At 31.4% G+C, this 143,317-nt stretch overlaps 9 protein-coding genes across 12 annotated transcripts; 4 read left to right on the top strand and 5 right to left on the bottom strand.

Moving 5' to 3' along the window:
* Positions 1–10,238: 10,238 nt before the first annotated feature.
* Positions 10,239–31,140, bottom strand: LOC124538618 (enolase-phosphatase E1). Its single transcript, XM_047115733.1, has 7 exons — positions 30,881–31,140; positions 19,803–19,958; positions 18,355–18,497; positions 17,024–17,283; positions 16,532–16,683; positions 12,467–13,971; positions 10,239–12,049 (listed from the first exon to the last, which is right to left on the bottom strand). The coding sequence occupies exons 1-6, from the start codon at positions 30,977–30,979 to the stop codon at positions 12,472–12,474; spliced, it is 2,310 nt and encodes a 769-aa protein (XP_046971689.1). The 5' UTR covers positions 30,980–31,140; the 3' UTR covers positions 10,239–12,049; positions 12,467–12,471.
* Positions 31,141–31,894: 754 nt separating this feature from the next.
* Positions 31,895–41,622, bottom strand: LOC124538616 (claspin-like). The gene is made up of 15 exons (XM_047115732.1): positions 40,847–41,622; positions 40,247–40,387; positions 39,661–39,866; positions 37,950–38,593; positions 37,415–37,628; positions 36,693–37,291; positions 36,086–36,309; positions 35,168–35,759; positions 34,693–34,787; positions 34,418–34,617; positions 33,888–34,003; positions 33,519–33,640; positions 32,920–33,117; positions 32,286–32,453; positions 31,895–32,117 (listed from the first exon to the last, which is right to left on the bottom strand). The coding sequence occupies exons 1-15, from the start codon at positions 41,369–41,371 to the stop codon at positions 32,004–32,006; spliced, it is 4,158 nt and encodes a 1,385-aa protein (XP_046971688.1). The 5' UTR covers positions 41,372–41,622; the 3' UTR covers positions 31,895–32,003.
* Positions 41,623–41,935: 313 nt separating this feature from the next.
* On the bottom strand, positions 41,936–43,839 carry LOC124538444 (63 kDa chaperonin, mitochondrial-like). Its single transcript, XM_047115513.1, has one exon. It carries the CDS (start codon positions 43,694–43,696, stop codon positions 41,993–41,995), a length of 1,704 nt encoding a protein of 567 aa, XP_046971469.1. The 5' UTR covers positions 43,697–43,839; the 3' UTR covers positions 41,936–41,992.
* Positions 43,840–44,810: 971 nt separating this feature from the next.
* On the top strand, positions 44,811–46,287 carry LOC124538357. The gene is made up of 3 exons (XM_047115401.1): positions 44,811–45,209; positions 45,322–45,500; positions 45,576–46,287. The coding sequence occupies exons 1-3, from the start codon at positions 44,952–44,954 to the stop codon at positions 45,988–45,990; spliced, it is 852 nt and encodes a 283-aa protein (XP_046971357.1). The 5' UTR covers positions 44,811–44,951; the 3' UTR covers positions 45,991–46,287.
* On the bottom strand, positions 46,052–48,535 carry LOC124538356 (beta-1,3-galactosyltransferase 5-like). The gene is made up of 3 exons (XM_047115400.1): positions 48,148–48,535; positions 47,789–47,936; positions 46,052–47,648 (listed from the first exon to the last, which is right to left on the bottom strand). Exons 1-3 carry the CDS (start codon positions 48,314–48,316, stop codon positions 46,898–46,900), a joined length of 1,068 nt encoding a protein of 355 aa, XP_046971356.1. The 5' UTR covers positions 48,317–48,535; the 3' UTR covers positions 46,052–46,897.
* Positions 48,536–51,020: 2,485 nt separating this feature from the next.
* Positions 51,021–60,767, top strand: LOC124538642 (zinc transporter ZIP1-like). Its single transcript, XM_047115766.1, has 5 exons — positions 51,021–51,526; positions 54,969–55,341; positions 56,763–56,970; positions 58,658–58,793; positions 60,594–60,767. The coding sequence occupies exons 1-5, from the start codon at positions 51,238–51,240 to the stop codon at positions 60,599–60,601; spliced, it is 1,014 nt and encodes a 337-aa protein (XP_046971722.1). The 5' UTR covers positions 51,021–51,237; the 3' UTR covers positions 60,602–60,767.
* A 1,772-nt stretch (positions 60,768–62,539) lies between these two features.
* LOC124538644 (synaptosomal-associated protein 25-like) lies at positions 62,540–85,245 on the bottom strand. 4 transcript variants are annotated; one of them, XM_047115769.1, is made up of 8 exons: positions 84,969–85,245; positions 75,486–75,576; positions 75,075–75,116; positions 71,005–71,053; positions 70,048–70,165; positions 69,632–69,760; positions 67,221–67,365; positions 62,540–63,021 (listed from the first exon to the last, which is right to left on the bottom strand). In XM_047115769.1, the coding sequence occupies exons 2-8, from the start codon at positions 75,573–75,575 to the stop codon at positions 62,956–62,958; spliced, it is 639 nt and encodes a 212-aa protein (XP_046971725.1). In that variant the 5' UTR covers position 75,576; positions 84,969–85,245; the 3' UTR covers positions 62,540–62,955. The 4 variants fall into 4 exon arrangements, with proteins under 4 accessions (XP_046971725.1, XP_046971726.1, XP_046971727.1 ...); XM_047115770.1 differs by lacking the exon at positions 71,005–71,053 and adding an exon at positions 72,796–72,844; XM_047115771.1 differs by lacking the exon at positions 62,540–63,021 and adding an exon at positions 64,114–65,413.
* LOC124538643 lies at positions 77,643–79,192 on the top strand. Its single transcript, XM_047115768.1, has 2 exons — positions 77,643–77,953; positions 78,392–79,192. The coding sequence occupies exons 1-2, from the start codon at positions 77,689–77,691 to the stop codon at positions 78,829–78,831; spliced, it is 705 nt and encodes a 234-aa protein (XP_046971724.1). The 5' UTR covers positions 77,643–77,688; the 3' UTR covers positions 78,832–79,192.
* A 22,678-nt stretch (positions 85,246–107,923) lies between the features above and the next one.
* Positions 107,924–136,035, top strand: LOC124538641 (zinc transporter ZIP1-like). The gene is made up of 5 exons (XM_047115765.1): positions 107,924–108,366; positions 132,072–132,331; positions 133,417–133,595; positions 133,822–134,156; positions 134,484–136,035. Exons 1-5 carry the CDS (start codon positions 108,075–108,077, stop codon positions 134,558–134,560), a joined length of 1,143 nt encoding a protein of 380 aa, XP_046971721.1. The 5' UTR covers positions 107,924–108,074; the 3' UTR covers positions 134,561–136,035.
* Positions 136,036–143,317: the final 7,282 nt, after the last annotated feature.

Genomic DNA, 143,317 nt, shown 5'->3' on the forward strand with positions numbered 1-143,317 from the left:
TGCAATTTATCTATACAATGGATCAAGCATTTAGTACGGTATGATATGGGAGTACTATAATGCGTCCGTAGAACAAAGCCTTAATGAAAATATTACGTAAAAAACATCCGACATTTCTGCAGCTATCAAAACCGAATCATCTAATTATTCATTTGTCAACTCATATCTTGTAACTGTGGAGCATATCTAAAGAAAAATGTGACGCTATTCCCACTAATGCAAAGTAGGTATTAATTCGACATTCATCTACCGATACCGCGCTCGACCACGGATCGTCATTACGACGGCGAACCGGTTTAGTGATCGCATCAGAAAAACAGCTACGCTTCTACCACGACACTAACTAAATATCAACTGGATATTACATTAAAACTAAATCATTTATTTACATTTTATCATTCAATCATTTAGTAAAATAATTATGTATATTCATTTATAATATTTCGGAAACACTTACGATTAGCTCGGATTAAGAAGAGCGTATCTTCCACATTCTTTATTTAAGTATAGTCATAAAGGCACTTTTAAACAGTCATTTTACAGTATTTAATTAAATAGAGCGTGTGAAAGCATACCTTTAAAAAACTTAAACTTACACTGTTTTGCATGGACGCCCGAATTGAACCTGTAACCCTCGAGTATAAACCCTCTGGAATCTTTCTATACTGATAGATAAACATAGCGTGTATGCATACAACGTAGCGCCATCTGTAGAACAGTTTATACAAAATTCTCAACTATATGAGTTCTGGCTTAATTTATTATTAACCTTGATTGTGGAATGGTGTGGTTGCACCAAATAAATAATTATTTATTTAAAAATCAAATAATACTTAACAAACTATTGTATAATTACATTTTTATGTAACAGATAAAAACAATCGTTGATTCGATCAAGTGAAATGAATAGATTGAGATCTAAAGACGGTAAGTTTAATTGTGAAATCAGCTATAAAACGCAGCATCGCCTATAATATATAGACGATGCTGAATGAAATATCTTAATTCATATAGAGTCTATATGAATCTAGATGACGAATTAAGATACTTCATTTGTTCAAATCCGTTAAGGGGTTACGCTCAACGTACGATAATTCGATTTTATATTCGATTAGTGCGTATCGAATAAGTCAACATTCACTACATCACAATAAACGACTAAAACCCCAACAGTTTCATGGTACGAGGTGTCCGATATGCATGATCCGAGAGCGCCACAAATTCGGCGTCAAAAATTTATATAACGCCGCGAATTTTATCAAGCACCAATTTGCTCGTATTAACGCCACAAAAGCTGATAGACTATATGACGCAAAATTTCGATCATTACAGTTTTAAAGTCGACAGTAAACAGAACCGAAAAGGACATTAGACTTTTTTTTTGATAAGTATATTACAGATCGTTTCATTATTATTGCTTAAAAGTATATTTTTCAAGGTTTCACTTGATCTCATTATTGACGCAAAATGCGTATCTTATGCATCTGAATTCGTGATTGATTTTACGTGTATTATTTCGTGAAAAATATAGTTGCAGTGAAATGGTCACTTGAGTTGAAACTGTTGGAAGGTCAATAGACGAAAATTTAGAAAGCTGGGGAATAAATCAGTGTTGCCAGTCACTATATTTCGACTGCCACGTTTTATGATGAATTTGCTGTCGTTAGGAAAATAAATTATCGCTGTCGTGGTTATTTAAAAAAAAAAAGTGACGTTTTTATATTAAAAAAATATATGCATCCTGTAAAACTAAATTTCTGCCTATTAGCAAAGTATTAATAATGTATTGCAGAAGAAGTTCCGAGAAAAACTTTATTTATTAAGATATTGTAAGGATTGTTTTTGAAAAAAATAATATATTTTTTTTTTAAATAAAATATCAAAATGTATAACAGTCTCATGCTAGGTGTATTGTATAAAACATTATATGTCCGAGATTAGCGACTGACATATAACAATTACAATTGTGATTCAAGGTATATACAGATTACAAATCCTACTCCTTAAGAGGAACAGCCATTTCTAGCAATTGGACATTTACGAGTGCTACAGTACGGCAATTGCCGTAGCAATGGCAACACTGAATTAAATAGAACCCGTTGCTTAGTAGGAATTAGAAAGGTAAAGTTAGCGTCGACCGATAGGTATTGTGAAAATTTTCCTTATATTTTTTATAAACTATACAGGTATTGAAATTAAAATATAAAATAATTAGCACGTGATGTTAACGTAGTGGTAGACCGCTAAAGCCTCTACAATTATGATTTAATTTATATTTTATAACAACTGTACCAGTGGCTATCTGCCTAATTGCCTATATAGTTTATTGGTTTTTAAAATATGTGACTACCACATTCCAATGCGAATCACAAACAATTTATTTCAAATATTTAATTAAAAAATAGAATAAGTACATTAAAAAAGGAAAAGTGTAATTTAATAATAATCCTGATTATTTAAATTACTATACTTTAATATAATAAAAATATATATTGGTTTGTTTAATAATATTTATACCGCAGAATAAAAGCAGCGCCATCTAGCGGTAGTCTTATGTCATTTTTTAAATGTCGTAGTAACCATAAATAGGTACCTACTTCGTCATCATAATTTTCCTATTTACTTTAAATTTCCATTTAATAATCCTTTCGTAATTTAAATTATTTCAGATACTAAATCTATATCACATTTTTTATTAACACTTTGTAAATATACTTAACATTAATTAATAATAATTAAAATATATACTTTTATAAATGGCAACAAAATAAAAAAAATAATTGTTTAAAAGCAATATGTACCGATTATAAATAGAACATTTAAAATTGTGCAAATATAGGTTTCCTTTTATGTCCTTTATTGCGCTTTGTTCATTAATTACTTTCAGATTACTACTGTAAATATACCTACATAAATCTTATTTGTAGATGTTCATAGATATTTAAAAAAGCCGAAATGTCTCGTGGTTATTTTGATCATAGGTTGCGGGTTCAAACCCGGGTAAGCGACACTAAATGTTTGTATTCTTATACTCTTCCCGAGCTCGGATATATCGTGAGGAGACCTGGATTGGTCGTTCGAAATTCTCACTTGGGTTTTCATCACTCTGCATTGGAGTGGCGTAGTGGAATCCAAACCCAATCGTCAAGATTAGAGGAAGATTTTGACCAGCATCAAAATCAAAATCGAAATATACTTTACTCAATTAGGCTTTTGAATCGGCATTTAACAACTATGTTAAGTAAAGCCACTGGCTCGGAAAGTAGATTTTACCGAGAAGAACTGGCAAGAAACAGTAGTTACTCTTTTGTAGCGGAAGGGTATTTGGAAGCTGCTATTACACCCATATTGATAGGTAGTCCCTTAATATTAATTTATTTTTCCCTATTATTAATAAAAAAAAACGCCATAGTTATCATCAAAATAAACATCCTTAAATGAATACGGTATTGAATTGAATTATTGTAACACTGTTTTTATATTATGAGAAGAATAAAACATTTTTAATATTTTTAAATATACAATTTTGATACATTTCTAATATTCATTTAACATTACCGCAAGACCCTGTGTTCCTTATACATTTCACAGCAGAGTCTTAGTGAAAACGTCTAGATCCTCAATGTCGCGAACTAATTCAAAGCGAGTGAAGCTGCGTGTTTTAATATAGCAAATTTAAAGATTTAAACATTGATCTTTTGAAATAAGTTTTATATAGTATGTTGGTTATGATATAATCAATTAAATAGACATAAAAAATATTGTTATTTCTTACTTTTCTTTCTCTTATATTGAGATGAAAATAGAGAGAATCTGATCAAAATAAAATAATATACATAGTATTAATATATATTATTATATATTTTTGAACGTTAAGCCGTAAGGATTAGGTAATTTCAACGGCTTCCAGAGAAAACAAGGGTTACTCCTACTCGTTTACAGGCACAGTTGATGCCTCACTCTTATCATACGAAATAAAAAAAATCGTTCTCTAGTACGTATCAGAACAGATAAAAAAACCTAAGACGGTGATAATTATTAATTCAAATGATGTTTTTGCCTTTGTGTTACCTAATATTTTCGTTCTAAAATATATTTTTATTGAGTTAAAATGAACTGGAGATGAGTATGTTTACAAAATTTATAAAAGGTCTAATATAACCTTTATCAAATGCACAGTATAGAAAGTGTCTATGCAAGTAGACAGAGTAAGGGAGACGATCGCACAAGGGTGCGACGCGCAAGGGCGAAGGGTCGTAGGGGCGCTGCAGGCCAAGGGTACGTAGGACGCGGCCCGAGACCGCTTCGAGATAAAACTTCGCAAGCATTTTAATATATTGTTTTAGTAACGCTTAAAGATTATTTTTGAAACAAATATTTTTGACATATCCTGAGTGAATAAAAACTCTATAATAAAAAAAAATGTTCAATTTAAAAAAAAAAATCGTTCGTACTAGTTCGTTTGAATGCCTTGCATAAATCAATATTTATTTATTTTTTTTACAATATAAACTACATATAGGTATTTAAAATTATACCTACCATAAACGGTCGCCTTATAATACGGGTCAATAACTTTACAAGATCTTAAATTTTAGGTTTAAGTACATGTATGAGACCTAACTGTGTCTTTCGGCGTATTGGAATTAGATCTGAATGACAATCAAATCAGTATCCTTAAGCGTTGGCCAGAATAGCACACAATGTTCTATAGAATCATTAAATTTTTAACGTAATTAATCATCGATAATAATTTTATAATAGAGTTGTGCTTCTAAAATAATTAATGCAATCTGACTTTTAATTAATATCATGTCCGTAGTTGTGGTTAAATAGTAAAAGCGACAGCAATAAAGGTATTTATATAACCAATTTGCAAGTTTTTTATCAGAACTGCACGTACGTCCATGGTTTCGGCAAGCCTTGGGATGATCAGGGAAAACGAAAAACCGAAGCATATAATAATTTAATTACTCATATTATGTGCCAACACATAAATATTTTTCTATCTCAAATTTTAGAGATTATTATTGAGTTTTGAGATTTTGATATTAAAAATGATTGGTAAGTTTTTTTTTTAAATTAACATGATCATAGACATCTGTCTTATAAATAAAATCATTCAACTAGTAATTTATGAAATTTTTGTATGATGTTATTTATTAATTACGTCACTAATTAAATAACGATACGATTCATACTTGAGTAACTAATAAAAATATACAGAAGTCTCAATTATCTTTAACAGATAATGCATCGTTACTTATTTATTATCTGTTAAAAAAAACTGATGCTATGGCACGAATATTTCTTCTATATTTTCCTCTCAACATAAGTACTTAGTGTTCAGGAGGAAAATAAAACGCTAGGAATAATTATGCCAGCGATATTTGCACCTTCAGTGGACGTTCAACTTTCCTGTTGGTTACAAGCTATGTACATCGAGAAAAAATTTATCCAAACAAAGAAATCTATTAATGTGTCTTATATCGGAAGAATAGTCAGAGAAACTCAACGTTAATACTCCATCCCCGTGAGTTTTAGGGTGATGTTTTATAGTAAAGGATCCTTCAAAGCTTTCTAGCGATAAAAATATTTACAATTCAGACTGGTATATCCTGACATAACCTCGTCACTTTATAAGTTATGGAATAGATTGATAAAGATATGCAACAGACACCAGCAGCAAAGTAGTCAAACGATTAAGTTTTATACCAAATTTAAATGAAACACTATATCGTAATCTTTCTATGAACTTTGCGTATGGTTCAATTACTGTACGCGGGAACCGTGAGAAACTGCGTAGAAAAATTCAATTGTCACAAAATATTGCTAACGATCTTACGTCAGCATTCTATAATTTTTTGTTTATTTAAATTACTGTAAATCGGATCGACTTAAAAATTTATTATATTTTTATTTATTTCTCCTGATCAAAAATCATCTGGTTCATTTTGATAACAATATACATCTATAATGGGATATTGTCTCGTATGAATTATTAAACTAATTGATATAAATATTTTGTATTTGGTTTTACTTATACATCATTTACAGAAAAAAAGAATAAAATTTTGATACTATAATGTTTACATGGTATTTGAAAATACAGTATTTGTCAATAAACATAAGATACAATTATATGAATTATAATTAGAGTAATAGTTTTTGCTACAGTTATTGTATTATTACGAAATCATGTTCATACTTATGTGGAATAATTAATAACCTATAAAAATAAGAGATATCCATGTATAGACAATATTTTCAACGCTTGCAACGAATTCCTTCTAAAATAAAAATAAAAAATTATGGCTTGCATTTTAGTGAGTTAAAAACGGTAGGATAGGTAGGCATATGATAGATTTTGATATGGACATAACTTATACGGTGACATAACATATAGCTCTCTAGAAATGTCACATGCTAGCCGCGTTTTAATTTCTTCGTATCATTAATAATAACTGATCAAACAATTTTACTTAAATGTACCTATACCTAATTAATGTTTTAAAATTTAAATTTTTTATAATACAATCCTATTAAACATTATTATACATCAAAAATTCAATAAATTTAAATATATAATTTAGAATCTTTCACATAAGTAACGGTGCGTCAATAAAATGTTCCTGTTGATAGAGAAATAGTGCAAAGTATTTCTTCTTCGTTTAAGTCTTATAAGTCATTATTCGCATCGTAGATCGAGGCATGGCGCAACATGCCTGAGTAACAAGTTACATAAAAATACAAGTCAGCCAGCGAGCGGTTCAGAGCTACCGGTTGCTCCACACCACTCCGCCGTCCACTTTTTTATAGAACGACGTAAGCTCAAAAAAACGTACTTCAGACTTCACTTACGGAATCAGAAATTAGGAGATGTGCCTATGACTCGAAAACCTAAGTGACAACTCATGACTCGGAAGCGTTATTGACAACTCTGTACTCACTTCACAATTAAAAGTTACTTATTACGTTAACTTGTCGCACGTGACATTGGCGAAATAATCTGTGCTCTCTTGGCACAAATAAAAGCCATATATTTAAAAAAAAAAAGAAAAAACGTTAACTTGGCCATGTTACATGTATTGAAATTCAAATTAAATTGCTAATTTCTAGCTCTAAATTTGTATCTTTAATAATATGCACCACTGTTAGTATCAAAATCAATTTAACACATTTTAATCACTCATTAAAAACAATACTAAAGTCCTGTGACGGAGAAGTATTAAAACTCTTTAATGTAGGTGAATAATTCATAATATGAAAGTTGCTGTAACCGGGGCGTGCGAATACAGGAGGAAGGAATTCAAAAGGCCGAGACTTGAAAAACTGAAAGTATAATCAAGAAGTAAAACGTATAAAAAACTACAATGCGTTAGCAAAACTTTCCTTCTATTTTTTAAATTGAGTAAGGTAAAGTTAATACGTAAAAAAATAACCTCTAGCCGGTTGCTATGTAATGGAAGCGAGGCAGTGCTTATCAAAGTGCCCTCAATTCCCTCCGACAGTAAGATACCATGAATATGGCACACTGTTTTAAACAAACGTATTCACTGTACGAAAGTATTTAACTTGAACTAGTTTGCTTGCAACAACATATATACAGATTTTCAATTATTTGTAATGATATATTTATAAAATGAATTTAAATTGGAAATTAAGATAGTTGATACAAATAAAGAGTCTTAAATTGTTTGAAAAAAAAAATCATTTATAATTTCATTCAAATACAATTTTACAAAATTAGTTAAATCATTTCTTAATATAGAGTATCGGTCAATGTTATTGTAAAAGAAGTCTACGAAAGAATCACAACTCTCAGTTTATTTTTTAGGACCGTTCAATTAAGATCACTTGGACTTGTTAAGAGCAATGTTAATAAACATTCTTATTCAAATTTCTTTAATAGTTTATTTTCTTTACACAATTATTTAACGGTGCCGAAATTATACAAGTAGGTAGGTATTCACGTTCGATATTAATAAAAGGAAACAAAATATTTTATTTCAAAGCAATGCCTACTATCCTTAATGCATTTGATTATAAACTAAGTATAAGTCTACCTAGCTGCAATAAGCAATCGACATTCTTGGAACCGCTTATTATCTCCGTCGAGAGCAGATCGTAAACAGCAAATGAAGCGGGCGTCGGTCGTCGTCGGCGTCGGTGACACATCACATCGCCGCGTGATTCACAAGAGACCAAGCTGCGCGAACGCAAGAACCGCTGACGTCAGCTCGCGTCCGGGGCTTATCTCCTACTCCGTGCGAGAATATTTCGAATTCATTTGTCTCATTTCTTAAAACAATTTAAGTTGTATAAAAAATGCTTTTAATAAAACATATTCATATAAAATATTATTGTATTTATTATTTTGACAACTACTTGTACCTATACAAAAAACTAAATTCCTTCCAGTGATTATCGTATAGCATGCATCGAATATCAATAATCATTGAACTTAAATAAAACACATACAACTGTACATTACTTCACAAAGTAACGTTACATTATAAGTTAAGGAATATTTCGACGTTAACAGAATAGCTCCCAAGGCAGCGCGCGCCGGTTCACGCCCGTCGCGTTCCGTTCTCCGACCGCAATGTTCTGAGTTTCTATATCTTTTGTATTCATAACCTCCACATCACCTCGCTCGTTCGAAGTGTTGCGCCGAATTCGCTCCGCTGCTCACGACCTTCCGTAATTGTTTAAACTGAATAAAGTCGCAAAAATTACGATACGTGAACGCATATTTTATTTATTAAAAAGTTCTTTATCCTTTGTTACTGAATATAAAATTTCAGTCTGTGGATTTATCACATAGAGTTTCTGTATTTTCAAAAATTATATTAGTAGATTAGTCATACGAAATTTGTATTCTGGATCCGTTAATGTTAAGTTGTAACTTATAGAATAATATAGAATAATAAGAAAAAATATGCCTAATATCTAGTTACCTGTGTTACTTATATACTTAGGTAGGTATAGAATGATGTCCAGTCAGGCGCGGCCCGAGGGATCGTGATAAAAATCGTAGACGTACCTCTAATTGTCAAACCAACTAAAAACAATTTCATCTGAGGATATATTAATAACATGGTCTGTTCAAGAAGTGATCCTAGCAGTATCGCAGGACGTAGCGAACGACGAACTAAAAATGAGCACTCCAAAACCACGGGGCGACTTTCTGTCTCAAGCTGTTGAAGACATACCTTCAGAACCTGGAGGTCCTCCGCGAAGGACGATGAATGACTTTATTTTTTTTTTCGGCATTGGATAATCTGCGGCGATCCTTAGGTGTTCAGCCCAATCCTATGTCGGCTATGTCGTCGGCTTCGACTATCTATATAGGGATGGGGATAATATATGTTCAAGATAAGACTGAAAACGATACATGTATCGTTATTTTTAACTCAGATTTAACTTTTTACCCAATGCTTCTAAAAGTAGAAAAAAATATTTTGGCAGTTTTGTCATTTCGACGGGTCCCAAGAACAAAATCGTATCTGCGAAATTCCTACTTTAGTGTCATGGCTTAAAGTTTTGTAAAACTATGTTTTTCATATACGGTGTTGTTCTACTGGTTATCTCAAAAAGTAAACACTTAATTTAAAAGAAAAATACACTACCGTGTAGTTAATGTTATACAGGTTAATAATTAACAATAAAGTCGATTTTGTCTTATTTTTCCATAAGATTTTGTTCTTGGGACCCGTCGATTTGTGACCCATTGAATATGAATCCTGTTATAACCATTCCTGGTTTCCGTTGTATGTATACTAAGAATCTATTATTTTTTAGAATTGACATGATCAACTAGCAATTCGTTGTGAAACCAATACATAGGACCACGTCCCGAGCTTACTTTGTCAAATTACGACCAATTTTCAAAGATTCGATAGAAATAGAAACAATTTTATTTCGAATTAAAAACATTAATTTTAAAGATTTACCATTTTGATAAAGTTAATAAAAAACGAATGCAAATGACAAAAGATTTTTATGTACTGCACAATTAGTTTAATAGTTTTATGGTATTTAAAATTAATTTGATCATTATAAGAAAAATAATTTCTGTCACATACAAAATCTGATCAAATATTTTTTAATAAGACAGTAACAATTATTATAGACGAGGTTGTAGCTGCTCTCCTTAACTGTCAACTGTTTGTATAATTCAACAGCTTAAGTAATTTTAATTAACGACGAAAGGACCAAAAAATAAAAAAACCAAAAATTCTACATCCATTATATTTCAACGTCATTAGTGGTGATAATTCAAATTAATACATTTCAGACGCGTTCAAAATCTTGTTATTTATACAAGGTATCCTATGAAACTGAAGAACTTACATAATACTCAAGCTTCTCTCGTGTATCGATTATCTCAATTTGACACTGTTCAGCAAAAATAAAATCGATAAAAAAATCTGGTTTTGAGATATTGAATGGAAGTTGAGAGTAAATATTAGTAAAAAATCAGTCTACATAAAGGAGCTTGGTCTCCCAGTCAACGATAGTTTGCCAAATCGACCTCATTTCCGCGACCTTAAAACTAAAGGAACATAAATTTAGAACTTATAATTAAAAACAATATAGTATCCATTACGTTGAACACTACAGACAAAATAGTACCAATATGCATGTTACGTACACGTTACAAGTACTTCGAGATTCTGAGACACCATGACTAGTCATTTCATGTAGATAGCTTTCAATTTTTGATCTACAGTATAAAATTAAATTATTGATTGTAATTTATCATACCAATTATAAATATTAAAATAGAAATAAAAAAAATCACAGGCGGTTTATAATACATAAAAAGTTAAAATACAATTTTACATTATCTGTGCGAAATAATAAACAATTCTACAGATCCGTAGTGGTGTTTAGTGACGCAGCAACCAATATACCATCCCCATTCAGTCGTTTCCCCCCTGCACCTATATATACCATACTTACACAGCCCAAAAATGAATCACTTATTTAATTACAGTCTTGTCATGTCAATATCACAATGCGTAAGGCAAACCAACGTTGAACGAGAGACGGTCAAGTGTTTTGGCAGTGTAAGAAAAATACGAAAATTCTGTAATGTGTACGTTAATTAAGATCACAATACAGTTAATACTTAGGAATAAAACTTACCTTAGCCAAATACGACATGCGGTGACAAAATTGTACAATGCCTGCCTTGTACTCGCGCAAATATTAGTGATTTATTTATAAAAAAGAAAGTTATTAAAATGTAGTCATAACGTATTTTTGGTACTATTAGTGGCCAATTTTTCAATAAAAAAATCGTTAACCTTTAAATAGTTTACAATAATAATGTCAATTGGATCAGGACCATAAAATCTTCCAACGTACATTATTACAATATCATCCAAAAACACTTTGAATCCACACATCACAGGAACAGAGCACGAATACAAGGAATTAATCTAAAAAGCATCCTAACTAATTTTCCTTAAAACAATCAATTGTGAAGGAATGTTCCATACGCTTATTATAATGTGATGAAAATTGTGCGATAACCATTTCATCCATCTCTAACGAATATATAATTGTACTATCGCTCTTTACAAAAAAAAAAACACCAAATTGGTTAACAGATCAACAATCATCTTGTAAGATACTCCATAGATAAGTAAAATGAATATAAAATATCTAAGCTCAATAAATTATTGCATAATAACCGTACTTGGTCTATGGGATTAAATGACAATATTTAATTACAGTTTCAAACTTAAAAAGCATAGACATCATATATTTCAAAAAAAGGATACATTGATTGACAAATTCACATTCATCATGAGTAGAAAATATGCGTCACTTATACAATCATTTATCGCACTTACACGTTTTATGAGTATTGCTTTGCGTTGGCAATGTACAAAACAGTCACCGCGCGGTACATTTAATGTTCATTATCAATACACATATAAACTAGGTAGTGATGTCAGCCTGGGAGCAGCCTCAGTCTTGTCAATCGTCTGATGTGAGCCAACGCTTAGACGCCCAGAAAACACCTCGCCCGACACTGAAAACAGTTTTATTTACTAGGTTTAGCAAATTTATATATTCAATGAAATAACTCATCACAACATTCCGTTGTAGTCGATAGAACGCAAAAAGAAAATTGTCATCATTTAAATATTCCAAGGCCTCCCAAATGGCAAGTAAACTTGGCACCGTCCAAAATTCAAACTGGCCGTGGTCATATTACAGATACTAGGGTGCTTTGGCCCAAAACTACTACATATAAGGGTACATCTTCCGGTATACACACCAGAAGACTGAATTTTTAACATAAAGAAAATGAGTAGGTATGTAATTAAAAGTCAAAAACCTGCTGTCAAACGAAGACTTGCTTATATCATTGCGAACAGATAAAGCATGATGACTCAAATATATAAAGACCTCGGAAGGAAGCCGTGGGTTTCGTAAATGAACTTACCCGATTTATGCCTCAGTAGGTTGCTCTATAAGTTCAGTGCGCGGTTCCTCTGTTGTAACTGTCTTAACTTTAATATCAGATACTTCTGGTTCCACCTTCTTTGATTCCTGACCGTTCTCCGTTTTCATAGAATCCCCGTTAGAGCCATTTACCTCTTTAACGTTTTCAACTGAGAGTCGCGAACTTAATTCTTCGTCATTGCTAGCATCTCCATTTTGATTAACTTTATCTGCTTCACCATTTGTTTTGCCGTTTACCTGCGCCTCATCTGCTGTACTTTCTTTAGATTTTTCTTCTGCCTTAACCGCGTCTACTTGTGTATCAGTTACTTTGACATCACTTGATTTTTCTTCTAATGAAGACTCGACACTTTTCTCGATTACGGGTTTTTGTTTCTCATCAGCACCTTTAGTTGGTTCTTTTTCTGGTGGACTACTTTTTGCTTCCGTTTTTTCGGGAGTAATTTCAATCTTAACATTGTTTTCCACTACTTTTTCATCTGAATCACAACTCGTTTCCGAAGAATTAGCTTTATTTTCTTTTATTTCTGAGCTTTCTGTTTTCTCTTTATTGTCTGTCTCGGTTTTTTCATCTTTTTTATCATTTTTAATAGTTGAATCTTCTTTCGTCGATGCTTTAGTATCATCGTTTAATTTCTTATTATTCTCATCTTGCTGTTTCATTTCAAGCTCTATTTCCGACTCTAATATTCTTTCAACAATATCATTAGAGTCTAGATTTTCAGTTTCCATAGATTCTTCGACAATAGGATTTAATAAAGGTTTAAGTGGAATATTGTCCAAATTTGTAACGTCTTGTACTTTAGATAAAATTTCATCACATTCTTTTTCTAAAACCTCACCAACATTCTGCAAATCTTCAATATCTTCCGCCGCGTTAGGTTCCTCAACAACTGGTTCTATATCGTCAACAATTTCTGCCATGTCACCAATATTTTCTTTGTCACTAATTTCCTCTATTTCTGTAATAACAGTAGACGTAGCATCTTTTGCAATTGGTGTAGCTTTATCATCTTTATTCGCTTCAGAATTTTCTTTTGGCACATCAGTTTTTTCATTATCAGTCTTTTCTTCCGGTTCTTTTGTGGTTACCTTAGGTTCAGTCTTTTCTTTTTCTACTGTTTCTGTTTTTTGAGTCTTTTCGTTAGACTCTTCAACCTTTTCAATAGAATCGGTTTCCATTTTCTCAGATTCTTCTTTTTTCTCAACTTTATCTTCTTTGACTTCAGTTACAATTGGTTTGATTTCGGACAATGGGGCATCGACATCGTTCGTAACTTCTTCAATGATTACTGGCATGGGTTCATCTTTCATTTTATCTTCTTTTGTAACATCTTTTACTGGTTGGCTTTCTTCTTCAACATCCATTTTCTCTGGTTCTTCCTTTTCTTTATTCTTAAGAGCAGAATCATTAGCAGCTGTCTCTGCTTCTGTCTTAACATCATAGCTTGCATCTGTTTTAGGAACTTTAGCAGGTTGTTCATCCTGAAACAATAACATAGGACATTGTTTGAAATTGATATGTGATATTATCATTTTCAGTGATAATCAATAAGAAACATCAGTTATAAAGGGGGAAATGTGTTTGGACAGTGTTTTGACTGATGTGGACCTCTGTTTTTGTCTTCCAACAGTGAAATCCCATATCATACAAATACCATAATATTGACAAGTCAGATAATAGTACCTAATTGACTGTCTGAATTTGCAAATAATGATATAAAAGCATTTTCAGTCCAATTTGTTAACTTGAGTCATTATGTTTTAAAAAAAAAAACCAATGCTAATAAACCTACTTTTGAATGTAGCTAGTCATCACCCAGTGGACTTTTATAAATCCTATTAGATATGTGCATAAAGTTAAAACAAGCTTCTTTTGGACTAGACTAGACTGGACTAGTAGATATCATGTCATTTTTGAAACTGTTATTTATTATCCTAAATAAACGAATGTCAAGAAAACCAGTTTGTTGTTTCCATGATTTAAAAAAGTTACACCTATAGTTTCAAATCGCAATCTCATTATATTCTGACTTTATATTATAGCATTGATTGATTACAGCTCTAAAAGTCTGCTATCATTGAACTTCAGAAGTATATAGTAAGTGGTACCCTTAATTTTTTTTTTTATAACTTGAAAGCACTGTAATGAGGTATTTTTAAACTCACATTGACCGGACTTTGTTCCTATTATTGTGAAAAATGTGGAACTCATAATACTGAAATGTTCGGCGACTCCCTAAGCATTATGACTGATTAAAAATAGGCATATCATTACAGTAGTATTATAAATTAGTTAATATTTCAGTAGCTCATGGAGTCAATGGCATGTACATATCTGGGAAGATTCTTTTAATTCGAAATATCATTAGCAAACTTGATGATTTAGTTTCATTGTAATATCATTAATATTTTATCCATATAAGTCTAAAAGGTATATCATATAAAAATAATTATGAACATATTTTTTATTATAATATCCTCATAGTAGTTTAAAAATATCATGCGCATAGTATATTGTAGAAAGAAGCTAATGAATAGCAAATAATGTTAACTATACCTCTACACTTAAGTACGATAAAGAGTAAAATAACACATTTAGTATAATTATATGTGTAAAAAAAAATCTATATATGTATACCAAAACATTGTCAATGCTCAAGGCTATTCATGCATTAGTTTATATATTATATATTGTATAGCTTTATTGATATAAACAGCTTGCAATACTACTTCCTAAACCATAATATATAAAATAACTTCAACAAATTGTCTTCAAATTATAATTAATTACTATACAGAATTGCAAAAAAATAAATCTATGAACATTTCCGAAAAAAAAAATCTACTTTGTAGAATTTCTAATAGTTTTAATAACACCTCATGATATAATGAAGTTTTATTTCAATAATTTATGAACTATAATATAAACGAAAAGTCATAAATTTTGTATCTGAAGCATATACACAATTACAAAATAAATAAATGATGTCAATTTATTAACATAACCGTCACCAGTAAATCAATATTATTCAAGTGCAAAGGTTTAATTAATTGTACACAAAATAAAATGAATGCTTTTACATTCTTTGTACAGTATTGCCAAGATCTTTTAGTATAATTATTTTTCAGTGTCTTATTGTCAATTAATCAGGGAAATTTAAAAGGAAGTCTGAACTACTAAATAAATAAATATGATGCATGGTCATATTGTAATTTAAAATTAAACAGTAATCAAATTCGCTTATATCTATTTTAAATGAAACAAATATTTTTTTTTTTATAATTAAAATTATTTTTATTATTACTAAAACTGTTATCTGTGGTAATTCTCTCACTGGAAATAATGCAGTTAGCATTATACTTAATATTTATCATGTTTCAATCTTGTTACGGAAAGATGTTTTATAATTATATTTATTTAGTTAACACAATAATATTGCAATGTATTAAAATATATAGCAGCTTAAAAAACAAGCTTTTTTTATTTAACACTTACCATACACTGTTCACTTTAGAATAAATAAAATAACCATATATTCAATTTTATTTACGATATTGCTCTTTTTAAGAGAAGTATATGCAGATTGTTTTTAAAATATAGTATAAATAAACTAATTGAACCTTATAAATTACTCAAAAAAAAAAGCTATCACATAGAAACAATATGTTATTATAGTACATTATATATAATAGAAAAATATTAACTTCTTACAATGCTACATATGTAAATTTTATAAAATTTAATAAAGAGTTAACATAAGTATTTCAGCCATTGATGTTTTTAAATATTTTCCTTAAAGTGAACAGGGTATAAACTTTTTTTAACATATATTGTTTCTAGTATTGTCAGTACACTGTGAGTAATCGCAAAATAAAATTCTAACTACTACAACCAACCAATATCTCATATAACATAATGCAACCACAACCTTAAGATTCACAAGCTTTATACTAACCTCCATTCCCGATATAAACATATAAAATACATAGTGCATGCAAGCTGGCTACTGTGAATAACATCTTAACATCATCGGGGTAGCACCTGAGGATCTGTCTTGCGCTTGTTGGAGACGGACAGTTGTGTGAAGGAGTGGATCACTGCAAAGGCCTCTGTAGCCTCTGTGCTTAAAGGAGCATTGCCTTCTCGGCTGACGAGCGCCACGCATAATCCAGCGCTTTTCGCCGCTTCAGCTTCTGTAATTATTTATTTAAAAAAAATGTAAGCAAATATTATAAATCATATAGCACATAACATTTCTTATATGAAATTCTTAAGTTAAAATTCTGCCGGAGATTTTAAAAAGTTGAACATATTTTATTAATGTTGTCTTAAATTTTCGCGATTACACATTGAAATAAAACTAGCTATAACGGATTTGAATCGCGTATATTAAGTCTACCCGTGACCACGAACGCTGTAAAGTGCTCGAAACGTCGGGATGTTAAAAATAATTAATATACGCGATTCAAATCCGTTATGGCTAGTTTTATTTCAATATTCTATTAAATTAATTTAAAAACGTCTTTTGCTTACCTTTATCAATATCAGTGAGGAATAGAATATCGGTAGCATCACAGCCCACTTTCTCAACAATAGAAGTGTAGCTGGCCGATTCTTGTTTAGCTCCGACAGCAGTGTCAAAGTGACCATCAATGTATTTCAGCAAGTCACCGGCTAGTGATTGTCCAAACAAAAGTTTCTGAGCTTGGACTGAACCAGAAGAATATATGTAGATCTTTTGTCCATCCACAGAGTGCCACTGCTCAAGTGCTGAAGATACATCATCGTATACACTGTAAATAAGCAATATTTTCAAGAATTAAAGTTTCATTCAGTTTTAAAAGTTGATAAGATAGCTAAAATGAAATATATTTTACAAATATTTTAAGATAACACTGTATTACTTATAACTAAAATTATGGGACACTTAATAAACCTCAAGTTTTAAACAATGTTTTTTACAATGCAGTTGATGCATTAAATATTAACCCAGGGGCTATTTTTAATATGTGGATTGTTTTTATTTGTTTGTCTAAACTTTTAAGATTTCTTCCAAAAAAAAATTTCAAGTGTAATATTTCTATATTAAATAAACTATTTTAATTTAAATCAATGACATAAAAATATAAGGAAGATAAAATATTGTAAATAGGAAGTTTATGTAATAGGTTACTATTTTCGTTCATAGCCTTGCCATATGAACTCTTAACCTCTAAAATTTTATCTAAGAATGTTTACTTGTTTAATAGTAATCATTAATTGTAGTTATACATGAATAATCCACTCGGCAAATCCACAGGCAAATTCATTTAACTAACAATAATTGCAACAATTACACAATGAAGATACAAATTAAAATATAAATTGATATTTTGAATAGTCAAATTTCCTAATAATAATAATCAAGAACATTTCGAAGACCACACTTTATTATTTTAGTAGCTGTGCTCGCAACTTCTTACGCGTTTAAATTTAACAAAAAAGGTTCCATTCACAGATTTTACTATAACTTATTCTGTATTTGGCATTATTTGTTTGGGAGGTACCCAACATCAAGTGATGGCATGCGCGAGGGCTGGGCGCGTTACTGGACAGTATTTGTACTGGACTGGACTGGACTACTCCTTGTTAAATTAGATATAGACCAGTGAAATTCCGCCAAAAACGAATCATCGGTTCCAGAGATTAGATGAATAAACAATCAGACAGACAAATGTAGAAAATATTTTTTTTTGTATATGTAGCCTTTATACATACATATGCAATTAGTAAAAACTGGTTATTTTAATATTACAGACACTCCAATTCTATTTATGTATAGATAAGTATTGTCTTGGACATAATGTAGAATTTTAGTTACTTACTGGCCCTTTATATCTCCCTTGTCATAGCCCTGCTTCCAAATAAGGCCTTGCAATTGCTTGAGGGGGCCCACCTTTCGGTCAGATGACATCTGCCACTTTACATTCTTGACCAAACCCTCGATTTGATCTTCTTTCGATGCATCCTGAAATATATTTTATTTCCTAATATTAGTAATAAAATAAATACATGTGAAACAACTATTAACACATAAATTCATGGCAATGTCTTTATCAAATAATATATTATCTTTTCATTCAAAGTTTAATTAATTATTATTATGACTTACTAAAACAGATGATGACTTTCGAGAATTTTTTTTATTTAGAATCTTGTAAATTTTTAACTATTTGATATAAATCATCAGGATCTCAAATAAATGTCAAGTTAATATAATATTTTTAAAACTACTAAACTTTGATTGTTTCATTTTTTTGGCCTTTATTTATAGAGTTTGTCCTCATTATGTTATTTATGGTCAAAGCTTAATGCTTAATCTGGCTTTGTTAGATAAAGCTACAACATGCTGAGTCTTCAAATTTACCAAGTTAAAAAATACAAAAGAAGAAAAAAGCTAAATAAACAATATTTGACAGAATATTGAACTGATATCATCAGTCGAGAGCTTTATTAATCCATGATATTCACTGTGGTTATTTTAAGATTACAGAGACTCCAATTCTATTTATGTATAGATATGATATGATATTCACTATGGATTTGCGAAAAATTGGCGTTTTGAACATCGACGAAACCATTATTGGAATTTCAAAATCAAAATTAAAGTGTAAATAAGTGATTAAGTGGAAATACGTAGATCTAAAGAGTGTAGCTGGTTTTTGCTACTTCCATTCGAACTGGCTGTATGTGAATACACACATGATGACATTTCTGAGAAGAAAACAGCGATAAAATACTTTGAAATTTTTAAACAGAAATACATTAATTTTATGAAATAGAACTAAGTTAATACGAAAACAGAAATATATTTTACTCATAATTATGTACAAAATAATTTTCATCTATATTCCAAGCAAGGTTCAATTGTACAGGGAACAAAGGGTTCCGTTTACACGTGACCTTACCACGTGAACCTGAGAATAATGCAAAAAAAACACCTGTGTTATTGCTTCCACTGTCACACACAGTATACAGTAAACTGGTATATTTTTCTTACATATCGATAAAGGCGGTTCAGTAGGAACTGAAAATTCTCATTCTTACAATCATTCCCACACCGTTATCATTTGTACTGTAGCTACTTTCAATTGATTGATTTGTATTGGACAATGCACAATATTACCAATTACCATGCATCAAGTTGTGGGTATAACGGGCCAATTTTAGTTAATATAAAAGCAGTCTTAATATAAACCAACGGTCCTCACGTGGTAGTCTTTAGGCCACAGTCAAAATATTATAACATTGGGAGGTACAAAATAAATCTCACCTCTCCAGGAATAGGGACGAGTCCTTCGACGCTTTTCTCCTTGTCCTCAAGCGCCAGTTTTCGAAGCGCAGTCACTACCTCCTTCACATCTCCGTTCTCCCATTCGCTCTCCAAAAATTGCTTAACGTTTTCCTCTGCATACGGGAAAAGCTTGTCCTGCAAAAAGGAAATTATTTAAGCTACTTACTACTACTAATTTTTGCGTATATTTTTTGCGTCTATAAATATCAATTTAATATATGACTCAAAAGCGAGTCGTCTATCGTTCAAATATAAAAAAAAATAAAATATAGTTTTAATATAAACGCATAACCGCATATTGAGACATTCAATTAACTAAACACTGTTTTTATTTCTTTCTCGACGCAAGTAAAGTTCAAGGCTTAACTGGTTGTTCGGTATCAAGCGTAAAAGACAAAGACGACTTTTCAACCGACTTCCAAAAGGAGGAGGTTATCAATTCGCCTGTATTTTCAATACTAAATCCTCATTATTTCTTTATTACATATAAAAATAAGAAGGGTTGTTTTAGTATCAGGGTTTTGGGAAAAAAGTATTCGGTATACATGTTTCATATCAGATCATAATAATACCTGAGATTTATATTAAAATCCATTTATTATTTACAATGCTAATGTTTTAAATTTTTAAATGTAAACAAAACAGATACGATTAGCAACCAAAAGACATGAAGATCACATACAATTATTATTCTATACATATAATAAAATTAGAGTGTCTGTTATTAATATTAAAATAGGCCTTTTTTTACTCAATGCGTGTATGTAATATGTATACACGGTACATATACCAAAATGACAGTTTTTACAATTTTTGTCTGTAAGTCTGTCTGTTTGTTCCGACTCATCTCTAGAAAGGCTGGACCGATTTTGATGGAACTTTTACTGGCAGATAAATGATATAATAAGGAGTAACTTTGGCAACAATATTTTTTTTGTTAAATTCAAACGCGTACAAGTTCGCCGGCAAAGCTAGTATTACATATTTTCCTCGAAAACTACTATCAAAATGATATTATCTAATATTAAATAATGAAATAGTTTATTAGTAGAAAATTTAAACATTAATAGATGCAATAATTAATTAGTTGTATCTGTTGCTTTTGCTATCCCCGGAATTACTGCTACAAGTCACTTTTATTTATCATATCTTTTCGCTTTGATTATTATGAAAAGGAACGTGGACTATGTTGTACGGAATGTCTAGAGCATGGACGACAAAAGATACGATGGATGGATTGTGTGAAAGTTAGAATGATGAAAGATGATATGGTTAGAAAGAATGATAATTGTGAGATGACGTCCGACTCAGAAGTTTGAAAAGGAGCATGTCTTCTTCTTTCATACTTCATGCTGACTCTAAATAAAATTGGGATAAGGGCAGGAGGATGATGAGGAAGATGATGATTCCGCTCTGAACGAACATCGGGATGAGACAATTTTTTCTAGCTGGAGTCGATACGTACTTCATTGGATTCAGATTTGGATTCTGTATTTGAAAGCCAGTGCGTTCATTCAAACAGATCTCAAACCATAAAAACTTCAAAACAAAAGGTTGCTGTATACGACTGTTCACCTTTGACGTTCACATATATAGGCATCACGTAACAATATGTAATCCATTAGAGGCAGATAACACTTATATAAAAGAAAAGAGAATGCTATCGGGACAAAATACTGTTTACTTGTTTCATTGAAAATTAAAGTCTACTTCAATGATGAGCCCTGTTTTATGTTCATGCTAAGTTTGTTTTATCACCTCTTCTTAGATATTTTGAGGTGTTTCTTCCGAACCGGTGGTATAATTTTGACGTTAACAAGAAAATGTGGCACTTATATGTGAAATATTTATATTAAGTAGTTAATGTGGTATCAACTTGTGACAACTTTAAAGTCTCAATCACTTGTATATTTGATTTTATGGTTAACGTATTTTTGTTGGTGGTCAAATGATTGCGAGGTCAAATCTCTGGATACACATCTGGACAAGTAAATTACAAGCAGCCCCTTACATATTGCAGTGCTACCTACCAGAACCAATCAACTATCCACTCACTAAAAATACAAAAATATAAGCGAAATCGAAAGCTGTTGGACCGCTTAGGAGTTCAATTACATACACACGTACGAAAGCACAGCGGTCACCATCGCGACGAAACAAGTATGATGTGGATGAAAATTTACACATAGGTATGTATTGTCTGTCAGTCTGCGTTGGTGGTGGAATAAGCTCCAGAGCAGAAACTTTAGCTCAGCAGCGGAACATTTGGAGGAATTTCTTAGCTATGTGTTTACGGTTAAGCTCGGAATAATTCAAAAAAATAAATAAAGGTCGTGAAAAAATAATGGTATTTGCATGGTCTGGCTTTCATTACGGGATATACTGTTTAAAATAAAGTAACAGCCTGTAAATTTCCCACTGCTGGGCTAGTGGCCACCTCTCTCATTAAGGAGAGGGCTTGGAACATATTACACCACGCTGTTCCAATGCGGGTTGGTGGAATGCACATGTGGCAGAATTTCAATGAAATTAGACACATGCAGGTTTCCTCGCGATGTTTTCCTTCACAGCCGAGCACGAGATGAATTATAAACACAAATTAAGCACATATATATAGTGATGCTTGCCTAGGTTTGAACCCAAAATCATCGGTTAAGATGCACATGTTCTAATCACTGGGCCATCTCGGCCCAGTGATTAGAACATGTTAGACCTTATTAAGTTTTAGTTAATTGTTACATCTCCTGAATAGAAGATCCATCTCGACGCGTAATTAATATTTGCACTTATTTAAAAATCCATAATTAGTATATTTAATTATATATGGTGATAGGTATTCAGTTGGTGGTAGAGCTTTGTGCGTATTCTCCTGTGTAGATACTGCCCACTCATCGTATATTCTAACCGCCAAACAGCTTTCTCAGTACTATAGTTCAAGTTAACAAGCACGAGCGATATATGTAATATATCAGTTTACTAGGTTGGGGGCGCATCTGTGATATGAGGAACCATTAAAATTTCTTACAATACCAATTTCTATGGCTATTAGATGATTACTGGCTAGTGATGATCCTTTAACATCAGGTGACTCTTTTACCTGTCCATTATAGGACATTTTATACAACACACACACAATATTTTTAAAAGATACTGTACTTACAATACATACGTATTATCTTCATTTCTTACGTTTTATATAAAATATCAAATTAACATGGTTATTTTTATTGTTACATTTATTAAGAACGGGATGCCCATGTTCTTTTTTTAATTCGATGGAGCTCGATATTTCGTCATTATCTACGAATGTCTTGTTCACGAGACTCAAGACTTCTTACATTTTACATTCACTTCCTTTACACTACATAGAATACGAATACAACAACAGCCTGTAAATTCCCACTGCTGGGCTAAAGGCCTCCTCTCCCTTTGAGGAGAATGTTTTTGGAACATATTCCACCACGCTGTTCCAATGCGGGTTGGTGGAACGCACATGTGGCAGAATTTTTATGAAATTTGTCACATGCAGGTTTCCTCATGATGTTTTCCTTAACCGCTGAGCACAAGATGAATAATAAAGACAAATTAAGCACATGAATCAGCGGTGCTTGACTGGGTTTGAACCCGCATTCATCGGTTAAGATGCACGCGTTCTAACCGCTGGGCCATCTCGACTCAACGAATACAGCTATTTAATATCATCTTCCTTTTCTGAGTGTACTGTCACTTTTATAAATACTTCCATTATCATGGACGAATATCAAAACCAAACAGAAGTCGAACGATGGTAGCACAATGAAGCGGTCAACTCTCAGTAACATGATGTAACGCGATTAACTCACTGATGACCTTTTTCAATAGAATTCTTTGATAGCCTTCTAAAACCTATTATATGAAACGATAGTGAAATAAGTCAAAATAATCAAAATTAGTTATTGTAAACGTTTAATATGTTTAATATCTATAGTTTTTGAACAATGATAATAATTATATTGTTCTTTTTGAATTTGGAAGGTTTCAAGATAACCGTAAAATGTAGTCTGAGAGTCGAGATGGCCCAGTGGTTAGAACGCGTGCATTTTAACCGATGATTGCAGGTTCAAACCCAGGCAAGCATCGCTGATTCATGTGCTTAATTTGTCTTTATAATTCATCTCATGCTCAGCGGTGAAGGAAAACATCGTGAGAAAACCTGCATGTGACACATTTCATAGAAATTCTGCCACATGTGTATTCCACCAACCCGCATTGGAACAGCGTGGTAGAATATGTTCCAAACCTTGTCCTCAAAGGGAGCGGAGGCCTTTAGCCCAGCAGTGGGAATTTACAGGCTGCTGCTGTTGTTGTTGTAGTTGTTGTTGTTGTAATCTGAGAATTTGATTCAGTTTTTGTCGTGTATAATCAATCACATTTAACGAAATACCTTAGAGATAAAATAGGATTTTTGGTGTAACCTCTATGATCGTTAAAACCAAATTTGTCAGTAACTATACAGACAGACTCATAAACTACATCAAAGTTTTGGGATTTACTTACTAATTACTAGCAGTTAATTTTAAATTAATATTTTAATAAGTATTCCAACTTTTTAGATTAAACGAAATGAAAATGTCGAGACTGTCCATTACTCATAAAAAATAAAATACAATTTAGAAATAGAACGGCACAATTGGAAAATAAAACGTATGTATTGTCTCCAATTCGTCTGAAGTGCGAATTTTAATTTTTGTTTTTTTTTTTTGCCATTTCAATTATAATGCCAATACTGCCTATATACACAGACAAGTTAGTTTAAAATTTGCGCGTGAATATTGAGATTGGACTTTCCATATTTTACACCGATGAGTATAAAACTTGTTGAAATAGTACAGACAGTCGAATTGTAAGTGTAAGGTGTGGAGTGACATTTCACTAATCGGGCAAACGAAATTTGTCTTTGTCGACATGATTCGTCGAGATCATTGAAAGGATAGTGAAATAATAGATGTTTTGAAACAGAGTTTGTTTTTGAAAATGATACTGTAATGCAAGGTAATAGTCGACCCAATCGAATATAATAGTCGACGACAATAAAGGATGGGATACGTATAGTACAACACAACTTAGATGTAACATCGGCAAAATTCGTAAAGGCGATCACATCCGAATTAAGTACGCTATCCCAAATTATCAATATTTATTTGTTATTTGAATATGATCTTTACACAAACGTAATAACTTGTAATATCATATGAACTAATAAATTCGTCAATGACACGTCGATTTACAATATGCACTTGCTTTCTCGGGTTGATCTGACGCGACAATCTTTAGCAACGAATAGCATCGAATGGCGGGATAGGGAGCTATTTCTATTGGTTGCGTGAATCGGGAATAATCGGTTTTATTGAATTTGCCGATGCTACATCTAAATTGTGTCGAACTATACTATGAATTGAGAAGCACGTAGCCCGGATCTTAAACCCATTGAGGGGATAGTTTAGAAGCTGTGAATGCGAAAAATCATATGCCGACAACAGTGGCCAAATAGGACACCTGTTTCAAAAGAATGGAAAATGTTCCGCAAGATAATTTATAAACCCTAACAATATCGATACAATTCCAATTAGATTCTGTAATAAGGGGGGGCTCGTGGATTCAATACATCTTCTTAAAAGAAAAACTAAATCCTTGCGATAATTTGTTTTTGTTATTGTGGAAACCCATTTTTCAATAAACAAACCAACATCATTACGGTTTCAAACTCAAATATCTTTATTCAATATAGAAGTCATTTAATTTCTTATTGATGGTCAATTGAAACAGTACCAGTTAAATTTGATGAATAAAATTGAGATGCATTCGTTATACGGAATAACTTAGTTACGGAACTATATTCTATATTATAGTCCAAATGAAACCTCAATTCGTCACAATAGGAGATAGTTCACCACCAACGGCTTTACGTATGTGTAGACAACCAACTTCTATTTACAGACGGCTACCGTTTCTTGTACTGTCCTTGAATTTATTGACAGAAAACCCATTAATTTATTTCATTGTGACCCGGACATTCGCCATTCAATACAAAGCAGTATTGTGTGACACTACCCTTCAAACCAGAACATGGCAACACAGATTATTATTTATGGTGGAATAATAGCGAAGGGAGAATTAAGAATAAGTAAAGTCGCTTTAAACTTAACACACGATCTTCAAATAATTGTTTGATTACACGATTATAATGAAATATTTGTATCGAGTAACAAGAGAAATTTGTTCACGCTAGGCCGAGTCACACCTGATGGGTTTATTGATACAAATAGAGAAACCGATATACGAATAGAATATGCATTCACTTTTTTTAACCTTTCCAAGCAAATGTTTGCCCAAAACAATACATTTCAATAAAAAAACCAGTATCTTACATACATCATACATCATGATGGACAAAGAAAACGAAGTAAGTTTTAGCAGTCTTTTATAGGTATATAAATAAATAAATATGAGACAACATCACACACATTACTCTGATCCCAATGTAAGTAGCTAAAGCACTTGTGTTATGGAAAATCAGAAGTAACGACGGTACCACAGACACCCAGACCCAAGATAACATAGAATTCTAATTATAATCTACATCGACTCGGCCGGGAATCGAACCCGGAGCCTCGGAGTGGCGTACCCATGAAAACCGGTGTACTCACCACTCGACCACGGAGGTCGTCAAATATATTATGTATGTATGTACACAGAGTCGAGATGGCCCAGTGGTTCTAACCACTGGGCCATCTCGACTCGTCTAGATGCACGCGTTAGAACGCGTGCATCTTAACCGACGATTGCGGGTTCAAACCCAGGCAAGCACCGCTGATTCATGTGCTTAATTTGTCTTTATAAATCATCTCGTACTCGGCGGTGAAGGAAAAATCGTGAGGAAACCTGCATGTGACAACTTTCATAGAAATTCTGCCACATGTGTATTCCACCAACCCGCATTGGAACAGCGTGGTGGAATATGTTCCAAACCTTCTCCAAGGGAGAGGAGGCCTTTAGCCCAACAGTGGGAAATTACAGGCTTTTGTTGTTGTTGTATGTTCACATTGGTACAGTTTGGTATGCTTTATGTATATGTTACCCCAATTGCGTCTGCTTATTAAGGAAAATCCCTTTACTATACTATATTGTCAAATAACTTATCATTTATTCGAATATTAAGCTTTGCCAACTTTCTTCCAATTAAATTGTTTTCATTATCATCTGAATTGAGATCACATTTTTTATGCTACGATAAAAGTATACGAGATGTCTCATCAAACGTTAATATACATGCAGATATTTCTAACATTATTACAACTCGCGTTATATTAAAATTTCTGGTAAAGTATTGTACTCGCGGTATCACTCGTGTGCAATTTCCGACAAAAACCATTACACACACTTTCGAATTTGTATTATTATATATAAATAGTAGATCAGTATACTGATAACGACTGAATAAGGAACACAGCCCTCAGTATTGCTGTTTAGTGATTGAATGTGTGTCGAGTGCGTGGTACCTACCCAGACGAGCTTACACAAAATCCTACCATCCAATAAATAATAATAACACTAATATTATAAATTCATTTCTTAAAATTATACTCATAACATATAATGGTCCTAGTAGTTCTGTAAAAAGACAATTCGTCAGAGTGACTTTCAAAAATTTTTCCTAGTGGAATGTGTTTGAATATTTTTCGTGTCATATACAAGGGTATTAACAACTTTAAATCCTTGAATAATTAACAAATAAATGTGGTTTACCGGATTCGAACGTGATATGTATAGACATGAGCGCAATAAAAAAATATTAACCATTCCTTACACCGTCAAAAAATCGCCAAATATTAAACGAAGACGTTTCGAGTGATATGTGCTTATTGACTTAGTCGCCTATCAAATCGAAACATAGAAATAGATAATCGTGTTTATGCAAAAACTTTTTCGCTAAAAAGTTTTTGCATAAACTTCTATCACTAGTCAATTAAAATAATAATTAACATAATGTACAAGGAATCCGATCAAGACTTTCTTAACATACAATCTCCTCCCTCTATAGGAATAAGTTGATATTACAGGAAAAAATAAAGAAAGGAAAAGTGACACAGGGTTACGAGACTTTCATTGCGAAAATTTAAAGATCGAACGGCCACGCGGTGTCTGTCAGACCAGACATCGCTCATTTAAAAGGTTGAACATTCTCTTTGAACTAACAGAATATTAAAGATGATTAAAACGTCGAACCTTATTTTTTAACATCGATTTTATATTGATCTTGAAGCTCATGCTAAATTCTTGAAAGTTAATAATTATTGACCAGTAGACATTAACTTAAGACAAATTACAAAACCAAACCTATAATTTGTTTATTTTTTGGCGAAATTTGATGTTAGATATTCCATTTCATCATACAAGTTACGACCGTCATTACAGAATTTGGGGTAAAGCGTTTAGGTTCTTGGTTGGAACATATAGGATGTACATGTATTAATGGAACAAAGCATGAAGTTATTGTACATAGCATAGTGGTACTAGAGGGAAGACGGACCAAATATTTACTGTCTCAATAATTCATTTCTTGCTTATAAGGTTTTAAATTCAAGGTCTTGAGTTCAAATATCAGGTCGTGACAATAATACCCAATGAGGGTATTTCTGCCAATAAATTTTCGCTGTAAGCACGGAGTTTGAAAAGTGGTAAATGTTAATTATCATAATTCCTGGACTTAATGACGCCTTATCAGATTGGCGAATTAAAACAATGATTGACAATTGTGCACCTACTCAATTCTCTAGTCTCCTTGCGAACGGCCACATTGACCTTTGGAGAAATCATCAAATCTACAATTCAGTTAACAAAACCGATTTACCTGCATAACGCAAAAAAGTAGTCTTTATTTATATAAATTGGTGTAGGTATAGGGGTATGAAAAGCAACTCTGTCGTTTAGCATAACGTGATACGCTAGTGAAACTCAAGTCTACGATGCGGCATAATGGGTGAACGAACTACGAATCGCTGTCCAAACCGGATAGCCCGCCTAGCCGACAGCCGACAGCCGACCGGCCCCGGGCAGGGATAGCCACTTTGTTCTCGAGCGTTACGACTATATGCTCCAATTATAGTGTTTATAACAAAAGTCGAGACTTTTTAATTATTACCACAATCATGTCAAATAATAATGATCACGTATTTTCCATGAATTTACCTTTGCGACGTACGCAAAGGGACTGACAATCGAATTAATAGTTTATTCTTATATTTTTTAGCAATATAAAAAAAAAAAACGAATAGCTCTATGAAATATCAAGTCTATGTATGTATTAAGTTTAAGTGTATTTATAACTTATATATCAATTTATTTTTAAAATATTAATAAAACCAAGAGCCACATAGTTTTAAGTTAACTTTTATTCTTTTTGGTTTAGTCTCCCTTTTAAAATCGCATTATAATTGCATATATTAGTGGTATAATGTTTCTTTGTTGTAAAAAATTGCAAGGCGCATTAAGGATAAGTTTATAAGTATCGGATATTTTAATATTTTCTAAAATGCCAGTATATAAACGTAAAATGTTAAAAGAAAACAATTTTATTATTTTATAATGATACCAGTGTGTTCTATCTAAATAAGAGTTCCAAAGGAAATTAAAAAAACTCCCACCACGATATTTGCACACATCAGCTGTTTCATAATAAGTATGGGAAAAAAAAAACGAGACACAAAATTTACTTTCGAGTTTTTGCTGTTGACGTCATTTATTCAACTTGACGATAAAAAGTCGATCTAAGTTTGTAAACGTCAGATTGACAGGTTATTGAAAATTGAAAGACGGATCAGCTGTTCGACTTTCGTAGTCTCAAAAATGATGCGGAATATCGAAATTGTCTAACTTTATCAGTTTACTACGAGCTTGGAATTGAGTTACATGATAAACGTTTAAAGTTAAGTTGAAATTAAGCTATAACATGTTTTCAACTAACATACATTACAAAAGGCTACTAAGTTAACATAACTTTGTGTACCATAACAATAACTATTTAATTAAAAGTCCGAAATTTTTGCATGTCAAAAAGATCACCATACATACGCAAATAGTATTTCATTTATAAAGTAGGTATTGTATAAAAACTGGACCCTGCCTAACCACGCGCCGGAATTTCGCTTTCGGCGGAACAGTCCAATATAATCATATACTGTCTGTAATACATTTAAATATGTCCTTTATTAGTATGATAATAAGGGCTATATTACAACAAAGACGCTTGTTGCTGACGGGGTTAGGGTAATCCGTATGTAATAATAATAAAATTATTCTTTGGCTCTCCAGATATTATTAATAAAAAAAAATGTGTCTGAGACATAAAGAGTTGTATTATGTACACTATTTTCATTAAAGTCAGAAATCATAATGTAACAACAGTCCAAATAACAAAACGTCAATTACTTTTTTGTCTCAGTCTTGATTTACTACTAGTATGACGAGTGCAAGAGAGACAGCTCTCTTAACCTGACGTTCGCTTGAAGAGGACAGTTAACTGTTCCACATTTTTTTACCAGCCAGCTGCGCCGAACAGCTGTTTATGCCGGTAGGCGTTGACTGTAATTTTATCATACACGTTTATTAAAAAAACTGATATATTACTTAAATAAGTAAATGTTTCTTAATAAGGATTTTGTGTACCATTAAATATGATTAAATCTTTATAAATATTAATTAATAGTAGAAATTAAAATTATCAGTTATATAAAATGATGTCCACCACGTTTTTTTAACACAAGGACACCAATACTATGTATCAATTGAATTGATGAATAAAAGAGGTACCATTTTGAATTTGTCCTCCATGTTGCGAATCCGAAAACGCGACCATTTTGCATTTCTCAGTCAATGACAAAACCTAGGAATTTAGGTAGATAATATAGTTGGCACGTAATACACGTATCGCAATTAGTTATTGCCGTTTAATAACAGAAAAGATATAAAATTATCACGTGTTAACACAAAACACCGGCCGGTAAATTATTTAGACCTACCTTAACAAAGCTGATCGATGTTGTTGTTCCCTCGATGTCTAAAAGCAAGATTTTGCATTTCTTTACGATGTCACCTATTTCTTTATTCTCATTAGCCATTTCTACTCAGCACTACCTTTATCAGGCGTACTTTCGTTACTATTTTCTATTTTTACTTGACTAGAATTTCTTCCACGCCACACAACTACCCCACACCACAGAAAAAAAGCATTGATTGAACGAGACACGAGAGCACGGCGGCACGGCGTACTGAAGGGCGCGCGGGTGCTGGCCGGGAGCGGGAGAGAGCGGGATGCATGCGTTTATCAAAAGAGAGACTGAGATAAAAGAGCGGAAGGATGTAGCTAATATCAATGCATCCAACTTAGACATTGCTTATCTGATATTGCCAGTAATTACAGGTTGGTGCAAGACTGTACATCATTTTAAGTAGTCACTTTTAATATGGAAATCACTAAAAATATACCGCTTTCGAGTTTTTGAAATGGAACATTCAAAATGACTTAACACATATTATTATATTTACTAGTAGTAAGTCCAATTAAAGACATGAATTAGTTTCAATACATAAATAGTTTGTTTTTGTCTTATTAAAAGCATAGAATAAAGTCAAATCTTACAAGTGTCTTCTCTCATTTATATTTAAATATATTATTCAAAGATATAGTTGTTTAATTTAGGCTTTCTTTCAAGAGTTAATCTAAGAGTATAAGGCTCATGTGCATACATGTATATGACATGTTTTATGAGGGGTAAAGTCCAATATTAATTGATCATTGATCATCATAATTGAGATTAGTATTGGATTAATTATTTTTTTCTAGTTAAGTCTAGTGGAAATAAAAGGAATACATATAATAAATCTTCTTAATTTTCTTATATGTAGGATACCTAATATAAATGAATAAAAGTTCGTTCATTTAGCAGGATCAGTGATAATGTTTACATATAAATATTTTTAAAACAAAAGAAAAATAATACACCATTATTTTATTTATATCTTTTTTTATTTGTCATTAAATAATATTTCTCTTAAACTATTCATATAAAATAAGTCATTTTACTATAACCTTATACATAACACTTAATAACAGTTATTGTTTTATTGAACAAATTTGCCTATTTAAGTTTTCAAGTGGTCGAATAAACTATTTTTAATATATTTAGCTGTTTCTTCAGTCTTCATTTTCTTTATTAATCTTGGTGTATTAACTGTATCAGCCTTTCGTTTGGTCACCTGAAAAATAAAAACATTTGAAAATGCTGTTCTTTCTTAATACATACTACTGCTAACATAGTTTGTTTTGCCAGAGAGAGTGATTTTGTCTAAAATTTATTGTTTTCCTCCTATATAATCTCAGAAGTGATTGGTATAGCGGTATGGTGATATTGGAGCAGTACTTGCCTTAGTTTCATCATCATTGGAAACTGCTGTGAAGACAAAGTTGCGTCGATTGGAGGAAGCTATGACTTTAGGCGCGTCGTCGTTGTCAGTAGCGAGTGGTGTGGCCAGTGCAGCGAGACGAGCGAGCGCGCCACGGCCACGGGTTAACAGGGAACCGTGATAGTTTTGCTAAAAATAGTTAAAAACAATTAAATTTTACCTTGATGAATTTAGAAAACTGATGCTGTGGGTTTTGATAAGTTGTATAGAACGACATAAAAAGGACAGTCAACTTTTTTCGAAAGACGTTTATTCTAAAGGTTTAAAATAGTAACCAATATTATTATATGAGAAAGTGAGTTTGTTTATTTGATATTGTAGATTCGAATAATCGTGATTTTTTGAATATACACAGTCAGGAGCCCAAGAACAGTCAAAGAAATATCTAAAGCACTTACAAATGGAAGAAGCAGTCGGCAATAACAAGTATTATCCATGAACTTAATTGTTAAAAGTTAGTTAGACGAAATGTAGTCAAGTTCGTACTGATTATATTTAATAAATACTAGTTATAATTTATGACCTTAAAATTAACTTTTTAAAAACTATTATTGTAAATAGGTTTCTGTATGTATATTTTTGTCAATAAACATACCTGGAAAATGGTAAATGACTTTTTCGGACTAGGAATATCTTTATTAGATTTTTTCTGCGGTATAATAGCCTCCACCTTTTCAACCAAGTTGGACTTCGTTTCAGATAACAGAGTCGACATACTACGAGAATTCAGGTTCGCTTTGATGATTGTTGTTCTGTTTATGCTTGTATCGAGATTTTCTTGATCCTTTTCTTGCTGCAAACGATAAATTGAAATTAATTGTACAAAAGGTATTTTATTAAATGTAGAAATGAAGTAGAAGTCATCAGGATTTTGCTGAATCTAGAGTTATTCAGCAGTTTAGATCAGTTTGAGCAGTAGGTATCTTTATTATGGTAATATTTCAATGTTTTATAAAGAAATTATTTGAATAATGACGGTCGGTCGAAATTTCCAAGTAAAGCATTGTAAGCATAAAGTAAAAATTACAACTTCGATTATTGTGTGTAGATTTAATTCCAAGAAATCACCAAACTGACATTACTTTACATAATTACTTTGAATAAATCTTCTCTCGTTAAAAAGTTTTCTTTCGTATTTATACACAGATCAAGGTTGTTGTGAAGCAGTGAAATAATGTATCCTTCAATACTGACCATATTTCTTAAGAACATTTCCCGTTCGTGCCTCTGTTTCCTCCATTGCTCTTCAGACTCGAATTCGTCTTCTTGAGTGTCACCAAGCTCGTCAGCATTCGTACTAGGTTCCATTTCACCGTCTGAAATACATTAATAAAAATTTTAAAAATATATTATAAAAATGTGTGCGAAAATATTTATTTATTTACCAACATAGACAGTCAAGTATGCTCTATAATTTTGTAAACGGGAATCTAACGTTTACAGTGGGTACAAGGCCAATAACTTTTAGTCATTACTGTGAAATTTCCAGGCTACTTTTTTGCTAAAATAAATATATGTCCTATAATTTATAAAGAGAAATAACAACATAAGTTTCAAATTTACCTGCATTTTTCCATCGGAATTTGCGCTGTCGATGTCCATCGCCTAAATCGCCATCTTCAAACAGCAATTCTTGCAATAATCTCACTTCGCGTTTATCTTGATCAAGAACTTCACGCCTGTTTAAAAAAAATCCATAATGTTTACGTATCTATATTTGTAAATATTTGATGACAAGAACTTTCAAAATTTTACGAACAGTTCAGAATTAAAATTTAAAAGTAAATATTCGATATCAACAACAGTCATAAATATCGACGACCTCCGTGGTCGAGTGGTGTGTACACCGGTTTTCAAGGGTACGCCACTCCGAGGTCCCGGGTTCGATTCCCGGCCGAGTCGATATAGATTATCATTAGTTTTCTATGTTGTCTTGGGTCTGGGTGTTTGTGGTACCTTCGTTACTTCTGATTTTCTATAACACAAGTGCTTTAGCTACTTACATTGGGATCAGAGTAATGTATGTGATGTTGTCTCATATTTATTATTTTATTTTTTTAAATATTTACTGTATATTAGTATAGTATACTCACATATGAATTTGACCAAGCTGCCTCTGAAGCTGGCCCTGGTGGAACTTGTCGTCATCCCCTTCCTCCCGCTCCATGCGGTCCAGTCCTCTTTCGTCCTCATCGCCCGACCCTACCCATTCATCTTCGGAGGTCAATTCTGCTTCATTTTCAAAGAACTCGCCGACTCTTTTCTTCTTGAGAGGTTTTACTTGGACCTCTACCTATAATTAAAAAAATATTTTAAAATTAAATTAAATACACTTGTATATAAAAAGTTATTGTTTATTTAACTGCACCTCATTTTCTTCTGAATCATATTCCACAATTCTGTCTTCTTCCTCGTTTTCTGACTCAAAATCATCTTGGTCCTCTTCAAGCTCTTCTTCATCATCTGCAAGATTATATATATATATGAGACAACATCACATACATTACTCTGATCCCAATGTAAGTAGCTGAAGCACTTGAGTTATGGAAATCAGAAGTAACGAAGGTACCACAAACACCCAGACACAAGACAACATAGAAAACTAATGGTAATCTACATCGACTCGGCCGGGAATCGAACCCGGGACCTCAGAGTGGCGTACCCATGAAAACCGGTGTACACACCACTCGACCATGGAGGTGGTCAGATCAATTTAGTAAACATATTGTTGTTATTATCTTTAAGAAGTAGTTTATTTTACCCTTCATCATTTATTACTATTATTTAGTGTACATAATTGAATAATTCTTAGTTGCTCAGATATAAATATTTTGATACTTCACCTGAAATTTGAAGAGCCCTCGCCTCAGCTTTTCGTTTTTTCAACTTTTTAATTTTTTTGACAGGCATATCTATATTTTCATCATCGGAGTCTATAACGAATTTCTTTTTCAATTGACTGTTATCAATACTGATTTTATTCTTGGGTTGCTCGTTAGAGAAATATTTATTTTGTTTTGGGACGTCTAATTCTGGTTCATCTAGTTCATCAAGTATTGAATTTAAGATAGTTGTTTCATTTGTTCCTTTTTCTTCAGAGTTTTTAGTGATTTCATTACTGATAACTTTCTCATTGTCAGTATTCTGTGATACCATTGGATTATCGTAAAATTTTCCGGTACAAAGAGCTGCTACATCATCACTAATTTCTTGAGTTTGATAATTTTCATTTTGAACAGATTCTTTTTTTTGTTCATCAGTATTTTCCTTATCAATTTGGGATACAAATGGATTATCATAAAATTTTCCGGTACATAAATTTGCTATATCATCCCCGATTTCTTGAGATTGTGATAGAGGAGGTGGGTCTGATAAGCTCACGAGATTTTGGGAAAAGCTTCCAGAGCACATTCCAACAATGTGATCCAAATTTACCTGAAATTTAAATATTAGTTGAATGGTATCAGATGATTTTAAATAAGTTGAGGCTATTTAAACATACATTTCTTCTTAAGTAAGGTTGCATTTACTTATTTTACATTACATTATATTTATTTTAGGATATCATGAAGCTTATACAAATGTTAATACTTATTTACATCCCCAGTTGATCTGAATATATTTTTTGGTGTATAATTATTTCATTACACGGGCTACTCACTACAATTTTATACATTTATAATAATAATAATAATATATATAAATATATATCTAGCTTAGAATAACAAACTGTTTAAATAAACTGTAATAACTTTGCTTACATCTTCTTGTGATTCACAAGCAACAGAGATCTTTTCAGGTGAATTTAGATCCAATGCTTGATGTTTATTCCCAACAGAATTCATAATTGAAAATGATTGAGTGCCCAAATCAGAACTCGTATTATCTTCATTGTTTTTATTTAATAATGCTAGGTTATTGGATTCTTGAGTCGAAAATAAGTCATCTGATGATTTATTTGCTTGAGCCAATTGCAAATCGTCATCTGTGAATGAAATACTTATTTTAATTTCACATTTTACAAGAATACCTTGAATTGATTGATTATTATACATATAATGAATTGTAGACTAAATTGTATGCAATTTAGTTGTCAACTGTGAAGGTATTAATATTATAGCAATAATAATTCTGAGTAAGTGTATTTTTTTGCCAGTTTAATTAATAATCATAATAATGGATTTCGGCAGAAACTTTACGATAGACATAAAATAGCACTTAAGTACATTATTCTTTCACATTTCTGCAGTCAATAAAATTACATTTTTATAATAAATAATATTACATTTTTATAATCAATAATTAAATAGTGAAATCTTATATAATTATACACATAAAAAATAGTTGGAAATATAAATCTTATAATACCTTGAGTTTCCTTAATAACTTCGTTGTCGTCTATTGTTTGAGTCACTTTAAATGAAGCATTATTTTCCTCATTATTTATTGCAGATTCTTGATTATGTGAAGCAGATTCGTCGTCTGAATCTTCAAATGCTTTCAAGATTCGGCCTTTTCTAGGCTTAAGTTCAACTTCTTCATCTGAATCTGAACTATCACTTGATTCATCATCACAATCTTCTAAATCTGCCTCACAATCTGTTTCCTTATTTTCAAGCTCAGTATTTGCTGTTTCTTTATCACTAGGCACATCATCACAATCAGATTCTTCTGCTTCATCATCGACCATAGCATTTCGTTTCTTTGGTTTATCTTCTAAAATGACATCATCTTCAATTGGTTCTTCTTCACTCTCAGAACTTTCAATATCAGACTTATGATCAGCATCAATAGCTTCTAGTTTAGCCTCAATTTTGTCAATATCTTCATCTGACAAATTCCCATTTACTTCAGATTTCAGTTGTTTCTCTTCTTCAATACGCTTCTCCCATTCACTAGCCCTTTGTTCAGATATTTGTTGTTCTAACTCTTGTCTGAGTTTTAAATGCTGTGTTCCTGGTTTGTATCTAAATGTTGTACGAGGAAAATGTATTATATTATAATAACAAGAACATACTACTTACATACAATTATTAGGCAAATCTTATTTATAATGTAAAAGCATAGGAAGTACATGATTATTTACTCACTTCTTTTCTCTATCTTTTTCCTTTTCTTCGAGAGAGTTGAGTTTGGCAAAGTATGTGAATCTTTCCTTCAGAATCTCTACACCACTTAGTCTCTGAGGTTCTGAAGGATCACTTTCATCCAAATTTATAAGTGAACCTGGACATCCAGCCAATTTTGGAGTAGTATTTATAGTACTATTAATGTCTAATATGTCTTCTGATTTTTTATTTATGTCTGTAATAACAAATTTAAAGTGTATAATTAGATATATGTACTTTGAATAATATTTATATAATAAATGCTCAAATTATAAAGCATATATCAGGAATTTATTGTCTTCCCTATGCTTGCCATTTTTTTGACTACTTTAGAGAATATTTGTTTTGTTTTAAAATACATACAACCGGATTAGCCTAGACTTTTTAATTCAATCAAACCATTCAAATACAATTTCAGGCTAAGGCTAAAGTTTTCTAATATATTTTTAAGTTGCTGTGATTAAACTTGCGATTGATCAAGCTAATTGTTATAAAAATAAAAAAAATCGAAACTTACTATTTAACATTTCGGCCTTTTTAATAAATGTATCTAATTCATCATAAATCAATTCATCACTGAATGAATCATTATTCTTACTGTGACTATTATTGCCATCAGTCTCATTGTTAATGAGTTGATCTTCTTCATTAGATTCTTTTGGATCAAAGCTATTAACTTTCTCAGAGTCAAAATGTAAAGCTAAACATTGACTTTCATCTTCTGCTATTGCTGTGTTGTCTTTAACAATATCATTTTGATGCACATCCTCTTTTTCATTAGTCGTGCCTTCACACATATTTTCGTCTGCTTCAGTTGATTTATTTAATTTATCTATTGAACTATCTCCAACTTCTGTAATTTCATCCACTTGCATTTCATCATTACTTAGAGAATGACTATCACCAACATTTTCTTGAATGTTTGCATTAGCTGATGAATTAATTTGAACATTTTGATCTTTGCTGTTTTCTTCTTTACTATCCAAGTTATTTATATCTTTTTCATCAATATTATTTTGAGGGTTTTCGAGTTCCATTTTATTCTCACAATCAGACTCAACTACATTTTTAACTGTCTCAATCTCTTGCTCATTCTCTTCATCTTCTGTGTCACTTTTACACAATTCTATAACTTCTTTTTGTCTTTGTTCTAACATCATACTGAAATATAAAAAAGGTAATAAAGGTGAATTGATGTTTTTAATGAGCCATAGAAGTTCCATAAATCCACAATAGACACATAAGCTACAATTTAATTTTAAAGTTTATTAAAATTTACAGGTATCGTATGACACAAATTAGATGTAGCATCGGAAAATGCAATGGCATGAAAATAAAACCGATTACTGCCGATTTACACAACCAATAGAAATAGCTCCCTATCGCGCCATTCGACGCTATTCGTCGCTATAGATTTACGCGTCAGAGAAAACAAGTGCATGTAAACCGACGCGTCAAATTGACGAATATATTCGGTCATAGGTTATTACAAATTATTACGTTTGTGTAAAGAAATTAATATCTTTATTAACATAAGAATTAACAACATTAAATGCTTAAATATATAATAGGGAACGAGGTCGGGCCCTTGTGTGGGACGCTACATGTGTTGACACGTTGGCCCCATCTCATATCCGAGAAACAATGTTAAGAGCCGGTGCCGGAAAAAGCTGAAGCCAAAAAAATAACTAAATATTCGTGTATTATATCTAATTACTTTTTTGTTCCATTTGCTGTCGAAACGCTTGGCCCTTGGAGTAGTGGTGCAAAAAGCTTCATCAAAAGTATAACACCTCGCCTCATTGCCTCCACTGGTGACAGGAGGGCTGGTTCGTTTTTTGCCCAGAGGATCGGAATTGCGATTCAACGGGGAAATGCTGCTAGCATTCTTGCCACGATCAAATTCGTATGAGAAATAAATATTGATAATTTGGGATAGCGTATTCAATTCGGATGTGATCGGTTTTCCGAATTTTGCCGATGCGACATCTAAGTTGTGTCTTACTATACAGTTTTTAAATCTACTATTGACATGTTGATTTTCTTTTGTTATAAACATTATGGATGTCCATAATTATGATGTTCCTGATGAACAATTCTAAATGGCTTTATAGTAATAAAATAGAGCAATAGTGCAATAGTGTGATAGTAATAAATAGTGCAACAAGCTCCTATACTTTAAAATGAGAAGAGTTACTATTAGTTTTGTATTTTTGAAATATACTTACACATATTGTTTTAATTGTTCATCATTCATTTTAATAGGCAATGCCTTTCCATTGGATGTAACTGCAAGCTTTCTTCTGTTCATAATGTCTTTAAGAGATAAAGCTTTTGGTCTGTGATAGGGTAATGACACCTCCTTCTCTCTTAACATTCTATTTGATTCACTCTTTATTTTCTGCATATTTTCCTTAGCTTGTTTTGCTGTCATCTAGGAACACACATTTTATATTAAGTATTTACTATTTTTAGATTTAAATTATAATAATCATGTTTATATAACTAGCATCTTTAAAGATCAGCAAAAAGAGAAATGAAAGTGCCTTATTCATAATACCTTAAAATGACTATATGACTTTATGAAATAATACACTGAAACAATCTTAGTGAAATAATGATAAAACTCTACAAATTGACCTCAATTTAGCACAAAAACTAATGCTCTATATTTAAAGATATTTGACGCTGCCATATATATATCAGCTATATACCAGCTATACTGTAGTATGCTTTAAGCCAAGTATGGTAACATAAAGCACACTTTTGAGGAAAATAATTAGATACAAATTAATGTTTTAATTTTAACATTACCTTTAGTGGTTTTGGTGAAGTAGATTTTACTTTTTTGGACTTATGAGCCTTCTTAATGGTTTTCTCTTCTCTGTCACTATCTTCATCAGATGTGTCAGGATCACAGATTGATTTCATTGTGTTAACAGAAGATTTTAATATCTATAAATAAAATATAAGATTTTAAATTAACATGGCTATTTTTATTACAAAACATTCGTAGATAATGTCGAAATATTGAGCTCCACAATAATAAAAAACATGGTAAATATCCCGAAACTAATACCTTTAGTAATATAAATAAAATACTCTTTAGTCTTTGACTTATATATATAATATATATACAAAGACCCATTAACAAATATGGCTTTGTTGCATCAAAATAATAAACAAAAAATCAAAAAGTTTGGAATATGCTATTAAATGTAATGAAAATGAGTATGCATTCTCTTATTCAATGAAAATAGAAAAAATTTAATGTACATTTGATGCTTTAGCCCTAGCCTAGCTAGCTTAGCTTCCCTTTCTACTAGATACTATATATGACTTACTCTAAGTATATATTTAAAAACAATTACCAACTTGCATAGAAACACTATGGTTAGTTATAAAATCACTCACTTGTTTTATTTCAATGCTGTATTCATCATCATCTAAATCATCAGTATCATTTAAACTCAAATGAGGTGTTTTATCTGTATCTTTAGATTTTGAGGTAATTAAAGTTTTGAATTTATCTTTGAGGGTTCTTTTTTTATTTTCCGTTCTGATTGATTCATACTGTTTAGGTCTTTCATTAAGATCAAGCTCTTTGGACGAATTTTCACTATCACTATCAGAGTTCAGGATATTTTTAATTCTTGACCTTTTCGTATTACTCTTATGATCGCTCATATCTTCTTCTTTATTACAAGCTTGTTCCGTAGATTTTGTTGATGTGTTGACTATTTTATCATCTTCCACATTTTCCTTGTCTAAGTCGCTATCACTATCGTAAAATGTTTGAATACGTTTTTTTGTTACATGGAAGATTTCTTCGTCATTGTTAGGGGTCGAGGACATGCTTATTTGGCTCTCGGTATTCATGTCTGTTTCTAAATAGCTCTCACCAGAAGGTTCCTCATTTAAATTAAAAATTTCACTCATTGTAGCAAATGTCTACGTTTCACATACGAATAACCACTACTGAAATCTTACGATAAAAACATTTAAAACAAAGTAACAAGCAACTAATGCTTAATAATAAATAATATTTTGTCCATAGCCTACATATTTTTTATCTATAATACCGAGTCAATGTTAGAAATCATTATAAAAATATAAATTTGTTACTAAATAAAATTATATTAAAATGCTTAGTAGACGATTTCGCGCCTTATTTCGTTATCACTGTCAAGTCACAAGTGTCAGTGTCATATGTATGAAATGAATTAAATTGTAGCCATTACTCATGGCTATTTTTCTGGATATTCGTGGTAAACATCAGAAAAAGTACTGATTGACATATATATTTGTTGAATATTCATAATCAATATTCAAATTTAAAATTTCTTAATACAATTACTATATAATATATAGCTCGCCTTCTACTTGAGTTCCCGTAACTTTGTATCTAAAAATTGCGTATGGCCTATAACATACTATACTACATGTATTCGCTTGTTACGTTTAGTTTCTATCCAAATGATTTTGAAAAAATGCTGATTTTGTTAAAAGTCTTTATTAATAACAGTGTCATGCAACAAAATAAAGACAAAAGTAAACAAATTAATAAATTGTAACACCCGCACTCTCACGTCCAAGACTTGGACTGTCCTTTTCTGATGACAAATCACAAATTGCTGCTTCAGCAGTAGTCAATAGCGATGCGACCCCACTGGCATCAGTCAATGCACTTCTTACTACTTTTGTTGGGTCTATAATACCTCTTTCAATCATATCAACATACTCATTATTAAGTACATCGTATCCATAGTTCAAAGTCATACTTTCAACTTTTGATACTACGACAGAACCGTCACAACCAGCATTGCTTGCTATAGTTAAACATGGAGTACGTAAAGCTTTTTTAATGATATTTATTCCTATTGCTTGATCAGAATTCGGTGGTTTAAGTTTTGATAGTTCTGGTATACAACGAACTAGTGCCGCACCACCTCCAGGTACAATGCCTTCGGCTATTGCTGCTCGAGTAGCATTAAGAGCATCATTTACTCGATCTTTTTTTTCATTTACTTCTACCTCACTACATCCTCCAATACGTAAAATGCAAACTTTACTTTTGAGCCTTGAAATTCGATCCAATAATCTCTGTCTATCAAATTCTTTAGTAGTTTCGTCATATTCAGATCGCAATAGCTCAATTCGTTCTTCAATTTCCTTTTTATCTCCTTTTCCGTTTAATAGAAGTGTAGAATCCTTTGTTATTATCACCTCATCAACTCTTCCAAGACTTTCAAGTTGACAGTCTTCCAGTCGTATTAAATTTTCATTGTCTTCAAAAATCACACCACCAGTGGCGATAGCAAGATCAATTAAAGTGTTTTTTCTATATTCACCAAAACTTGGCGCTTTAATAGCAGCCACTTGTAAGCCTATTTTTAATTTGTTTACTACTAAGACAGATAAAGGTTCGCCCTCATAATCTTCTGCTATTATAATTAATGGTTTCTTATGAGTGTTCGCAATTTCTAAGGCTGGGACAATTTGGCTGGCTGTAAAAATCTTTTTGTCCGAGTAGAGAATTAAAGCGTCATTGTATTCTACTTTAGGGCCCTTTTTTGAGTTTATAAAATAAGGAGACACATAACCTTTCTCAATTTGTATACCTTCTACTACTTCCATTTCGTCGTATAATGTCTTTCCATCTTTTACAGTTATAATACCATCTTTACCAACTCTATTCATTGCATCTGCTATAAGTTTTCCTATGCTCTTATCACCATTAGCAGAAATCGTAGCTACTTGTTCAATTTCTTCTGCAAGTTTTATTGGTTTAGATATTTTCTTTAAATGCGCCGTTACCGTTTCGACTGCCAACATAACACCTTTTCTAATTTCGATAGGATTAGCACCTTTCGAGATACTGTCAAAACCTTCTCTCGCTATAGCCCTAGCTAAAATTGTTGCCGTTGTTGTTCCGTCCCCAGCTTCTTCATTAGTCTTATTTGCAACATTTTGAACAAGCTTTGCACCAATATTTTGAAATCTGTCTTTCAGTTCGATTCCCTTTGCAACGGTAACACCGTCTTTTGTTATTTTTGGCGGTCCAAATGCTTGTTCTAAAATTACATTTCTTCCCTTTGGACCTAATGTGACTGCTACTGCATCAGCTAGAATATCAACTCCCTGTAGCATGAGAGCCCTCACATCTGGACCGAAACGCACTTCCTTCGCGAAGAAACGTTGGCATGAAAATGAATAACTCAATTTTTGATTTAATATTTTTAAAGCATTTTGTATACGATACATTTTCTAATGAAAAATATGGATTTATTTATTTATTTGATATAAATATAGGATTTCAAGACAATATGTCATGCAACAATATTCAGCTCAAAAAATACACTGACACATCATTCTTTTCTTTTTTTGACGTGTATTACCTCATTCTAATATGGAACGTTATAATTTGTGCTATTTCACATAATGTTGTCTTAAATTTTCGCGATGATTACACATTTAAATAAAACTATTTATAACGGATGAATCGCGTATATTAATTATTTTTAAACATCCCGACGTTTCGAGCACTTTGCAGTGTTCGTGGTCACGGGCAGACTGCCCGTGACCACGAACACTTTTATTTAATTGTGCTATTTCTGCTTCAGCTTAATGAAGCCAGAGTTATTATTGGTATTATAGTCTGTTATGAGGGGATTATGATTTCAAAACTTTTGCATTTATTTGGAAATATTTCGTTCAATGCTTATGTGAGGTGAAAAACAGAATTTGAACTTGTTATATTAACTTTCCTTTAAATTTTATTTAAGACTCCTTTTCTTTATTTATACAAATTTCATTACGTTGTGAATGAAATAATATTTTATCCTCCAAGGTCTTGAAATATTTCTGCTAACATTTTGTTGTATTCTGATAAATTTATCATTACCCAAAAGATGCAATCATAATCGTAATCACAACCATGATATTGTATACTTAACAAGAAGCAGTTATTACTTATAACTATCGTAAACTAAAGACTTAAGAACGTTCTAATCGAGACGTTTTACTATTCTTTGTTAATACAAAGGGACGAGCGTGACCAGCAACATTACAAAACGAAAATTTCGCCGTGTCAAACAAAAACTGTAACTGAAAACGCTAAAATAAATATAAAAACATAAAATCTAATACCACATAAAATCAATTTTTAACATTTCATTGGTCAAGATTTTTTTATTTCAACATGCTGTCGAAAGTGCTGCCATTTTAGTACTTTTACTGCTTTTGGGCATTGGCGCTAAATACTACATTATCACGTGTCGAATAGTATAACCCATTCTAGCCTTAAATGTGATACCAAATTTAACTAGTATTTGTTATTATTTTCGAAGTATCATTTTTAAATAAAATACTCGCTACTCATACGCTTTTTTCATCACTATTGTCTATTAGCGAAAGTTTTTTTATTGTAGCAGCACCGTTTGTCGGTTACATTTTAAAACAAATTATAATAATATTTGAGGACAGGTACTTTGAACAATTTCGGGAAAAAATATTTAATATGAGTACAGTAAAAAATTTTATTAAAATTGATTTGAACATAGGGGATCAATTAACGTCTATATCCTGTGGACATATTGTTGTAGAAATTATAAAATTTTTAGCATATCAAAGGCTTCAAATTCCTTATACTTATCAGTGGTTAAAAGAAATTGTAAATAAACGAAAGGCTTGTGAAAATATAAAGGAAGGCTTTCAGTCTGAAAGGCATTTTCGTACTGCATCTGCAGCACTGGATAACCTTGATTTTATTATTAAGGTAAACGACGAATCTTCTCTTAAGTACTTTTTTCTACTAACAATGATGTACTTAGCGTATTTACATTTACCCGAGTATTTACATAAAGTCAAAGTGTAATTGTTTTTTTTAGAGTCTTTTAAAAGAAATTGGTGGTGCTAGTGTACCTGAAGAGATTTGCATAGCCTTAGGTTCAACACCTATTACTTGCAAAGAAGTATACCGCCTTATCCTGCCTACTAGTTGTCACATGCCACAATGCAATTCAAGCAATATTGCAAGTGATCAGAAAATACAAAGAACTGTTTTCAAGTAAGTAATTGTTTGTTACTTTAATATAATTACTGTGCTTTGCATTCTTTTATAAGTGACATGTTTTTGTTCCAGAAATTTAGTGACATCGGAGAAGTTAAGTGAAGTTTTCTTTAATTCAATATCTCCGACAAACATGTATGTCTTCTTAAAAAAAAACCCTTTATGCAATCAAGATATTGTTTGCAGTGACAGTTTTGTATTTGTTAACGGATACAAATTACCCAGAAGTTGTAAAGTTGTTGTTTTAGATTTCAAAGCTCAGAATCCTGAAAATATATCGTGTTGTAATAAGTTTCAAGTATTTGGTGATGTTATCAGTAAAAACTTAGACAACCTTAACATAAATAGTGATGATTCTGGGCATAATTTTAACAGTATAGAGTCGACTAATGAAATCAAATGGTTTCAATCTGCTTACATTATGAAAGGTTTTAAGGATTGCGTTGTTAATGGTAGCTCAGTCACCAATGCCTGGTGTGAGTCTTGATGGTAATGTATTTGCAATGTAGGACAATTATTATTTAGAATCAAAATAAAAGCACTTTTGTGTCGACTGGTTTAATGTTCAATTGTTTATTGACATACTGACTGTTATATATTAATCTGTTGACATATAGTTTAATATGTTGTATGTAACAATTTTTAGTAGTTATCTCTTATGTTATTTAATCTATTGAAATCAGAAAAATTCATACATGAGTCTGATTTTTTGACATGTAGTGCCATATTATACAATTACTCTAGTTCAAAATCTGAAATATATTAATAAAATTGAATTAAAATATATTATTTTTCTATTCTACAAGTAACCTTTTTTAATTAATTGTATCAACTATTAAACTAATACAACCTTTAAAGCTAAGAATTAAATTCTGGAATGCTTATGACAATAGAGTAAAAATAAACTTTGAAGACAGCCCATGGACCTGAGGTTACTATATCTATGTTTGGGTAATCCCAGAAATTATTAAATATTCAAAGCATCAAATTTCTACCTATTTTAAACTATTATAGTTGTCTAATTTTAAAAGTTGAAACTAATGTTATTATTTGAGATAATATAACGAGTACATACTAAACAATACTTTTTTTTCTATACTTACTGTAAAATTGATTATAATTTCTAAATAAGTCAAAAATGCAAAAATTTACATATAGTAGATATATTTAAATCCTGACAAGTTGTTCATTTGAATACTTGGAAAAATAGAGACATGATTAATAAATTGAATTTAGATAGTTAAATGTTTGTAATAAGCATATCTCTGGTTAATTATGATTCTACTAAGCCATTGATTAAGACCACTATATATGGCTCTGTAAGAGGAGTAGAATTTTCCAGTTGTTATTTATTATTCTATTTTCAAACTTTGATCATAAAATTTTCTGTGTATCTACAAGTTAATATGGTGTACTTCTGCTTGTCCATCACTAAAAATGGCCCTCTCTTTACCCACAATACAATCTGTTTTCAGATCCTGGTCTTTCGGCCTCTGTGTACAATTTCTCGCCTGACATTTATTGTAAGCTTCATTGAATTCCACAATCAGATTGTTTCTTCCGCCATTAGGGCCAACAACATAATCACACTTCATAGATTTTTTTACCATGTCTCGAAGGCAACATTCAACTAGTTCATAATATTCCAACCAGAAGTTTTTAGGAAGTTCCTTTAATTTTAAACCAAGAGATTCAGACAGTAGCCCAGTAACAAAGATGTCATCTATCCAAAAATATGTGTTGTACATAGCTTCTTCACACATCACAGATGCAATTTTTGGGCTTATAATGTAGTACCAGCCAGACAAATATGGTGGATAAATATTCCTGTTATATTCTTCAAATGTGACATACCATTTGTTTTGTTTGTTCCTCCTTGGTAAAGTGTTATTCAAGACATAACCCATTAGTAAATTTTTATCTCCTTTTGGTAGTTTTTTAAGGAAGTTATATGTTCGATTGAAGTTGAAAACTGTATCATCGTCCACTTTTAATATGAATGAAGCATTCTTACATATACTAGAAGCCCACTCTAACCCCATGAGATGTTTATGTGTGAGATTTCTGTAGTTTTCAAAGAAGGAACCTTGGAGTATATCACCATATGTATTGTTTTCATCATTGATTGCTTCTTGTGTTATATATCTAAAATAAATTTTAAATTATTACTAAATGTTTTTCTTTAAATTATCACATAAAATATTAACTAAATTAATACTACATAAAGATTTCTAAAATAATATTTCTGACCATATAAAAAGTTATTAACAGTCATACATATTTACCTCTCATTTGCTGGTATTTTTGCTAGCAAAAATATTCTAGTTACTCTTAGCGATGCTAAATAATCTGGAGGCATAGCTCTCCTGTGGGCACTTCGGAGTTCAACATGTCCTACATATGAAGTAACAATTATCACTAGAAATGGATTTCCTGAAAATGTGGACAAAATCTGTGGCTTAACACTTATTACACTTGATTACAATTGATATTAATATTTAAGGAATGTAAGACTCCGAATAATAACTGACCACTATCTAAATTTAGAAACTACAGAAGTATTATGAAATTGGGACAAACTTAAAAATCATAATTAATTACTAGTAGCTAAACAATAATATATCATCTTAAATAATTTACTTACGATTACAGGAGGTATTAGAAGGTTGTATAAGAGTACTTCGGAAATAATTGTTTTGTTTTAAGACGAGAACAGAACTGTTATAATCGAAATTCGAAGTATGGTATATCCATATTAGCAATGATATCAAAGCAATTATAATTAAGAAGACTAGTTTTTTTGGCATTTTCATTTAAAATAAAGCACTTATTTATATTTACATTATGTTATTTAAGAATATTTGTGCTGCAAATTGATTGCTTAGTTAATGTAAAAAAAGTGCGTCATTTATTTAATATATTTTTAATCGTAACTTCAAACTGTAACATTTAAACATTTTAAATAAGTAACTACTTTTTACAAACACATTAAATCAATTAAATTAATAAAGTTCATTTGTTTTTTTTTGTACTTTCCATTTGTGATTTTATGAAATTTGACACTGACGGGTCCTTATTGATATTTGCTATCTCTAACGATTTTCTTATGCTTTTATGACAGTTGTAAGCTTCGTTTCAAAACGAGAAAGCTTGGAAACATTATGAACGATTATAAGTTTACACATTGCATTTACTTTTTACGTGCGAATGTAATAAAAATAAATCGGTTTTGTTCTTACAAGGTTTGCAAAAAGTCATTTTCATTAAGTTGACAATTTAAAATATGCCCATATATTACAAGCTTTTTTCACCATTTTATATGATTGGACCCTAAATGTTCAGAAATTATGACAGTAATATAAAAATATGATGTAAAAAACGGCTTACATTATGCTATTAACTACATTAGACAATAAATCCTTCTATACCTACTTTTTTGTATAATAAGGTTAAAACTTTTTTGTATAATAAAGTTATAACGAACCTACCCCTTAGCTAACACTAGCTATTAAAGAGTCTCCCCCATACACTGTTTCATACCACGATCGTATTAGGAATGCCTCAGGTGTTTACGATCTTCCTTATTCCAAGTTGCTACTAAAAATTATTGTCAGGAAAATTCAGTTGTTTTGATAAAAGCTCAACATCATATAAATGAAACCAGAGACTTTAGGTTCTACAGCCGTAGTTTTATAAACGCGATAATTTTAACCTTTTATATTAAATCAGTCTATATGAACCAATATATTATAAAAAATAGTTTTTCCTTTATTTTATTCCTCTTATTTTAAGCTTATTTTTTTACTTCATATTAATACTTGTCGTGTTATTTTATATTTGTTGAAATAGATTAGCTTTTACTGGAGAAAGGCCTCTTAAAGGTTATGAAACTCGTAGGCGTTAGAATTATGATTTTTATTAAAAGAGGTACTTCTAATAATAAATTTACGCCTTGAATTGATTATCTCTTCTAGCGAGGAAGTTTTATAATACCGAGTTATATTAAGACCTCAGCTAAGCTAAAAGTAATAAAACTTTAATAATAATCCATTGATTTTTTTTTTATTTAATAAGTAAAGTAAAGTAACAGCCTGGTAAATTTCCCACTGCTGGGCTAAGGCCTTCTCTCTCATTAAGGAGAGGGTCTGGAACATATTCCACCTCGCTGTTCCAATGCGGGTTGGTGGAATGCACATGTGGCTGAATTTCGAATTGAATGACATTAGACACATGCAGGTTTCCTCACGATGTTTTTCTCACCGCCGAGCACGAGATGAATTATAAACACAAATTAAGCACATATATATATAGTGGTGCTTGCCTGGGTTTGAACCCGCAATCATCGGTTAAGATGCACACGTTCTAACCACTGGGCCATCTCAGCTCTTTTTTTATTTACATTGTCTTAATTATGGAATCATTTAAAATTAATTTATATCTTGTCTTATTATCAGTGGAATGTCGAAAATTTTCTTCAAGAAACAAAAGGTAAACAATTGAGTCCTGGAATAATTCATTGAGCTTAATTTGTGTATCTTTTCATTATTCGCTCTTACTATTTACTCTTATCAATAAATAAATGAAAAAAATTAACCGTAATAAAACCGAAAACTTCAATGCAGTATTTATATTTTTTTAATAAGTATGAATTAGGTTGTTCCTTTTCTGAGTGCATTATAGTGTAGTTTAAAGTCTAGAGAAAACAGAGAAAAAAATTTAAATCTTCACCAAAAGTTTTGTTATACCTAGCTAATATTTTACGAGTAGCTTTATTATGATGAGACACCCAAAAAATTCCTGTACGAAAACTCTCGATTGTGGTAGCTAACAGAGGTGGCAGGGATAAGATATGTCGTATTTATGTTTCCCAAAAAATTATTACAAACTGTTTTTTTTTGTTTTATCTCATAATAATTATCTAAATTAATTGAAAAAATATTCGCTACTCACGAAACAGTAGCTTGATATAAAGTGAAAAAATTAATCATGCACCTCGTACTTAATTTTTACCATGTTTTAGGTATTTTTTTTTCTTTGCGACAACTTTTGTATTGTTAGTTTAAAAAAGTGAGTTTATGTTCAACGTTTCTTTTAAAGGATAATGAACCTTTATCTAAATCTCGTCATACTAGACGAATAAGACAGATTGCGATAAGAAAATATAATTGTTATGTTTTTAATACTGTTTTATTAGTGTTATTGTTTTGCATAAAGAATACTATTCGAACTTCAGTATCAGTGAAATATTGCTTTGTGATGTCATACTACTTTGCATTATTTTATCTTTAATGAAGGATTTCAATTAATTTCATTCATTAATAACGTATGACTGAACATTACCTTTATATTTGATGTATTTGATATTTAAGATTCAGAATAGTTAAGGAGATATATTTCTTGTATATAAACCTGCAGAAACGAAATGTTTTATATAAGCCAGAGAAAACTATTTAAAAGTTGTTATCATTGCCTGAAACGATTGTATTTAGGTATATATACCTGTATGCAATTGTTTTAGCATCATATGTCTTAGTGTGCTAGACAGGAGCGGAACATAATCATCGCGACTGAGAGCAAGCAGGCACTGTCATTTTTATCATTTACAACGTTATCTCAGTACACCTACGGCTGGGGCGTAGGATATTCAGTAATCAGTCGAGCGAGGAGACGGCGAGGATACGAGCAGTGCGCGTATACCGCCAGGAACTTGTATTCAATTAAAACTGACGTTATAATGAGTGGAACGATGAATATAACGAATATCACCAACGATGACGAGGAGTACGCATTGAGGGCGAAAATAATAACAATGGTATCACTATTTAGCGTGTCCATGGTGTTTGGACTCTCGCCCATGTTAATTTCACTTAAATTCGGATGGTTCACGAAATCAGATGGAAATAATATGAGGGCATCGAATCAGTTTGTAATTGGTCTGCTGTCTTTTGGAGGTGGGGTTCTTTTCGCGACTACATTCATGCACTTGTTGCCGGAGGTCGATGAAAATATAGAGCTGTTGCAAGGTGAGAAAGTAATTTTTTTCTTGTTTTTAATGCAAAGACGTAAGATAAGGTCTAAATAAATATTTTTAATCTGCTTAACTAAACAAGCGTGGGGATTTGAAATTTATGTATTCTTTAAATATAAGGAAGGCTATTTTAATAGGAAAGCTAAAGTAAACAAAATACTAAATATATATTTTTTAATTGGCTGCAGGCGTTTATTATAAATTGGGTCATTATTTTTTTTTAAAGTAGATTTTATTTACATCCGCTATAAATATTAATTTCATCTAAATAGGAGAGGCAGTGGCAATAACCTTTACTATGACATTTAAAGGTAACGCGTAGAATGTAAACACATGGCAAACTAGTGAGCGCCCATGGCTTTCCTAAGAAGGAGTCAGTTTTTCAAACGCTATTGGGTTACATGACATACAAAGTAAATAATATATTCGTTTATCTTAAACTAATTGTAATTATTTACGGAGTAAGACGAGTTACAAAAACTGCAAAGTTTGGATTAATACTGTTTTTAATAAATAACGTTTACCAACTAACTTAATCAATAAGAATTATTTAAATCTATAACAATCAGTACATTGAACGTTCTGCTGTAAAGATGTTGTGGATCTTAATATCTTACTCCCAAAAATCAAAAATATTTTTTCAAATGGGAACGTTAGTTCCTGAGATCAGAACGTTCAAACAGACGAACTGTATTAAATTAGTATAAATATCAAAAACGTAACTACAATTTATATTGAAATGTAGTGCGATCTTTTAAAAAAACGTTTCCATAGTGTATTTTTAATAGTAAAAATGCCCAATGAAACTTAATTCGAATGTAAGGACAGGATCAAATCACGAATTTTATATATGTAAATATGTTTATATGTCGGTAAACACGTACTATTAGCAAATACATGTCATAGAAGTTGATAATGATATTGTTTATAATGTAAATCTTAGTTTTAAATGGCTCATTGAATGATACAAACTAACGTGTTACCGGCTAATTCGCGAGCGTGGGTTAAGTAGCAATAAGTAGTGTCCGAGGCATAAATCATTGTTTCAAACTACAAATATTATATCAACCACCTACATCAAACGGCTCGTTGCCTCGTGTACACAAATTTAGAAGGGATTCTTAGTATCATATAAAATATTAGTAGCTTATTAGTTCGTTCGCGTTTTAGGTTGTTGGTGGTCATGTGTAAGGCAAAAAAGTAGAATATGTCCGTTCTAGGAGTTCGAGTTTGCTTCATACCAAATTTCATCAAATTCGGTTCAGCGGCTTGGTCGTGAAAGAGCAACAGATAGACAGACACAGTTACTTTCACATTTATAATATTAATTAATATAGATTAGGTATTCCAATGAATATACAAAAGAAGAAAGTATGTCACCCTAAGATTGAAGATTGAAATCACTTATAACAACTTGATGACTTTGCATTTTTTGTTATTATTCATGTCCTGTGAAGTACATTTCTTATCGGGGACATTAAAAAGACACTAGACCACAGTATAGTAAAGTAACCACTTGTCAATCTCTCCAGATGAAATTTACTCTCCTTTTGAGGGGTGCATGTAGTTTTAATTCACTGGCGAGCAAATAAAAAATATGTCTTTCAAGAACTTTCGAATCGTCAATTTACAGATTTGTATTAAATGTAAAGCTAACAACGTTTCGGAATGTTACATTACATTTACAGTTACTGAGAATAACTAGCAGGATTTGAAGAAGGAAGAAAACAAAGTTATATATATCTTTGCTGAAATTTAACAAGTATTAGCTCTACGCATCCTATAATCTTGATTTGAATGATTGATTAATGATTTGAATTCACGAAAAGTTAAAAATATCTGCGGATTTTTAATATACATATGTGTGAAAGGTGGTGACTTGTTATCCTTACCATTAAGTAGCTCTATTACCATTCCATTAGGATGAGGAATATGAAAAAAAAAACAAAGAGCATCCTGAAACAATCTAGTCTGGATTTGCGGGACATAACGGTAATTTTGATTCTATTTCTTATATAAATATCATTACTGATCTAGATTAACTGATCTAAACTGTGTTTGGAGACCAATAATATCCATATAATACAACATTTGACATGTTTTGATAAGATTACATTTTTAACGATTTTTTTGTTTGTATTTTCGATAAACTAATAGAGACAGATTGCCTAACATAGCGATAAGGAAAGAAATACTTCAAATTTTGAACTATTTTTCAACAAAATATTCTTTAAATTATGAAGGATTTGAGTATACCTATGGAATTCTTCAAAATATGAAAAAAGAAAATATGATATAGAGTAAGAAATAGGCAAATGTTCGTTTTAATGCAATACAAGATAAAATCCAACATACAGATAATAATGATAGGCTCATCGATATAATTATTGCGATTTGAATTCAGGAGACTGTCACCTTATAAGTATGATAACAGACAAAATCCTCAAAGCTACGCAAAAATCACCAAATATGAAATTAAAAAATTAAGTTAATCTGAACTAAAAACTCTTTGGTCCTTAGTACATTTATTAATATAACGTATTCGATAAAGCAGGGGATCCCACAGGACTACGCCGTCGGTTATTGATACTTAGACTACTTAAAACAATTGCTCCCTGTTGTATTCTCTAATTTCTCTCCGGGAAGTCCAGGATGATATGTTATTTTAGTTATCGCAGGGAATCACTCAAGTATTATCTTCTATAAATTTTCATTTGGAATTGACAAATCAGTTGATTCCTAAATCCACTAGATTAGAAGAAGTATTGAAATGGCGTTAAAAATTACAAACAATATTGAAGTCGGAAGTTGAGACCTATTATAATTATATTTAAATATGTAATTATATACATATTTTAAATAACTACTAATAATAATAGGTTTGGTACGTACGTATTATGTTTCAAGTAAATTAAAAAGTACATTGGCATTGAAATAGTATTAATTGATGACAGCACATAAGCAATAACATAATAATAATTACTATTTTGCCTAAAATTGTAGAAAGTTTATATACTCCTCAGTGATGATGTCCTATAATAGCCAATTGTGCAAAAGATAATACTAAGAGCTCAAGTGTGTGGAACAATAATGGCGTACTTTCTATTACTTTAAAATTTAACTAATACATATAATAATTCTCATAATCCGATAAGACTTTCGGATCAGCTCATCAGGTCAAAAAAAGTTCAAGTACAGGACCAATATCTTTGCACTCTTTAAGGCACGGGAATGTTACCATTACCAATTCTCAAAATATGGAAAGCTGCTGAGAGACATAGAGACCTAGGTTTGAACTCAGAAAGTCACTTAATAAGTTGTATAACTACCGGCCTAAGATTTAACCACATATCAAAACACGGCCCATTTATCAGTGTGACTAGAAAACTACTACCGTGAAAAAAATACAAATATTAATTTTTGTTATCTTTCCATAGAATCCGGACTAATACCAGAAATGCCGATTTACCTTGCCGCGCTGATCATGTGCTGCGGGTTCTTCATGATGTATTTAGTCGAGGAGCTGGTCCACGTTTACATAAATAGTCGCGAGAACAAGACTGCAAACACTAGTTTTACGCGTGTTTTGAGTATACGAAGGACAAGTGAAGAGGCCGGCGTTTCTTCAGACAAGCCTATTAAGCAGTTGGAGGCTGCAGCGCATAATCACGGACACAGTCATCTCGCGGTCGCCTCCGATGACACAGTTGTAGCGGCCTTAAGAGGACTCTTAATTGTTTTGGCTTTGTCTATACACGAACTGTTCGAAGGACTGGCTGTTGGATTAGAATCATCTGGTAGAAATGTCTGGTATGTTTGATGAAGTCACTATTTAATTATTTTTTTACTTTAAATGGAATTTGTTTAAGGATTAATGAATGAATGAGGTGTCGTAATGTCTACTTATTTGCTTAGTTACCACAATTCCAACTCTAAGCTTGTGGTTGTGTTCTATCAATATAGTATTTAAACATATGTATCTATGCTTATTGCGTTCGTATATGCATGCTATTTAATTGTGAGTCCACAATAACGTTTGTTTTTAAAATATAAGTCTTTTAGGTCACGCTAAAGTAAGTTAGGTCCCGCTATCAAATAATTGTAACGAAACACCTCGAAGAACTCCGGTGCAAAATTAGCAAATATTTATGACAATTCCACTAAAAAGTTCAGCACAAAAAGGTTATGTTTCTAGCGACAACGGTTTGGACGACGCACCGTAAGACAATCAGTTAGTCAAGTGTTTGAGTTTCATTGGATAGATATTATAAAATTTAAGTTTCGCAATATATTTTCCAAATGTATCAAACTTCAATATTACGTGCAGTATTTTTAATCTATCAATTTAAATACAAAAAACTTTGTTATCAACGCGTTTCGGTTGTTCGCACTATTCATTGTTTTTAATCGCAAATAACACTTATATCAACACACGACGGCAAGTATAAGAAATTCAAATAAATGTAATTCTACACAACATAATACTTTTGAGATAAATGGTTTATTTATGTTGACGTATACAATTAAAATTTCATATTTGTCTTAGCAAACAGCGAATAGAAATTTACAAATAAGTACGTTCCATGTTAAGAAAAACTATTGCAATGAATTTATATTGTCCTATTTATGCACATAATACATATATAAATAACATAAATAATATGTAATGCCGATTTAGATCATCTAATAATGCTCTACTTTTCTGATCTGACGCCAGGGTTAAGATCACGTAATAAAATACGTAAGAATCTTCATTTAATTCTGTTTGCAAAATGAGCTATTAGTTAACACACTTAATAATTGTCTGTGGGATTATCGTAGTACTCATGATGAGTACGCTTATGCGGAAGCTCTTGTCCTATATTGGTACATTAATGTAGCGAAATTAATATATAATAATATACCTAGACAAGATGAAATTTAATGAAACCAAACTATCTAATTAAATAATAAATAAAATCACATGATATGTCACATATTACTTTACTCAATGTAGGTGGCACTCTCACCATCATACGTTCTACCGCCACACAGCAACCCTTAGTAGTGTTGTGTTCGGGTTTGATGAGTGACCCATTATAACTATAAGCATAAGGATATAATATCTTACCTCACAACGTGGTACGTTGTTGGTATGAGGAATGATAAATATTTCTTAAAATACAATTTTAATTAAACATAATTAAAAAAAATATTCATTGTGATATAAATTTCGAAAACCTTTTTTCTAGGTACATGTTTGGTGCAGTTTCTGCACATAAGTACATCATTGCGTTTTGTATCGGCGTTGAGCTATTGGCTGCTGGAACAAAGCGATGGTTGTCCATTGTCTACATCTTCACCTTCTCCTTCGTGTCAGCGCTGGGAATCGGCGTGGGAATTATGTTAGTCGGTGGCGCTGGCGCTACAGAAGCTGGAATCTATTCAGTCGTATTGCAGGTAAAAAATTATTACTCTGTTTCATGTAAATTCCAAGATAAAATTCTTCTGAAGAATTATCAGACCAATATTATACTAGTAGAGAAAAGACTAAATTTTTAAAATTCGTAAAAATATATAAAAAGTTCTCGCTTTAAATCCATAATTTCCCACGTTTTTCCAATAGGATTATAATAAAAAAAATTGTAAATACAACAATGATAGTTTTGAATTATGAAGTCCATCGCATATTGTTGTTACATAATGTTGTTTTCAAGAGATCCACTTTAATAACATTGGAAAAATACCCTTATTCAAAAGCGTGAATCCTAATCTAAATAATAATGAATTATCTAGGCGAAATCTAATTTATGGTCCTAACGACAATATTTTATCGTTGACCGCCATTTATAAGTAGTATTAGATACGTACTTGAGAGTAATTTAAGCACTTCTTGTTGAAACGGAGAGCCGACAAGAAAAGTCACGTATTCGTTATCTACAAGTACCCATTAACGATGTAAATATGAAAGTTTGATGCTTCGTGATCAGAATCAATCGAATTATCTTAGATAATGTCGATCTCCATGAAAACACCACGGATATTTGTGATATAAGATTATAAGGCTCGTTAATCCAAGGAAAACTTTTTGTGATTCTTATTCCTATATATATTTCTGTCAAATATATATCAGGAAGTTGATAACTAAATAGTAAGTTAAGATTCGCTTTTAAAGCAATGCTGAAGAAAATCAATACATATTTCCGCTTAAAATTTACTATTCACATATGTCTGTGTGTCTTGTCAGTTATTCTCTTTTGAATTTACATTTAGCAACAGTGGTAGCTGAGATTTTATTTCTCTCGTCATTTTAACGAAAAAACTCTGAAAAGGTGCTTTTTTGAAAATTATGAATAGGAAATTTCTTAAACTGGAAATAAACGTTTACACTTGGTGGTAGGGCTTTGTGCAAGCTTAGTTTAGCTAAGATAGTTAATATTTCTTACAGCGTCATTGTCTATGGGCGATGGTGACCACCTACCATCAGGTGGCCCATATGCTCGTCCGCCAACCTACACCATAAAAAAAATACTTTACAATTTTTTATAATTTTTTGCTATCGTTTGACCCAAAGAAGACGGGCTTATTCTACTAAGTTTATAATATTTGCCGATTCTATTCCGATTTAATTTTGATTTGACTAGTGTTCAATAAATTGTTTGTCAGTTGAATTACAACAGAAAATCGATTCAACTTATTATTATTTTTTTACGTGTGAAGTATTGCTGTTGGGCCTACTGGCCTTTACAGCGTCACCGGACTTTCGGGCGAGAACTAATGTCCCTTGCCCTGAGGTTGAGTGCGGGGCTCGAATTTAAAGTTCGTCCTGAGGGTGTCTCCTATGAGATCGCACCACGGCTCAGAACGAAGTCGGTGGGGTGTGATTCTAAGCACTGATCAACTTATTTATAACGGTCATACATTTATGTATAGTATACGATTCGATACCGCTTCGATCGTTATGTTACTACAATATGAAAATGTCTTAAGAGCTTTCTACGATTACAATTTAATTCGATTGCGTAAAATGATAATTAGCTAGAAAACAGAGCCTATGTATTCTCCTTGTTATGTTAACACTATCGCAATATTCCGAGTAATTTTTAATTTGGTTTAATAATTTCATATACTATTAATTTATTTCCAGGGTCTGGCATGTGGGACGTTGGTGTACGTCGTATTCTTTGAAGTCTGGAGGCAAGACCGAACGGGACTCATGCAGTTTGTCTGTTCCGTGCTCGGCTTTGCATTAATGGTTGGTCTCGAAGCAGCTGTGGAATTAGGTTTGTAAAACATCAAATTTAATAACAAATCCTTCATACCATAATTCATATAACAAGTTGAAGTAATGGATTTTAAGATGTTACTCAAATCCAAAGAGTATTCTAATAAATTTTTTATCACATGTCCATAATATGCATGGGAACCCAAGATGGAATACATAGGGTAAAACCTTTAAACCATTTATGAAATAAAGTAACTTTTTGTGACATGGTAATAATAGTATTGTACGTTATTTCCATTTTTTATAAAACCCTGATACCATACAACAATGTCTAGTTGAAGGAAATAATTTTAAGGTTATACTCAAATCCAAAGAATATTCGCTTATTCTGAATTTAAATCAAAAGTCCACAATATGCACTTATATCATATATGATATATGATGATAAACCTTTTATGAAACAAAATAACTTTTTGTAACGTGGCAACAATAGTCTTGTAACTTTATTCCCAATTTTTCCCAAAAAAAACATAAGATTCCCAATTATAATTATGTATTTATTATAACAGTTGTTAAGTGATTGTTTAGTCACAAACTCAAGTAATCGAGATATCATAGAGTGAGTGTTACAGATAATACTTTCTATCTGCCGTTACAGATGTAATCTACTATATGGATCTCCTCACGTATATTCAGTGAGATTATGAATCTCAAATCTTGAGAAATACTTGATATATTTAGAACAGCAAATGTCGTTAAGCAAACAATATTTATATTTACCAAGTTAGGTTTATTGTATCGTTTTTTTTTTTTTAATTTGATAAAGTTATATAGGTACCTAGTATACAGTTCCCTTATTAATTATTATTTTATATTACTAAATTGTTTTATATTACTAACAGTAGGTAGATACTATCAAACCACGTTTTAAGTGTGTTATCGGATAAATAATGACTGGCCTTTTTGAAAGAATTTGGAATTCCAAATCTTTTGGACAATTGAATTCTGTTTATTTAAGTTCAATGTTTATTTCTTCTTTCTACAAGTTATATACTTTTTAATAAAATTGAAACTCATTTTATTCGGCGCTATGGTATTATTACAAAAAAATATCATTATGACAAAAAGGAAGAACTGTAAAAGAGTAATAGGCCATTTGACTGGTTTTTAAAATCCATTTTATATTATTAAGTTAAGGAACCCAGTAAAAGTATTTTTTTAAATAAAGTGATTTTTTTAATTCTAGTACATATTTGCCGAAAAATATCATATTAAAAATTCCATATTTAAATAACGCGCGAAAACGCTACTTGGACAATATGGCACTGCAATGGGGTCGGTGATGTCACTTTGCTATATTTTAATCTGTGGTACATATAGTAGAAAAGCAAGGTTTACAAGAAAGTGACTTCATCATAAGCCCGGCCAATCAAGAGCGTTTTGTGTCACGTGACAAACGTTTGAAAAAATGCATTTTTATTTATTGATTTTTCAATAAATTAAGTATTATTTTCAAGTTTCTTTAATAAATAACCATTTTTAAACTCATAATCCACACTGATTACAATAATTCACATTTTATTTTTCGCATTGTCAAATAGCCTATTGCATATTGTACTCATGGAGTGTAAGAAATGATAGCTCGTTCAGAAACATATTTCAATTAGATAATACGCAAGTATTTTGCAATATCCAACTGTTCAGTCAATTCCAAGCATTGCAACATTCAACAAACACGAACAGATTAATAATAAAATAATAGAATGAATGGTGTATGATTTGCAATTATATCATTAGTTACGTATATAAAAAAAGTATTTTATTTGTAGATTTATTTCATATATGATTTTTGTTACAGTCGCCTGATGCAACTTAAGAAACTTGAAAGAACACAGAAATGTTCTTCGCGGAAGGTGGATTCGATCACGAGGTGGTCAGGATTTGTGAAGTCATGTTGTCACATAGTTATACTTAAATTTGTTATATAAGAACTCTTTGCTTAAATTTTTGTGTTATTAAAATATTTTCTTGATGCGTGTTTTTTTAATATGAAGGAAGGGGAATTTTATAAATGATACAGCGTTTTATAGGTAATTTTAACAAATCAATAATTTAATTAGAAATTAACATTTTATACTAACTATTCTAGTCTTAAAGAAAATAGATATAATTTATCTATATACTGTAATAGATAATATTAGGCTGAATATAAATGAATATATTTGCGCAGGCGGTATACACATCTATTGATTAAATTGATCTTAATAACTCAATACTATATTTTAATAAAGATAAAGTTAAAATATTTTATTATTGGAATATGTACTTAGACAAAACGTGCGGTTATCGGCCCACGCTACTTAACTAATACGATCGAGAGAGAATAGAGAAAAATTTTGAAAATTCTTAAAACTAACGCCCGTACAGAGGGCCACCATTAAAGTGTCAAAATTTCTACAAAATATTGAAAACTTTAATTTGGAATAAAGTTTGAGATAGTTTGGAAACCATGGCTTTGGTCAGTGGCCCCCTGTACATGAGTATAATAAGTCAAGCCATTCCTTTTAACATTCCTATCATTATTCCTAAGGCCGGTACATCTTTATAAGGCGGTAGACACACAGTTTCGTTCACTGCCACTTTTAAACAATTATGAAAACATGCCCAAAATTTAAACTTTTATTTAAAAACAAAATCCTTAATTTAATCAATAATTATTATCACGTCCTAAAGCTAAAAAAGGGTGCCATAGATCAGATTATAACAAAAGCATTTTTAAAAGCTTTTGTTATTGTATCTATCTCACTTATTAAGAGTCAGGTTAATATATTTGCTTAGGGAATCTCTAATATATAATGTCAAAATAAAGACTACCATACACATTGTCATGTGTTTTAATACTTTTAATTATACATTTAATTTCGTTATGGCAACACTTGTTAAACAGCGACAGTGAATAAAACCAAGCGACCACCTTAAACATACTTACAACAATATACTTTAAGTAATAAATTTTTAAATATTCAACTATTAAATAGACTATTGCATATTAATGTAATCACATTACAACGCTGCTTAATAACTGGTTACAACGTAAGTTAAGAGAATTACGAGATATTTATATTTTATAGTAATTTTGTAGATGTTAGTTAACACCAATTAAAATGAAAACTGCGCCAAATCCGTTCCTCAAATAAAACTACAACTGTGAAGAAATATGACAAGAGAACAGATAAAATATAAATGATTCTATAGCACAGATTAAAATTAAACTTACAAAAAGTATTATAGGCACCATAATCTTAATCTATAAATTAATAAAAAGCATCTCTCTGAAAATTATAATTTCATAATTATTTTTTTTAATTTTAAATTATAAATACAGATTAAAGGTTAATTACAAAATAATAGTTGTATGTCATACATATAACGCCAACTTTACATTCCAAACTTAAAAATAGTAAACGTTATCTCACTATATTTTTAGATATTCAAATGTCTATAATCTAAGATATTATTTTAAATGCCGTTCGAGAAAATATCAGCGAGTTTTGCCGAGGATATCTATTTTTTTTTCTATCGAAAATATCTGTTCTATATTTGAGCTAAATTGGTACTTCCTTACAATGTTATTGTTTCTAGCAAATAATTTAGTATTATAAGCTATTCACTCTTATAACATACTCAAGGTACATTGGAATTGGTGTCAATTTAAACACGTCTACAGACGATAGTGAATAGAAAGGAACTTTGGCACATCACCTAAAGTAAAAAATACGTGCAAATTAAATATTCATTTTTTCATATGGCAAGACAGAGTTAAATCGGCTCGTATCTCTGACCATAAACTTACATAAAAGTATATTTCAATACACTTTACTAACCGACAAGGTATAATATATGTCAAATTACTAGTGTTACCAGTGCATTAAAATGATTTATTACATTTCATTTTGTCTTCGTGAATATATAACAATCATCTATTTATATATCTGTTTATAACTTACAAAATAAAAATTGCGCAAAAAGATGTTGCCATAACATATTATTAAAAAAAAAAGAATTTAAATAACGTGTTCTACATGACTATTATAATTACAAATAATTTGATTATTGTTTGCGAACAGCCGGAATTCGTTGTTGAATGGAAGGGGAAATATTATAATACGGCAACACCATTTCGTCAAATATTTTAACGTGCAACATTGGAGACGTGCTGTTTAAGATTTGAGTAGCTTATTCGCTCGCTGATTTGCAACCGCTATACGGGTCTCGTTACTCTCACCCTATAATATTACAAAAACATATTATTACATGTATAACAATAATTCGTAAAAATATCGTGTTATTATGCAGCAGCTTAAGAAAGAAAAATTTGTGACTGTTTAAATAACTATCTGAATATTTTTTAAATAAAATAATTCGAAATTCGAATTAGATTTTCTCTGTTGCCAGTGCATATAATTATTAAATTTATGATCAATAACATTACATATTTTTATAATATTTTGTTTAGATTTTTGTTCGCTTCTGATTTTCCTTTTCAAGCTGCTTTTGTGAATTGAATAGTTGTCATACAAATGGTACCATAATAAATTATGTGAGAATATCAAGTGTGTATTTCAATTAAATAAAAATGTGAAGAACTATTTGTCAGCTATAAAATGTACAGATAGTTTGACCCAAAGCTCCAATACTGATGACATTTATTTAAGCATTATTGTCCAAAAAAGCCACAAATCGGAGCTGAGATGTCTTTCATATAGATTAAATACTGGCAACTTTCCAGGTGCTTAAGCGCCCTTTTGTTATACTTATAATATGGATGTAGTAATTGAATATTTATGTTAAATTTTACTTTATCAATAAAAGAGAATAACTGTACATATTCGCTGTAAAGTCATCAAATAAAATGTATATTGAAAAATCTAAACACGAATTATATTATATAATTTTCTTCTCTTTAAAACGATCTTTCATTTAAATTCGGCTTTATCGCTAGTGTGATAAGTGAGCATGTTTTTTTTAATATAAACAATTGGCTTGCATGTGTATTTTTTTTTTAAATATGTATAATTTTTTTTTGTTTTATAGTATTTACACTGTTATTTTAAGCGAACGCTTAACTTACCCATCTTGTTTCCGTAATAGCGCCTAAATATACACATATAAAAGCGTTTTAGCTTGAATTATCAAGCTGTGGATTGCATGGCTTAAAAGTGCGATAAAAAATATAATATACTCACGGTATTTGACGCAGATCTGTCTGTGTTTGTGTTTTTGTGTCTGTCTCGTGGTTGAGGTAATGGGACAACTTGTTATATGCTATGCATTATGTTAATTGCCAAGCGTGTTAATGGGAAATCGTTTTTTTTAATTATTATTAATTTAAGCTTAGTGCAAATATTATATAAGACCTTTTTGATTATTTATCAATTGTTACAAATCTCTCTTTTCGTTTGGTTTATTACTTAAAGTATTAATGTATTCATTGATAAATTAATTAATTTAAATTAAATAATAATCTCGCATAAAATAGTCATTCAAAACAAAAGTTACGTCACAGGTTTGAATTCGTTTTGAATTTATATGATTTTCATATATTCTACGATTATTTATTTGTAATTACTAATTACATATATATAATTGTTTTGATGTAATACATTCATAGAAGCAGATATGTTGTCAGGATATGCATGAATTGGATATAAATCCTAGATGGAATGTCTATAGACAGATAAAAAAAAACTACAGTAAGAATATTTTAACTATTTAATATTAAAAACGGCGTATTGCTGAATACTTCTTAAAGCTCGGAACTAAATTACATTCTTACATAAATGCTCCTATGAAATGTCTTCAAGATCTGTTAGTCAGATTCAAATATTTCCAGAGACATGTCTGTCCAACACTAATATCTTAATTTCGAACTATTATCACATATCAACTCATCCGATTTGATCTAACCATCTTATATTATCCTTATCGTTACAGCTACAGTGATTACAATTATAATTGAATTTCTATATAAATTTTAATTATATTTTATAACACGAATAAGGTAATTAATTTTGGTTATCATGTTTTTAACTATAGACACATGCGTTTTGCTTTTATTTTCTAATATAGTAACATTAACAGTAGGTAAATGCATTATAATAAAATAATAAAGTTTAATATTCAACTTTCTACGTCAAGGTTATTACAAGGTATATTTCATGATTAACTTTTTTTTTAAACACGCCTTGGTCTCCATATTTTGGACACCAAATTGGTATATTTTATGTTGAGCGTTGATTACACAAAGGAGAGCACAAAAATAGGTTATTTAATAAATACATTAACAATAATCAAGGTCTTTTTAATTATTAAATAGTTATATGAAAGAGTAACTAGGGTATTACTCGAACTAATTTAACTGGCCGGTTGCACTGGTAATGATAAAAAAATATTATTTTTATCTAAGACGCCACAGATTAAACATTCAAAGAGACAGTTTAAAAAAAGAATGAGTGGAATAAAAAAATTGAAAGGTAATTTTGGTATTTTGTTTTGTTTGGGATATGCAACCAGCCGTACCACGAGACATGTGTGTTTAGTGTGTGCTGCCGTCGTTTACTTGAGGAGCTCGTGCGCGCGCTGATTGGCCAGCGTTATCCTCGTTTCATTCGATTCGCCCTACGATACAGAACGATTGTCTTGTTTTATGTAAAATACAATCCATTTACATTTTGAAACCTTTACGCGATAGAGACAGATATAGAAAAGAAAGAGATACCGATAGGACAGAATTGAAGATGTTCAAATGTGTCACACGGGCGCAAAAGTTTCTCATGTACAAGGATCGTTATATTGAATATATCTTGTGAGTTGTTACAGTTCATTTGATAATGCGCTGGTAATGAGTGGAATGAGTGTTACTGATGGGTCTAGTACTGAGGTTATGTTCGTTACTGAATGATCTATAATGATTGTTAATGTGTCCTTGGGTTTAGTGACCATGTTTGTAAGAAAGGAATTTCACAACATCCAATCAACTCTAACCACATTCACTACTTATGTATGATAAAGAACATGCTTAGTGAGAACAGGTCTAAGTGAATTTCAGATTCTAAAGTCCATTCCACGAAACGAACTCCCAAAGGAAATTTCCCTTGAGCTCTCATTGGTTGATATCTAAGTCAAATAATTTATGGTTTCGACATCGACCAATAAGGAGAGAGTATTTTATTTTCACTCATGGAATAGACTGTAGGAAAGCGTTTTGAAACGTTGGAAGGCCAATAAGCGATAGAGATATGTCACAAACACGGTTAGTTTAGAGAAAATCGAAGTCAAGGCTAATGTGAAACAAACACTAAAATCGTGATAATGTTATGATGTTCAAGGCGATTTTATATTTATCAATAAATTCGAAAAAACAAATATTAATAATATCGAAAGCATCAATATAAAAGTATATCGAGAATAAAATTTTATTTTTATTTAATTTTTTACAATAGACACGCGAATTCGTCTTACAAATACTTCAATAGTATATTTGACTTAGCTTGTAAGTAAAACACAAGGCATATTGAATAATTAATTAAGTAAATTGAATTAAATTTAAGTACTACAATTAAAGTATTAGCTTATAGACTTTATTATTATTGCTAATTAATGGCAACATAATTCAAGGCCAAAATTAAATTGCAATGAAAAATATTAAAGTTCCGTAGTTTTCGGCATAGTAATGATAATAAATGTAAAATATATAACGTATTATTTAATTTCGTTAAAAAATGCTATAATTTAGCATCAAAGTTGATTATTCTGTTTAGACGAACTCGCGTGTTCACCGAAAAATTGATTATAAATAATTGAACACATAAAATGCACTTCCCTTAACAACAAGACAAGGAATAAATCAATAAAGTGGCAAAAAATCTATTGAATGTAGTAAAGTAATTCGATAATATTAAAATTCTTGCTTTTCATTTTTTGGTTTACCACACAAAGCAAGGGTTAGTAAACTTCAGTAAAGACAAATTAATTTACTCTAAGTATATTGTTCAATAGAATCTTTACCAATGACGTTATTTTTCTGAAAATTCCTTGTCGACTATTTTCAAGTTTAATTTTCCGAACGTCTCTGTCGTGTATTAGCACGGACCATAGAGAAAAAAATATATAGAGCGCGCATATCGCTGATAGTCTGTTGTGCCCATCGCTGTGATTTACCACATCCTTTCTTACAAATTACTTTACTTTATAAACATATATAATATTAATTCTCAGGTGTATCAATATAATTTATAATGAGTTATTAGTTGGGCTCATTTTTGAGTATTTTTTTTTTATTTACACTTGACGTGGGCGCTCTATATCTTGTTCATTTATAGTCTATGGTAGAGACCTCTATATAGCTAACCTTGAAAAAACTTGGTACAGTGCCTTTTATGTTTATTATCACAGTAGCAGAGTTTTTGGTAATTGTTTTCCATACCTTGCGATTGATGCGGTCGATCTGGCGGTTCTGGTTCTCGAGTTCGGAGCCCATGTCGATGGCCATGTTGCGCAAGTTGCCGATCATCGTGTTGACCTGCCCCATGTTATCTTCCATCTCGTCTTCACGGGCATCGTTTGTTATCCTGAAAATGTTGATGTGTAAATATGTATATTTATGTCACAGCGACAGATAATTAAATATTTTGGTTGTAATCACTTATACCCTGTACAAGACCGTCCGACCGATGTAATAGTGTACAAGTGTCTATTATTTTTGTGTGTCTATTTAAATTTTACTTTGAATAAAAAGGCCTAAAATCTTTCGGTTAATACTTGAATCTTTAGCGACTTCTGTGTTATATGTATTTTTTTTAAATAATATTTAACATAAAAAAAAAACATCTGTCAAAAAGATCAAGCTAACTTGCACAAGGTGTGGTTTTCAGATTTTATTTTAAATGACCAGATACCGCTCTTTATTTATCAGCTCTCATATTAAAAAAAAAAACAATGTCAGCTGTCAAAAAGCACATGACAGATGGTGTCGCGGCCTATGAAATATTTTAAAAATCAATACACGATAATCGAGCCATTGATTTGTTGTATTATTTCGTGAATATGTATGACGAAGAAGGTGACCCAAAACCAAACAATCCTGCCAGTTCCCCTTCATATATTATAGTTGTAGATTAGAATGATTTTGGCGAAAGGTTTTTTGTTTCCTCTTTATAGTTGACAAAATTCTATAATCTTGGTATCATTGCCCGGGCATGGTCTCCGCGTTTAATTTTACCTTTTGATGTTCATTATTACTATATTCTCTACAATTATATATATAGTTATGACAACATAATAGTCCAGGAATTTTAGCACCAAAAATCGGTCCGCTCTGCATAAAATCCTTCTACGTGATTTTTCGATTGGATTATGTCGGAGGGTGCCACCCAAGTATAAAACCGAGTTTCTGTCGCCCGAAACCGCGAGCGTTAGTCGCCATCTTGGAAAACGTTTTTTTGCTTATATCTCGGAAATGGTAAGTTTTACGTTAAAAACCGAAGAAATCTTTTTTGTAGAGAACAAAATTTCCCACCTTTTTTATACCAAATTTTTCCCCCTATTGTTGTTGTTGTTAAGTTGGAGAGCATGAAATTTTCTACAAATTTTATATAAAACTTTTTTTACTAATTTTATACAAAAATTATTGAGTTACTTTACAAAAACAAATAATTTGGTTTTTATTTACTTAAATATATCGGAAAATATCAACAATAGGAGGAAAAATTTGGTATAAAAAAGGTGGGAAATTTTATTCTCTACAAAAAAGATTTCTTCGGTTTTTGACGTAAAACTCACCGTTTCTGAGATATATGCAAAAAAAACTTTTTCCTAGATGGCGGCTAACGCTCGCGGTTTCGGGCGACAGAAACTCGGTTTTATACTTGGGGGGCACCCTCCGACATAATCCAATCGAAAAATCACGTAGAAGGATTTTATGCAGAGCGGATATCTAAAAATCTTGGACTATAAAGCAATAACTTAATGTACTGAAACTTCAAGTATAATTTAATTTGTCGAATGCAAAACTTTTTAAATTAGATTAGATTTTCATAAATTTTCGCGATTATTGCAGAGTGGCACGCATTTCAATAGTATTTCTTTTAACATTTATATATCTACATATTTTGCTAAAGTTGCTGATCTTCAAAGGTCAGGGTAACAGGTAACTTTTATAACAGCACATAAAGGTCAAACTATTTGAATATTTAATTAACATTTACTCGTGTCAAAGGGCAGAGGTAAGTGTATTTTAAAGTTGATATTTTGAATTGGTGGTTTTGACATTTAAGTAAATCATATTATATTATAGAGCAAAATGGCGTCCACCCTTTATGCGATAACGTACAATAAGTACGTTTTCCAATGTGACACGCTTGACCTTCTCTCCCACGTTAGTTCCTTTATATTTTAAAATATAAACTAGTGCGTCGCAGGGATTTAAAGGCAAAGGTCAAATGTTCTTGGTTTTCCTGCTGTCATGAGCTCGTGGAGTGAAATATTTAATTTATCATAGCCTAGAGTGGCTGGGCCAATACTTGTTTTTGAAATTCTCGGCTTGCGTATGTTTAAGTAGTTATTAAAGTATTATTAAGTAAAACAGTAATAATAGAAACTTTCAGTGATTTTTTTCGGTAAGCATGCATGGTAAAGATAATCGTTAAATGTAAAACGTAAGATATAAATCTTTCTTTACTCTTTCATTTACACTCACTCATTCTTTTGAAGAAAAAAAAAGTATACAAGATATGTAGGGAATATTTCTTATACCGTTAATATCTATGAATAATGGTAACCAGCTGTCATGGTTCCTTTACCCACCGACATAACTTTATAATATAAAAAAAATCTTACCTTCCAATATATCCAGCTTGCGGACCGATGCCATTACGCTCATCCATCACTCGCTGAGGTTGGTTGTTCACAACCTTTCCATCGTCGTTCCCCTTCCATGTGCCATCATCCTCCTTGAATGATGCTCCTCTGAAATGATAAGAAAATTCCTGTCATTAATACATTGACTCAAATTACGTGCCAAACCAACATAGAATTTTAGAGTGTGTCCTGTAGTCCGTACAAAGGGACGAAAAAGACTTTTTATACTATAAAGTATTCAATAAATAATAATCACTAATTTTTTGGTTGTAAAAAATGTCTGAAAGCATTCAGACATTTTTTTTGGTAGATCCTAAAGTTTAAACACCCAAAACAAGAAAATGAAGATATCTCTCTATATATATATTAGGATAGATTAATAAACATATACGTACTTGTTGCAGGGGAGTACGCAGATGCCGCAACATTTCTCCATACCCGACAGATTCTTCTCCGCCTCGCGCATGTCAGCGTTAATCTGGTCCATTCCCTCCTCGATCCTGTCCAATTGTTCTGTCCACACACACCATCATAAGCTTTAAAACCGCACTCGAGTTCTAATATAATTTGTGTAAAGCTCCTATCAAACTTTATAAACATTTCAATATTTTATCGCGATCATTTAATATTTCTTTTGGTACTTTGTTTTTTTTTTATTCTTGTAAATTCTCAACGCTCTCGACAAAAAAACGGAGCAAAGTGTAAGACAAATATTGGTACTTGCAATGTTTGTGTACTAATTCATATAATCTATGGACCATGCATATTATACGTATTTTATTAAAGCAATTATGTTTTTAAAGAAAGCGTCTATATTTTTTTTTTTTATGTTTTTGTAAAGCAGTCCTATCACTGTCCTCTCGTATCGTCTGTCTTACACTTGATCCGATCAAAATTGAAAACTAATTTTAATTTTACCTTTGATTTAGATGATGTATGTGCTGAGGCTAAGTGATAATAATATAAAAATACTTTATGACTAACATTTAGAACATTAATAAATACTAAATTCATGCATTCAACAGCAAGATTGAAGTATACGTGCATGGCTAGATGCGTGAAAAAACTAAATAAAACGATACAAATGATAAACTGTTTAATCTCCAGGTCTCCATTCGCGTCGGCTCGTGCGAATGGAGATGCGATTATCATACTATTTAATTATATGGTGGTGACATTTTACCTTTATTAATTATCCATTATTATTTAACTGTTAGCACGTTTCAATCGACATGTAAAATGTTAAAACTTATTGCCATTCAATGATTTTCTCATAAACATTTTGAACTGGCATTTCAGACAGAAGCCTTACTAAGTTATGAGTGATGTAAAAAGTACTACTGGATGCTTACCGCCCTGTTCATCCAGCATGACCAGGGTTTTCATGCCCACCTCGTGACTCTACAACACAATAATGATGTCACTATAGCTCGCCAAACGAATGCGGCGAGGCGGCCGGCGGCGCGCGCGCTGGCTCGCCGGCGCGCGCCTCGCCTGACGCCTCGACAACTCAACTCAATACAACTCAAACTGACAACTAAAGAGAAAATAAAATAATACATGAAAATGGTCACGGCGAGCCGCGCTGAGGCGGGCGGCCACTCCTCCGCAATAAGTGAATAATGAAAATAAATTAGCAAATGAGCGTTTCGATAAAGCCATTCCTAAATGATAAGTGAAAATAGCAAAGTATTATATCAAACGAAGAGGAAATGAACAAACTATGCGTGGAGGAGCGAGTGCGCGGAGGCGGTGCCGCCGGCCTCGCACTGACACAGATCGCTTCGAGCTAACAGTTACAGACCTACGGCGCTAACATTAACAGTACGCTGCTAGCCATGGAGATGAAGGCGTATACCATTTGCTCTATACGTCAACAGACACACTCGGTAGACGCGCATTCATTTCAGTACCGCAGGTTATAGAGAAGAGGAGTAGAGTCGGAAAGATAAATAAATATACCTATAAAAAGCGTTCCGATAGATAATATCAACGGAAGAAATAAACAGATTGCGCAGCTCATACAAATTAAATCTTCAGCAAAAGATAGAAACAGTCTTTTGCGACAATTAGCAACGAACGGCCATCGGGCTTCTATTTACACTATGTTGTCAAAATCATCCCCATCGAAACATAGAAACATACGCAACATCGATCTGAGATAAGTCGTTATTCAAGAGAAACGTCAAAGAAAAACAAAGAGATTAATTTATTAACTGCACATTCAACACAGACGTTCTCACGGCTCGACTACCCATGTGTTCAGTTTAACTCTTACCGCCCTGGTGACTCAACATATGAAGCGCTTGCCCCCCGGCGTCCTCGCTCTATACATAAAATACAAATCAAAATAATATATCGCAGGAGAGAGTATCGGGGTGTGTGGGTTGCGGGGCGGGTGCACGCGGTGCGGGACCGCACGGACGCGCGCGGTGCGGGGCGTGCGGCGCGTGCGGCGCGTGGCGATGGCGGTGGCGTGCGCGCGGCGCGTGCGCGTGCGCTGTGCGGCCGAGCGGCTAACACACACTACTCGAACAACGACATGCATGCAGTGAAGCTTGCAAGTAAAACCAGATTCAGTTTTATCTGTGCTCAGTTTCTTATGAATCATGATTATTTTGTGTAATGTTAAAGAGTCGTGCGTTGAGGAGAAGCGTTTCGAATTTACTTCGCTCGGTTATTTTAATCGTTTCATGTGATTTAGGTAAGTTGTCGATTAAGAGTCGAGTACGACCATCTGAAATGCAGAATGTATAAAGTTTCGTACAATCGAAGATTATCGGTTGGTAATGTCATTCTGTCTGGACTAGCCGGCGTCATCGATAATAGCGTTCGCTGATAAGTAGTGCAAATTGGTGTATATTAGCTACAAACGCATAATGATACAAAGATGTGGGTATTCCGTGATTAATTCAGTGTGTGGGTTACTATATGTATGAGCTAATTAGGGATGCCCGCACCTTTGCATTGGAACATTAGATGTAATTTAAAAATACTTCATATGCAATACCCCCTTCGTTTCTTCACTATCGACGAGCCCGTTTTCGGGCGGGCTGAAAACCCTACGATGCTCCAATAAGGCTAGCAAAAGTAAATTAGATAAAATTGAAAATTATTTAGTGTTGCAATTGCAGTTCACTCACCTCCCTGGTCATCTAGAGCGACCAGAGTACGAATGCCAGCCTCCTTGCTCTACACCAGCCGCAGAAACAAAAAGTCAGAGAGCATGTTAGTTGTGAGGGGTAAAGTGGAGTGAGTGGAGAATGAGTAGGAATCGCTCGAGGCGACTCCTCCAGAGTGTCGTCCGCGAGGGGATGGCGACACGCGAGCACGACTGCGTGTTACGTAACGGTATACAAGTGTCAAGAGGATACCTTCAACTTTTAGTAAATTGGTTCATTACTTTAGACTTTCTTCTGGCATACTAAAACTTTTGCGCATTTAAAGATATCCTCCTTAAAACTGAAGTGTCACTTTTGTAGTTATTGATATTCTGTACTGTGTTAATTTTGAATGGAGATTTGGTACAGACCTATACATTATAACAGAAATAAATTAAATTGTTGCGATGTAGATGCGTAAACGTATAATAGACTACAAAGAAATACATGTTGTAAACTGTAAGTTAAACAAAACCAAAACAGGATCAAACAAAACAATAATTTATATATTGATAGTTGGTCTGTATTTGTTGTGAGAGTTTGAAAGGTGTAGCTCGATATATCTGTTGGAGTTCAGTAGTAGGTATGGCGTGTGATAACGCCCATATTTGCAGTATTGTGAATGTTGGAGAAGGCACGAAAATCATACAACATAATAGTAACACAGTCAACAACAGAGAACAGCCACTACACAGAGACCTACGTAAAGATATAACTAAAAAGTATAGAGAGAGAGAGAGAGAGATAGAACACAAACTAAGAAAATAAACCGTCTTCAAAATTTAGTAGGTGTTAGTTAGGATGTTCAATTATGAAGTAAACGAAGATTTCATCTGTTTACTGGTATTATATTCACAGTAAAATGGCTTAGTGTTTTAAAACAAATAATTATAAAGAGGAAGTAAGAAAGTAGAACGTGCTTTGGAAGTAGTGATTACAGCCACGAGGGCGAACTGTCAATTCAGAAAAGGAATAGTATTCTGAAAGCAAGCCCAAGCACAACCGAACATACTATGTTGACAGGAAAGCATGTCTGGATAAATAAACTCTAGGGCCGAAGAGAAGTATTGTCGTCTATTACGGGGATATTGGAGTCAATCTAGTAGATGGGCTTTCATGCTATGATTTAACATTAAAACTGTCTACTTGGGGCAGACTTGTTGGACTGCTGACAGTTAATTTTATAAATATAACTCCAATCGAACTCTTGAACGATCTTCAAGGCGTTTCACCTCATTGGTAGAATTAACTGTCAACGCCAAATTATGGTATTGGGTTTTTTCAGTCACATAAAACTTTAAAACGCTACGAACAACACAAAGGGCTATAGAGGTCACTAACAATGTCGGATACATATAGGCACGGATCATGCAACACCCATAATACGGTTATCATAAATAAATAATATGTTCTTTGGCATAAGGATGTAAAATAATAATAACCAAATATAAGGAAAACAAAACTGGATAGCTACAATAGATATACATACACACCGAATAACATATAACAATAGCGACATCGAAACACAACAGCCAGGGATAGCAAAGGCTGCGCCCTAAAGGGTTCTGGGGGGCTTCGGAGATCAAACCGAGCTCGGGGCTCTCCGGGACACTTCGCTATACCCCTCACTCCCTCGCATCGAGAACACCTCTCTCACAGATGTTTACAAATAATCACAACGGAATAACTGAACATAAATCTTCAATACTATGGTTAGGGGGGGTGGGAGGTTAACATATGGTTCTTAAAATCAAACACGTCTAAGTTACGACTCCGCATGTCACATCTAGTTTTATCTAATTGCCAATAGAAACTCTCTCCGGTGATTTGTTCGCTTGTAAATTCAATAACATAAATTTTAAGAACACACAATTAAATAATTATTCGTCATCTGAAATGTACAAGTAAATAATATTTTTTTACGATTATGTATATTATTAGGATACCGTAGTTAGTCTGTTAATTTTCTTCTATGTTAACGATGCCAATTTTATAATAATCATTAAATCCGAATATCTGATTAGTTTATGGATTATCTATAATGGATACATGTTTTGGGTCATGTATGCATTTTAGAAGGTATTCTCGACATTTTAAGTATATATTTCCAGGTATCTTCTAAAATAGCCATAACATAATTTTATCAATTTTATTTCGGCGTTGTTAACGAAATATTTAATTTTTGATTAGAAAAATTATGTTAAGGCGTCAATTTATTATATTACTTCTTATACTATACGTAATGATCGATCGAAACTCACCTCCTCGCAAAGCATCATCATACGCCGGGTAGATTCCAGGGACTGAAATTAAAAGTAAATATATTTGTATAATTTGCTTTTTGTGGGAAAATGTGATCTTACAACGGGATCCCTAAAACAAACTACTTTTGTTATTTTTATATTAAAAAAAAAGAAAATTTATAGGAGATCGCACGCCTTGGGAATGAAACGATTGCCTTTAATTTTCCCACTTGTAGATTGTAAAATTTCAAATATTTAATATGGTATTCCATATGAAGACCAATGGTAGTTTTTACTAACTGTAATAAGTGTACTTCTTCTACATCAAATAAAAGAAGTTGAATTTTCGAATTTGGAAGTTCGACTGTTAGTATTGTTGAAAGGGCTTAACTCAAAATTCTCATTATGATATTCGTTTATGATACTGACCTCATCGGTCACCTGGCCCGCGCGTAATTGCAGCTGCTCGAGTTCGCTGCGCGGCGCGCCATTTTCTGCTGGTGGCGTTGCTGACGGCATCCTGGAAAATACAAATTTAACGTTAACCATCACATTTTAGCATGATACAGGGAGTCATTTATTCCTAACTACGAGTGTATATGCACTAGAAGTAAAGATAAGCTTATAACGCCAAGTTTCCGACCCTGCAAAGTTAATAAATCTTTTTTGGGACAAGGTATCCATTTCTATAATAAAATTCCGCAGACATTTTTAACTTTGCCGTCTCGTAAATTCAAATCGTTTATAAAAAATACATTGGTAAAAAAGGCGTATTATTCGATACAAGATTTTGTAGATGATAAAAAAGCGCGGAATTAATACCTGTTGATTTCCAGGCAGGATATATTAATTTAAATAATTGTATTAACTAACATGACTGTATTTTTTTTAAATGTTGAAAAAGAGTAACTACTGAGTTTCTTGCCGGTTCTTCTCAGTAGAATCTACTTTCCGAACCGGTGGTAGCTTCACTTAATTGTTAAATGACGATTCAAAAGTGCTTGTAAAAGCCCACTTGAATAAAGTATAAGTATTTTGATTTTTTTGATTTGGTTAGCTATTTAGTTTTATTGATGATCTAAAAATGTATTTATTAGGCTCATTTTTATTGTACACGAAAAAATTGCGTTTTGAACATCGATGGAGCTGTTCTCAGAACATTGGAGGTAAAATTAATTTTAATATTAGCTCATTATGATAGTGATGTACATTTTAAATAAATCTTAATCAAAATATATTTGATTTATTAGAAAATCACTAAAAATATTCTAAGATTTTTTTTTTTATTCTCACTTCGGGATGGGCATTACCATCTAGCATATATATATAGAAGAATAATTTTCTGAACTAAAAGCTTGAGCTCTAGGAAATTTTGGCACTTAAGACGTTTTGGTCATGAAAAAACTATTCTCTATAAGCGAATCTAGCGCTGCATGTTTTAATAGTTTGATCAGGTATGAAGATTTATCGCTGCAGTGAACTTTAGTTCTGACTCTTGCCAGAATATGCAGTGAGTATTTGAATAAATTATTATTTACGAATGTTCTTGTCTATCGTAAAATTTATGGCAATAGTACATACGTGGACCATACAGTACAAATAATTTAATAGATATAAATAAACAAAACAAATAATTATTAACAAATATAACTTTAATATTTCTATTTGTGACAAAATATATTTCTATATCCTAATACGTCATAATCACTTCTCAGTTCACTCACATAAAAGTAAACTTTGTCTGTTATTTATCTATTTAAAAGTAACATCATTAGCAGTTTTGTCAAAGTGAAAAAGATCCTGTAGCATGTTTACAGCGTTTCTGTCGTTTTGAATTTCATTGCGTGCAAATGAAACGTCTAACGATGTTCTCTCATGGAAAGAGCGACCTAGAAAGAAATTTATTTTTTTGCAAAAGATGCGCACTGCGCGGGAAATAAGTACGTAAGTAAAACTTCCGGCACAATTGAATTACTTGCACGTACATCATACATTATTTATAACGAAATTATATATATTTCATATTCACTCAGATTAAATTTGCCCAGTATTCATACATATTGTGACAAAATCGTTTTTAAAATAATTACATTACATTGCCATGTAAAACTTTAAAAAAATATATTTCTTATTAATAATACGCAGTTAAAATTTAGTAGTTTTAATCTCTTATTTTTTTCTATCTATTTATATTCATTGCTTTACCTACTAATCTGACAGTTATAGAATTTACGAAAATTATCCGGCGATTAGATATTTTATTCGTATGTATTCGAGGCACATATAATAATAAATTAAGGACTATATATTAATAATCACATAAAAATAAGATTACATCTTTACTTAGTAGGTAAATCTCAACGCAACATCTTATTTTGAATTTGAAAATTATATTATAACGGCAGGTTGACTAAACGCTTAACAGTGAAATGTACTGTTTACTGGTGTACCTGTATTCACTTTATAATATATCGGTTGTAAAATTAAAATGATGTTGTATCTCGTATGACTCGCTCTGCCTACGTGACTGGTAGTTCTACCGCGCAATTTATTCGTGAACGATACAATCAGCTGTCTCGTTCTAACATACGCTAGTCGGTTGCGCTACCGATCGGTCTCTTTTCCATTGCGCATGACGCAAATCGGTATTACAGTAAGACTATCGTTATCTGTTGACTTTGTCGTTGTCAAATCCAAACAAAAATATAATTTATTTAACAGTATGATGAATAATTTTGATACTGAACTATTTATAAGTGAAATACAAAAGCGGCGATCGATTTGGGATACGTCGTCCCCGGAACACACGAACAAAGAGTTAAAAAGAAGAGATTGGGATGAAGTTATTGATATATTTGCTGTAGATGATATGTCCGCGAGTGATAAACATGTTTTGGGTAAGCAATAACAACGTAAATATTCTTAAAAAAAGTATAAAAAAGTGTATCGCAATTATACGCTTAGACAAGCCTGAGATTTATTTCCAAAATTACTTGGACATGCGAACGATATAAAATTAATGATTTAAATATTTATTTTTTAAAATATGAAAAATACATTAAGTTATTTTATCGTCAACAACGCATTAGTTTGCGATTAATATTAGGTTAAGTCGGTAGCTTTATGTGTAGGCCTAACAGATATAAATAATTTGATGGTTAAAAAAATTAGTTGCAGTAACTTTTAAGGTCATAGTACAATATATCATGTCTTGTAATAAAAAGATTCCCATCCTGTTAATAATAAATCTTTATATAATCTGTTTATAATTGTTATTAGTCCAGATAAACCAAAGGTTGATAGTTGTTATAAATTGTTCCATATTTACCTTTCAGGTTTCACACTAAGAAAAAGATGGAAGAATATCAGAACATGCTTTGCCAGAGAGCTTAAAAGGCAGAAAAATTATGGATCAGGAGTGGGTCGCAAAAGTGAATACATCTATTACAAACAGTTACTCTTCCTAACAAATGTTATGAACATTGTAGAGAAAGATATTGACGAAGAGCCGGAATATATGTATTATGACGACAATGACATTGAATTACAGCAAACAACAGTCTCGGAAAATGTTAGAAAGTGTAAACGTAAAACTTTTGATGATGAAGATTCATTAAGTACTAAGGAAGATGATGAGGACCATTTATTTTTACTATCTTTACATAAAACTCTACAAAGAATCCCAAAAGCAAAAAAAATCGCAGTAAAAATAAAGATGCTATCAATATTAAATGAAGTTGTGTTGAGCGATGAGAATAGTAGATTATATAAATAGGGATCACAAATGTCGAATGTATTTATAATTATAATTAATAATTAAACTAGTCAAATATTATAGTTTAGTATTTAAATATCAGAAATTGTCAAGATACCAATGTGGTTAGAATGCATTTTATAACATACAATAATTGTTGCTATTTTTAGAAATAAATAATATAAAACGGAATACAGATAATTGACTCAGATTAATAAGTAATTTCTTAATTTAACAGTCAATGGTGTATAGTTAATAGGCTATTTCTTCGAAACCCAGTTTTAAGAGATAATTTTACTTTACATTACATTATTTCTAATACAATTACATACTCATTGAAATTGTTATTACAAACATCTTGTAGGGGTGAGTTCCTGTTTAAATCTAAACAAAAACTACTAATATTAGAATACTATAATAACAACTTATGTATTGAAAATTCTCAATATTATATGATTGAACATGTTTTAAATTAAGCAATGTAATTGCAAGTAATTAGGTAATTGTAGATTAATTAATAAATATTAATATTTAAACTAATTTAATGTTTGTTATTCAATTTCACTTGCAGCATTGTGCACATACAAGAAAACTTAAAAAATATACATATATTAAATGAATAAGTTTTAAAGCATAGTAAGTATATTACAATTTTATAGTAATCTAATGTATTATAATTATACAATCAAAAATATTTATTATTTGAATAACATTATCTATGATTTTTAATGTCTCAGTAATATCAACTAGCGCTGTTTCATACTACAGGTGTGTAAGGCACCTGTAAGCTTAGCACCTTTATGTAATGGTCGAAATTTTTCCACACATTGACAATCCTATTGGGATAGAGTGTTGTGCACAATAGATTAAAGGATAAATTTGAAAGTAGATACAGAAAAGGATAAGTGATTCGGTTGCAATTACCATTATTTCAAATGGGTTATTCAAGTAAAAAAATCACTTTACTTATTAGGTAGGAGACATATTTTAATACCTCAAACAATTAAAAGTATATTTATGTGAGACATTTTCAAAACATTTTAAATTTATTCTGCTATAAGGCTTCATACGGTTGTATTAGGATAGGTAACCTTTCTTTTCTAAAGGCAGCCCTATTTAAATAGAAGAAAGAATAAAGATAAATAAACAATTGAATTGAAATTGAATTGACATCGCATAATTAGTTAAGAATTTAATAATGTAAGGTTCGTGTGAAAAAATGGCGATTTAAAAATCGGCGACGTTATTTATAGATCTTTTGGAGACAAATGAAAGTGGATACAACTAGCTCAGTGGAAAAGCAAATAGCATATAAAATATTAATATAAGATTTGAATAGCCTATTTAAGCAACATACTAATAGTATACTTTGTATAATGTATTGCTTTGTTGAAGTTATATAAGTACAAGAGATATAGCATGTTGTGGATCCAATAATTTTATAATGTTTTAAGTATAAACATTGGCTTGGCAACTTTTTGTTTCAAAAAATTTTCAGCTTTTATGCCATTTGTAGTCTGTCTAGGCTACCTGATGTAAGTGGTCACCACTATTCATTAACATAAGCGCCGTATGAAATTTTAACTATATCTTACATAACCAATTCACCACCTAACTATAAAACTGAGATGTAACATTTCTTATATGGAATAATATATGATGAGTGGTTGGTAACTATTAAAATTACCCAGACAGGGTTGCACAAAGCCCTACCTACAAAGTAAAATAAATCAATTGAGTATTTAGAAATTTGTTTGTTAACAACATATGAATATATATTTAAATTTTTAAAATCTAAAGGTTTTTAAAATGCATTTTATATTATTTAGTAGAAGTTAAAGTTGTGTTTTTTATTAGAAATATATCATATTAAAAATTCCATATTTAAATAGCGCGCAAAAATGCTACTTGGACAATATGGCGCTGCAATGGGGTCGGTGAGGTCACTTTCCTGTATTTTAAGCTGTGGTACATATCGTAGAAAAACAAAGTTTACAAGAAAGTGACTTCATCATAAGCCCGGCCAGTCAGGAGCGTTTTGTGTCACGTGACAAACGTTTGAAAATTTGCATTTTCATTTATGGATTTTTGAATAAATTAAGTATTATTTTCAAGTTTCGTTAGTAAATAACCATTTTTAAACTCATAATTAAACTGATTACAATATGTCATATAGCCTATTATTACAAATAAAATGTCGACATGGAAGAAGGCTCAGTTCGAGTTTTTAATTTCAGCAACGAAATATTTTCACGGATTTATCGTCAGTGAGCATTGAACTTGGTTGGCATAAAGGGGAGGTGGGTGAATCGACCTTGAACGTTAAAACAAAGAAGGGGCCACCTCACTACGATTTGCGTCACAAGCATCCATATTATGTATTGATGATCTTGATCATACCATTATAAATCGTTACGCAATGTATTTACCCCGTGTAAGCCAATAATAAAACAAGCTATAATTTAATCGGCTCGTCTTTATTAGCTTTATGTAATAAGAACGTACAAGTAATTCAAAATTTGACCGACTTGGCAGGCCGTAAGTTGGCCGATTTGGCAAGCTCAAGCTTTATTGGATGTAAAGTATCCAATCAGGCGAAATAATGGTTTTTTTAAGTATTACACAAAATTTCACTGTATTTGTATTCTCATCTTTTGTCATTGTCATATAAACAGATTAAAAAACATTTCGTAGAGTTATGGTTTAGAATCTTAGTATTCCTAATAAGTTAAAAAAAAAAGAAACTATTTATTTCGAATGTCGACTCTACCCATAGTTACAGATACTTTAACAGGTAATCATAAATGTAATAAACTGCTTTTGCTAAATTTTAAATCCAATCCGCAAAAAAGATTTGAAAGATAAATGAAAGCAAAAGTGGATTTAAAAACTGTAAAAGAAACCGTTGAAGACGAGTCGTTATTTTTTAACCTTTGGCGTGCAAGCAATAGCGTGAGCTGTTCCGACCTTTGAATTTTAATGTTAACCTCAGATTATGTATTACTACAGACCTGTTATGGGATAAGCCACTATTAATGTTGGAAATTAAATGAAATTGAAAGTGTAGTACTAACTACTTGAACTACATTTTCGAGGGTTATTTCATATTTTCAAACACATTCATGTTAACATAAGAGAGTTTATATGACTAAGTTCTTATATTTTATGAATTTATGTAAAAAAATATCAATTACAATAGATAATTTCCTGGTCAAATTGTAAAGTCTAAAAAACTAACTAAAAATTATTTATTTCTCTTAAAGTATTTATTACAATTTAAATATATTTGCATTGCTCTAAAAACAGATTGTGGCCATAATCTTGGCATTTGCGGAGACAGAGCGCTCGGGGTAAAATCAATAGACGCGCGCACATTTCCGCGGTTCACCCCATACCCAGACCACCACATACGACTTTAACTTATTTAGTGTTTAAGACAGCTCCTTTATACGGTACCTAATCTTGACATAGCTCGTTTCCATCAGCAATGTATGGCAGTCTAGACGTTTCATGCTTGGAAACGCAATTTATAGAGCATATGAACGGTTAATAGCATGTTGTTGGCTTCCAGTCAACTGGGAAAATGTTATTCATCTTTTATCAAACATTTTTGTCTAAGGTCATTAAACAACATGCACAAATTTTCATATGAATTAACTCCCTATGTACCAAACATAGGTTAATATTATATTTTCAATTTTTTTTTTAAGTTGTAATTTTTTGCATTGGCAATTTTTTTTTGGTTTGATAATTTTCGACCTGTCTCAAAAATACTTAAATATTTGATGATCAAAATAATGTGTAAACTTCTTGGCTTATTTATCTCTTTGGAAGATGAGTATTGCTCCTCCTGACGGTCACCACTACCTATAGATATTGGTCGACAGCATTTGTTTAGACATAGTATAAGTAACCGTGGCATTATGCATGAGAATGCCAGCAATTATGCTCGATCAATCATCCGTTATATTGGAACATGAAATTATTAATATTTACCGCTAGCATAACTAATGTGTTTCCGTCAATGAAATAAAATAATTGCTCTATGAAGTTACAACTATGTATCAACGTGGTTAACACGTCGTAATGTCCGATGTATTAGAGAAGTTTACCGTTATAGTTGTGCCTTGTTTTAATTAACTTTGTTCAGTCAGACGGAGCTGCATGACGTCATCACTTCTAAGTACTTAAATAAGGCGGGACTGTAACGAAACGAAATCGCGAAACACACATTCACTAATATAATTAAGACGAGTTACGAGTATAAAAATTGGTGCGTAAAAAAACATACATTTTTATAGAATGGAGTTTTCGATAACATATTTAATTATTGTTATGATTTTTCACAATTATAACACGTACTCTATACTTCTTGGGTAATGTTGCAGTAACTCATTTCTCAGAGGTATTACGCTACGCATCCGTTTTAGACTTTTTCCCGCCCTTATGGTTCGAGGTATTGAATATTGACTTGATTTTTATTTTCCATTACATTGGAAGAAGGTACCAGCTAGCGGAATATGTTCCAAGCCCTCTCTTTAATGGGAGAGGAGGCCATTAGTCCAGCAGTGGGAAATTTACAGGCTGTTATTACGAGCTAGCCAGTTTTAATTTTATTTTACATTATACATAACCGTTAAGTTCTTTAGAGCTCTCTAAAATTGCCGGAGGACCACAGCCGAAAAAAACAAAGGCTTCGAGAAAATTGATTTTGATTGTATTTGATCAATCATTTATTTTGAAATAGATATATTTTTTTTAGATAGGATCTGAATTACGACAACGCCCCAAAAGGTGTAGCTGACAGCATCTGTTTTTATTTGACCTTTAAATACACACCTTATTGGATTTTAACTCAAAATAGTTTAAGGAAAAAGCCTTGAAAAGAGTCAATTTGCATTGCAATGCAATTTTGGTTCAGGACACATTATGTAAGAACAGAGTGTTGCTACATATCAAGGCTCAGCAGTTGGAAATAAATTAAACAAACCTTGAAATTATAACTCATTAAAAACATTTGTGATTTCAACTGTTTTAATTAAGTACTTATTTAATTTTATCAAATAATTTGAATATAAAATTAGGTTGAAGCACAATATTAACAATTAATAAATTTATTATGTGATAACTGGAGCTCAAATTATTTATAGTTATACTTGAAATTGTTTTGAAAATAAGCATATCACATATTAAATATTTAATGCTTCAATATGATTATGTAAAGATAATAATAGGCTATACCTATTAACAGATGTATGAACAATGATACTTATATATTTTAGATATGTATACATTGCGTTATATTGGATAGTGTGATTACTAAACAAATTTTTTGGTAAAATGAGTTTAAGTCTCAGTAGGAACCATCACTCATTTTCTATTCTTCTGTCATTAATATGTTTGAAACGGAATAATTTTAGGCAGTAGAGTCATCAAATTTCTGAACCTATATGCGATTGATAATGTAGGAAATGATTCATACACTTTTCATGACAAAGCCTGCCCGTAGAGGGCAAATACCAATTACAAGCCTTTGAAGTTGTTTTTCATATATACTTAATGAATATTTTATCAGTAATATATTTTGTTTTGACATATAGTTGATTGAATGCAAGTTGATTGAATTATTGATCGCAACAAAACTTTTATAGCATGATACCAGACTGAATGTCTATAATATAAACTTAAAAACTATTAATTTTATTTATGTTATTTTATGTATTTATACCAAACTCATAAAAAAGTGAATTTCAATACAGATATAGATTATGATTTTAATTAAATTTTATTTTTAAAAGTGACTTCAATACCGAATAAAGAGAAGGATAATAATTCTATAAATATATTAATTGTGTATAGTTTTTAAGATTAAAAAAAAAATAGTATAACATATTATTATTATATATGATGAGTATCCATGAATGAGTTTTATATACAAAAAAAAATTAACAGTTGACGTCAGTCTCTTTAATCAGCTTATGACATCACTTCAGATAAAACATTCGATATTCAATTACTGAAACTCATTTTTGGGATACTTTCGTTAAAATTAAAATATAGACTCAAAAAGTGTATAAGTACATATTTTAGTCTACTTAAATATAAGATTATTGATTATTTATGCAATGCCGCAACTAAGTACTTCAAATAAAACTTACTTGTAGTTTTGTTTCTGACAGTTCAATCAAATTAAATCCCGTTGATGTCACTCAGCACGCACTAAGCACCAAAATACAGCACAATTATGAAGTGAAAGACTTTCTCTTCTCTGCTACGGAACCTCGGTCGATCGACTCGAAGAGGTTAGCCAACGAAATGCGCAATGTTTTGACTATGCGCATTGAAATTTGTTGTCATTGTCATGCGCGTATAGCCGTTCTAATTGTAACAAGAACAGATTATTTAGAACGTTTTAATCATGCGTCATATAATGTTTGTCTGCATATTAAGATATTTTTAAATTATTTTTTTTAAATAATATTATTATTTATTTATTTTCAAAACAGCGACATCGTGCGAGCAATTGAAATAGCTACATTAATTTTGTAAAACCCGCTAAATAGTATTGCTACTTAACAAAAGGTGGCGTTAACAGTTTACTTGCTTAATCTCATAAAAATAGGACGCTATATTCTCATCATTTTCTCACTACAATACAAATGCATCATTAACTGTATTAACATAATTACATTTACAACAAGGCCTTTATCAGGGAAGAAAAAAAAAGTAGGTTAACCATAATATTTAAAACTGCTTATAAATTAAATAGCGAATCACGCGAACATTTAAATGAATAATTAATAATCGAGACCAGTACATATAATTTTATAAAGCAGTTTATAAATTCAGGACATATGTGGCCCAGTGGTTAGAACGCGTGCATCTTAACCGATGATTTCGGGTTCAAACCTTGGCAAGCACCACTGTGTGTATATATGTGCTTAATTTGTTTTTATAATTCATCTCGTGCTCGGCGATGAAGGAAAACAACGTGGAGAAACCTGCATGTGCCTAATTTCATGTGCAAACACATGTGCATTTCACCAACCCGCATTGGAACAGCGTGGTGGAATATGTTCCAAACCCTCTCCTTAATGGGAGAGGAGGCCTAAGCCCAGCAGTGGGAAATTTTTGTATATGATAACATACTTACATCTATTGACGATGTAAGGAATAGGTAATTTTTCTTACAGCGTCATTGCCGGTGGGTGATGGTGACCACTTACCATCAGGTGGCCCATATGCTCGTCGGCCAACCATAAAAAAAAATCACTATAAAGTCTAGTCGGTTTTAAGAGAGGTTTCTTGCATCAATAATTTTTCGCAATTCTCATCATTTTTCGGCACTGTAACCGGCCAGGCCGTTTTGAATTAAGGTAATTTTTCCTTCATTTTTCTATCAGAATTCCTTGTCATTGAAAGTCCTTTGAAATCGCGAAAATTGTGAGGCCGGGCGCAGAAGCGAAGGGGGATGAAGATAGTAACTATATGCCATAATTAAAAAAATACACTAGAAGTGAAATGATGAGGAGTCCAAGCACAAGACACGTTATATAATAATATTTGAGATGTATTGATTAAGAGGTAGAAGTGGGTGCAGTGCTACCCACTCTGTCGTTGGAATGTAATGGACGTATTGCGTAACGGGACAGGTTGTATCATAGAAGTAGTCCATCCGGATTGAACCTGACACTTAATAGTACGGAGGAGAGCGGGGCTTCTCGTGCGTCAACTGATGGCAAAGTTATGGGGTCTGGTCCTCTATTTTTTTGGAGGGCTGCTGGCGAAAGATCCGACTTAGGGGTTTTTAAGGTCAGTCTTGATGGTGTTAGAGATGGCGGACATACAAAGAGATTTCCAGAGTTAATACAAGATTTGTACGGCCAAATTAAGGTCGAAACTATTTCAATTATTTTAAATTACGAATTTTAATGTCGGTACAAAATTGATAGTCCTTAATACGCTGCAATCATGATACAATGGAATTCCTAACCAGCTTACCACAACCCAGCAGCAAAAGAAGTGAATGACGAAAATGAAGTTATGAACGTTCCACTTTTAGTGTTTGTAAACACTGAATACTAACTGCTAACTACTAGTAATTAGTGATTACTGGCAGGAAATTCATTTCGTAGTAGGTATAGAAAATGTCAAAGTACTAAGAATTTTGTGTATTATGCATCTGACGCAAATGTAATTGAATACGTTCTATAAGAATTGCGGTTTTCGTACAACCAATGTACATAAGCCAACATTATGCCAAGTAAAGTGTTACATGATGCACGTTTTTTTTTTTTAAATATATCACTAATTTATTTGAGACAAAGAAAATCAAATTAAAAGCCATATCGTCCGATTATATAAAAATGCAATATCAATAGATTTATCTGTCTTTATGTTCATAAGTATATCAAATGCAAATTGATAAAATTAATGCCTATTTTTATATAAGTGGTAAACACTTATAAAATTGAGATATAATTTAGGCATTTAATTGATAAGCACGAAATATATCCGTCTACTGCTAATTTTCACTTAGAAATAGGCTTTAAATAACAATTGCTATCACGCTCCTTGTCCGTGCGTCAGTACTATGAAGGTTGTATGAGACTTAGGCTATCAATTACGGATATCAATCGATTAGATATGGTATCAATCTAGCTTTTTATTCTAGAAGTTATAACTATTTTACTTCCACGGGTGGAAAAGCACGTATCGTCTGGGATTAAGTAGTAATGTATCGGTTAACAAATAATCATTTTGAGTCTAATTTGATTTCATGAACTCAAAACTCCAGAGTGCAGTCTGAGTTTGTCTACGACGTGTCCATTTTTGTCCTTCTGTCAGACAAGCTATTGAAGTAAATTTTATTAGTTACTTTAATATTTCATTTCAATTAGCTAACATAAAAAGAACTCTTGTTGACTAGTTGCCTCCTTTTAGAGTGTTGGTTCTCATGTGTTAGGTAAAAAAGTAGTCTATGTCTTTTCTTGAACTTTTAGATTGCTTCATACCAAGTTTCATCAAATTCGCTTCATTGGTTTGTACGTGAAAGAACGATATTATATTTTATATTAGTATAGATTATTATTGATATACTGTTTACTTTTTTATTAGATATTAATTATGACGTAGAGTCGAGATGGCCCAGTGGTTAGAACGCGTGCATCTTAACCGATGATTGTGGGTTCAAACCCAGGTAAGCACCGCTGATTCATGTGCTTAATTTGTCTTTATAATTCACCTCGTGCTCAGCGGTGAAGGAAAACATCGTGAGAAAACCTGCATGTGACAAATTTCATAGAAATTCTGCCACATGTGCATTCCACCGACTCGCATTGGAACAGCGTGGTGGAATATGTTCCAAAACTTCTCCTCAAAGGGAGAAGAGTCCTTTAACCCAGCAGTGGGAATTTACAGGCTGTTGGTGTTGTTGTTGTTGTGTATTCCACCAACTCGCATTGGAACAGCGTGGTGGAATATGTTCCAAACCTTCTCCTCAGAGGGAGAGGAGGCCTTTAGCCAAGCAGTGGGAATTTACAGGCTGTTGTTGTCGTTTGTTGTTGTTGTATGACGTAGTTGTAAAGGTAAAATGTGACATCATCTGTGATGACACGCCCTACAGCTTAGGAAAGGGATTTAAAGATGAAGCAACGCTGTGGTTGTAGTCGAAGCAGTGTGAATGATTAGCATGACATGTGACTTGCGCAATGCAAACCACAAAGCGTGATGCCCACTATTGTTTGTGGAGGAGACTCATTTTAATCAATTCGTTTCAATCAATTTCACTTGTGCTTGATCACTAGTTGATAGACGTATAAATGAATTTATATTTTATTATTATATTGTATGTTCTACAACGTCGATTATTTTGATAAAAACAATAGAAAGTATACTAGAATTCGAATTAATTAGCGAAGAAAGAAAAAGAGACATAATATTCGATATTGATCGAATACATGCATATATCGATATACATGCCATTCGATAAAATCGATAAGTACAAGGTTCGAAACAGAATTAAAAAAATGAATCATTCAAAGCAGATAAAAAAATATATTATATTTTTTTACAATTATTAACTTTTTTTTTCATCCTAATTTTGTTGTCCTTGGAAATTTTCTAGGCACTAGTTACTAGCTCTTAGTGCCTCGTGTAAATCTATCGCTGGAAATTTAAAACGATTTCTGAACGACAAAAAAAAATGTCTGATAATTGTAAACATATTTATATATGTATATGTCTAAACAAGATGTCGCCTATACGCCAATACGTAACGTTTGTGAAATTATTCGCTATTGTTTGTATTTCAACTTAATCTGCAATTTTATCGCAAAGACATTTCGGTTTTATGATTTAATTTAATCTAATATAAATATCGAAGAGAATCTTTAATTATGATGTCTATCGTCGAAATATTTGATATCATGAAACGTCATATACCTAATAATTATTATAATTTATTGCAATTTTACGTAGGTACAATAAACAACACATGAGTATTTATAATAAAAGTTTGGTAGCGCAAAAGGATTTTTTAATAATAACAAATATTATGAATATTATACATATAAATGTATGGCAGAGTTAATAATTATTATTGTCCCAGTTGTACCTATTTTAATAGGTAGGTATATCTGGCACGAGTTGCAATATCCTCTTTGAATATTTTTGTAAACAATTGGCCGATACGACCTATTGAGCTGTGATCAGTTTCTGGTATGGTGCCATCAATGAAATTGTCCATTCATATAATACCAGAAACAGTTACACACGTATCAATTACAAGTACTGTATCAGGTATTAACTGGGACAATAATAATTATTTAATCTGAAATAGGTACACCTATATTTATATCTACATCTATATATAATATAAAACAAGGCGTTTTTTAAATACTAAAGTTAAGTTATAAAAATATTTTACCAATGATGTTCTAGTCAACAGATATGTTATTAACGCGCAAAAAGTAAAGACTAGAGAACGTCCTAATTGGGACGTTTTCCTTTAGTCGTTTTAGGTAGTAATACGTTAAAATACGTCATAATTACGTAGTAATACGTTTTGCGTAATTAAAACATCTAGTTATCCCTTTTACTTATTGTTTTTAACAAGCTATCCTTTTTACTTATAACGAAATGTAAAATAAACGGTCCCCGGCGCGGCACACATTTTTCTGTTGTTTAGTATGGATATAACATATCTGTTTATTAGAAGATCATTGTATGTTACATGATTTTTTATAATTACAAAATCCGATTGCGCTACGAGACTTTTTATTATAAATACTTATGTACTTTTTATTGTAAGTAAAATTTCAATAAAACACCTAATTAAATAAATATTCTATAAACGCAACGAATAAGAGCTCAATAATAACTTGAGCTGGGTTTTATGAGTATTGCGGATTATTTTTAAAAAATAAGTTTAGTCATAGGAATCCGTTATTCATAAAAATAATCTGACTCAGGCGTTCAGTAAAAACTAGTTTATTCGCGCCTTAAACCAGACTTGAGTTTACTAAGCTGCGAAAAATTTAAGTAAATTGGGATATTATTTTATTATTTATATAATTACATAGATAGTGTTTTAAAAGAAAAAAATGCATAAAAGACTAAATAATTAAAGAAAAGTTGATGACAAAAGTTCCTTTGTCTTAATTATTTCATTTAATAAATTAAAAAATATCATCACTAAAAATAATAACAAAACCTTTTCATTATCATAACGACTTAATCACAACGAAATTCGTTACCGATAAAATTATCAACGAAGATTATAACATGCCTTCGTAATCCTTTATACTTTTTAATACAGCCTTGGATATTTAAAAACTAAAGTACATAATTTATATTCTTTGGATTATCCATATTTCGAAATATGTAAATTTAAAGTTGCCAATTAATTACCATAGATAAGTAAAATATTGCTAATGAATAAAAGTACGTTACTTGTATGAATATCGTCTTTAATTATTGTATATAATTCTATATTTTTCTATAAGACTTTATTACGTTTAAGTTATTATCCAAACACATTTTAATTTGTCTCAGTCTTATGAACGTAAAGTGAAAAACCATTACAATTTTATAACGATATCATAAAAGTATAATTTCGTTCCATCCAAATATAGTTGCTAGACATTTTATATTTTAATAACATTGCTTCAGGCTTATTTGAACGATTCATACATTTATCGATTGATACATCATGTATGTCCAATTTATCTTGTCGAGATCAAAGTACTAGTCCCTTTGGTTGATCAAAAGTAATATCTGATAAAACTATTTTAAGACAAAAAAAACCGACGTAGTCTTATTTAAATCCTTTATTATTTCCGCTTACTTTTTAAAACGCGGCCTATTAGAAAAGTATAAATGTATAAGAATTGTTACTAATTTGCCTATTTGCCTCAGTATGGCGTGTCGTTGATTAGATGCCATTACCTCTTCATATTAAGTGCAAAAATTTAAATGAACGTGAATGTTTTCAAATAAAACAGGAACTAGGGTTTCAGATTCTCGGGTAGAAATGATACTTTCCTTTTTGGGTTCCAAAAAGGAAAGTATCATGCTGGCACTCTTATAAGAAACTTTATATAATCCAATCCAATCCATCAGTCCAATTCCGTCCACTGCTGGACATAGGCCTCTCCAATTGCACGCCACTGAGATCGTTCTTGGGCTACTCGCATCCAGCATAAATGTAATGGTCAGCATAGTTGCCTTCCTTTATATAATGTAAGTATAAAAATATTGTTAATGTACCTGTCATAGGTACATTTTCCCACAAGGAATTGCAATTCAACTATTTCTGCCCGAATTCTTTCCATCATTCCACTTTGTCATTTCAACCTAAGCTATTTTATATTTTGATTGGTGTATACTCGAACTGCGTCCTTACATAAGTACATACCGTATCTTAGCATATTATTTTCTACGTATAAAATTACGAATACATAATAAAGATATTTGTCATAAATAATTCTTACAAAAGATTACATCAGAGAAATATAAATAATCTAAATATCGTTATTTATTAGGCTGCAATAAATAACCTTCGGGTTCAAGGTTAAAGATTTCAATCGAAACGAATTCATCGATCGATTCCTATTTGCGAATAAATGCGCACTCGTTTTATCACCCGTCGGTAACAAAGACCGTATCGAATATGTCGAGATAACGCTTATCGTTATGTAAGTAACGGCCGCTATACGACTTTACCTTAACGACGTTATTCGTTAAAAACAAGATACGTCAAGTCGTATCGCGATATGTATAACATAATAATATGATGTGACAATATCTCAATAAGAGATTATTCGAAAATATAAACGTGTAAGGAATTAGATTCACATATTTAATTTTTAATATAATGTAAAACAAGTAAAAATGTGTTTCATAAGTAATTATATATTTTTTTATCTTTAGACTGTATTTTGGTGGTCCTTGTTATTATAATAAATTTTAAAAAATAAAGAATATTTTTAATCTGTAAATTGAACTCGTTTATGTATGATAATTTTGACACGTTAAAAATAATCCTCTTGTTCAGGGGCTGAATAGAAAAAAATGTATTCTATATTTTGTATCTGAAGTGATGGAATTATTCACAAAATATTTTTTTATCTGTGATTCGCCGATTACAGAAGTAGATGCCAAGCGGAACTTAAGGGTTAACGTAATTCACCGTTATTGATTGTTTTAGGGATTTGGGACTTTTATCTTGGTTTTTAATCATTAGATTTACAATAAGAAGGCACTTAATTTAGAATCCACTATGCTGCTACAATCCATTTTAGTTCTGAAATCTTTAGGATATCTTGTGGCAGCCATTATAAGCATTTTTTTCTACAGATGTTTGTAGTTCATTGTAAATAATAAGTAAAAAAATATAAAAAAAAAACAACAACAAAATATTCGTTATTTTCGTTACCTCGTTATTTATATTTATACAATCAACGAAGGTAATCTGAATATTTAACACTATTGACACATTGCATTAAAAACTTAAGTTATAACCGTCTACATGCTGTTACACGCATAATCGTGGGAACGGATAGAGATGAATTCTCGTTTAACGAAAACGCAAAGCGATAACGGCCGTCACATGTTTCGTGAACACACTATATCTTACAAATCCGATATAATTTCATAGATTCATCCAGCCTTTCATCGGAATACGTGACGTCACAAAAACAAATGACTAATTTTTAATAATAGTAGGACTAGCTCATACTTTTGTTTCGTGTCTCATACTCGTACATCATGATGCAGGTGAGTTTGACATCCACACTCCAAAGTAATATTAACATCTCAAGTGGGTGGATACGCCGTCAGCACTCAGCGTACTCGTTTATTAAAAGTCACTGCTTACATTGCATTCTCACGAAATAACCATAAAAAATTGATTTTATACAATTTTCCTTACCTTTCACCGATTATTGTCTTCGCCTGAACATGTCATAGCATGAATGCAAGTACTAATAATTTACCTATACCACTACGTATTTGCTCGTCGTATGGTATGATATCCTATAAATTTTTGATTTATATTTTAGCAATCATACCAATCAAAAATATTTGCCAAATAGCCAAAACATACAATGTATATATAAAAGAAGTATTAAGTCAAATAAATAAAATGAACTGCGCTTTTAAGGATTCTTTAGAAACAACCGATAAAAATATGTATAAGAAAAATTTTAACAAAAAGAAAAACCGACTTCAAACAAAACACTATTTTAAAACAAATAAAAATGCACTAAAAAGTAATAAAAATAATTGCATATTTAACATATTTTTGAGAGTCTAGGTAAAATGAAATGAAAAATATTAGACTACTTAAAAGTCGATTTACGATTATATAACGTAGTTATAGTTATTGTTATATTTGGAGCCGATGGATTTCTATGATTGGAAGCACTACCTTTCAAACAAAAAAAAAATTATGAAAATCGGTCCACCCAGTAAAAAGTTATGAGGTAACAAACATTAAAAAAAAAAAAAGTTTTTGTAAGACAATATAGCTATAGATTAAAAGATGCTACGTAAAATTGTTACAGTTTATTTTTTTTATTTTATAATTTTTCTCAATATACAACTGTTATTACTTGTAATAATTGTGATTTTCAAACCACGACACTGAAATTTGTAACATAAATAATAATTAAGCGAGGAGAGCCGTCATTTGTTTAATATTAGTGTCACGAACAAAATTACAAAGAGTGAATTGCGAATAATTAGAGTGAGTTACGAAACCCGATCACGTCCCAGGAAATAACTGAATAGCGCTCAGAGGGGATTCCTTTAGCACAGTTTTGGCAGAGGCCTTGGCTTAACTAGCAGTTACGGTATCAGTTGGGCTATCGTTTATTTTTAAGAAGAATGTTAGCAATGTCTTTTTTTCTGATTCAGTCTTTTGTTCTCGTTGATCTAACGCTTAGCCTACGATTCTATTCTGGCCATAAGCTCAATGGTAGTAGGTAGTTGGTATCAATATTATAAATGCGAAAGGGTTGCTTTATTTCGTTTGGTACCCCTTCAAGGTTAAACGGCTGAACCGATTTAAGTTACTCTTTTTTTAATTCACTCCTCGAGGACGTATAATGGGGGTCTCGATTTGTATCGTACAAGTAAAGATTTATAAATTTCAAGTTCAAATAGTGGATAATACCTTTGTTATGTTATAGGGGGCCAACTAATTACTAATTTAAGTGTATAAGAGCCAAAATTCGATCAAGTAAGAATATTTATAGTTTAATACTTTGTATGATGCTTTTGCCTAAAGTTGATTTAAAGTTAGAATTTATTTCCTTCAATTAATAAAATACTATATTTCTTAATTTGGTCAATACAATTTGTGTAGCTAATACACTTCATATGTATTTTAAATACAATTTTAATCTACATACGTCGTGAGGGAAGTTACTTTAGTCATGTCACTAATTCATTAGTCATGTTCTGACCAGTTTTTTTTATTGTAATATATAGGCGACTAGGCAAATGAATCAGGTGAAGTGGTCATTGCCCAGACAATGATGATGTAGCTTGTAACAAAAATTAAAGGTACATGTCTTCACCATCGCACCTCCTACCCTGAAACTTAGAAGTTAAAATGGGTAATTACAAAGGCACAGCTTTCGAATCGAAACAAAATTGTTTCAATATTATTTGGAGGCTGAATGTTTCATGAGTTGAAGGTAATCTATTAAACTATTGAAACGGGTTTACTCAAAAACCTACGAAGTAAATAGATTTATTCAAATCTGTCCTGTAAATAAATTTAATCTTCATCGCTATAGATTAAGGTTTTGATATAAATTGGTGACCTGAAGCGGAGTATACCGCCTAAAGATTGAGTCCCGCCGTTCTGAAAGGGAATATCGCGAGTATTGATTTTATTATACAATACCGCAGAGACGGTAATGGACGCCGTGTTCTTTTAAATAATTTATGCATTGAGTTATAATTTATATTGAATATTGATTTTAGTTAATGTATTTTGTCCTGATTTGTTTTTGAATTGTTCTATGATTGACATTTATTTTGTGAATCCGAAGTTTCTATTTAAAAAAAATGTAAACTGGATTACTTAAGACTTACTTATAAAGGATATATAACTCTTAAAGATCTCTGAAACAAAAGTCTGATTATTGGCGTTTTCTTTTTATTTATTCGTTGCCACAGTTTACATAGCATATTTAAGTTTGGGTCTCTCTAGTGCGCATGATTCAGACTCGTGTTAGAGGGACCCATATTTGCGTATTAAGCATAGATCCTAATTATCTTATCACGACGTAGACGCTTACCAGAAGTTTTTGAAAATTCTACTGCTCAGGGTATAAAATAGAGATGAAAAGCTGCCCGTCCCGATGTTTAAAATAGTTTTCCAAAAAAGTTTCTATATTTAATGTATTAATTATTTTTTTTCTTGTATTGTGTCTCAATTAGTCTATATTCTCAAATGTATCTCTAAATAAGTACTTACTTTATATTTTACGACTGAAACGATCCTGTAGACACTTTTAGTAATTTAAATTATATAAGAAGATATTTTACATTAATAGACTTGATATTACTTAAGTATTATTTTTCTAATTTATTTTTTGTATAAAAATAAAATGTATTATAATAAAAACTAAATTACATATATATTACTAATTACATTCTTCTTATAAACTTTTATAACGAAGTTTACATAATCTTAAATATATATATACTTATAATATGTATATTGTTATGCATAAAATACCGTCTCGTTGCAAATCGATATCACGCAAATAAGCGCAAAATGCTTTTATTTAAAAAAAAAACATTCTATATTCCTTTTAGGTATGATAATTAGCCATTTGTTCATTTGTAAGAAATCTTTTGCATATTGATATTAACATACAATACATTAACATTAAAAAATATATTGCTTAAGACAGAGAATTAATATATTTTTAAACGATGACATCAATTGCATTTTTTACTAAATTGGAAATATATATCGTACAAATTTTACGACTATGTAACGACGATATGTAACGACTATCTTGGAAAATATATATTCATTTCTTTCATTTCTACGAGTAACTTGGTAGTGAATGATTCCATAAACAGCAGTATGAATAAACATAATAATGCTATATTAATACGAATCTTCTTAAAAATTAACTAAAATAATATATACCTACTTAATACAACCTTTGAATCTCTAAAATGTTTTGAACCCAAATTACATAATACCACATAATAAATACTAACGCTGTTGTAATTTCAATTTAAATATTTATATATTACGAAAAATTTGTTATTTATTTCTTAAGAAACATAACAATACATAAAACAAATACCTCCAATAAAAATGAATTCATTTTGCAGAGTTAGAATTCCGTGACAGCGGTTAGTCGCAATGAAGTATAGCCATCTCGACTTAACTGGATATATTATTAAATATAACTCTCAAGTTTGTGTTGAGTTGTGTGTGCGACCGCAGATGTACTCTATAATGCCTAAATCTTATTATTAAATATGATCTTTGCGTACAGAGTTATGGCTTGATTTACAAAAAATAGCCTATATAATAGACGACCAGTACCGACACATATTTTTACGAAAAATTCCATAATTTAAGGTACGAGGAAAATAATAAATACAATTGTAATTAACGTTTTTTCCCAGTTACGTCTTAATCTATCATGTTGGTTCCTAAATCGTTTGTAATTACATAGCTGCCATTTAAAATATCACGTATAAACTTTTTTAAACTTATTTACTGACGAATGTTACCATCGTAAAATAAACGCAATGCTGCATTAGTGTACTCGTGTGTAGTGCATTTTATTACATTGCAAAACCTGAGAGGTTCACTTTATTTGTTGACGCAAGAAAATGCACGCTGTCGTTACCATAAGCGTACCATCACATTAGACGGAATCTGCGCGGCTGCTGAGACAAAAGGCGTGGAGTTTTTATTCGACGTTAGTTTAATTATGCATTTTGTCGTCTTTGTGATCATTGTAATGGCCATTTATGGTGGTATGAAGTGCCATAAAATCAGTCTTTTGTTTTGTCTTTTGTTTGTAGTTTATACTCTTTTTATTATAATTAAATAGTTCACCACGCTTGCTTGTCACGTTTTTGGTATGTTTCTATATAATATCGATTGATTATACATTTTTTGTATTTTTATATTTTATTGTATAATCGACATATCCCTCTTGCACAAGATGGGTGCTCCTTGTCTTCTTGGACGTTTCGTTATTGTTCTTTGTGGTAATCTGGATTCATAGGCTAGTCCGGATGACGACGACGAAGAAAAGTGTAAAACTTCAAAATTAAGCCAGCATGCATGCGTTGACCGAATGATAATATCTCTATTATAAATCATCATTACAAGCTGTCGCCGTTTATGCTCTCGTCGTCAGTTTCACCACTGCATCTGTCGCTGTTGTATTATGTTGGTGTACTGGCAAGTTAGTGGTACTGGGTGACCATTGCCCAAAGATATTGGTACTGTAGGAAAAAATAATCATTCCTCATATCACCAATGCATTCCAAACTAGAAATAAGATTGTGCTAAGAGTTGCCTTACTTAACCGTACAACTGGAACATAACAATACTAAGATTTGGGTGGTAGATCATTAATGGGCGTTACTTACCTTGACAGACTTGCAAAAAGTCCTATCACAAAGTCCTTTTACCCTTGAAATATATTTTTTGTATTGCGGTGTTTGTGTGTGGTCTGAAAAACCTTAATTTCCACAGTGCTTGATTCGTACGTTCAAACATTGACATAGGTATTCTGGAAAACTTTGTATAAATATGTTACATTTAATATATATGTATAGAGAAGAAAATTGTACTTGTACCATCTCGAATACTTATTATTTATATAAGTACTCATTTTCAAAAGTTATGAATTTGCATAATCAGTCTTCACCCTCTTATGACAACTTAATTATGTCATAAGATTTTTTCGTTCCCCGATTGTGTCGATTTCTAACGCATTTGAAGTATGAGTCATAAGAAAACATGAATAAGAAAAAGCTAATACAGGTACGTATTGTGGCGACGATGGGTTTTTCCGATCAAAAGACGGTTCTTTTCATCGTCTTACGCCAGTAACATAAGTAGAAAATTGATAAATAATAACGAATTTATAATTATGGCAACATTTCATTTCATACAGAAGCACAATATTTTGCGTTTTTGTACAACAATAATACGATATATGATTATATTTAACGTCGACAATACCATTGGGACTTGAGAAAGCTTGTAAAAGAGAAAATATGTGAAACAAAATGGAACCGGATTTTCTCTGATCCTTAAGTCTGGGAATCCCAAATGCGATAAACAAAATGACTTCACGCTGCACGCTCGAAACCAGTTTTTAAACTAATAACATTAAGTGAATATAGGGTTGCCATATAAAAAAGTTAAACTAGGACAAACAGAAAATAAAGGATCTTTGATTAATAATTACGTTGAAAGGTGTATTCTTTAAGTAATCTGTCTATACTTTAATTTTCTAATTTATAAATTAGAAAATTAAAGTACGTATTTACATATTTACGTATTACGTATTTAAAAAAGAATTGAACTATAGTTCAATTCTTTTTTAAATACGTAATATTTAAGTATTAGTGTAATTTATACAAATAGTTCTTAATGCTAATCCGTATAAAACCTTAAGAATGGTAACACCAATTGCAATATGTATTTCCATTTACTTTGACGTGGTGCAAGTCGTTTTATTGAGGCAGGTTACTTACAAAATGACTGTAATTATAAGTACCGTTTTAAAATAAGGTCCACTTAAAGAAAATTATTTTTGTAGCAAAATCCGACAGGCATGGTTCTGCCTATATATTTGTACGTTAATTTATAACTAATATACATAAATATACGTTTATTACATTTATATATATATTTTTAATTATACAAAAGAGGATGTAATATAGTATGTTTGGTGATATTACATTTCTTATTACGGATACAGTACAAATTAAATCATAGAAAACGCCGTATTTACAAAAATAAATATGTTTATTTGACTAGTTAATCTATGAATATTTTTTTTAAATTCTTAAACTTCATGGTAATTTTTATTTATAGAACTGTTTTGTACAATGGTAATTAGTCACTAAAGACTTGTAGATATTGTAATTATAGAATATATTTGCGTAAATATGTATCATAAGTACTACGAGTATGTCGAAGCATTGAACGAGGGAAAGTTCATCGGGAATTAAATAACAAATTCCTAAAAAGAAAATTGAAATATAATAAGATTTTCGACTTGCTGCTATAGTATTAACGAAATAATGGAGTATACATTTCGATTTCTTGGTATTAAAATTGTATCCTATCTTGCATAAGCAGGATTATTGTGTGTTCAATAATTTGCTACTTATCTATGCAATTGTAACTTTCTAGTCACGTGTTGTATACTTTATAGCTTTGAACATTATAAGCGACAGTCATCAAGAAGAAATCGCAAAGATTGCCTGCAAAATATCAAAACACAACGTTACAGACAACACGTATCTTTCTGTATGTTATTATGTGTATATTGTTTTAAAAATGATTATAACTATTACGTTTTCTTGACAGTGGCTATTTTCTTTGAAGATTAGGCCCTTCCGCACTAGTATAATGCGAAGACATATGTTTCTTTTCTGTTCCACACCCCTAACCTTTCTAGATCGGCAACCGGACCGAGTAGAGGTCAAAAACAGAAGTAAAGGTTTGACGATTTTTTATTGACAGCGGATTGTTATTATACTATCTTCTAAATAAATAAATATGAGACAACATCACATACATTACTCTGTAAGTAAGTAATCCCAATGTAAGTATCTAAAGAATTTGTGTTATGGAAAATTAGAAGTAACGACGGTACCACAAACACCTAGACCCAATACAACATGGAAAACTAATGATAATCTACATTGACTCGAACCCCGGACCTCGGAGTGGCGTTATCCATGAAACCGGTGTACACACCACACGCCCACGTAGGTCAACGAAAATAAATATGGCGATGCTAATAAAGATTTAGTGTTTGAAGATTTTGACCGTTTAAATTCGGATTTCGAGAGCTTTTAATACAGGAGCTTTATACCATAGCCAATTGACACGGTAAAAATCTCTGCTTTTAAATTTTTCTTAACCTAAGGTGACCTTCTGATAATTTAATTGTTATCTTATTTCAATGGAACTAACTACCAAGTTCATTTTACTGTTTTGATTTAATATTCATACAAAATACTAAAAAATAATAATAATAGTCTCATTACCTAGACGTGAAATAAAAATAATATTATATACAGCTATGTTATAATTTAACTTGATTATTTTTATTTGTAAATGTACTAAATATGCACCACATGTTAATTTATTTTTCTTTTCATCAGCTCGAAGTTTAATTGCCTTGTTCAAGGTTGAGTCGAACTGGTTTTGAACATAAAGATCAAAACAAAATACGTTTTTTATTGTGTAGTCTTAAAAAGCGTATAAGAACCTTATATATAGAGACTTTTGAATCATTGACCATGTGTGAATGATATCGTGTGTTACGACTCGATCACGTATTTCCATTATTTACATTGTCTATGTCTACGAGAGATGATGATAGCTTACCATCAGGACATTTGTTTGTGTTATAAGGGGTAACATTACCGTTCTCGTTCATGGACATCTAAAAAACCTGGGGCCAGCAGATACATTGCCAGTCTTTAAGAAACGAGTAAGCTTTTTTTTTGAAAGTTCCCAAGTTTGATCAGTTCGGAAAAACGACCGGCGAATTCTGGTTCCACAGAGTGGTTGCGAGGCAGAAAATATCTTAAAAATCGCACTGTTGTGGATTTTTGGACATCAAGGTGAATGTCTGTTTATAATATTTTATATATATTAACATACAAGTGGACAAACTGTAACGTTATATCAATATGTATTTTTCATCCAATATGAGGAATATAGTTTACATGTGGCTTTAACAACTTGTCGGTATATGGCTACACATAATACGGTCAAATGAGGCAGATATTCGCGCTGACTGGCCGAGTTTAAATCATTTATTAACCATCCCTTCAATCATTTATTAACCACCCCTTCAATTTCAATAAGGTATCAACTTGGCGGATTAAGACTTTATGACCAAGCATTTGCTTATTTGAGTTACGAGTAAACTCTGTGCATGATTTAATGTGACGTCATATCTGCAATTACATCTATACTAATATTTATAAGCTAATATTTGCAGTAGCGAAGCATGTCACCGCACCGCCACCTCCATATATTATTATAAATATCTATTAAACTAAAACTAAAAAGTTCGTTAGGTTTTTTTAAATATTACAAACAGACACTTCAATTTTATTATGTGTATAGAAGGTAAAAAACCTCCGACAGCTAAAATATTAGTAGTTACTATCCAGCTGATAAGGAGTCGGAAATCCCTAAATAACTGATATCTGAAATGTTGAAATGACGTACAATAGAAATGGTTGCTTAATTTATTTTATTAAAAAAAATAGCATCCAGTAAATGTCCCACATCTGGGTTAATGCCTCCTCCTATTTTAAGTAAGGAGCATAATATGGAAATAAGCTCTAAAGCTTGGCGTGTGCTTTCTTATAAATATTGTGTAGACGAATTGTCTGTCATAGATATTATGTAACTAAAACATGTTCTTAATTTGATGAAAGATATTTTTTGTTACAAATAAATACGTGTATAGATTCTGAGAATGTGTCTTCGCTGTAGACAAAGAGTGAAATTATCAGTTTACCGATAGTAGTGGCAATGTCTTCCGCATACACCACTCATTTTAAAAAGTCGAATGAGTGCTACGTAATGGATAAATGTACAAGTGAGTTCGTAAACACAGGGGCACCCCCTATTACCTCATCCTCGTTGCTTGAAAGCACGACCAATCGGACTCGACTGAAGAGTGTTCCAGCACAGAACCAATGACTTTACGTGTTTTTCGACTGGAGAAGTGTAATAACTTACACTGCTAGACTTCATGTTGTTGCTGACAATTTTTCCTTGGAAAATTTTAATTTATATTGGGTTCCCTATGGGTTCAAACTCTAAAATCTAGCCAGCGAGATAATGAAATTAATTTGATGAAGTTACCTTAGAATTATTATTAATTGTCTTTTGTTGTTTGTTTGTCTTAATTGTGAGAATTATTGTTAAATTCATAAATTATCAAAACTCTAAATGATTTCGAATGAATTGTTAATTACATTGGGTATAAATTAATGTATTATAAATACGGACACAATGAGCTCTCTGATTTGTCATCTAGGGCGTAACAGATAAGAACTGACGAGAAAATGGACGTATTATCGAAAGCGGAAGACTTGCGTCATCTATAAAGATTTTCCTTAATGTTTGTACATTATATATAATTTTAGAATTTAAATTTATTTTTAATGTCGATAATTTTATATATTCAAATAGAAAGTCAAGATATTGGGAAGTGATTTAATATGGGCAGCTTGAACTGTTTCGGTTAAAAAAATATGGTAATGTTGGCACTGGATAATGAAAACTTTTTAATGGATTTAATAAAAGGTTATTTAATCTGACCGTTTCCATTGTTTTTCTAACCAATACTTTATCCGACAGGTCGTCTCTGCTATAAGTACAATAAGTATAAGACCTTCTTTGTGTATTTTTTGCATTATTTTATTTTCTGATTCAATTATTTAATGTACTTATTCTTAATTTTAAGATGTCTAATAAAGCATAAATAAATACAGATATTTTAATCGAATAGCTTCCGACACAGCTTTCACAGTTTTAGTAAAGTTTACTAAAACTGTGAAATTAAAAAAAATGTATGTCTGTAACGAAACTGAATCATGTGCTTTAAGCAATGGTGTTTTTTGAATTGTTTCTATAGTGAAACTTCGGGCGCGGTGAGGGTCAAATTTGAAGGTTGAATTCCAAAACAGTTTCTATGTATTGAGTTAAGTTTATTGAGTTCTGTGTTTGACCCGCCTTGATTTTAGATTTCATAGTGATATTTTTAAGAATGTCTGTGCATATCCTGTTTATAAGATAGGTATATATATACTATTAAAGGTGTATAGATTGTAAGGAGTGCATCTAGTTAAACCACTATTTTATCGCTATAGGTGTGTTACACATAAAAGTAAGTCAAGTAGGCGAGTTGCTTATTACTTTGCTTTCGACACAATAACTAACAACTTAAATCTTTTGCAAGTACAAATCTGTGCGTTTATTCGTAATCTATATCATGATAATGGTAACAAAAAATTTATAGAATCAATAAAAGTTCGAGTTCAATGACCTTGTTTGATATTTATGTTGAATGAAGTTCACTCGTAAAATTATTGAGTAAAGTAGAGAGCGGTTGTACTACAGCAAATGTTGACTTTCACTGAAATGGTTGTAGGATTAAATGATGAATGAAACAAGAGGACATGCCCATTATGATACCACTCGCAGGTACCACCTAATTTACTTGTTGTACGGTTTTATACATCCAGCAATCTACCATTAATTAGCCCCGTTACTTAGTTGCCGTGTTACCTAAGTACATATTTTAAAAAATTAATAAAAATATGTATGTTAATTTTTAAGATATGTTATTCTCGAATTAATTATTGCATTTTCCGTGTGTGCACCGTGTGGTCTTGAAAAAGTCACAGGCGAATGCTATGTCATAGTCAATAAATTCCTATGATCTGGTCATTAAATGCTCAGTGTATCTTGTTCATTCTATTGATAAACGATAACTATCGATTAAAATTATATACGGAAATTAGATTATAACATTTGCAATCCTTTTCCGATCAATGTAAACGGTATTGTTCTGGGTACACACGCGAAGGTGCGTGACACAAAAACTAAATCTTGCTGTGTATGCTTGGGCTTAATTATAAACATTATATGACCCCTATACTACTTCGCTCCTTTTAAGTGATTGAATATTTTAAAGTATATATTTTTGTTAGCCTCGTTCTCTTGCGGAGACATTCAGAAGAACAGTACGAGCACAGGATCCCTTTGTTCCTTTCTAACACTTATTGTGTGGTAAATAGAAAACAATAGAATAGTCTTTACACCAACATAACGCAGGGATGTTTATCTATTCTGGTCACATATAGTGCAAAAAGTATCCTCTGTGGGATTAATACAAAAATGAGAGCACGTATATTTTAAATATTCCTACCTCATTGGAGACTAACAAACCGTGTGGGAAAAATATCTTGAACAAGTGAACATAAGATTCTGAGAGTGTTGATGATGAAATAAAGAAAAAAAGATACTTATTACAACTACATATTCGCTATTACCAGTCGTCACATTAATTAGAAATAAAAAAGAGTTTCTTTAGAAAAAGGTTTTTATACTAATATATGTAACATTTATGGTATGGATTCTGATACGAAAATATTTGTGCTAAGTTATGTTATGAGTTGTAGAAACTCGCTAATCGTATTAATTACTAATGTGTACAGTGGTTGAAATTTGTCCAATTTATTTTATTTCATTAACATTCCATATATAAGGCACCTTTCGAATACTTGTGAATTTCATTACCCTACTTATTGATCCAGTTTTAATCACTAAATACTAAATGTAGGAAAATATTCGATATTCACACTTCGAATATTCTAGAAGCGATCAATTATCACGTCTGAGGAGATCGCTCCCAATCTCCAAGAGGAACACAGCACACAAAAAGTTGCAGTTGCGTTATATTAATTGCGTTATATTTATTGTACCGGTCTGTGGTGATAGTGGTCATTACAGGTGCACCCAATAAGTAGAACCTTTTTTTTATGGTATAGGCTGGCGGACGAGCATATGGGCCACCTGATGGTAAGTGGTCACCATCGCCCATAGACAACGACGCTGTAAGAAATATTAACTATTCCTTACATCGTTAATGTGCCACCAACCTTGGGAACTAAGATGTTATGTCCCTTGTACCTGTAGTTACCCTCACATAACATCGAATACGTGTTTGACTAATTCACTTGTGTGACGAAAAACTCACCTTTATCTAGCGACATTCACATTGGCTGATAATCTATTAACCATTCCTATTGTAATGAGCAATTACCCATAAATTCTTAGAAGCGACTCGCAAATAGAGCTATTAATTAGATACTGAGCATGGTTGACGGTACAAATAAAATCGTAATAGTACTAACTAATCTTTACTTCGTCAAAAATGAGAGCCATAACTGCTTTTTTTCTTTAATGTAATATTATATGGGCATAAAGTTCCTACACGTAACGTGAATCATCATCATCCTCCTGATCTTATCCCAATTGGGGATCGGCGCAGTATGTCGTCTCCTTCCATACTTCTCTGTCGGACGTCATCTCACAAGTGACATTATTTTTAACCTTATCGCTTATCACACAATCCATCCATCGTTTCTTTGGTCATCCTCTACCTCTATATCCATACACATCATTGCTCAAGACCTTCCTTACAACATAGCCCCCATTCATATAACGTAAATATATATCATAATATTCGCAGTTATGTCAGTAGTCCAAAATAATATGTATAAATAATGAGATGTAGCATTTTTACAATTGTATTCAATATCATGTTTGCCTGCAATATCAACTGTACACATTAATCCTCACACACATTTTATCAGATAACATCTAATCAGTCTAATTATAAGTGTCAGGTAAGTGTTTGTTATAGAAATTGAAAATCGTTATAATTATCAGTCCGTTCGTTATTTTTCGTTAATCACGTATATTCTGTTTTCATTTATAATTTAAGACTAATAACGATATTTATTCTTTTGCGTGGAATCCATATTATCACTTTTAGGAATACAAACTCTTTTTCTTTGCCTGTATTTTTTTAAACGGTTATGTTTATTGCACTTTAATCAAACGATACTGTCTTTACGAATAAAACGAATTCGTCCATTTGAACTGTTGTTTGCGTACTTCCTCTTTTTGACTAGGTTTAAAATATCTACAGAAATTGATAACAATACTATAATAAAATACTATATTACGAATACTGTGCTCCATAATGGAGTTTACTACTAGTATTTATTAAAATTATTGCTGTTTATTTCATTAAAATACTTTATATTATTATCTGTTTTGTATACTCTATCAATTCTACAGATTTGCTTTAATTGCATTCTAAATTTAAAAAAATGATTTCGTTTCAAATTTGTGTAAATAAAGTTAACACGCGCGAGTATTTTATATAAAGAAGTAATTGTGCCCGCGACTTCGCGCACGTTTGAATTTAATAAAAAATGTATTGTTCAGTTCGCAGTTTTTAATATTAATTCTGTATTACGCAGCTTTTGTAATATTAAGTCGTTGATGGGAGGCATGCGACGTAACGGCGAAGTGCCACGCACCAGGGCTGCGCGTGGTACTGGACCGTATTAGGACATTTCTGCTTTTATATATAATTCTAAAATAAAAGTAGCCTATGTTATTAATTATTACATTAGCTATCGGCCGGTGAAAGTCTCATCGAAATCGGTCAAGCCGTTCCAGAGACTAGCTGATACAAACAGACAGACCGAATTCTGATTTTTTTAATGTGTACCGTGTATTTATAAGCGGTTATTTTAATATTACAAACTGACACTCCAATTTTATTATATGTATGGATGACCCATTGCAGAGATCTTATATAATCAATTTACGAGTTGTACTCACGACTCATTCGGACTTCAAACATGGCCTTTAAACGTTGCATTATTTCACTTTCTTTTGGGAACTTTTAATAACCTTATGATTGATATATATAATGATTCGAAAAGACAATTACTCGCTATTATTATAAGTGAAAGTGCCTTTGTAAACTTTAATGTCTCGCCTAATCAATAAATCATGATCATCACGGAATTTCGCATATTTTTTGTCAAGGATATGTGATAATTAACACCTACACCAACACCGAAGCCGTGGGAAGAACTGGTTTCTTTTGAAACAAGACGTTTTTCCCTTTTTTTTGCCCTTAAAAGCTTATGTCCAAGGAGAATATATATGATAGATAATCCAAAAAAGTTGATAAAACGCAATAAATCTGTTTTTTATTTTGTCTTATATATATATACATTTAAAATAAAATTACAGTTCTGCAAAATACTCGACAACAATTTTTATAGATTTTATTTACTGGAAGTATACATTTTGCATTATTTACATTCTCAATGAGCGATATAAATGCCTGCCTGATGATTAAGAGTTATTTTACTTCCTAAAAATACTTCGAATATTATTTCACATTACAGGACGAATTCACAACATTCTCTCAACTAACATAAGCGATAATGATTAATTAAATGATTAATAGAAAAGAAAGTTAACAATACGCTATGTTAAAAAAAATAAACTTTTTATTTTCTATTTCAATAATATTTAACTTTAAATTAAGTCACTAGAAGAGTTCTTCATGAGTAAATTAAATAAAAATATGTTAGAAGTGACGTGATCGCTATCAGAGTCGTTTTTACAAATACTTTAACGCATATTGCATGTGTATATACTAATACCTCAATTAAGGCATTTAGCACACCGCGTTCGAAGGCTTTGTTCACAGGCTCCGCGGGAGTGGAACGAACTGAAGCAGAAAAGCCGGTGGCTTATAGTACAAGCGCGTCGCTCAAAGCCGGCGCACGCGCATATCGCTGATACCGCGAATCGGTATAAAAGAGCACGTGCCCTTGATGCAGACCAATTCTACATCGAACCTGAAAGAAGTACGACCTAATATTTAAAAATGGATTCCCTGACAAGCTTTCGTCACTCTCACGGTGAAAATGACACAGAAGGAGTGGTCATCGCTAAGGGGGTGTCTATGGTGGTTTTATTCTGTGCCTCCATGACATGTGGTATTATACCATTGTTTTTGGCGAAGCGGTTCAGATGGATTTCACCTGATGATGCGGGGAACCTGAAGTCCAAAAATAGAGTGGTGATGACTTTACTCTCCTTTGGTGGAGGTGTGCTGTTATCCACCACCTTCCTGCATTTACTTCCCGAGGTCGACCACAATATCGAAGACTTGCAATGTAAGTATTTTTTAACTTTTATATGTTCCTCGCATGTTTAGATTTCTTGTAGTTACATACATTTAAAGTTATTAATTTAAAAATATTGCTTTTTTTAATCTGTGTTAAATATAGAGCTATGTAAACAGGCTATGAGATAAATAAACATTGCAATATACATGGCACTTAGACAGGTTCTTTTGAAGATCGGCTAATAAACAATCACATAATTTATAATATATACATACTTTGCTATGATATTTATAATATATTTATAAATTGTTTATTCATTCAATCAGTCATTAAAAAATAATGTAGGAAAATATTGTTGAGCTTATACTAACATTTTATATTAAATATAAATATGTCCATAAAGTGTTAAAATAGTTGAACAAAAGTTTTGCGCATTTAATGTTAAAACTTATATATAAAAACAATCAAAATTTATAATAGGGAGGGTCTGCCTAATATACGGAAGATACATATCAGTTGCTATTTTTATATTCATTTGTTTGTTTCTATATAACAGGAAAGACTGAACTATAACGACGAAACGTTTTAACGATTTACGAGGAAATTAAGTTTAAAATAAATATTCATTATGTGTATTTCTAATAACGGAGAGTTATGAAATTATATTTTCTTATGTATTCTAAAATTACGGGGCGAAAATTTAAACCTTTTACGGACGTTTAAAAATAGAATACAACATTATTTTTATTTTTTAATACCATGTACGCCAGTTAGTCTGACCTTCATTCTAGACCTCTGAAATATGACACCGACCCTTAAATAAATATACAGTCGAACTTGGTTAATTTTAGGAGAAGCCTTTTAATTAATTTAATTGTTATTATAACGAATTATGTTACTTGGGTTTTAATACCTACAAAGTAACATGTATTGATTGCTTTAAAAAGCTTGTTTTTAATAACATTTTTGAAACTTTAACTTTATGTTAAAAAAATAGATTGTAGTTGCTTAGATCATTATAGAAGTTACATAGTAATTAAAAATGTCCAAATTTCTTTTTAAGCTAATAAGAAAGATATTAATTTTATTTTATAATCAATACGAAAAGTATTAATACGGAACTTGATATAATGGTTCAAGGTTCGATTGTTTTGGCGGCTGTTATTAGAATGTACCTACTCAAGTGGACATTATCTAATAGTGGCAAAGCGGTTGCGCAAGCGCAGCTCACTGCGTAGTGGGTATGTGTGCCAGTGACCATTCATCTCAGCACTGTCAATATTTTATTAGTTCTTCAACTATTTTTTTATCTTGATAAATTTCTGTTGTACTTATTTATTATTACGAAATAGTGTAAATGCCGAGCTTATACTGTGTCATATAAGATTTATGATTTATCATTAAATTTATTATTATTCTAGAAGATCTCGAATAGATAATATGCTGTCATAATAATTATTATTATTACCTGGCCTGATTTATCAGACTCTTCAGAGGCATACTAACTAAACAGTATAATATACCTCGTGAGGCAAGTCGTCCTGGAAGAACAGTTCATCTCGGCGATATAAACGACATATGTAGCATTTAAATATTTACAAATCCGCCATTAAAATGCACCTTTAACTATTTTGTATTCTTTAACACCTGCATACAATCCAAAAAAAATCCCTCCGTATTATATATTTCAAGGTTGAGATTTCCCGTCGTCCGATATGAATATATAAATATGTTTAAAATGGTATCGGTTTATAAATAAACTTTATCTGGTAATGTTTATCGTTATAACGTCTAGTCGACTTTCCTTATGGCAAATGCTGAGACCGGACACGTTAACAATTAACTTATTACCAATTCAATGAAGGGAAACACAGAGCAAGGCGCACGCACGTCGCATTATAAAATTGCGATCCCTTGATAATTACATTCGTAACAACATTACATTTTTTTTAAAGATGATTTTAATATCACCGGCTTGGCGTATTAGATAATTATTATAAAATATAATATTATGCAAATAATTACGAAAGCGTTTGATCGGGTGATTATTGCGTACAAAATCATTGAATTGTGTGACGATTAATATTTATGATAAAGTGTTCTTTATTCAAAGTGGGCCGACAAACGTTCACCGTTACATAGCGTTTTTTTTTTTTTTTACTGAACCAATAAATATTATTGTATTTTTTTTTAGTTGGCACAATGTTTGTCGGTAAACAGCCAGTGACATTTCGTATAACTTTTGTTAAGGTTTTACTATCTCTCTTAGATATGAAATATATTATACATATGTGTAAAATGGTATATATATATAATATTTGTATGATATTTGAAAGTTGTATATAACATAACAGTAAAATATGTAAATATCATTCCTTACACTAAAATATATCATCAAACTTAATCCGAAAAAAAGTAGTCAAATATATTTGTTAAGCTATAAATTAACAGTTAAATTATCAGTTTTAACATAGTGGAACTATAAATTATTAATTTACAAAGGACATTATAAAATTATTCTAATTAAATAATGTAGATTTTTAAGAATGTATACTAAAGTATTACGAATATGTCGATAATCTTAAATAATATTTGCGTAACGTTTTGTACATAATTAGTTGTATGGTGAGTAATGCTTACTCATTCGCTATGAGGAAATCTAGGGTCTGAGCGTGGGAATTCACCTGCTTAGGTGAGCTAAAGCCTTACCTAAACCTAATAGTATCAACTACCGGGTTACATTACTTCTAAAACGCATTTCGTAATGACTTATATCCATACATGGTAACTGATTCCGTTATCGTCTTTGAAACCAGTTTGTAAATGTTGTTTTTGTTATGTATATCTGTAGGATAGATATACTTAATATACTTATATATTCCATCAATAAATCTATAACAAAACATTAAAATATGTAACACACAAGTCCCGAATTATTTCATTTTATTAATTGTAATAATTTGCTTTAAGTCAATATGACTTAAGTCAATATGACTTAAGTCAATATGACTTAAGTCATTACAATGTTAAGTTACGATAATAGGCCGTACCTAATGAAGTATTACATAAAATCCTTTCTACGAAGTTGTGTCTTATCCGCGGTCAATGAACTCACCCATTCTTGTTTAAGTAACTTAAAAATAGATTTTAAAAATTTGACAATTAACATTGTTTTAAAGGGAATTAAATACAATAACTAGATATATATGTACTTTATATCTGTCCGTTATTACGTAATGGAATAACAGGAATGAAACAAATCTTCTGTAAAAACGTTAATAAATAACATTACGCAATACAAAACTATCGATATCCTCCATTCCAAATGTAAATCAACGTTTTATTAAATTACTATTCCTTGACTATTTAGGGTATATAAATGAAATCGTATTTAGTCTGAGTTAATAAACGTCTTCATATGAGAAAAATAGTATAGTATATATGAATCAGTGATAGCTTGTATTCATTCATTGTATTAAAAGATAAAAGGGACTAAATCAATGAATGAATGAATGAATTATACTTTATTGCACACCACAAACAAAAAAAAAGAAAAAGTAAGTAACACAAAATTAATAAAATACAAAAAAATAATATAAAAAAAATAAGTACATTAAAAGTTTTGTACAACGGGCGGACTTGTGTCTTATTAGCCATCTCTTCCAGACAACCCAATCAAAGGGTGATTTTCAAAACCATCAATCAATATCGACCAAATATTAGTATTAGCAAATTATTGAAATCTGTTTTAAATCCGCTTACGATGCCTTGCATAATCTGTACGTAATACAAAATGACATGAATAAATCGATTACTTTAAAATTTTTGAAGTCAAAGTCAAAGAATCGAATCATCGCCATGATTTGACCATAATGTAAAGAAAGTGCGATTTCGCAACAGACTATCGGACGATCATTGTGAAAACAAGGAGTGACTTCAATTCGTTACGTTTATGTGAGAAATTGTTAACTTCCTAGGGTATCAATAATATCGATTGACAATTTAAGAACGCATAATTTATATATATTTTGTTATATTATCAATATTAATTCCATAGAATTCATAAAAGAAATAGAGGTACCAAACCCGAGGTACCACTATAACGCGGGTGATGTGGGCGGTCAATCTTAATCGATGATTACGGGTTCAATTTTCATGTAGTTAATTTGTATTCATAAATCATCTAGTTCTCAGTGGCGATGGAAACGTCGTGAGGAAACCTGCACCTACCTTCCCAAAGTGCCTCTCACTTTGTCTCAGCATAGATATTTACAGGCTGTTACATAGGCTGGAGAATAAACGAAAACAATTTATACATAAATATTAAATTAATATGATTACGATTTCATTATAAATGTCACTTGTAATATTCATGCTGCTACATATTTCGCGATTCTAAATTTTATAGGGTTATATTTCTATGCCTGAGTTAGGATGAAGGACAAGTAATAGGCTTTGTGAAGGCCAATAGGCCTCTCTATGCTTGAAACTATACTAGTTCTCTCCCTTTCAAATCGAAACAATAATTAAAAGTTATTTTTCCATACTATAAAAAGCGAGTAGTAACATTCCCAGAGTTGTGCTGATAATGTTAGTAACTATTTCTTTCATCGCAGTTCTTGTTAATTGTAATCAAACTTCAAATTTATGATAATGATAAACAATATGTTATGGTTTCTTAATTTTTATTATCATTTGACTTTTATAGTGTACTTATTTCTTGCGACATCACATATAACGGTGTACTAACAATATCTACTGATATAAGTGTATTACAATCGATTGCGTTCAGGATTATTTCGAAACACTTATTTTCACTAAGCCCTTGATTAGATATATAGCTAACAGCAATACAAAAGGCCGTCATTAGGGTTCCGTACCCCAACGGGACCCTATTACGTAGACCGTCCGTCTGCCCGAATGTTACCAGGCTTGTATCTCAACCGCGATAGTTAGACGTATGACGATGTATTTCTGTTGCTATAACAAAAAGCACTAAACACAGAATAAAACAAATATTTAAATCTCCCGTACAAAATATATGTTTTATCCGTCTTTATAGAAAATGTACGGAACCCTTCGTGCTCGAGCCCGACTCTTACTTGGCCGTCTTTTTTTATTTTGATTACTTAATCTGTAATTACCACTTAATTGTTTTATATTATCCATTTATATATCCTTGTTATACTTAAGGACTGTTTCTTTATTATTTAAACATTTAATAATGTTCTGATTTGAAATCTCTAAGTTTATTAAGATTACGAACTAAAACGAATCACAATTAGCGACGCGAATTTTAGAAGCTCTTATTATAGACTATCCAAATTCACGAGTAGATGGTTCTCGAACTAAGTTGTTAGATTAACAAGCTCAATAATACTTCCTAGAATATTCCAAGGTTTTCTAATTCGGTCCATAGGTACAAAAATAGTATACCCAGTTGTCAAAGTGACAGCCGCCTGCTAGGCTGACACAGATTATAAATTTACTTTTTTTTTTAAAGTTTTGATTAGAAAACGACACATTTTTATTGCCATAATAAAATTACCCAATTTTATTAATATTATTAATACAGTTTTTTTATAACATTTTCAATTCTCCTGGCAAAGGAAAAACTATAAAGTTGTCAAAAAACTCATATATTTTTTAATCTTGTTATTTTGAATTGAATACATTTCGAATATGTATTGCTGGATATGACTCTTTATATCTTTATAATATAGCGACGTTACGTCGTAACTGTTAGATAATAGCCGTTACAGATAAGATATGAATAAATAAACGAATTTCCATTTCGTTTATCATTTTCATGGATAAAAAGTAAGATAACGATTACGTTAAATCCAACTGTCATGTCTTAACTTTAACGCATAAAAAATCCGTTATAAGATATTTCGCTATCTATCTTTTTTCGATATTAATAGAATACGGTAAAGAAAAGTTATGGAATTTTTTATTGAATATAATCCATATGTAAAATAAAATAATTGAAATATCGGCAAGGTTTGAAATTTATATCTAGCTACTATTGGCAACGACTAAGTCTAATAATCTAGCCTTAATAAGGCTAATAGCAATAAAGGCTAGGCTACTCACTGGGACTTTTAAAGGGGTTGAACAATGACAGAAATGAATACTCTACACAAAAAAAAACCGGTCTTATTGAGTACTTCCCCTTATAACTCATTAAATAAACAAGACATATGATAGCCTTACATACTGACATACATATATGTATATATATGTTACTTTAGTGGCTAGGTTGAACGTGTACAGATTATAATTATATAGTTTGACACCTGTTTAAAACTAATAAAATTTATTAGGTGATTCTTGACTAGGAATTCTTAATAGTCCAAAACTGGGGACTTTGACAAGCGTCCTCTATTACTGTTTGGATTAGCGTCATATCTTAAACTAAACTAAATTTACATAGTATTTTAAGACTCCGGTGGGCAAGCGGTTAGAAAACATGAACCGGAAGCGGAGGGTATGGGTTCAAATTGAAATTTATGAGCATAGTTTTGCATCACAGATTTCATCAGATACGTGAGCATATATCAAACCACATTGGAGCAGTATCGTGAAATATGCTTCAAAACCTCCTCCTAATAGACATTTTTAACTTTGCCGTTTCGTAAATTCAAATCGTTGGTAAAAAATACATTGGTAGATAAAGCATATTATTCAAATCGTGGAGTTACTACCGGTTGACTTCCAAGCAGGATATATTAATTTAAATAATTGTATTTAACTAACATTGTATTTTTTAAATGTTAAAAAATAGTAACTACTAAGTTTCTTGCAGGTTCTTCTCGGTAGAATCTACTTTCCGAACCGGTGGTAGCTTCACTTAATTGTAGAATGACGATTCAAAAGTGCTCGTAAAAGACTACTTGAATAAAGTTTATGTATATTGATTTTTTAATTGGAATTTCAAGCATAGAAACATTTATATTTACAGGCTTTTGATGTTTATTAAAGTAACAGTATTGATACATGAGTATTTAAATGTACTAACATCGATTTACGTGTTATGGCATCTATGGCTATTCACATCGCACGCTTAAGGAATTTGTAATAAAGTCTCGTACGTCATATTATGTGTTCGTTGATCAGCTATTGGGACATTTAACGGAACTGCACTTTCTTATTGTCTATAAAAATGAAAACAACCGTTTCATTGACCCTCGTTCTAATTTTGCAACTTTAGATTTTTATTACCTCATTGTTTCTTGAAGGTTATAAGGCAAATGTCTACATTTATGAATGAAATATACTTTATTGTGCACCACAATCAAAAATAAAAAGAGCTTTGGACACTGAAAATATAATAATAAAAAATTAAACAAAATTATTAAAATGCAAAAACAAAAAATGTAAAATAAATGTTGATTACGAGTGTTGTATAATGTACGGACTTATGGCTAATTAGCCATCTTTTTCAGACAACTTTATAAAATATATGCTCTCTTTAAAATATACTAACATTGTCAAAATAAAAAATAAAAAAAATCCTAAAACATATTTCCTTATGATCATAAGTATCATAAGTACTACACATTCCTGTGGCAGAATTTCATCCAATGAATAGGTACCGTTTAATGAAAATTAAAATGAAAACATACTAAACACATATCGTTTCTAAATAAACGAATATCTTAAACATAAGCTACGTGACACATGGTTCATGTTTGTGCATAGTCTACGTACGTTTCCATTGAATTTAAACAATGTTATTTATGTCACCATGCATCACCGCCTTAGAACAAAGCTCATGGCACCCATGGACAAGCCGTCCTTTTTACTAGCCATTGTTTTTTTGTTACTATAACATATTTTAAAATTAATTACTCGCATGAACTCGGATCATTAAAACATAGGTGTAAATTATGCTCATTGAATATGCAATTACTTTATTTATTTATAGTATTCGTTATCTATTCAAATATATGGTTTAATTTCGATTATTATTTTAAATATATAATTTTATGGGTTTAACTTATTGAGTAGAAGGTTATAGCTAATACAATTTATCTACTTTTTAAACGACTTCGAAATAGGGATGTACGTTCGTCGTATTAGTTCATGTGTTTGATTTTGTGTTTACAATACATCTTGTATCCATTTAACCCTTTCAGACCTGAATTATTGTTTTGTGTCCATTGAATCTAAAAAAAAAAATTGTAGCTAGAGTAGAATAAAAATACTAAGGAAAAATTTATGAAAAAAAACCTGGTTGTCAGGTTTTTCAGAAAAAATAGTTTTTCTTTTTGTGTACAAATGTGCACATCCGTCTTACGTAATGCTCAGACTACTGTTTAAGAGGTTTCATTGGAATTATAAAAAGTTTAATTTATCAATGTTTTTATTAGGAAATATAAAACTAACAAAACTTAAGTACAATTCTTATAATTATTAGCAAAAAAAGATTTCTTCTTTGGGATAGGCAACTAATTGGCACATGGGTAAATCAGTCATTCGACCCATTACAACGACCCATAGCATGTTTCATAAGTTTACGTATGAAACGCTAAGAAACAGTTTTTATCTTTGGTAAGGCAAAGGTGAACTTTGCATTTTATACATTTAATCCTGGTTCTTCCCTTGCATCCGAACATTTTGCACCGTGTCCCAAGTCCCTCATCATGCGCAGGGAAATGCCCAACACCGTCTCTTGCTATATCCGCTACAGGGCGAACCTCTCCTGGTCTTCTGGGAATAATTTGCGGTATTGGGCTACTGCTACTGGGCCGTCCTCTTTTACCGATGATAATTTTATTCCTCAACACCAGACTTTCAGCCACCTGACGACGAAAGTGAAGCAACGTGAGTTGTTTATTCTTTGCTATGTTTAGCAACGCATTGTCAGTTTGGTATTCTCGGTACGCCTGCACTACAGCTAAATCAGAAGCATGAAATATCATCCGAAGAGTCCATTTTTTTGATTTTATGAAGGTTCTGTAGTAGCTCATGCATTGATCTAAAAGGTCAACTCCCCCCATTGCGTGATTGTATTTCCTGACCACTTCGGGACGTTCAACGTCAATAAATTTCTTGTCTTTCTTACACCACCTCTTGACTAAGTCTTTTTCACCAATACCAACAAAATTAGAAGCAAGATGGGTAATCTTATTATCCAGCCACTTGACTATAGTTACATCTTCGTCAAAACTACTTACTTCTTGAGAAAATCCTCGAGGCTTTTTATTCATGTCTTTATCGCTTAGTAGCGATGGTTTGGAGAATCTATTTATACGAGCTGTGCATGCAGCCATAATGCCTTTTTGTTTCATAATTTGTAATATATGGTATGACGAGAAGTAGTTGTCAAAGTACAGTTCGTGGCCCTTGCTTTCTCCAATTCTCTTAGTGAGATGAAGGACAATAGCTGCACCATATCCAATTTTTTTCGTCAAATTATTATCAAGTTCTGGACTAGAGCTTTGATAAAGTAGAAAATCATAGGCTTGCCCATGTTTACCACATAAAAAAAATATCTTCAGTCCCCATGGACAAGGTTTTCCTTTTATGTATTGTTTGGCAATATGTCTCCCAGTGAAAGGAACTATCTGCTCATCAACACAAAGTTCTTTTTCAAGTGGTAACTCTAAACATCGATTCCTAACAGCATCAAATATTGGTCCAACTTTGAAAAATGCATCTTTGCAACCAGCTGGTATTATTGTATTATCAACAAGGTGTAAAGTATTACGTAATTCAAAAAAGCGATCCCGTGCCATATTCTCTGAGAACAAGGGTATGCTAATTCCAGTTTCCCAGTACATTTTCAAGCAAGGGTAGCTAAATATACCAGTAGCTAAATGTAACCCAAATAAAATTTCTATTTCTTGTGTAGTAGTAGGCTTATACCTGGGTTTATTCGAATGTATTGCGTATATGTTAGTCATTTCAGCCATAATTTCAAATAATTGTCTTGGCACGTACCGAAAGTAATAATCAACTGGGGCTTCAACTGTAGGGTCAATTGATATTGGTGGAAACCAATCTGATGAGATTGTGTTTAGGAGTTCCCTAATGTTTTTAGAGTTACCTAATGTTTTGTTTAGGCGTAATATTCTGAAGTATATTTTCATGAGAGGACTCTATTTCTGTTGTCGGTGGTACTTCGAGAACCACTTCATCGCAGGTGTCAGTAACTCCTGGGTCATTCGTTCCAATCCACGATGAGCTGGGCCCTTCATCTTCGTCAGAGTCGGGTGGGAATACCTCTCGTTGGTTTTGATTGATGACATCTGCGCCAACTCGGACAGACTGCAACTCTCTTTCAGATGTAAAACTAAACGGCTCTTCGTCATCAGACGATAGCTCCATATCGCAAAGAGTTCCAGCCAATATGGCTTCCAAGGCGTCCGGTGAAAACATATCGGTGTTTTTTTTTATCTGAAAATGTATGTACATACAACATATATTTTATATAGCATCAACAACTACCACAATAATAATATAGTTACAAACATTTTGCAAATACAGCTAGAACACTTCAGCAATCGTAAATACATCGTTTAGGCCTGATGTGTACATTTGGGTACAAATATAAAAATTGTGATAATTGATACAAAAATAGAATAATAAACTCAAATTATATGTTACTTATGACCTTAGGAATATAACACATCAATTCATATTTTTGCAGTGCGTATATTTAGCTATTTCCTACTTTTTAGACATAAAAATGACGAGCTTACCTACAGAGCTCCAACTTCGGTCAGCCACTGATCAAACCATGTCGAAAAAGTCACAAAAAATGCCAAGAGATGGCGTTAATAGTATACATGTTTGTAGTTTATAATGTGGACATATGAACACAAGCGTTCTCAGTTGCACTTTTAGCGAAATAAATACCAATTTTTTTTTTTTATATTTTATGTGTACATTTGTGTACGCCAGGTCTGAAAGGGTTAAGGAAAACATCGCAAGAACTTGCATGTGTCGGAATAAAATGTGACACGTGTGAATCTAAGAAAGGCACATCGTAACAGTGTATAGCAATAATCTCATCAATCTTCTTAAATTAAATACATTTTCTTTATTGAAATCTTTTTTGATTATTAAAGTTATTGATTTCGGGATATTTACCATGCTTTTTATTTTTGATCAAATCAAATCAAATCAATTTATTCAAGTAAACTTCACAAAGAAGCGTTTTTGAATCGTTTACAATTAAATACTACCACCGTTTCGGAAAGCAGCTTCTAGCGAGAAGAAACGGCAAGAAACTCGCATAGTTGCTCTTTTTAAATAAACAGATTTACAATGCTGTTGGTAAATGTGCAATTTACAGTAATTAGTGTACAATGATGGAACCTGAGCCTACCGAGCCTTTGTTCGGTGGAGCTCGATATTTCGACATTATCTATCTTATCTTTTTTGATGTTTTTGGTTATATAAACATAGATTTATTTCTAATGATCTGAAACACAATTTGAATCCTTATCTAAACTAATTACTAAAATTTTTATTATTGAAAAGGTCGTTACGCTTTACAATTACAATGTGAACTAATATTTTCGGATATATTCCGGTCACCGTATGTAGTACATATTATACCATTTAGCAAATAGCACAGTTGAGTCATTTGATATGTTTAAGGGCATTCTCTGTTTTTTTTTAACCTCATGCCTATGTGCACTTAGCACGATATGAATTCTTATTATTGTTCTTGTGTAGCATTTAAAATTGTAGCGCATTATTATTATTAATTGAAGCGTGGGGTAAAATAGTCCTGGGTTTTTTAACAAGAAAGAGACTTGGCCCCACGTGGGTGTCTTATTAAATTAATTAATGAAATATATTATATGATATTGGTATTATTATATATTTAATTTTCTAATTACAAAATGTTCAATATCAACCCATTATTTTAAATTATTTTATATACCTACTTTGTTTATAGTTATATGTAATGTAATCGATACTAATATAATATTTAATCGTTATTTAATAATTGAATCGATTTATTTACATAAAAGCATAACTGAATAATTTGTTGCAATGGACTCAGTATCACTAGGGGAGACAACTTAATTAAATAAACATTATGGTAAATAAAATCTATTTACATCCTGGTACTGTATAAAGTGAACACTGTATACTGACAATAAATTAATATCATAATACATAAGTTTTATGATATGATGCCGTGTTGATCGATTTTAACTAAGGCGACCAGTATCAAGGGAGGTCAGTTAACTACACAGGACATGTTATAACTTGTGCAATATTATGTACAAGTGTTTGCGCACTCTCTATTGCCTTTTCTAATCCGATAGAACTGCAAATCCGACACGAACGGAAACAGATCAGTCGCAAGACTGACAGCTACACTGACTTTCGTAAGCGTAGAACCAATTTACAACTTCCAGACTCAATGGCTTGTTATTGAGAATTTTTCGACTGATAAACCCATTAATTTCTTAATCGTGTTGATCTGAAGTTTTAACAAAGAACTTCGAGATTTTAGATCTTATAACTAGCCAGGAGACTAACAGGCTAGTTTATGGTATATGGTGCTTATTTTTTAACTTTATCCTTGTTGTCTTGGGATAAAAGTCTAAAATGTGACCAAAAGAAAGGAGTATATTACGAATTATAAAAATGATGTCCACAGATTGGCAGATATACACTAAACCATTTTTAAAATTCCCATATTCACTCCACTTACTCTACTTACTTACCTCGGTTCTTTATTAAATCAAGTATTAAAAAATATTTAATTGTTAATTTATATTCTTTATTCAAAGCATCACTATCGAACATAAATGTTTACATTATAAGTAAGATTATTTTTAAAATAAGAATTATTCACGGATAAAGAACGACTTGCATATAGGACATTGAAAAATAACAAATTTTTTTTAATTACACTAAATTTTTTTAAGATTGAGCGTGTAAGAGTTTTAATAAAACCTATTTTAAACTACCAGGCAAAACATATTAAATTAATTTCGTGGCACAACAAAGACTGCTGTTGGCCTATTGCATGATTTAAATTTCGTTAAAAATAAAAAACGAGGGTAAAGTGAAAACGACAAGCAATAAACCAAGGCTGTTTTGACGACATAGTTTTAATCATTATTATTTCTAGCTTGTTAGACGCAGATGTTACAGACACAAAATAACGCGACTGGGTCACGCCAGTTCTAATCGGCGATTGAAATTAAATGTCGCTCAATATGAAGCCGTGAACTTGACATTTACATTAGAAGACGTCTCATAATTGTTATCTCTATAAATATATTATACAATAAATATTCGATGAAATAACGTATCGGAATTTTGTGATGTTTTTTGTTATACTCGAAGGACGTTTAAAAGCATTGGGATGTTGAGTAGTTTTATTGATTTATGAATAATTTTGATATTTAAGTATATGCATATTTAACCGTAATGCTACCAAATATTATTAATAAAAAATATTAGTATAATTTTTGTATAAGCAGGGCGAAGATTTTACTATATTTATTGAGTAGTTGTCGCCCGCATTGACGTTTAAGGGGTTGGTTGTTATATATTAGGCAAAATCCTTTCTTGGAGTTCAAGTTTGCTTCATACCAAATTTCATCAAATTCGGTTCATTGGTTTGGTAGTACAAGAGTGGCAGACAGTCAGAGTTAATTTATAATATTAGTATAGATTGATTGAATAACTACTTTAAATACCGCAGTTAGCAGTAGCAGCAGTAGTTTCGTAGAGCAGTAGAATGCGAAAAAGAGGAACAAAACAAAATTGTATCGATACTTTCTTCGTTATGAAAGTTAGTAATTTAATATGTTTAATAATCAATTGTTCGATATAGCATTACAGTTGGTTGTCAGTGATCAAGTTTACGAGTAATTATGAAGCCTTCAACCGCTCCTCGATCCATTGGTACCCCCAACAAACTAAGACCCACATAACTGTATAAGTTTTCCAATTACAATTACATACGTTAACTTCGCTTTATAACTTTACATACCTACCTACCTTACCTACCTATTTATATATAGTAAATCAATCGAAACAGTATAATGTACACCCGCCATGATTTTATTTCTATCTTGGTGTGTCTTAAAGTATCAAATAATTGTATAATTTTAATAACGACTACATTGCGAGATTGGAAATTAATTCTTACAGAATCGCCCTGGAGTATATATTAAGTATTTGACAAATAAAAATGCAAGACGAAAATTAATTAAACGAGAATATTATTAGAATACATAATTCGTATTTGACACGATTGCTTGAACGCCGGAGCTTATCTGCTATGTAAACAGAGACATATTTACACTAGACGAAATGACGACGATATTGAATAGAATATTAAAATTACCATACATACACCTCGCCGTTTCGTAACCTTTCGGACAGTTATTGTCAAGGTCGAATAAGTAATCTTCACGCTTGCTGACTAATTAATACGAATTAATTTTTATGTCACTGCTTGCATTATTGTTTATAAGGCTGGATCTCGGTGTTTTTAGGTTAAATCCTGACGAATCAAATCTCATTGACGTGTGTGCTATTAAATTTTATGTCATCCACATTTGGCTGTATTTTAAATCCGTCAAAATGACGTAGTTTGACAGATAAAAAATAAATCACAGGAATTTAATTTAATTTTCATTTACCTAATTTAATTTTCAACAAATCGATATGTATTTTTAAAGCATTTTAGAAACTTTTAATCTTTTTTTTGACTGTAATGAATATGAATACAATGAAACTTTATATTGATTTTAAATAAGATAAGTGCTACTTTATAATCTACGTCACTCACGTCTATATAAGTCTATCGCACGCCTCTTTGTATCGTACCAAAAACAGTTGAATTAATAATGAATGAGTAACACAAGATTACCGGTTCACAAACGCAATACATGACTAGCATAACAATAACCAAACATTCTTATATATATCCGAATATAACATTAAAAAACTTTTAAGTTAAGTTAGTTAGTTAGAGAAGAGTTGGTAGATATGTAGAATGATCCCAGTGGAAGGCATATGTCATGCAAAATATAGTAGAGAAATACTGTTTCACAATTTTAATTCTAAAGTGATTCGTTAATAAATACTTTTTGGACCTTCCACGCTACGAGATAGATTAAAATGATGTAGGTACTACGGTATGGTACATATAATTTTTTTTCTACTTTTCATAGAGATCACAATAATGTGGTAGCTATCGATATATCGGTAGATTTCAAATTTCAGACTAATAGAACATTATATTTAATTTAATTTTGTTAAAGGAATATTTTTTTTAATAAGTACAATTGATTATAATGTGAGACTTATATGAATATTTAAAGAAATTATTATAATTATTATTATAAGTTCAACTTATTTTGTAAATTTAAATGATAAAATAACGAAAACTTCTATGTTGTGTCGTTTAAATAAAAATAATTATGTTCTTAAAAAGTGGTACAAGTTAAAAGTGCTTCAGGGCTGCGTATTCTTCAAACCACAGAATAACGTGTTTCAGAATTGACATAACTTCCCTTTAGTACAAAACTGATAATTCTGCCCATCATTAAAGTTATGCTTTAAAAATTTTGATATCTATATTAATATGTATAATTTAATTAATGTTTGTTTGTTTAAATTCGACCAACTCAGAAAGTGATAAACCAATTGAAATATTTTTTTAACAGTAGTAACATATTCTATTTCTAAATTGATGTACTAGTATAGTATAAAGAAAGATTTCAGTAGGTTTTAAACTAATAGGCACAAACTGAATTCAAATCCTTTGATTTGAAAGGTATTAGGCATCTTACGTATTTTTTTACTACTCACTTTACGTTAAAACTTTTGTACTAAAAACATAGGTATTAATTTTATTTAAATACATTTTGTATAATATATATTACCTATGTAATAAGATAAAATGTGACCAGACAAAAAATTCACAGAACAATTTCCTCGTCTTATTTTTAATGAAAGTTCGTACTTTATTTTTAAGTCGATAAGCTAATTACATCAGTTATATACGTTTTTCGTATAAATAGTTCCGTGGCTGGTTCTACTTCTACCCACGCGCGTGCTATTTCCACTCGTCTGTCTGTTCTTCAGAGATTACGCTTAAACTAGGTCAAACTAACCTAATTCACTACGACGCTTTTGTATAGAACATGAAATGTCAGTCCGACAATATTAAATATTCTATTTTTCTAAGTTTTAGAAGTATATTTTTAATTATTTATGCTGCAATAAGATGCTACAAAAGAGTTATAATACTTGTACATAGAAAAAATATTAAGCATGATTTAAAACATATTAAACAGACCTATTAATATTCGCCTTATAAAGGTAAGATAATATAAAACAATATACAGGTTTCATCTTATTATAGCTTGTATTAATGTACTATAAATTTATCATACCTTCGAAAAAAAATCGGAAAAAATTATATAAGTTTGAAGCTTTACGTAAAACGTCGCAAAATCGCTTCTAACCTCCGTCTGTATTTAAGCTAACTTCGTCTATATCATTCAGTTTTGACGTAGTTTTCCGTAATACAAAAAGCCACAAAAAAGAAACATTAAGGTTAAATAAAAGCTGAGCACCCTTCTCATTTTCCTCATTAATAAATTGCATCCATGTGAAGTCTGCATGTGTCGCTAGTACTTAATAATATAAAAGTACAGACTAAAAAATTAAATGTCAAACTTGACAAACGTCACTAAAATGGCGGTTACCACTGACTATAATTTTTAATATTTTACTTACTCTATATACAATAATAATAACATAATTATAAGAACAAAAATTATTGGATTTTTTAAATTAATCGATACAGAGGCTCTTTATGTTAAAGCGGTCAATGTCATTATACTATTAGCTAATGAATAGTATCGAATGTAATTGAAAAAAAAAATCAATGAAATACGCATGCTGACAGTAACATTTCTATGTCTATAAATACTTTCCGTACAAGGTACAAGGCATTGGTATAGTTCAGTAATTAACGTTATTTAAATTTTACGGAAAAGGAAAATAATGAATTAATTTATTAGCATATATGAACATGTAAATATCGTGCTCGAATTACTAACTTACATTACCTTTATCGCGTTGATTGTCATTAGGTCATTCGGTCGATATGTCATACTACCGCGTTGTATAAAAATGGTAATAATTAAATAAGTTGCAATACAACTTATGTTTTATAAAGATATCACCACACTACGCTTCACCGACCATTTGCTTTAACGAGTTCTTTTGATATATTGATAGCTTTGAAATTTTTAAGTTTTAGATTAACTTATACATACATATGATATGATTAATTTAAACATGCTGCAATTGTTTTATAATATTAATTCATCCGCTGAACCAATCAGCGGAATTTTAATCAATTCGTCGAATATCGCAGCGTAACCATTTTAAAGCCAAAATTTAACTAAAACCTTAATTTATATATGTATATTTGAAAAGTTATATACTTTTCAAAATTTCATTAAACAAATTAAGATGTGTTGAAAGCATATCTACTTCGTTTTATTTTAGTCTTCATTTATTTGATCTGGAATATATACGTATTGGGAATTTAAGTTTATGATAATTTATATTATATGTAATAGCATAGTATAGCAATACATCGTCACCGAGTCTAGGACTATTGTTCTACAACGTGTTGGACATAGGCTTCTGTTAAGGAAAAAGCTTGAGGTTTATTTCGCCATTCTTCTACATTGAAATTTTATTCGGCGCGTATATCAGTTTACCGACGAGCATAAAATGAATTATAAAAGCAAATTAAGCTGATGAAATCTCAACGATTACGTGGATTCGAATACTTACTATACGCGCATAATCCATCTGGTCATCAGATTCCATAATAGAAATTATACTTGATATATTACGAAACTTTCCAATAATGTCCTGTATACAGAAGATAGAAAAGAAAAAATTATGTAATAAGACTGTACTTTGGGAAATACCTGACTTAACACATATTGTCTGTTATACTCGACTCTCGTCACCTTCAAATAAGGGTGTGAATCCCTTGACATTTCTATGGTTCTTCGTATTTAACATATTCAGTGGAATTATGGCGCAAGTTCTGAATTTTAAACACCGTAAAACAATCTAGTATGCACTGACGACAATCTAAATCTTTCACGCTTTGTACGACATGAATATTTAGTACTGTTTCTATACTTGTTATCTGCTTAACTAGAACCTAAAAATAAAATTCACTGTTTTATTCAAATAGTGTTTAATATAGGTAATAGTTATATAAGTACATTTGATTCAAAATTAAGCTATTAAGTTTGTTATTGGCATGCATTTTTATAGATTGTTATAATATACATAACCAGTGTATCATTACTAGTCACTCAGGGACAAAAAATATATTATTTTATCTTTATAAAAATTACAAGGTTTCAAGGAAATTTTTTCTACTTTTATATCCGAATATTTTGAATTTTAACGCTTTAAATTGGTCAATGGATAAACAATAAAAAGAACTAGGAATTTAGAAATAGTTGTAATATCAGCATTATTTAAATTTTCTAAATCATGCCCACCAAGTGCGTGATTTTGTTTTAAAAATTGATCTCATAAGAGAAGCTAGGTATTGTATCGGAATAGCGAACGCAACATTCACAGATATAAATAAAATTGATACTTTGGTAGACCAGCAAAATGCGAGTGAGTGACGTATTTAGGTAAACCTTTTGAGTAGGCCTCGTTCATAAAATCGATACGTAAACGTATGACCGTATATACAACTTTAATATTATTTTTGTTGCATCCATCAAACCTCAGTAATTAAAAAAAAACGAATTATATATTTCAAATAATGTATAGAAAAATTTATTTCATCTTTATTAGGCTGAAATCAATGATGTTCTAATAAACAGATATGTTATTAACGCGCAAAAAGTGAAGACTAGAAAACGTCCCAATTGGGACGTTTGCCTTTAGTCGTTTTACGTAGTAATACGTTATAATACATCATAATTACGTAGTAATACGTTTTGCGTAATTAAAACATCTAGTTATCCCTTTTACTTATTGTTTTTATCAAGCTATCCTTTTTACCTGTAACGAAATGTAAAATAAACTAAAACTTTTTCTGTTGTTTAGTATGGATATAACATATCTGTTTATTAGAATATCATTGGGGTGAAGTCGATATAAGTTATGCGAGCGTGGCTTAAGGATCACGAACACGCTTTGGGATTTTCCCCATGCGATGTTTCTTTTAGTCTTAACTAATTGCATTATTTAAAAACATTTTTGTTTTTATAACATGAGGATGTGCTTTGCCCGAATATAATACGATATTCTTCCCATAACCAATATGTTCTAATACTTTTTTTTATATTTTTGAATCTCTTAGTAACATGGGACATGAGATTACATCAATAATGCTGAATAGATATTAATATTAGAAAATCATTATTGATATAAAAACCTAATTATATATTCAGAGATAATTTTAACGTTTGGAGACAAATTTTAAACGTAATATTTAACAAGCTGTCAATTTATAAAACTTTTTTTATTTAGAACTTTTTGGTAAAGGCAACACATTATACGGCTTGTTTTTAGTGGTATAAATAAGAGTTGAATTTAAATAAGATTTCTAAGTATTGTACAGAAATGGCTCTAGGAAGTGCCTATATTTATGGGCAAAGGTTATCTAACTGCTAAAGACTAACCACTTAACCTTCTTCTTCAAGGGTTCTTGTTTCGCTATAGACATCCATGAAACAACTTATTTTAAAATATTATATGTAATATACGACTTTCTTTTCGTTTAGCTATGTCTTCAATTTTGTTAGATAATTTGAATAAGGAGTTGAGATCTTCGGAATTAGGAATGATTACAGAATAAGTAAACTTAAGTATTGGTATTTATTCGTAATAATAAACATCATTCCATGTTTAAATTTTCGTTTAAGCTCTTTGTGTCAGGTTTATTGGTGTCAATGAAAAATAATAAGAATAATTCAAGGTTATAAACAGGAGATGGCGTGTTGTGTTACGCCACAGATATACCAACTCTTTAGTGCACAAGCCCTCAAGGTATAACGTAAATTTGCAAGCAAATATGATTCTTAACTATTTGAATTTATAGTTCTTTTTAGTTAAAAGAAAAGAGTAAATTACGTATATGCATCAAATCCGGATTCGATCGAAAACTGACTCGCAGTAAGGAATGCAAGCGACTGAGCAAAAACAAGATCATTATAGAATTTTGCGAAGATCTGGTTTTACCATTATTATTTTTTACCGTAATAACTTTACCAGTTTTGTCATTATAGTTTGTAACGTAAAAAACATAAAACAGTATTAAATAAAACCTTTAAGTTAGTCAAGCTAATGATGGCAAGAAAAAAAAATAGGGAAATTAATAAATTCATTTTCCAATAGTACATAAATGAACGTCGGTGTAATTTAAGCGATATGATTTTATTAAGTAGGTTTATGATATCATTATAGTTTATTACATCATATTTATTTTCCTCCTCATATTTTTATATAATATTTGTTGATGTTCCCCTGGTTTTGCCACAACGATAAATCATTTGGTGCACAAATTTGTGTAAGTTTACTATTTATTTGCTCTAATTAGATAACTAATCTAAAATAAATAAATCTGACACCTCGAAACCATTACCTTAGATTCTACAGCCTTGCTGGTTACTTTACGTATGTGATATTTATAATTGTTATTAACTAAGCAAGCCTTGACTCCCCATAAACAGAACACGTGGATCACAATTGAAGCAACCTGGGTCCATTCCCAGCGCAACCTGTCATATAGAATCTAAACCAATCAGGAACCCACTTAAACAAAAACAAAACAAATCATATAAATCGGTCTAGCGGTTATAAAGGAGTTCAATGACCTACATTCATACAGAATAGTATACATATTATGAAGATTAAAAAGAATGTCACAAATTATTCTATACTGTCTAGAAAAAAAACTACATAAAAACTTTTTTGTTTTTTTTTTTTTGACATTACTAAGTTTTTATTCTGAGAGCGAGTTATTTTAAAATAAGCTCTACTTGTAGATTGAAATATTGCGTAGGCTGTGTGGATAAATTAATTCTGACATGAATGGTATATGTCAAGGCTGTAGCTTTGATAATGGTTTATATTTTCATAATCAGTTATTGTAAGTCATATCGCAGGCATTTTAATATTTTATCTACATTGTTACGAACATAAGCTATTAACGTTTATTATTTTTCTGTTTTAAAAATATAAATGTTTCATCATAATTTGTTTACGAGATTTGGATGAAAATGCGTTAAATAAATGAATTATTTTAGTCCAACCCCATCCTAAGCACAAAAAACGCCCGGATGCAATCAGTGCTCTGTCTAAGTATATAAGATAAGTTCAAACGAACAAGCGACAAGAAAATACTAATAAAATTTGATGCGTAACTAACTTATAAATATAATATGAAATGAAACTTATAACACACTTAATATTATTGAAAAACAATTTCATTTTATCCTGACATATTTTGTACATACTCACATAACTTTAATAAAATTGTTTAATTAATTATTTATTAGTGATTACAACCTGCCAATGAGATGATATTGATCGAACAAAGTGCATACATAGACAAAATATATTATAATAAACGGCACAACTAGGTACATCAAACTATATAACTATATATTTTGACTATAAAGCTTTACATAAATCATTCACTCATTATACCTATTGACAGTTTAAAAATGAAAAATTACTTTATAATATTTTTTTAGATCTTCTTTCTGCGAATTCTAAATCATCGCCTCTACTGTTTGTATTATATATTGATCTAGTCTATAGTATAAAGCTGTAGATTGCGAGGCTCTTGGTTCTAAAGTTCGATCTGACTTAATTTTTCAGTTAAGTTTTTGGTAGCAGTGTAGAACTAGACAGTTAATACTGTGCCACAGTATTCTTGGGCATAATCAGTCTTCGGACAATTTGCGTTGCTTCTCAATGCCTTCTTTTTTAATTGTGAGCGTGTGTGAACACATTATGCAATATTGTGTTCGCAAACACAGGTGCTAGAGTACACCTGAGTTGACTTATAAATGGCAATTTTAATGGCAAATTATTGAAAATCTACCTTTTCGATTATACGTTTAACACGAGGAAACAAAACTAATTCAAATTTACAACCCGCCACGCAATGTGGATATTAAAATATAAGCACTAAGCCCAGCCAGACATTCCGGTATATTTTTACGGCAAGAAAATAAATATGTATGCGTCTAGCATCCATGTATATTTTTCGATACATAATACATTTCTTGACAATAGCGTTTCAATTGATTATAAGATTCAGTGCGCGTGCGTAAGCATTGTTTGGACAGATGCGAATATAATTGACAATGTCGCTTGTCCTGGTTTATTTGCGTATGATAGAATGTTCGCTTTAGACATTAAAATGTCTTCGCTACTATAAAGACAACAGGACAAAGAAACGTCTATAACGTTTGAGGAAAAATGAAACATTTAATTAAAGTAAAATTTAAGGAATTTAGATTATTAAATATTGCCTTGCTCAAAATAAATGAAGCAAAAAGAAAATCATAGAATTTAATTTCACAGTATATAATATACTAGTTGTCGTCCGCGGTTTCGCAAGCGTTTTAGGGTTTTGGTTGTCATATGTTAGGCAAGAAAATAGCCTATGTCCTTTTTTTGAGTTCAAATTGGCTTCATAACAAATTTCATCAAATTTGATTCAGCGGTTTGGTCGTGAAAAAGCGACAGACAGACAAAATTAATTTCACATTTATAATATACATAGATTATCACAGTAGAGACTAATTTTCAAAGTCAAAAATAATTTTAAATAATGTTGTGTTGTCTAAAAGAAACTATATTTAAGTATCCTTTAGACACTTGTTTTTATAAATATTATTTTCTTATTCAAAGATCTGTACTAGAAACATTACAAAATCATTTCTTATTTTTTTGGGTCCATATTATATTTATTTTATTGAGAACTTTACAACGTATAAAATATTGTAATTAAACACTTCATATACAAATATATTATTAACACAGTTGTTAACTTTATGTTTGTTTAATTTATAACCACTTATTTGAACTATTTAATAATACTTATATCATACATTTAATAATACCTTTAATACAAAAGAAACCATAATTTACGTCGTTATAAAACTATACAAAGAAAGTAAAAACCTTTTTTACAACTTGCCAGAAGTGACTCGAACTATTTTCTCTATAAAATATAAATAAGACTAGTTTTAGTTTAACAATAAAAAAAATTCTTACAAAATATTTTTTCTTGTATTTATGTATTTTTAAACGAATTCTAATATTGCTAGACGTTCAGCTTACTAAATTTTAATTGAAACTGAATATCCTTTGTAACAAAAATAAAAGGAAAACCGTAATTAAAAGTTTCATCGCTTTTTTATTTGAATAATAACCGACGATTTTAAATGCTACAATAATAGTATAAATTATATATGACAAATAACCGACTATTTTAAATGCTATTATAATAGTATAAATTATAGATGGCAAATTATAACCAATACTTAGTCACGATTCTTATATATTTTAGATGATTGTATGATTAATTAAAAGTAGTAAACTTAGTAAAAGAGGTATCTTAAAATAGTAGTAAAATTTTGCAAATAATTATATATAAATCGTTTTTGATTTATTTGAGTCTTGACACGGGAATTAAACTGATTCAATTAAATAAATCATAAAAATGTTTTCAGCTGCGGGCAAGATGCAAGAATTTGAATTTTCACTGGCTGCCTTGCTGATGTGTTGCGGTTTCTTCATCATGTACTTAGTGGAAGAATTGGTTCATATATACATCCATAGGCGGGAGAAGAAGAACGGACAATCTTCCCCTTTAGTGAGGAATCTAAGTGTGAGGAGAAGTCGAGCGAACAGCGAAGGAAAAGAGGGTGAAAAGAGTGCTACTAACTCTACAGCTGACCTAATTGACCCGGCTTCTATAACGAAAGGCAAGGTATGTGAAAACTCAAAAGCTACTAGTGCTACTAGTAGTCCATTAATGTTTAAAATAAACAGTAAGCATTATCTTGTGAAGAAAGATTACAGAGTATAAAAGTAATTACTATCCGTTAATGATTCTTTGTTAAAAACCTCTAACACTCATATTAAAGAGAAGGGGGCATTATTATACGCTATTTCACTGCGCCATGCAGATTTGAGGTTTTCGCGCTCATTTTAAGAATATTTTTACAAATAATTTCGAGTACATAAAGTAGATTTTCTCGTGATGGTTCGTTAAAGATTTAGAACTGTCCACTGGGTCAGTTCATATTACCTAACGTACAATATCTGTACAATAGTAAAAAGTTCAATACTATTATCTCCGTTTTTGTGAATCGATTTTATTTTATTTTGTATCTATTGACAAAGTATTAGTCATTGATACAAAAATTGACAAATCACGGAAGTGTATCAATTTTTTCACAAATTTCCAACAATGATTATTATTATTTATATATTCTTTATTCTCTTGAGTTGCTATTAAGATGAAAAAAAAGCTTGTTATACTAGGTTCTAATTAACGAAATAACCATTGACCTTAAATTACCAAAGTAATGACGTAGGTACTTATATGTTGCGCGAAGCTCAAAAAGTTTTTTTCCAAAGTAATAATAGAAATGGAATGGATGCATAATATGTATATAAAGAAGTATACATTGTATTGTAAACGTCCTTAAAATATTGTTATAATATACATATAAGTGCTTATTTATGTAGCATTCATAATCAAGATTGTGGCGTAATTTCACAGAGACAATCTAAAGAAATGAGTTTATAGTATTGTATATGTCAATATTTCAAAATAAGCAATTACGTTGATGATAATAAATTATCACTGTGAGTTGCGTTGAACGTTAATGAAACTATGCACTTACTACATTTGATTATGAAATGACTTACCTACATAGAATGTATGACTTTGCGTTTGCAATATTATTTTTTTGTTTTAAAAATCTACTTCGATGACAAATAATTATTCGGCCAGATTTATTAAAATCTATTTTTACAAAATTAAACAGTGTAAATCTATCTTTCCAGGATGTAGAGGTGAACCACAATCAGCATTCCCATTCGCATGGACACAGCCATTTACCCATAGCCGCAGCCGATGATGTGACCTCTGCTTTACGTGGACTGCTCATTGTACTCGCTCTTTCTATCCACGAACTCTTTGAAGGCTTAGCCGTTGGACTGGAATCCAGCACATCTCATGTTTGGTAAGTCCAAATGTATTGTAAACATAATTTTAAAAATGTCTTTATTGTAATTATAAACGCCATCTGTTGTTCAGTAGCTTTAAACATAGTTAAATTTCGGGTTTACCTAAACTGTAACTAGATGGCGCTAAACGCTTTTGAACTATTAATTAATTAATTGTAATAATATTTTAATTATTCGTATAGTTTAGTGTAAAAAATATTAATAGATTCTTTATTTAAACAGGTACATGTTAGGTGCCGTATCAGCCCACAAGCTGGTCATCGCGTTTTGTATCGGTGTGGAACTGATTGCTACCCGTACCAAGACATGGCTCTCAGTTGTGTACATCACAACATTCGCTATCGTATCTCCGCTGGGTATTGGTATCGGTCTGCTCCTGGTTGGTGGTGAAGGCGCTACCGCGGCTGGAGTGTACTCTGTGGTTCTCCAAGGGCTGGCATCTGGTACTCTGCTGTACGTCATATTCTTTGAAATCTGGAAGAGTGACAGAACGGGCATCCTGCAATACATAGCGGCTTTGGTTGGCTTCGGTCTTATGTTCGGATTACAGCTTCTTAGTAAGTATTATTTTACTTTTTAAATTTATTGAGTTAAAGTTTAATAACAGTACATTAAAGATTAATAGCGAAGAAGAATTTGCCTAATTATATGCCTTAATGATGAGAAGCTCAGTTTATCTTTTAATAATATAGGACGGTCAAATGGGCCACCTGATAGTAAGTGGCCAGTTTGTCACCACCGCTCATAGACAATGCTATAAGAAATATTAACTTTACATCTGATGACACATCTAATGAATTTTGTATAAAATTAATTATTATTAAAACAATGTCGCTGAAAATTTAAGGCCAAACAAGAAGCTAACGTTAATTTTTTTTTAACAGCTGGCCATTCACACAGTCATTCCCACGGCGGCGGCGGTAATGATAGCTCTGACCACGGACACAGTCACGACCGTTAAGCTACCTGCTTACAAAACATGAACTGTTTAATTACAGTCAGTTCCCATATTAGTATTTATTTTTTCGATTATTTATACCTTTGATTGAGTGTTGTACAAAAAAACTAAAATAAACAAGCCTACTTTATTATCTTGGTATGCGTGTCAGCTACACTTGATAATAGCCATACTCATACTACTTTATTAGTGTGCGTGTACTTAGTAACCAAGTGTAGGCCAGGCGGTATTTATAATAATTTTAATAAGCGTTTTAATCGAGTAAGAATTGCAATAGCATCAAAAAATAAAGCTAAGCATTTAAAATATGTCAGTCGAAAATTTGTGCAAGAAATACTGTTTTACTTTTTTTATATTATAAATATCATTTATGTCCATTCCAAACATTGTAAACACGAAAACGCTAAAATAGTATTAAATATAAACAGCGTATTTAAGATTTAAATTATAAATATTTTTAATTGTAATCATTGTAAGCCAATAAGTATTGATGTATTAGTGATAATAATTCATAAACCCACTATAGAATAGCAACTCAAATGTTGTTCTCGGTATATTTAATTTTTATATAAACAATATTTTTGTAACTAAATCATGTAAAATTAACAAATGTTAGTCTAGTCAGCATTTTAGCCACAGACTTTTTCCCCAATACAAATTTTATATAATTATGCATTACAATGTAACGAGAAGGTAAAACGGGTTAGTGGAAATAAGACTACCCATCTATGTTAGTACCGGGTTACCAGCTTACCTAACTGTGTTACCCAATAATAATTGATTTCGAAAAAGTTTTCAATGTTATTGTAATATGAGATCAACTTTGTTGACAATTTTATGGCTGTACATTAAACTTAAGATCGATATTGTACCGACTACATCTTATTTTTGTCACAAATTATTGTACTTAGGATATTAAAATACTTTAAGTATAACTTATTTAAAGATAAAAAGTTAATAGCTGGGCTGTATAAAGATAGCTTCTGCCCAAAGACAATGGCTTTGTAAGACGGATTTGACATTTCTGTCATTGGCAGTGCGGAATTCCTATTGCTCTGTCAATAATTATGCCTATAATTATACGTTTTAGTAGTCACTTTTTATACCGGAATTTAGGATAATACGTATACTTTTCGAGGAAGTGAATGGTACAAAGCCATGCCAGTACTTATTCCTACCTCTTGAAAACGCCGATAATCGTTTAAAAAACATTAGTTTTTATGTATGAACATAACGGTGTGAGGCGATCATTATGTTTGTAATTTAAATTGCAAAAACTATATGAAAATATTAGATCAGTTTTGTAGAACAAAACGTGTGTCTGTGATATGAGTAACGAGGGCTACGGTGGCGTGGCGTTATTAATAGAAGTTAAAATAACAAACACCTCTTGAGAGTCGTGTTCGATCACAGTTTTTAAAGAGAACGTAAAGTGTAAATATATTTTGTAATTTGTGTAAATATATCAGTTTTATTAATATATGTGTTTTATTTTATGACGTAAGAACTAGGTACTCATTGATTGCATACAATGTTGGAGTAACCCAATGATGTTTTAGCAAACAGATATGTTATTAACGCGCAAAAAGTGACGACTAGAAAACGTCCTCATTGGGACGTTTTTCTTTAGTCGTTTTACGTAGTAATACGCTATAATACATCATAATTACGTAGTAATACGTTTTGCGTAATTAAAACATCTAGTCATCCCTTTTACTTATTGTTTTTATCAAACTATCCTTTTTACTTTTAACGAAATTTAAAAATAAACGGTCCCCGGCGCGTCCCCCACACTTTTTTCTGTTGTTTAGTATGGATATAACATATCTGTTTATTAGAATATCATTGGAGTAACCGAACGAACTGAATGAATGAATCAACCGAAATATGTGTAATGACAAGCACGCAAATTTTTACTACAAAGATCCTCAATTATGTTTTAAAATACGTTAATCTTACAGTAACGATTCCGGTAGAACTTTTCTGGCTCTTTCATAGTAATGAAACGATCTCTCTTGTAAAATTTTCGAAATTTACGTTGTAACATTATTCAAAGAGTTATTATTAAACAGTGGCGGATTTACAAATTAGCCGCTAGTAGGCTATTCAATTTTTGCCGCCCCTACTGACTTGAAATTCGATACGTTTGTTTCGTTCACAATCACAATTTATTCTGAAAATGAAGATTTATGATTTGTTTTCTATCGACTTCATTACATCGGCTTTTTTCCGTTATTAGTATGATTATGAACTAATTGATGTTTCTGTCAGTTACTAGATTATTTTTGCAACTCATTATGTAGTGACGAGTATACGGATTACGGACGTAATGTGTATACATATAATTATAAGATTTTTTTATTGCTGTAAGATAAAGACAATTTGGGCTAAATTTGCCGCCCCTCTAAATCTGCCGCTCCAGCCTACTTAGCCTGTTGGTAAATTCGCCACTGCCTTTAAATGTTGTATTTTTCACATTCAATACTGAATGGTTTTCTGACTTTTCAGATTGAGTTTCGCGGCGAGTTTCAATCTTGTCTTTGCAAATAAGCTCTATAATGATATACGTGTGCATAGTTAATTATCCACAGCTAACCGTCAAATGTTACACAACTCATCAGTTTCTAAAAAATAATATGCATTAATTAAACTTGTAGACACATGTTTAATGAAAGTACGATATTAAGAGCGCTTGATTGAAATTATCGTAAGCAACAAAAATACGATGATACATAGCTCGATTAGTTAAGAGAAAACTTCAATTTTGGACCGCTCCACCTATATCTTGGATCAATTCTTAGACGGCGTGGCGCTTCAGAAGGTCTATTAGAAAAAAATTATTGTAAATAAACAAAACTGTATGCAGCTTCCTGTTGTATTCCTGTGTACTAAGATTGGATTATGTACCACGTTCTGGCATGTGAACTCAAATAAAAGCTTGTAAAAAATAAATTAAAATACAGAGCTGCAAAAAATAAATATGATTTACTTGTATGTAATAATTACAAGTACACATATAGTATTAGCTACTTGCCCTACCCTCGCGTGGGAACGAGTATTATCACGTTAACGTTATCTCAAAATGAAAATCAATAGTGGGCTCGCCTTTTACGTCCTAAGAAACTATTGAACGATATTACAAAGGTTTAACAAACTGCGGTAATAGTTAACTCATAACTAATAATATAAACGCAAAAGTTTGTTACATTATCGCTATTCGTCTAAATCATCCTTAAATTTTGCCTTCATGTAGTCTAGTGTAAAGGGAGAAGTCACGGCAGCATGTGTAAGCGATCCCGTGGCGCCCGCCCACTGAAAGACGGAGAGTTTACCGCTGGTTTTTAAGTGGGTATTCCGGTGCACCTGGGCGCACTCGGCTTCCAGGCCACCGGACAGTCCTACATACCCCTTCCCTTCATTTCCGTCACGTGGCGGAAGCGCATGCGTTTTTCCAGCGAGAAAAAAGGGGTAAAAGGCGCAAGGGGAAAAAAGATAAGGTACCTAAGAACTCTCATTCGCCTCCCCCCAAATGCTGGCAAATTTGCGTACAGAAATTATTATTTCTGACTCATATAAATGTAAGTACGTTGTCATATATCTACAAAATATTATGGATATTTCAATAATCTTACAAGTTATCACATATTCATAAAAAATCATGAAGATGCAAGACATTACAAATTTGTAGGGTAACTTCTCCAAAGATCGTACCGATCTAAATTTTCGGATGATTAGATCGCATTTTGAATGTCGTTGTCTAGGTAATGGAATCAGTTTCATAAGCTCGTTGCTTGTAGACCAAAATCAATACTTACATACATACGTGTCGTACCATTTTTAAGTCGGCTAATAAGAATTCGTTGCAAATATGATCGATACGACTTTACTCTATTGCCTTATAATCTTACATTACCCCAATTCACCCTAAATAAAACACAATTACTTATGTTATTCAAAATAATAATTTACATGAATGCGTGATATTAATTATACGTATATGTAATACAGTCAAATAATTTATGTATTTCTCGTAGTTAGTACGAATAAAATAATGAAAAGGGTGGCAGCGGTACCTAACTAATATTCCAAATGCGTTTTATTAGTTGGTTACTTTATTATTAAAATACCAGACGATTTCTATAAAAACTGTAATTGTATTTTCGGTACGTTGATTTGTATCTATAGGCGACTTTATGTTTGTTTATATTATAAAATATTGAAATTAAATCTATTTAGAGTTGGGCATATAAAGATTGAGACTCCGCTTATGTTTTAGGTTGTTTTCTTTAAAACAAATATATTCATTGTTTTTCTTAATCATCATTACATAGTATAAAACAAAGTAGGTTTACCGCTGTCTGTTCATATGCTTAGATGTTTAAAATTACGCGTCGGATTTTGAAGCAGTTTTTTTTATATAATACATATACAATATAGTATTAAGACTGATAATTCAAGAAGTTTTCTAATGTGATGTCGGAAATAAACAAATTCTCCACTATATTTAGTATTGCACCCCTACGATGCCGGGGCGGTTCTCTAGTATTATTACGTATAGTATATTCATTATTCCTGTTCTCTGATTGTTTTGTCTTCTGGAATGAGTTGAGTGATAAGTCATATGCCTACCCGGTTTATATAAAAAAAGTTTATATATATAAAAAAAGGTTCTCTTAGGTAATTGTAATGAAAAATTCAATCTATACTAATATTATAAATGTGGTAATAATTCTTTCTGTCTATCTGTCTGTCACTCCTTCACTACCAAACCAATTAACCGAAATTGATGAAATTTTTGAATGAAGGAGTCGAGATGGCCCAGTAGTTATCTTAACCGATGATTGCGGGTTCAAATCCAGGCAAGCACCGCTGATTCATGTGCTTAATTTGTCTTTGTAATTCATCTCGTGCTCAGCGGTGAAGGAAAACATCGTGAGGAAACCTGCATGTGACAAATTTCATAGAAATTCTGCCACATCTGTATTCCACCAACCCGCATTGGAACAGCGTGGTGGAATATGTTCCAAACCTTCTCCTCAAAGGGAGAGGAGGCCTTTAGCCCAACAGTGGGAATTTACAGGCTGTTGATGTTTTGTTGTTGATGAAATTTGTTATGAAGCAAACGAACTCCATGGAACATACCTGGGCTACTTTATGCCTAACACGTGACAACTAACCCTTAAATACGAGCGAAGCCGGCAACAACTATTTGTTTATACGGAACCGTCAATGTCGTTTTATCAATTTGTTAAACTCGTTACATTAAATGAGTGCCTACTCAACAAAATTATTTTTTTAATACAATTCATCCATTCGAACGCACGCCGTTGAGAAACAAACATGGCTACTTCGAAAGAAACATTTGCTAATATAAAATTTATGATGAACATACGCCTATTAGTCGGGTACTACCATCATGTATGCGATTGTACTTATAAGAGATATATCATGAAGGCTCTGTATTTAATTTTCGGAGTTTGTAGCGTATATATGGCTGTTAAGATCGACATAGAAATGATTAAGAACGGCAGTGTTGTTAGTATAGTGAGAATTATGGAGTATGTAATTTATTTTATTTGTGCTCTACAAACGGCCGACGAATATATTTTTGAATATTACACCGTTGATGCGATCGAAAATAAGTTTTTTTTGAAAATAATTTCTCGAAATCTTAACATTTTCATTCCGAGTTACCTTTTTGTATTTACTGTTATTGATATCATCTTGGATATCCCCATACTGATTCATAATTATGATGTAACTTTACATTTTATTTACGTGAACACTATACGTATAGTTAACGAAATCGGTAGAATCCCCATAATGATGACATTCATATTATTTTACTATCGTGTCAAAATATTTTGTAAGACGATCAAGGAAGATGTACTCAATAAGACGACGACCACGTTTAATTGGAAACAATATGTCATTAATTACACTAAAATAATGGAATCGCTGAACAAAACGGACTGGCCAATTAAAATCATGGTATTTAAAATTATTACTAGTTATATTTATTTTGTTTATTTAATTTGAGACTTGAAAATCAATTAAATTTGTAAAGTCCCCAAAAATACCCAAAATGATGTTTTGAAATAAAGTTCATTGTATCAAAAAGGAGCAAAATAATAGAAAACGACTTTATAGCTGACTAGATCGATTATTTGTCCTTCGATAACAGTCAGGCTCGACGTCTAGTGGTATGATCATTATTCTAGTTTATTGAGGCACTACCTATGTATTGTTCTTATTTAAGTACATTTTTTTTTTCATAATTAGGTTCTACTTTTTGTTTGTAAGATATGTATTACAAAATATTAGTTTTGTAACCATCTTATTTCATAATACAATGCCAAGGGAACCTTCGGCTTATATTTGCAATATATTTCATAATATTTAAGATTTTCTTCGTATTTGATGTCAGCAAAATGAGATCCAATTCAATTCAGATTTGTAGAGCTGAACAGATTTGTGATACTTTTTTCCGAAAACAATGGCACGTATGCGCGAGGACTTTCATTCAACCTGTCCTTAGCGTTGTAAAAATATATAATTAATTTTATTTTTGTCAAACTTACAGATGATCGTACATATGACGTCTGGGTTTATTTATATGTCAATTCTCCAATTGCAGTTGGCAACAGGAATGAAAAAAAATGTAAGTAAAATAATACATTTCTTTCTTAAAAAGTCACTTCCATACAATTTGAACATCCAATTACAAGCGCGATTAGCAAGCTTTTGTATGGGGTTAAAGTATGGATCCTTATATAATCGAGCTGTAAAAAGATTAAAAGCCTTTAAAATCCTTGGGGCAGGCCTTATTTTGGGCAGAAGCAGGGCGAAATCCAAGGAAGGGTCGGACGAGAACATCTTGGTTAAGAACCTTACGATAATTGTATGGAAAAACCACTCGTTCCTTATTCAGCCGTGGCATCTATGATACTTGGTGCTTTAATGATTGCCGACCACCTAAAGCCCGCAGATATCGCATGAATATGGCACTTTAAAAAGCAGAAGAAAATATTACCAAAACGAAGCGAACAAAAATAGAACAAATCAATATTTACGTACTAGTTTATGCAATATATAAATATTTGATTTGCTTATAACTTTGCTGTATTATCAATAATTATATTCAAATAGTAATTAATAAATTCTTAAAGTCCTGTTAATAACTTTACCAAAATTGAAAACGAAAATTTTTCACGAATTAACTATTAATATAAAATTAATGATTCAAAGTGCTCGTGAGAGCCTATTTTAAGAAACTTTGTTTAGATTTGTTTTTTAAACACCAAAGATTATTTAGATTTCGGCCAATGGTATCTCCATTCAAGTAATTATGTCGCGTGACCAACATTTTATGTGGATAAGTCCAGGGCTTGTTCATTTCAGTTCATTTCAGTTCATTTCATCGTTGATGGTTTTGTTTTTTATTGAAATTGACTATTTCTAATTATGATTTATTAGAATGCAAATGCAAAATACAAAAGAAACTTCACCACGTAGGCTTGTGCAAGGCCTTCTGGATTAATATCACCCACTCATAAATTATCATCAAACTTAGTATTGTTATAAGCCGGTTTATATATTATAGCTTCCAATAGATATTCTAAATTCCAAGGTACGTTCCATACTGGCAATCTATATGTATATCATAAATGTGAAGGTAACTCCGTCAGTCAGTCTGTCTGCGTGTCTGTCGTTCTTTCACGGCCAAATCGCTGAACCGAATTTGATGAAATTTGATATGCAGCTCCTTTTTCCTAACACATGACAAGCAACACCCTAAAATGCGACGTCTAATGGTTAATGTTTCTTACCGTAATGTGCATCCAATGTATATTATGTATATATGTATACATGATCATTATTGACCATTGGTTAGAATTTTTTAAGAGGTATAGGTATTCTTAAAAAAACTATTTATTCCATAATTTATATGATACTTTATTAAAATTTTCGACTTTAATTTTGGAAGTACGAGGCCGCGATTAACTGTAATGTCGCGGGCAGTGGCCCATGTTATGTTATGTTATGTATGTTGCCTACACTACCTCTGAATTCAAGACCAAAGTTGTTTATGAATGCTATTCTCCTACTTTACTAATTGGATTTCAAAAATCAGCATCCAGTACATCATATCGGAAATGATTACATTAAAAAAATGACCACGAGTGTCATTTAAAAAAAATCGTATATCAACTTATTTGTATATAAATAAAATTAAAATATATGGAAAAAAGTTATCGTTTATATAAAGCATATGTTTTCTAACGGACTCGGCTAACGAAATCCGACCAAGTCATGGGGATATACTTAAGCACTACCAATATCAGAGTCAAAGCAGTGAGGGCCCTAGACAAACAGAAGCGTGAACACCCTTATAATTATATTATTATGAATTAATTAGTTTTTTTTTTATTTCAATCAGTAAGCTATGATTTGTATCGGTAACTTTTAAAATATTAAATAGTAACATTATTATAATTTGACTATATCTCAGTATTTGTTAACTTGCTGAAAACTGTGGCCCCCTCTCATGTGGAGGCCCCAGGGCAGTTGCCCCGGTTGCCCTCCCCTAAATACGGTCCTGACCAATATTGAACTCCGATTAGTAAGAATGTCGTAGAAGAAAACATTTGACATCCATAACAAAGACAAAATGTTTATAAGAGATTATTAGAGAGTTTATATTTAAAAAACTAATTAATAAATTATATTTTTTAAAGGCTTCTAAAGATTATATGCAGT

Source organism: Vanessa cardui, chromosome 20, assembly GCF_905220365.1.
Source record: "Vanessa cardui chromosome 20, ilVanCard2.1, whole genome shotgun sequence".
Classification (NCBI taxonomy): domain Eukaryota; kingdom Metazoa; phylum Arthropoda; class Insecta; order Lepidoptera; family Nymphalidae; genus Vanessa; species Vanessa cardui.

Coding starts and splice junctions, on each gene's coding strand:
- LOC124538618 (XM_047115733.1), bottom strand. CDS start 30,979: ATGGCTAATGAGAATAAAGAAATAGGTGACATCGTAAAGAAATGCAAA. Junction 19,959..30,880: donor CATCGATCAGCTTTGTTAAG/GTAGGTCTAAAT, acceptor TCCTTTTTGCAG/GACAAGCTTTTCCCGTATGC. Junction 13,972..16,531: donor AGCGCAAGACAGATCCTCAG/GTGCTACCCCGA, acceptor TTATTGTTTCAG/GATGAACAACCTGCTAAAGT.
- LOC124538616 (XM_047115732.1), bottom strand. CDS start 41,371: ATGAGTGAAATTTTTAATTTAAATGAGGAACCTTCTGGTGAGAGCTAT. Junction 36,310..36,692: donor AGTTATTAAGGAAACTCAAG/GTATTATAAGAT, acceptor TTTCATTCACAG/ATGACGATTTGCAATTGGCT. Junction 32,454..32,919: donor AGTCATTTACCATTTTCCAG/GTATGTTTATTG, acceptor AACTATTTTTAG/CAAAACTATCACGGTTCCCT.
- LOC124538444 (XM_047115513.1), bottom strand. CDS start 43,696: ATGTATCGTATACAAAATGCTTTAAAAATATTAAATCAAAAATTGAGT.
- LOC124538357 (XM_047115401.1), top strand. CDS start 44,952: ATGAGTACAGTAAAAAATTTTATTAAAATTGATTTGAACATAGGGGAT. Junction 45,210..45,321: donor ACCTTGATTTTATTATTAAG/GTAAACGACGAA, acceptor TGTTTTTTTTAG/AGTCTTTTAAAAGAAATTGG. Junction 45,501..45,575: donor ATACAAAGAACTGTTTTCAA/GTAAGTAATTGT, acceptor TTTTTGTTCCAG/AAATTTAGTGACATCGGAGA.
- LOC124538356 (XM_047115400.1), bottom strand. CDS start 48,316: ATGAAAATGCCAAAAAAACTAGTCTTCTTAATTATAATTGCTTTGATA. Junction 47,937..48,147: donor TTCTAATACCTCCTGTAATC/GTAAGTAAATTA, acceptor CCACATTTTCAG/GAAATCCATTTCTAGTGATA. Junction 47,649..47,788: donor AAAATACCAGCAAATGAGAG/GTAAATATGTAT, acceptor AATTTATTTTAG/ATATATAACACAAGAAGCAA.
- LOC124538642 (XM_047115766.1), top strand. CDS start 51,238: ATGAGTGGAACGATGAATATAACGAATATCACCAACGATGACGAGGAG. Junction 51,527..54,968: donor AAATATAGAGCTGTTGCAAG/GTGAGAAAGTAA, acceptor ATCTTTCCATAG/AATCCGGACTAATACCAGAA. Junction 56,971..58,657: donor TCTATTCAGTCGTATTGCAG/GTAAAAAATTAT, acceptor ATTTATTTCCAG/GGTCTGGCATGTGGGACGTT.
- LOC124538644 (XM_047115769.1), bottom strand. CDS start 75,575: ATGCCGTCAGCAACGCCACCAGCAGAAAATGGCGCGCCGCGCAGCGAA. Junction 71,054..75,074: donor TGATGATGCTTTGCGAGGAG/GTGAGTTTCGAT, acceptor ATTGTGTTGTAG/AGTCACGAGGTGGGCATGAA. Junction 70,166..71,004: donor CATGCTGGATGAACAGGGCG/GTAAGCATCCAG, acceptor GTGTGTGGACAG/AACAATTGGACAGGATCGAG.
- LOC124538643 (XM_047115768.1), top strand. CDS start 77,689: ATGACGCAAATCGGTATTACAGTAAGACTATCGTTATCTGTTGACTTT. Junction 77,954..78,391: donor GAGTGATAAACATGTTTTGG/GTAAGCAATAAC, acceptor TTTACCTTTCAG/GTTTCACACTAAGAAAAAGA.
- LOC124538641 (XM_047115765.1), top strand. CDS start 108,075: ATGGATTCCCTGACAAGCTTTCGTCACTCTCACGGTGAAAATGACACA. Junction 108,367..132,071: donor CAATATCGAAGACTTGCAAT/GTAAGTATTTTT, acceptor AAATGTTTTCAG/CTGCGGGCAAGATGCAAGAA. Junction 132,332..133,416: donor CTTCTATAACGAAAGGCAAG/GTATGTGAAAAC, acceptor CTATCTTTCCAG/GATGTAGAGGTGAACCACAA.